Raw genomic sequence first — 144179 nt, 5'->3', positions numbered from 1 at the left:
AAACTAACGGTTTAAGAAAAATGCATAAAACATCAATTTCTGAACTTAAATATAAAAATCTGTGATCTATTTTTTCGTCAGCAGTCTTATTTAACTGGATTCAATGGATTTTCGCAAAAATGGCTCATTCCAAGACAAAAAAAATAAAAAATGTCAAACGTTCAATCTGTGAGAATGCAGCTTTAAAACAAAGATAACTTTTCTTTACCACACCATTTTAAATGAAACAAAGGGCAGTCTTCGTGTTATTACCGGAGTTCGAATAGCATATTAGTTTCATCAATCACTTCGACAAACCTGTTTCCGAAATAATGTTTTGACAGTGTTCCGTCAGACGGCCGTTTTGTGAAAAGGTTTGTTAAAGTGTTTTAAGAAACTAAACTCACAATCGAAATCTGGTAAAATACCAAAGGCGGGGCTTTGATAGCGGCGTAGACTGAGCTATTTTTCATTTGAAATGGTGGAGAAATAGTGAAGTGATCTTTGTTTAAAGTCTTCATCCGAAGCAAAATATTGCCCTCCGACGTAGCATTTATGACGTTATTTATCACGTGGTATACATACACTGGTTTAGTTTATTTAAACACTTCGACAAACCTATTTACAAAACCGCAGTCTGATTTAGCCCTGTCAAATCTTTTTTTTTCGAAAGAGGTTTGTCGAAGTGTTTGACGAAACTAATCACATAATCAAACTCCAGTAATACAATGAAGGCGGGGCTCATTAAGCGGCATAGACTGCCCTTTGTTTAACTTAAATGGTAAAGAAAATGAAAAGTTATCGTTGTTTAAAGTCTTCATCCGAAGCAAAATATTGCCCTCCGACGTAGCATTTATGACGTAATTAATCACGTGGTATACATACACTGGAATGGCGTATGATGCCGTTGACTCAAAATCTGGCGAACATAGCTGAATATCTGTTAACTGAATTGAAGCTGTGTTGTCTTTACCTTTGTCATAGAACAATATTGACCGGTTATCAGGATGTCTTCTCAACTATCAATTTTGTTTATCTTTATTTTTTAAAAACACGTTAGGATGCCTAATCTGTAAAACGTTTACAAATGGGTGACGCAATTAGATGACAAAGATTTTAGAAAGACTATGAAGCGTACTTCGGTTTTTAGACTATCTGCGCATGCGCGCAGGTAGTCTTAAGACTGAAAACTCCAAAGAACTACTTCTATTCATGTCGTTTTAACCCATTTTTTGGTCTCAATGCGCTCTATGTTTAGTAGCAGAATGACGTGGAAACCATAAAAATAGTTTATCCGAGTATGAGTTCTTGCTTGTTCGGCTATTTCCGCGCTGTATTTCTGTATTCCGGCGTTTTATTTTTAGCATAGTATAACTATTTATAGATCGTTATATTTATCAGATTAGTGTTGGTCAAAATAATAGATGCTCTGGTAGGAAGGTTACCGACCGCAAGTGTACCATCGCCTGCAGGGTTTGTTATTATAACCTTGTGTGACCATGAAGCACGCTTATTTGTAAGGGTGTATTACTAATATAACCGGCTTTTATGAGATAAGAAACAAAAATGATTGTCTGAAAGTCAAAATTGTAGTATCCCAGGTTTCGCGTTGCTAATGCTTCAAATACTATGATTTGCCTGCTATACATAAACAAAATACTATTCATTCTATGATTTTTAGGCGTATACGTTTCTAAGAAGATGTTCACATTTTTTGCGTAGAAGCTTCGTTCCGGTGTATTCTTGGCATAGTTTTGGACATTTTAGCCTTCCAATTTATTCTAACACACATTCTCTGATACGACAGTGAGTTATGCATACTTTTGATGAAGCAAAGTAGTTCGGATTTAACCTGTAAAACACCCAAAGAGTGCGAAGCAGTCATAACAGCACTAGTATTATTTCTACACAGATACTTACATTACACATAAATAACATTTATTCATCAATAATAATTGAAAAGGCACAATCATATTCCCATTCTTAGGACAGATAATTTCCGATAATCTAGAAATAGTTTCAACTACATTAACTGACTGATTTTCTAAAAACAGTTTCTACATACATTAACTGACCACATGTTTGCCCTCACCGCGGGAAAACGACCATCTGATAAGCTCTGCATTTTCAATCGGATAGGAATTATTGCTAAAGTTATTCGTAAAAATAAAATCATTTTCCTTTAACAGTTAAAACGTGTATGTTCATAAAACTTTCATAACGTATGATATATAATCAAAGCACTGAAAATCTTTAGAAGCGATTGAAAGGGGCATGCATTGTCAGGGGCGTAGCCAGCGTTACGCACTTACGCATGTGCGTAACATTAATTTGAAAAATGAAAGGTCGAGGGCTAAGCTAAAAATTGATATCAGAATAAAAGGAAGAGCAGCCAAAGAAAACGTTGCTTTCCTGTGATAGATAGCTTTCTGAGCCGAAATCAATCACTTGGTAACTACAAAGTCAGCGGCCTCGAACCTATTAATCCCTCCAAATACACCTCAGAGCTCAACATGTTCGTTCCATTTTCCATTGTTTTCCACTGGGTAGACCCCCCCCCGAACCCCCAACCGGCTACAGGGGTATTCCCCATCCCACTCCCTCCCCCTTTAGTGCGTAACATTCGGTAAAGTCTGGCTACGCCTCTGGTTGTATCTTTAAATACATGGGGATACGTCGACTTAAGTGATAAGCTGTGCATCTTGAATGGAATTATTGCTGAAGTTGTTTGTAAAAAAAAAAGATTTTCCTAAAACAAAATGTGTATGTTCATTAAAGGAAATGATATATGATGTATTGTATTTTCCTATCGTATGATATCTAATAAAAGTTTCCTCGCCCAGTGTGGGCAAAAGCGCTCTTGGCCCTCGACACATTTTTCACTTTTATCAATGTGCCCTTCACCCATTCCCATACTTCAAATAAAATTTGCCGCTCTCACATATTTGCCCGCAGATAGTCTTTCAGCGCCTCGCGCTTTGATTACTATTTCACCCACGATTGCTTGCTCTTTATCGTCAGAGCTTTCCAAGGGTTCTTTCATTGCTAACACAACTTCAAGTTTTCTTTCAGGCATACAGTCGAAACCCGTTGGCTCGAACACGCTTGGCTCGAATTCCTCGTTGGCTCGAACTTTATGTAATGGACCTATTTCATTATACTGAAGTTAAGCATTACCGCATGACTCGAATTTTCCGAGGATCGAGTTTTTTTCGCCGGTCTCGGAGAGTTCGAGCCTTCAACTGAGTTCGACAGCATTTATAACTGGAAGTAAACAAAACTTCAGAAAGTTAGATGAGCCTTTTTTTTGGTTAATGTTGAATAACCATCATTCTCTGTGCAGGTGGGCGGAGCCTAAGAGTATGGAAAGCGCTTCAGCGGGCTAGCTAAGTGGGGAGTTGCGGACTTGTGGGGATTTTCTATGAAAATACAATCAGAACTTATAGCTTTCCTTATAAAAATGCTCAGACGAATACACCTGTCGACTTTAACAATGTTTTCATGATATCAAGAGGAAATATCAGTTTTTTTTCTCTTATGATCTATGTGGTAAATAATAACAAAAAATAAATAAATGCTAATTATTGCCGTTGACATATAATGATATTTAATTTATGCTTTCCACGAATCGTTCTGAAAAGAATAATTTGGCCATTATCACCACAATGATATAAACTATATCATATGACACATCAGGTAATTTGTAAATTGCTCAACATAAAAAGTTAATTGTAATGCATCTCGCTATTTCTCAGATTTCGCCAAATGTACGAACTGTCATAACAGGGCAGACGAGGAAATAAACGAATAAATCTATATGTCAATCTCATGACCTCCACATATATATGCAACTTGCACCGTAGCGGATTGAGGGGTGTAGGTAAATGGTAGGGGATAGGGGTGGGGGATGGGGTTGGGGCATAATTGTCCCCTCAAATTGTCCAAGTGAAAAGTTCATGTCAATATGGTAGAACATTATGCGTGAATTACACCGGAGCGGACAATTGCAGACTGATACAAGCACAGTGTGTGTATACCATTTGAATTACGTCACAACTGCTACTTCAGAAGGCAATATTTTGCTTCAAATGAAAACTTTAAACAAGGATAACTTTACTATTTATTCAACATATCAAATGAAACATGACACAGTCTTCGCCGCTTACATAGCCCCGCATTCGGTCTTTTAATAGAGTTGGATTGAGAGTTTAATTTCTTAAAACACTTCGACAAACCTTTTCACAAACCGCCGCCTGATGGAGCAGTGTCAACGCATTATTTTGGAAACAGGATTGTAAAAGTGTTTCAAATCAAACTCCGGCAATAAAACGAAGCCATGGCTCTTTAAGTGGCCTAGACTGCCATTTGTTTCTTTAAATTGGTGGTGAAAAAGAAAAGATATCCTTGTAATCAGTCATCATTCGAAGCAAAATGTTGCCTTCCGACGTAACATTTATGACGTAATTTATCACGTGGTATACACACACTGAAGCATGGGTATTAATATCCCACCGCACCCTAGAGCGCTATTTTTCGTTTTATAGATGTTATGAATGCACGTCTTAGATAACTCACCCTCTAAAGTCAAGTCACGGAACCGCCTCTGATTTGACAAATGCATCAAGAGTCTAGCATAACGAGATAATTTTCATTTAAATCACAAAGAAAGGTTACCGAAATATATGGTTCAAATGGCCAAACTGTTTAAAATACGTTTAAGCGTTGATCGCGGACAAAAAAGTCTCTCTCTCTCTCTCTCTCTCTTAAAAGGACTTGCTCATATTCTTGTAAAATGCACATTTTTGTATGACGAAATCATGTGTGGCAAATCATTAGGTGTGTTAAAACTAAAATACTGATAACAAGAAATCTTGATATATGCTCAAATATTTAAAGTCCACGATCTTAAATAGCGTTAGCTCATGTAAGGCGATTCAACAAATGACCTAAAGGTTAAGTTATCATTGCGGTTGTATTAAGTGAATGTGGGCGTTAGGTTTTGTTTCCAGTTTTTAATTGTTTGCCTTAATTGTATCGGCGTGAGTTCGCATCCCACTAAAAGCAAACTATTTTTATACTTTCTGCAATTGTGGTATCAAATAGTAATATAAGTGTTTTCAGATGCATTACCGAGACCAAAAAATGGTCAGATTTGAATTTCCAAACATGCTCAAAAGTACGGCTAGATATTTATATGCTTCTATAAATTATTTTAAAACAAGACCTGGTATTTTTTTCTAATCAATATTACCAAGTCATAATCGAAAATCAATGAAAAACGGCGGACAACGCCTTCAACAACGAAAACGCCACCATTACATTTGGAAACAATCTTTGGATAGTGAACTTTGTTAATTAACTAAAGCGTTGTAGACGCTTCATGTATTAAATGTACCTTATTGATATCTTTTAATGGTTTTGATAGAGTATTATTGAGATTAACAGCTCCCTATGATACATAGCATAAACATTGTGGAAAACATCATTAACTTTTAAGTTTGAATGATGAGAAAGATGATAAATGATTCAAATTGAGACATATGATTTTGGATGTTTTGCATCATCAATAATACATGCTAATAGCTTGTTTAACGTTAAAACCTAAAAATTACACTTGATAAGTAAATTTCGGATTCTTTGCAATATGTATGATGTTTCAACTATGGTTCAATAAAATATATTCTAAATAAAAAACTAAATAAAATGATTAACCAATTAGTGGTTGATTAGTAGTTGAAATGTACAAAAACACACATGAAGGTAAATGACGCATTCATATCACCATAGTAAATCGTCACAGAGTAAACGTGTTTTATAAAGCGGGAGAACATACGTACATTTAACTGTACAACAAAAAATGTATAGAATGACACCTTCAGGGACAAGTCCAATACTCCATTATGCACCAGTCAATTGTAACCACGCCCCTCTCCCCCAGGTCCGGGGAATAGCGGGGACTTTGACTTTCGGTCCAGCTAAGCCCGGGTAAGATCCCCGTCCTGCGGGGACAAACTGCTGGTTAAATCCCCGCCAAATGCCCACGCACTCCAAGGACTCTAAGTAAGTCCCATTCCCGGCGATTTTTGGCGCAAAGACAAAACCACCGCATTCACCCGGTACCGCAGGGCCACCTGAAAGGTAAAAACACGGTCCATTTTCCCGGCTATCCCCGGTATACCCCCGGACCGGGGGGGGGCGTGGTTACAATTGACTGGTGCATAACATTAAGAGGCACACAGTCAATACTTAACGGTCTCAAAACGAGAGACACACACAACGTCACATAACATTAGAAACAGACTACACATATTTCAACATTTAGTATATGTTTTCCGGTTGTTAATAGAGATTTATCAGTGAAATAAAAATGATATTTCACTGTTTCAAACATTTTGATATTTTTCTAAATTTCCGGTTCAAACGTCAGCGTTCACAGAGCTGGTACACACATTAAACGACGAGACGAGAAGAGAAGGGAAAGGGGAGAGAAGGGAAAGGAAGGGAATGGAGTGATTAGACGACAAAGAAAAGGGAAGGACAGGGAAGGGAAGGGAATAGAAGGTAATGGGAATGGAAGAGAAAGGAAGGCAAGAAAAGGGAAGTAACGAGAAGATAATAAAAGGGAAAGGGAAGAGAAGAGAAGAGAATGGAAAGGGGAAGGAAGGGGAAAGGAAGGGAAGAAAAGAGAATGGAAGTGATGAGAAGAGAAGGGAAGTTACGTGACGAGAAGGGAAGGAAAGGGACGAGAAGGGAAGGGAAGGGAAGGGAAGGGAAGGGAAGGGAAGGGAAGGGAGGGGAAGGGAAGGGAAGGGAAGGGAAGGGAAGGGAAGGGAGAAGGGAATTGATCAGAAGAGAAGGGAAGTGAGGTGACGATAATGGAAGGGAAAGGACGAGAAGAGAAGGGAAGGGAAGGGAAGGAAGGGAAAGGAAAAGAAGGGAAGGGGCGGGACGAGCCAATTTTTACGAAATTCCATGGAAACCAGTCATAAAAGACTGCTGACAAAAATTAGGTCGCAGATTTTTTATATTTAAGTTCAAAAATTGATGTTTAATGCATTTTTCTTAACCGTTAGTAAAGCTTTAAGCAATGAAATATTAATTTTCGTACAGAAATATGAAAATCTGCGATCTAATCTATTGTCACTAATCTTTTATCACTGGTTTGCAGATATTTACGCAAAAGTTTTCTCTTTCCAAGACAAAAAATAAAAAAAAGTTGTTAAAACGGTATATCTGTGAGAGTGCTGCTTTAAAATCAGGTTTTATTCCGCGAAGGGGCTAAAATGGGACGTATCACAAAGCATTAACCTTGGTGAAACGGTCGTTCGTTTTGTAACATAGCGGTATCAGAGAAAACGAGGAGATTCAAGACATGAAATCTAATATGGCCGTCGTGGAGGCCATGTTCGACATCTTCATCACCATTCTCCCTTGTTTCATATGCGCTTTTAACAAGACAGTGGATGGGCATCCTCGGCACCCCAGCGTATTCATAACCTATAGGATACCAGGGTATGGATGAATGTCTAGGATGAAAGCCAATTTTCAAAATGGTTATCTGCTTTGTCATAGTCACTCTTAAAGTCATGATGGACATGGCTATGATAACAATAACCGAGAAGAGTATGTGTTTTGACATTACACGGGCTTAGTATGAGCAATTGAATGTAAAAACTTGTTACCAAAGAATGAAAGATAAAATAGTGCATTGGTTTTGTAATACATATATACCGGTAAATATACCGTAGTGTTATGTACATTGTGTATGTGTAAGTATAATTGGAAATAGAAATACATTTATATGAAACATGTATATACGATAAGTATTAAGTATTATTAGTTTGCACAGCGTAAATGTTTTATTTTCTATATTATTGTTTGAAATATGTATTACTCATGGGCTGTAAACTTAAATTGACAAACTAACTATCTATAAAAAATATAATGTTGTATAGTTTTCCATATGATCTCAAATGAATTGTCTGATTCGTTAATACTTTATTTCGGAGATGTATTTGTATTTTCATTTAACACCCTTTTTAGAACTTGACACCGAAGAGGTTGTTGGTACGATCCACATAAGGGACACTTTCTCATGACCTCTCAAACTGAACACCGGTACTAGTTTTGTCCAAGAAATGGGCACGAGGGTGATTCTATAAGCTATCAGCTTTCGTCACAATCGAGCTAAAACAAAGTAATAGTAGATAACCTTTAAATACATGTACCCCTTCTTACATACTTCTTTGCAACCCTCATGCTTTAATTATTATACATTTTACGTGTTTCGCATTCAGATTAGTTTTGGTGGTGGTTTAGTTTATTGATTGTTGTGTATTCTTTTCCGGTTAGTTCGAATGACAAAGTAAGTCAATTTGAAAAGGTATTAAAAAGATACAATCGAATTAATTTTTGAGCATTTGTTTTCGTTTTGCTTGATTTTGTACGAAAGCAGTTGATTGAGCAATCTGCTTTATTAATCGTTTGAAAAATAGTATTACCATTTACCTCATAAACAGTAAATAATGTAAAAGAATCTTTATTCAAATATTTACATTCAAAGCGAAACACTACGTGTCAACCATTGATGTTTGAACCCATATTACGTAAATTTTCTCATTACGTTTGAAAAGTCTAATGGCTTTTCAGGAAATAAAATGTACTTACTTCAAACAAGAAAACATAGGTCTGATATATTTATTGAAATATTTATTTTCAACATTAATGGATGGTCAGTCGATAAACAAGCTTCACAAAAACTACGTAAGTATGTTAGAGTTCAATTTCGGCGATCTACAGAAAATACAGCCTTCGGCCGAAGTAGCCATCTCTGTAGATCGTCAAAAATGGACCCTAACTTATTGTTGTTATTTGGTGCATAACAATCGATCTACGTAAAATAAATCAACAGAAATTTTTAAAAAACCCTCGATTGTCACTGGCACACACAAAAATGCACACACCAAGTAAAACTCTGCTACCTTTCAGTATTGACGCTAGTTTTACAAGTAAGCCTTAGTGGAAAAAAGATGGAATAATAATAATATATGTCATGTGTTTCCGTTCCGGATAGAAAAATCCGACCCGAGGGCACCTACGTTGCCAGGTAACGAGGCTAAGCCGAGTTACCGGCAACGCAGCGTGTCCGCGGGTTTTTCTATCCGGAACTTGGATCAGATTGTTTTGTGAAGGAAATACATAAAAAGCACATTTTGTTCATTTCACCAAATAAGCGCGTGCGATGATGTTTACTGACGTCATGACGCGCAGTAATTTGATTCACTGCATACGTCAATACGTTCCTACGACGTGAGTCTTTTAAAGGTTATTTTGTTTTGTTTTGAAGATATATTTTTGTCAAGTTAATGTTTATGGAACTCATCTATTGAAATCGCATAATAATGGTCACTTAAAGTGTATAATAAAATAAATAAAAAGTATTACGTCACAGCGCGTGACTCATCTGGCATAGAGGGATGCTCGATGGAATTTTCCAGCACGGCTGAATTCACCGGAAATGCCAATCCGGTGTGCTGGAATGAAATATACTCTAAGAAACAATTATTGGTGCATTCGTCAGAATCAATTTACATCAGGTATATGAATATAAAATTTTAAAAATCCTCGATCGTCATAGGCCCACACAAAAATGAGAACACCTAAGAAGATTTACAATTTTTGAACAGGGTTGTTTTGTTCAGTGTAGCACAAGCTGGACACTCACAACCTAAAATGCCTATTAATAGTAATAAGTGTCGTCTGCCTCTTTACCACCAAACATATAGTTTGAGAAAGTGCGGACTATATAAATTTCAAGCTATGTTTCCAATAACCGAGCTAGATTTGACAAAGCAAACAACAATCATAACGCAATATCTATTTTAATCATTTAATTTGTTGAACTTAGATAAAGATAATATAAACGTAGTATCCCTGCGCCCAAAAATGAATGCACATCGAAACGTAAACAAAGAATTACTATAACTATCCACTCAAAGCGCATCATTCAATCACGTGACAAAATGATCTCTTCATCCCCACGTGGAAATAACAAACGCACGCCGTTTTGAAAGGCACGTACTAAAGTGCTGACGAGTTAGCTGACGATATTTACTATAAGAGAGTTGCTGACCATATAGACAAAGATGGGGCAAAAAATAAGTTTTGAAATTAAAGATTTTTCAAGACTAATTTTGTTTAATTTATTTTATATACTTTTTATTGTGAACTTATAGACGGATGTTTGTGTATTTTTTTAAAATGGCATTTCATTGAAATGAATTGCATTATATTTGTTGGCTGGTTTGGTGTACATATGAAAAAAGATCACGGATTTAACAACTTTTTAGGTGTTTCATTTTTTTGATCATTTTAATCAAGAAACTATTCTTCTTTAATTTGTTGTATTTTTGAAGTTGTTTTGTGAATAACAAGGCAAACATAGGCAAACTCTTGCTAATGAGTAAAGTTTGATTAGTATATATTTCATTTTCTTGGTTGGGAATATCACAAGCATTCACCCTTTTTATATTTTCATTTTCTATTATTAAACCCCACTCATGTGCGGGGAGGAAAGCTTCGTGGAGTTTGTTTCTATGCTGTTTCAATAATTCACCAGCCGTTGCATATTATCTATTTGTCGTTCCTCCCGGGTTAGAATCCATTTTTTTATGTAAAAAATGTATATATCATTTTAAGATACTATTTAAAAATTTAAAAGTGGCCCTGAAAAGGATCGTTTTCAATTAAATAATTTTGGTATAGTCTTTAAGTTTATACCAACATCTAATTACCAACCGGAAACGGTTTTAGTGTATGCTTTAAATTCACCCAGGATGATCAACTAATTTCTTTTTTATTTCTCTGGTTAACAAATCCTTGGCAAGCCTAACTCGTATTGTAACACCATAGAATGGAGTCTTTTACTGGGATTGTTTACATTCTTCATCCTGGTTTGCCTGCCTACACAGCGACATTAACTTTACTGTCAATAAAATATTAATTTGTCATTTACCATCATGTTTCAATAAACCTGGGGCGGCCCCTGTGGTTGTTTTACACGGGGACTACTGTGCTACATATCAGCACCTTATTAATACACACATAATCGTGAATCATTATGGTAAAAACCCGTATAAAACCCTGTTCATGCAGCACTCAGCACTTTGATATTTACATTTACTACATACGTATGGCACCTCAAACCGTACATTAACTATATTGGGGGTTACAGTGTGTATATATATATACCACGTGATAAATTACGTCATAAATGCTACGTCGAAAGGCAACATTTTGCTTCGAATGATGACTTAAAACAAAGATAACTTTTCATTTTCTTTACAATTTAAGTCAAACAAATTTAAGTCTATGCCGCTGAAAGAGCCCTGCCTTCTTTGTATTACTGGAGTTAGATTATGTGATTAGTTTCGTCAAACACTTCGACAAACCTCTTTCGCAAATAATGATTTGACAGGGCTAAATCAGAAGGCGGTTTTGTAAATAGGTTTGTCGAAGTGTTTTAATAAACTAAACCTTCAATCAAACTCAAGTAAAAGACTCGGGCTATGTAAGCGGCGTAGGCCGCGCTAAGTTTCATTGAAAATTGTGAATAAATAGTGAAGTTATCTTTGTTTAAAAGCTCCGTATGAGGCTTAATTATACACACAAGTGGTATACACACACTGGGTTAGTATGCACTGCATTATAAGATTTAACTATGCCATTATGGATATAAAGAAACAAGGGCAGACATTGGCAATTGGTTTTTATTTTTACAAATTGAGAAGAAATCAACAATGAATCAAACGGATGTTCATGCTTGTGCAAACACGAACAACTGTTTTGTGTAAGCTTTTATTGCTCATGTCAGTTTTCACTTCACTATCCTACAATGAATTATTTTACGTTTGTTTATGATACGCTTAGTATGGTGGCATATAACTACTGTAAGATAACCTGATAGCGTTCGCGAATTGAATTCGCAAACCATAACTAGTTTACCTGTGAATGTTGTACGGCTTAAAAGGAAACAGGTGGCAGTTCAGGGCACTTTCAAGCCAGTATTTAGTCTTATGATATTTATCTTACCGAAAAGTTTCGCGAATATTAACTTAATAGCTAGATAGTTATCTCGAAAATTAAGTGGTTAACACGAAACAATCCGCGAACGTTTACAGGTTATCTTACGGCAGTTATATGCCACCATAGCTTAGAACACACCATATAATATATATAATAAATATTTAAAAACTGCTTTTGAAAGGAACATGCAAAACTGTTCTTTTCGGTAAAATATTAAGCAAAAATAGCACATTTCAATGAATAAGTCAACCTTCTTGTAAAAGGTAAGTCTTTAGAAACAGTCATTCAACTTAAGATATGTTTTTTGGAAATGATTTCCTTCGGCGAATTTTCATCCAGTCAGTCCTATGGCGACCCCAATGGGATTTCCCGGATTAACTGCGCCTTGTCGGGCATCCCATTCTTTATTGATGTCATAACCTTTGTTACATTCGATTTTTTTACAGCTACACGAGATAGGGACGTCAAAGTCTACTTTGTGACACCCTGGACTCACATTTGGACAGAACACCCAGACCTTGATTTTCACCGTCACATCCGGCAGACAGTAGCGGTTATATCGATCGGGAAGATTACATTGACCACTGAAAATAAATGCGGAAAATCATAACACATACTACTTGGATTCAAACAGTTGCTAAACAGTCGAATCCCGTTGGTTCGAACTCCTCGTTGGCTCGAACTGGATGTTAAGAACCGATTTGTTTATACTGAAGGTAACGATTCCCGCTTGGCTCGAAATCTCCGAGGCTCGAGATATTTTCACCGGTCCCTGTGAGTTCGAGCCAACGGGGTTCGACTGTTTGCAATAATATAATTATACGATAAATAATATTATACCAACGGGAAAGGGTAGCTATGAATGGAAAGAAAACTGTATACCGAGTTTAATTTGAAATAAATGAGCATAAAACAAAGTATTTCTACCTTATGAGACTAAAATAGACCACAGTATATCTTTTAGCATTCACCAATCATTTAATATTTTTGCGCTTTCTACTATTAAATACACGGTTACAATATTGTTATCAGTATTGTTTGTCATTTATCAAATCATATTTAAGTATTTATTGTAGCTAATTAAAATAAGCTACTTAAACCTGTTAAGCTTGAAAAGTTTCGAGAAATTGGGGCCATGAACACGCATTCATATCTCAACTTCAGTTCCGTGACCAGAGTTGTCTTCGACCCTGGCAATCTTGATTATTACATGAACTCAGTACGAACCCCTCGGACATTTTCCATCGAAAACAACCGCGGACAAATGCCGTTAAAGTGGAAATAGTACGTAGAATGATAATAAATGCTGAATAATAGTAAAAGGTCATTGTAGCGTTTACACGTGTTTTCTGTATTACTTAGTTAAAGTTGATTGCCGATTAAGTGTTCAGTGTATTGTTCTATTCTCAATTTAGATTCCCGAGAGTAAAGTCATAAAATTTAACTGCTTAATTGAAATTACTACACGATCTACTTACAGCGTAGTTAAATGTAACATTTCAATTTTCCTACCGTCCATATACTTTAGAGGTTATTTTCGATGGAAAATGGCCGAGGAGAACTGAATCACAGTAACCTACACGTTTCGGGGTTACCGCATGGACTATATAAGTGAAGTAGTACCTACCCGCATTTGCGGTAGTATATATCAGGTCCAATCACAATGCACGCCATATGTGTTGGTATAAGTTGTGTATTCATGTAGTCCTTCTGATCTTGCACCATAACTGTTGTAAAAATCCTCTTCAACTTCAGACTCTGCATTTTTTGTTCACAAATGCCTGTACATTTGAATTTGGAGCTGGAATGAATTGATATCAATAAGTAAAATGGAATATAATATAAAATCTTTGGCAGTAATTTAAAACGTTGGCTATACTATAAAACGTTGGAAGATCCAATCTTTGTTGATGGTATAAAACGTTGGCAGATAATACAAAACGTTGGCTGCAATCGAAACGACGAATGGTTCAATATTCAGAAACAATTAAGATAAAGCATTGCTTTATATCTTAAGCTTTTTTTTCAAACTATGTAAGCGTCCAGTTTTGTAGGCTAACTTAAATGTTTCTATGTGTTCTTTTTTAAGTTGGAAACGAATATTAAAGCTGCAGATTTACCATTTTTACTCTTTTTTATTTTTGTCTTGGAAAGAGCAAATATTTGCGTAAATATCTGCAAACCAATGATATAAGATTGCTGACAAAAATCAGATCGTAGATTTTCATATTTCTGTTCGAAAATAATGTTTTATGGTCTAAACCATTGTCTAAACCGTTACTAACGGTTTAAGAAAAATGCATAAAACATCAATTTTTGAACTTAAATATAAAAATCTGCGATATATGTTTTGTCAGCAGTCATATTTAACTGCTTTCCATGGAGTTTCGCAAAACTTGGCTCGTTCCAAGACAAAAAATAAAAAAAAGTTTTCAAAACTTTCAATCTGTGAGAGTGCAACTTTAAGACACGAAAATCTAAATTGACACGAAAATCTAAATCAATTTACGTTCAGGTTTTCCATATAAATAAAACAAAACACCTTTACATTTCAGTGTATTGTAATGGTTTATATATCGTAGGCATATTAACAGACGATTACGGACAATGGATTTCCTTCTTAATCTTATTTTTAGCATTTTCCGTTTCAAGTACTGTTTAGAGATCTTAAAATTAACTCATCACTCTAATTAAAGCAGTGTTACAATACATATATGATAAAACATTTTTTCAGACTCGGAGTTTAATAATAAATTGTGATACATTCGTTGTGAATTATCATAAGTATAAACATTCATTTTGAAAGTTCTCAAAAAGCTTAAAAATTGCATACTTTTTTCATTTTTGTGCCTTTTAAAGGCAACCAAATTGATATGGAGGCCACTAGACATCAACAATTTACAATTTTGTATGTGGAAACCAATTGAAACACACGTGCGATGAACTCACTTTATTGCCGGTCCCGGTATAAGTGTATTGAAGTATTCCGACATGACCTTCATCTCCAATGTAACGTTTGCTTTTACGTGCGCTTTTGCAGTCATCATTAGGAACTCCCTACAAAAAACAGGCAACATGAAATATGACGCAAAAAGGCATCATGAAATATGACCCAATAGGCGACAAGAAATATATGACTAACATATGTATCATGAAATATGACACAATAGGCGACAAGAAATATATGACTAACATATGCATCATGAAATATGACACAATAGGCGATAAGAAAAATGACTAACATATGCATCATGAAATATGACCCAATAGGCGACAGGAAACATGACTTACATATGCATCATGAAATATGACCCAATAGGCGACAGGAAACATGACTTACATATGCATCATGAAATATGACCCAATATGCGACAGGAAACATGACTTACATATGCATCATGAAATATGACCCAATAGGCGACAGAAAACTTGACTTACATATGCATCATGAAATATGACCCAATAGGCGACAGGAAACATGACTTACATATGCATCATGAAATATGACCCAATAGGCGACAGGAAACATGACTTACATATGCATCATGAAATATGACCCAATAGGCGACAGGAAAAATGACTAACATATGCATCATGAAATATGACACCATAGGCGACAAGTAAGATGACTAACATATGCATACAAGATACATGACTAACATATGCATCATGAAATATGACCCAATAGGCGACAAGTAACATGGCGCAAATAGGCGAAATGAATCATGACTTACATACGCGACAACAAATATTGCACAAATAGGCGACACATAGGCGAACTAAATCATGACTCGCATGGGCGACATAAATCATGGCACAAATGGGCGAACACAAACATGGCACAAATAGGCGACATGAATCATGGCGCAAATGGGCAAACACAAACATGGCACAAACAGGCGACATGGATCATTACTCGCATAGGTGATAATAAACATGAAAAAGTCAACATTGAACATGACATAAATTAAGACACACTCTAGAGCTATCACTGAATGGGATTAATATCCCAGAGCGTTGCCTCATAAGAAATGGCAGTGATTTCTTTACAAGTCATGAATAACAATGACAATGCTGTAGACAGAGTTATGGTTCTTGTATACTGCATTTTCCTTTATTGTGCTTTACCATTGTATAAAGTTTAATTAAACTTTATCCAGTATTTTTCAAGTTATGCTATACACAATATCAAAAGGATCTAAAAATGGCTGAAATTATGGTTCTTGTTCACTGCATTTCTTCTCTTTGAGCTGTAGCATTGTTTAAAGTTTCAATGAATATAATCGAGTAGTTGTTTTCCGGACAAAAGTTTGACAAACTTTTATCCAGTAGTTTTCAGTTATGCTCCGGACAAGATAAAAAACGGCAAAAACTCTGCAATTGGCTAAAATAGTTATTTTTCTTGTTCACTGCACTTTCTTCTCTGTGTGCTTGACCATTATGTAAAGTTTCAATACATTTCCATCCAGTAGTTATTGTCCGGACAAAGGTTTGACAACAACGAAACACAAACAAAGAGCAATAACTCTGTTATTTGCAAAAAAATAGGTTATGGTCATAGTACACTGTACCTCCTCTCATTTCGCTTTACCATTTACCAAAATGAGTATTTTTAATAACGGGGCCTGACATTTACGGTCACATTCTGTTTATTCAAATATTTAACATATAATGGATTCCATGTTCACATTACACACAGCATGAGTTCAAATTACGCACAGCATGAGTTCATATAACGCACAACATGAGTTCATATTACGCACAACATGAGATCTCATTACACACAACATGAGTTCATCTTACCCACAACATGAGTACACATAACACACAACATGAGTTCATATTGCGCACAACATGAGTTCATATTACACACAGCATGAGTTCATATTACACACAGCATGAGTTCACATTACACACAACATGAGTTCACATTACACACAGCATGAGTTCACATTACACACAACATGAGTTCATATTACGCACAACATGAGTTCATATCACGCACAACATAAGTTCATATTACGCATAACATGAGTTCATATTACGCACAACATGAGAAATCATTACACACAACATGAGTTCATCTTACCCACAACATGAGTTCATATTGCGCACAACATGAGTTCATATTACACACAACATGAGATCTCATTACACACAACATGAGTTCATCTTACCAACAACATGAGTTTATCTTACCAACAACATGAGTTCACCTTACCAACAACATGAGTTCATCTTACCAACAACATGAGTTTCACCTTACCAACAACATGAGTTCACCTTACCAACAACATGAGTTCACCTTAGCAACAACATGAGTTCACCTTACCAACAACATGATTTCACCTTACCAACAACATGAGTTCACCTTACCAACAACATGAGTTCACATTGCGCACAATATGAGTTCATATTACGCACAACATGTGTTCATATTACACACAACATGAGATCTCATTACACACAACATGAGTTCATCTTACCCACAACATGAGTTCACATTACACACAACATGAGTTCACATTACGCACAACATGAGTTCATATTACGCACAACATGAGTTCATTTTACACACAACATAATATCTCATTACCCACAACATGATATCACATTACACACAACATGAGTTCACATTACGCACAACCTGAGTTCATATTACGCACATCATGAGTTCATCCTACCCACAACATGAGTTCACATTGCACACAACATGAGTTCACATGACGCTAACATGAGTTCACATTGCACACAACATGAGTTCATATTGCACACAACATGAGTTCATATTACGCACAACATGAGTTCATATTACACACAACATGAGTTCACATTGCACACAATATGAGTTCACATTACACACAATATGAGTTCATATTACGCTAACATGAGTTTATATTAAACATTACATGAGTTCACATTGCACACAACATGAGTTCATATTACGCACAACATGAGTTCATATTACACATAACATGAGTTCACATTGTAAATAACACGAGTTCATATTACGCTTACATGAGTTCATCTTACCCACAACATGAGTTCACATTGCACACAACATGAGTTCACCTTGCCACCAACATGAGTTCACCTTACCAACAACATGAGTTCACCTTACAACAACATGAGTTCATATTACGCACAACATGAGTTCACCTTACCATAACATGAGTTCACATTGCCAACAACATGAGTTAACCTTACCAACAACATGAGTTTCACCCTACCAAAACATGAGTTCACCTTACCAACAACATGAGTTCACCTTACCAACAACATGAGTACATCTTACCAACAACATGAGTTTCACCTTACCAACAACATGAGTTCACCTTACGCACAACATGAGTGCACCTTACACACAACAAGAGTTCACATTACACACAACATGAGTGCACCTTACACACAACATGAGTTCACATTACACACAACAAGAGTTCACATTACACACAACATGAGTGCACCTTACACACACCATGAGTTCACATTACACACAGCATGAGTGCATCTTACGCACAACATGAGTTCACATTACACACAACAAGAGTTCACATTGCACACAACATGAGTGCACCTTACACATAACATGAGTTTGCATTACACACAGCATGAGTGCACCTTACGCACAACAACAGTTCACATTACACACAACATGAGTGCACCTTACGCACAACATGAGTTCACATTACACACAACATGAGTGCACCTTACACACAACATGAGTTCACATTAAACACAACATGAGTTCATCTTACACACAGCATGAGTGCACCTTACACACAACATGAGTTCATATTACACGAGAAATCTTTCGGTATCAGACCTTATGAAACGTAAAAAAATATCCTTAAAATGTAACAACTTACTGGTCATAGGTAAGATCATCACAGGCTGGGATATCTGGGTTTGTTATGCATAGGTCATCACTGCACACATTTTCTTGGTTTTTCCAGTAGAACGGTGAAAGTTCGTACCTAAAGTCACAGGCAAGCACCACAGTGACCGCTCCGAGCACGAGGACAGCGTGCTGAATCTGAAATATTCATATGCTAAGTTTTGAAATAATAATTGCAGAGCAATCTGGCTTAACCAGTACTTATTTTGCTGTTTAAAGCTGCACTCTCACTGATTGAACGTTTTGACAACTTTTTTTATTTTTTTTTGTCTTGGAACGATCAACTTTTTGCGAATTTCCATGGAAACCAGTTATATAAGACTGCTGACAAAACATTTGATCGCAGATGTTATATTGAAGTTCAAAAATTGATGTTTTATGCATTTTTCCTAAACCGTCAGTAACGGTTTACGCCATAAAACATTAATTTTTGAACGGAAATATGCAAATCTACGATCAGAGTTTTTGTCAGCAATCTTACATCATTGGTTTGCAAATATTTACGCAAAAAAGCCCTTTCCAAGACAAAATATACCAAAGTTGTAAAAATGGTAAATCTGTGAGAGTGCAGCTTTAAGTTAAAAACTTATAATAGCAAGTAAACACATAATTTTAAAAGTCGTTATTAGTTAGTATAAGATAAGATAGCAAGAATAAATAAATCCCACTAGGAATTAAAATATACACTTACAGAATTGAAAAGTAGGCATAAATGTTTTTTTGAAAGCTGCACTCTCACAGATTTACAATTTTTACAACTTTTTTTATTTTATGTTTTGTCTTGGAAAAAACAAATTTTTGCGTAAATATCTGCAAACCAATAATTAAAGATTGCTGGCAAAAGATCAGATCGCGGATTTTCATAAATCCGTTTGAAAATTGAGGTTTTATGGCTTAAACCGTTACTAGCGGTTTGAGAAAATGCATAAAACATCAATGTTTGAACTTTGAATATAAAATTCTGCAATCTAATTATTTGTCAGCAGTCATATATAACTGGTTTCCATGGATTTTCGCAAAAATTTGCTCGTTCCGAGACAAAAAATGAAAAAGTTGTCAAAACGTCCAATCCGTGAGAGTGCAGCTTTAAGTCTCTCTTCTGACGCAAGTTATTATGATACCTAGTTCTTTGGCATGCCAACGGGTTCTTATGCCGAGCAGACAATCTTATCAGTATGATTACTGACATTGCGAAAACTTATTTATTAAAATTCATTAAATTTCAAAACTGAAATGACAAATGATAATCAAAATCAACACATGCACATGTATAACAAACATCAATATTGGGTGATAAACCTGTAACTTCTTATTAGATAATGAAATTATGGAAAATATGAACAACTGTTAACAAGATTGTAACCGTGTATTTGACAGCAGAAAGCGCAAAAATATTGAATGATTGGTGAATGCTTAAAGTTTTAGTGTAATCTACTATAGTCTCCTAAGGTAAAAATACCGTGTTTTAGGCACATTTCTTTCAAATTAAATTCGGCATCCTTCATAAAATTCATTGTTTTCGACATTTATTCATCCTTTAAGAAATATAAAAACAATTGTATTAATTGTTGTAAATCTCATTTGGGAGTCAGAGGGCATCTTTAACAATGAGTACACATACTAAAATGATCATTCAAAAATGACGCTAGACTAGAAAAACTCGCCGTTACTCGAAACTCCGGGTTTCCTCGAGTAATCGCCTGTGTACTGTCACGCTATCATTTGATTGAAGGTATTGGCATGTTTTGTCCCTGAAGCTTCAATTATTTCATTATTTAGTGAAACAGCTATTCCGTAAGACCAATCGGATTGCACCACGGGTAAATTATTTTACCAATGTCAGCTATAACCTATTGGTATATATTAATTATTTGCCATTTTTGATCAAATTCAAAGTCCAACTAATATAACAGTATAACAGGGTAATGTAAATTACACGGTCGTATACAAGATTCCACGTTAGAGGGGGCGTAAGTTAGGGGGCGTAACCTTTTGAATTGTGCCCCTCCCTCAGAACCAAAATTTATATGGATAAAAATGTTGATAGGGGGTTTTGAGGGTACTTCACCAAGAAAATTTTAACATTCAGAAATGGTGCATTTTTGGCGTATTTTATTTCCTTTTTTCTTTTTTATAGAAAGAGAAAGTAAACATGGACGACTTTTGTGATTCCCCTCCTCTGAATTTTTTCTGCAATTTCGGTATCAAATAAGTAAATTAATTATAATATAAGTGTTTTTTTCAGATGCATTCCCGCGAAAAAAAAATTGATGGCAAAATAGAAGCGAGTTCTTTTATGACCGTAAATTTCCAGGCCTGGGTTCGTTTTTGGCGTAAACTGTTTAAATAGAAATATCGTATTAATTATATCGCATATATTCTACCCGTTAGCTAAAAACGGGTGTATCTGAGCACCCTTCAGCATGAACCGGGACCAATGGTGCTCGCCGAATGGGTACTAACCGATGGCGATGGTAAATATAATACCCCTCCCCCCCATTCTATAAGATCAGTGGACATGAACAGTATGCATACTTGGTCAAATTGAAGACGAAATGTTTCTCGCTTGTTCATGTGTGCTATCTTTAATACTAATACCAATAAGACAGCTTGAACATTAACTTCTTTTTTGTAATATTTTTTCGGCTATCTTTTGGTTTTACCTGTATTATCTGCATTTTAAGGCATTTTCAATAAAATAATAAAAAAACATATGTTTTTATAAAATACTTAGATTTATTAATATAACATAATATTTTTTGAGCTCCTTTAAATGCATTTCTATTGCAAGTTTTTTTGCAAGGAGCCACGAAAATTTACGTCTTGAATATAGTGACTTGTACATCACATTTAGCATAATAGCCATACATTCAGAAGGATTTCACTCATTTAAAAAGTATTTGCTATATATCTAACAATATTAAAACATGGACATCGTGATCTTCTCGTAACAACTTGGTGTCTCATAATACAAAAACTGTAATGCTGTATAAACTGTATACATGACCGTTTGTTTCTTTGACATGTTTAAATTACTTTTGGCTGGAAATAAAGAGAATATATGTCCGATGTCTATCTTTTGATAAGTTTGTAAATCCAATTAGTTTTATTGGTCAATAGTCATTATTGGATAAATATTTACCAATCAATAATAACAGGTTTTACACAAATGGTTTCTGCGAGTCTTTATTTCACTGAAAAATGTGATAGTTTAAACATATTGATTTAAGAAAGATTGTGAAACAAGCTATACCAACATTATACCAATCACTCCCGTTGGCACTCTTTTACGCGAGCATGTGGTCTTATGCTGTGTGAGAAACCGGAGAACCCGGAGAAAACCCACTTGTCCGGCTTGGTGACTACAAACCAAACTCACATGCGCCCAAGCTGGTAATGGAACCCGTGTCGCCTTTGTGAGAAGCGAGTGCACTAACCACTGCGCTAACCGGACACCCTAACCGAAAACTGTGTTAGTTTATTTATATGAGAAGACGAAGTATCATTTATTCAGGTTCAAATTTGTTAAATATTGATATGATTTGTATGAACCACCTCTTAATTCTATAGTGCACTTTGCAAAGTTAAACGTTTGTATATTATACTAAATATTCTCAGCTCTTGGTGACTTATATGGGTGCAACATTTTGTAAATTCGTTGTAATTGTTTCAGTTTGAATTGCACATGTCACATGATAAACAAGTTATCTACTTACTGATTACTGACACGTGGTAAAACAGAGGCAAAGTCATATACACAAGAGTGTTAGTGTTTTACATGCCAACAGCCGCCCCCAACCCCACCCACTTAACAATGACTATCACATGATAAATGTCTTAAAAATGCACTATTACTCCCAAATAAGAGTTTACACATTTAATACACTTGTTTTAGTATACCAAAAAGGATGAACAATGTCGAAAATAACGATGCTTTTGAAGGATACCGAGTTTAATTTAAAATAAATGTGCAGAAAACCCGGTATTGCTACCTTATGAGACCATAGTAGATCGCAGTAAATCTTTTAGCATTCACCAATCATTAAATATTTTTGCGTTTCAGCTATTAAATACACGGTTATAATATTGTTAATAGTAATTAATATTTTCCATAAATGCATTATTTATTAAGTAGTTGAGGGTGTATTACTCAAAATTTATGTTTGTTTTACATGTGTATGTATTGATTTTGAATAAGAGTGTCACTAATAAGATAGTGCTAAAATAAAATTGAATTCAAGTAAGTGAGCAAATCGTTACACCTTTACTAGCACAATAACAAACAAATAACTGATTTATGATATGATTAAATATACAAAATTTAATTGCAAAATCCTTAAGCTTTCTTTAACGTTCTAAAAGTGCATTCAAATTTCTTACTTTAATTATGAAATAAGAATTGGACAATAAAACAGTCTTACCATTTTTCTCTACTGCGTTTGTCTAAGTATCCTCCACTTCCTTTAAATTAAATTTTATAAACATGAACTTTTTACTGCAGGAAACACAAGTTAAGGCAACAGCGAATTAAAATTGCCGTTACATAAACGCTTAAATTAATTTGTTTACGTAAATTGTGGCTAAATTTCAATGAACTCCACGTTGATGTCTCAATTAACGCGTTATGTTTTATGATAGAACGGTACGTGACGTCGGATATAATTAACGAGGCAAACTGTTTTGCATGAAACCTCTTACGCGAGGGGCGTTAAATAAATTTCGCGAACATGTTTTGTAGAATTTATTAACGTTACAAATGACTAATCGTGGTGAATAGTCGAAAAGTAGAAGGGTACGGTATCCTTTATGAATATTTAAAATAAAAACAACAACACAAACATGATTAAACGAATGGAACAACTTGTTGTTTTGTTTGAAGTTTCAAGAAAAGAAAAGTCCCTTAACTGTGTGTTGGTACCTACTCAATACAGGTTGTTTCTAATACAAACTACTCCACCCTCAGCTTTTTCAAGGTCTTAGGATATAAAGCTCATCTATAAAAGTGACCCCTCCCGCTGCATGTTAAAGGGCATGGTTTCTTCAAGCTCATTAAAATAAGATTGTGAAGCTACCTCTACTTCTGTTTATGGACATGGGACCTTCCAGCTTATGAATACAAGTTATTGATGTTTTCTATCTCTCTCTGCCATTCCAAGGACCTTGAATCACATCAATACAAGTGATTGATGTTTCCCCTCTCTCTGCCTTTCCAAGGACCTTGAAGCACATCAATACAAGTGATTGATGTTTCCTCTCTCTCTGCCTTTCCAAGGACCTTGAAGCACATCAATACAAGTTAATGATGTTTCCTCTCTCTCTGCCTTTCCAAGGACCTTGAAGCACATCAATACAAGTTAATGATGTTTCCTCTCTCTCTGCCTTTCCAAGGACCTTGAAGCACATCAAAACAAGTTATTGATGTTTCCTCTCTCTCTGCCTTTCCAAGGACCTTGAAGCACATCAATACAAGTTAATGATGTTTCCTCTCTCTCTGCCTTTCCAAGGACCTTGAAGCACATCAATACAAGTTAATGATGTTTCCTCTCTCTTTGCCTTTCCAAGGACCTTGAAGCACATCAATACAAGTTAATGATGTTTCCTCTCTCTCTACCTTTCCAAGGACCTTGAAGCACATCAATACAAGTTAATGATGTTTCCTCTCTCTCTGCCTTTCCAAGGACCTTGAAGCACATCAATACAAGTGATTGATGTTTCCTCTCTCTCTGCCTTTCCGAAGACCTTGAAGCACATCAATACAAGTGATTGATGTTTCCTCACTCTCTGCATTTCCAAGGACCTTGAAGCACAACAATACAAGTTAATGATGTTTCCTCTCTCTCTACCTTTCCAAGGACCTTGAAGCACATCAATACAAGTTAGTGATGTTTCCTCTCCCTCTGCCTTTCCAAGGACCTTGAAGCACATCAATACAAGTGATTGATGTTTCCTCTCTCTCTGCCTTTCCAAGGACCTTGAAGCACATCAATACAAGTGATTGATGTTTCCTCACTCTCTGCATTTCCAAGGACCTTGAAGCACAACAATACAAGTTAATGATGTTTCCTCTCTCTCTACCTTTCCAAGGACCTTGAAGCACATCAATACAAGTTAGTGATGTTTCCTCTCCCTCTGCCTTTCCAAGGACCTTGAAGCACATCAATACAAGTGATTGATGTTTCCTCTCTCTCTGCCTTTCCAAGGACCTTGAAGCACATCAATACAAGTGATTGATGTTTCCTCTCTCTCTACCTTTCCAAGGACCTTGAAGCACATCAATACAAGTTATTGATGTTTCCTCTCTCCCTGCCTCTCCAAGGACCTTGAAGCACATCAATACAAGTGATTGATGTTTCCTCTCTCTCTGCCTTTCCAAGGACCTTGAAGCACATCAATACAAGTTAATGATGTTTCCTCTCTCTCTCTCTCTGCCTTTCCAAGGACCTTGAAACACATCAATACAAGTTATTGATGTTTCCTCTCTCTCTGACATTCCAAGGACCTTGAAGCACATCAATACAAGTGATTGATGTTTCCTCTCTCTCTCTCTCTGCCTTTCCAAGGACCTTGAAACACATCAATACAAGTTATTGATGTTTCCTCTCTCTCTGACATTCCAAGGACCTTGAAGCACATCAATACAAGTGATTGATGTTTCCTCTCTCTCTGCCTTTCCAAGGACTTTGAAGCACATCAATACAAGTATTTGATGTTTCTTCTTTTTCTGCCTTTCCAAGGACCTTGAAGCACATCAATACCAGCTATGTAAGTTACCCATTTCACTACCTTTCCAATGACGTGGGACGTACAAGCTCGTGAAAAAAAGTTAATGAAGTTACCTCTCTCTGTCTATGCCCTTTCCAAGGACTAGGGACCTTTAAGCTCATCAGCTGAAGATAAGAACGCTACCTCCCCTTTTGCTTTTTCAAGGGCTTTGAAACTACAAGCTCAGTTATATAAGTGACATCTCTCTCTGCTTTTAAAAGGATTGGGACATTCAAGCTTAGTTATACAAGTTACCTCTCCCTCTGCCTTTTTCAAAAAGCTTGGGACCTTCAAGCTTAGTTATACAAGTTACCCCTCCCTCTGCCTTTTCAAAGGGCTTGTTATTTTCAAGCTTAATGATACAAGTGACCTCTCCCACTGCCCTTTGAAAGAGCTTGCAACTTTCAAGCTTAGTTATACAAGTTACCTCTCCCTCTGCCTTTTCAAAGGGCTTGTGACCTTTAAGCTTATTTATACAAGTTACCTCTCCCTCTGCCTTTTCAAAGGGCTTGGGACCCTTAAGCTTAGTTATACAAGTTACCTCCCCTCTGCCTTTTCAAAGGGCTTGGGACATTCAAGCTTAGTTATACAAGTTACCTCTCCCTCTGCCTTTTCAAAGGGCTTGGGACTTTCAAGCTTAGTTATACAAGTTACCTCTCCCTCTGCCCTTTTCAAAGGGCTTGGGACCTTTAAGCTTAGTTATACAAGTTACCTCTCCCTCTGCCTTTTCAAAGGGCTTGGGACCTTCAAGCTTAGTTATACAAGTTACCTCTCCCTCTGCCTTTTCAAAGAGCTTGCAACTTTCAAGCTTAGTTATACAAGTTACCTCTCCCTCTGCCTTTTCAAAGGGCTTGGGACCTTTAAGCTTAGTTATACAAGTTACCTCTCCCTCTGCCTTTTCAAAGGGCTTGGGACATTCAAGCTTAGTTATACAAGTTACCTCTCCCTCTGCCTTTTCAAAGGGCTTGGGACCTTTAAGCTTATTTATACAAGTTACCTCTCCCTATGCCTTTTCAAAGGGCTTGGGACTTTTAAGCTTATATATACAAGTTACCTCTCCCTCTGGCTTTTTCAAAGGGCTTGGGACCTTCAAGCTTAGTTATACAAGTTACCTCTCCCTCTGCCTTTTCAAAGGGCTTGGGACTTTTAAGCTTAGTTATACATGTTACCTCTCCCTCTGCCTTTATAAAGGGCTTGGGACTTTTAAGCTTATATACAAGTTACCTCTCCCTCTGCCTTTTCAAAGGGCTTGGGACCTTTAAGCTTAGTTATACATGTTACCTCTCCCTCTGCCTTTTCAAAGGGCTTGGGACCTTTAAGCTTAGTTATACAGGTTACCTCTCCCTCTGCCTTTTTCAAAGGGCTTGGGACCTTTAAGCTTAGTTATACAAGTTACCTCTCCCTCTGCCTTTTTCAAAGGGCTTAGGACCTTCAAGCTTAGTTATACAAGTTACCTCTCCCTCTGCCTTTTTTAAAGGGCTTGGGACCATTAAGCTTATTATACATGTAACCTCTCCCTCTGCCTTTTTCAAAGGGCTTGGGACCTTCAAGCTTAGTTATACAAGTTACCTCTCCCTCTGCCTTTTCAAAGGCCTTGGGACCTTTAAGCTTAACTATACAAGTTACCTCTCCCTCTGCCTTTTTCAAAGGGCTTGGGACCTTCAAGCTTAGTTATACAAGTGACCTCTCCCTCTGCCTTTTAAAGGGCTTAGGACCTTTAAGCTTAGTTATACATGTTACCTTTCCCTCTGCCTTTTCAAAGGGCTTGGGACTTTTAAGCTTATATACAAGTTACCTCTCCCTCTGCCTTTTCAAAGGGCTTGGGAGCTTTAAGCTTAGTTATACATGTTACCTCTCCCTCTGCCTTTTCAAAGGGCTTGGGACCTTTAAGCTTAGTTATACAAGTTACCTCTCCCTCTGCCTTTTCAAAGGGCTTGGGACCTTTAAGCTTAGTTATACAAGTTACCTCTCCCTCTGCCTTTTCAAAGGGCTTGGGACCATTAAGCTTAGCTATACAAGTTACCTCTCCCCCTGCCTTTTCAAAGGGCTTGGGGTTTTTAAGCTTAAACATACAAGTTACCTCTCCCTCTGCCTTTTCAAAGGGCTTGGGACCTTCAAGCCTAATTATACAAGTTACCTCTCCCTCTGCCTTTTCAGAGGGTTTGGGACCTTTAAGCTTAGTTATTCAAGTTATCTCTCCCTCTGCCTTTTCAAAGGGCTTAAGACCTTTAAGCTTAGTTATACAAATTACCTCTCCCTCCGCCTTTTCAAAGGGCTTGGGACTTTTAAGCTTATTTATACAAGTTACCCCTCCCTCTGCCTTTTCAAAGGGCTTGGTTCCTTTAAGCTTCGTTATACAAGTTACCTCTCCCTCTGCCTTTTCAAAGGGCTTGGGAGCTTTAAGCTTAGTTATACATGTTACCTCTCCCTCTGCCTTTTCAAAGGGCTTGGGACCTTTAAGCTTAGTTATACAAGTTACCTCTCCCTCTGCCTTTTCAAAGGACTTGGGACCTTCAAGCTTAGTTATACAAGTTACCTCTCCCTCTGCCTTTTCAAAGGGCTTGGGACCTTTAAGCTTAGTTATACAAGTTACCTCTCCCTCTGCCTTTTTTAAAGGGCTTGGGACCTTTAAGCTTAGTTATACAAGTTACCTCTCCCTCTGCCTTTTTCAAAGGGCTTGGGACCATTAAGCTTAGTTATACAAGTTACCTCTCCCTCTGCCTTTTCAAAGGGCTTAGGACCTTTAAGCTTAGTTATACATGTTACCTCTCCCTCTGCCTTTTCAAAGGGCTTGGGACCTTTAAGCTTAGTTATACAAGTTACCTCTCCCTCTGCCTTTTCAAAGGTTTAGGACCTTTAAGCTTAGTTATACAAGTTACCTCTCCCTCTGCCTTTTCAAAGGGCTTGTGACCTTTAAGCTTAGTTATACAAGTTACCTCTCCCTCTGCCTTTTTCAAAGGGCTTGGGACCTTCAAGCTTAGTTATACAAGTTACCTCTCCCTCTGCCTTTTCAAAGGCCTTGGGACCTTTAAGCTTAACTATACAAGTTACCTCTCCCTCTGCCTTTTTCAAAGGGCTTGGGACCTTCAAGCTTAGTTATACAAGTGACCTCTCCCTCTGCCTTTAAAAGGCTTAGGACCTTTAAGCTTAGTTATACATGTTACCTTTCCCTCTGCCTTTTCAAAGGGCTTGGGACTTTTAAGCTTATATACAAGTTACCTCTCCCTCTGCCTTTTCAAAGGGCTTGGGAGCTTTAAGCTTAGTTATACATGTTACCTCTCCCTCTGCCTTTTCAAAGGGCTTGGGACCTTTAAGCTTAGTTATACAAGTTACCTCTCCCTCTGCCTTTTCAAAGGGCTTGGGACCTTTAAGCTTAGTTATACAAGTTACCTCTCCCTCTGCCTTTTCAAAGGGCTTGGGACCATTAAGCCTAATTATACAAGTTACCTCTCCCTCTGCCTTTTCAGAGGGTTTGGGACCTTTAAGCTTAGTTATTCAAGTTATCTCTCCCTCTGCCTTTTCAAAGGGCTTAAGACCTTTAAGCTTAGTTATACAAATTACCTCTCCCTCCGCCTTTTCAAAGGGCTTGGGACTTTTAAGCTTATTTATACAAGTTACCCCTCCCTCTGCCTTTTCAAAGGGCTTGGTTCCTTTAAGCTTCGTTATACAAGTTACCTCTCCCTCTGCCTTTTCAAAGGGCTTGGGAGCTTTAAGCTTAGTTATACATGTTACCTCTCCCTCTGCCTTTTCAAAGGGCTTGGGACCTTTAAGCTTAGTTATACAAGTTACCTCTCCCTCTGCCTTTTCAAAGGGCTTGGGACCTTTAAGCTTAGTTATACAAGTTACCTCTCCCTCTGCCTTTTCAAAGGGCTTGGGACCATTAAGCTTAGCTATACAAGTTACCTCTCCCTCTGCCTTTTCAAAGGGCTTGGAGTTTTTAAGCTTAAACATACAAGTTACCTCTCCCTCTGCCTTTTCAAAGGGCTTGGGACCTTCAAGCCTAATTATACAAGTTACCTCTCCCTCTGCCTTTTCAGAGGGTTTGGGACCTTTAAGCTTAGTTATTCAAGTTATCTCTCCCTCTGCCTTTTCAAAGGGCTTAAGACCTTTAAGCTTAGTTATACAAATTACCTCTCCCTCCGCCTTTTCAAAGGGCTTGGGACTTTTAAGCTTATTTATACAAGTTACCCCTCCCTCTGCCTTTTCAAAGGGCTTGGTTCCTTTAAGCTTCGTTATACAAGTTACCTCTCCCTCTGCCTTTTCAAAGGGCTTGGGACCTTTAAGCTTAGTTATTCAAGTTATCTCTCCCTCTGCCTTTTCAAAGGGCTTAAGACCTTTAAGCTTAGTTATACATGTTTCCTCTCAATCTGCCTTTTCAAAGGGCTTGGGACTTTTAAGCTTATATATGCAAGTTACCTCTCCCTCTGCCTCTCCAAAGGCTTGGGACCTTTAAGCTTAGTTATACATAATACCTCTCCCTCTGCCTTTTCAAAGGAATTGGGACCTTCAAGCTTAGTTATACATGTTACCTCTCCCTCTGCCTTTTCAAATGGCTTGGGACCTTTAAGTTCATCAAAAGAAGATAGTAAAGCTACCTATATTTCTGCTTTTTCAAGGGCTTGAGACCATCAACCTTACGTGCAGCTGTGTAGTAAAGATGACCTGTCTGTCAAATGGTGTCTGCATGCTCGGCAGCATTTAATGCGGTACAAGAAAGAAAATTTAATACATACAGAGAGTGTCAGGGTAAAATTGAATATTAGGAAGAGTCATTAAATATTGAAAAACGTTATGATTAAGAGAACAGATAATTAACGTTATAGTACGTAAAGCCAAACTAAAAATCTAGGTCAAAATATCATACTTTAAATTATTTTAAATGAATGCTTTTTGTAAAACAAGAGGGCCAAGATGGCCCTTTATCGCTCACCTCAGTAAAACTTTGATAGACTTGTTGATATTTAAAGGGCAATAACAGAGATTTTGCTCCTCTGATGTATTAAATTGTTACCTCGAGAGTGTTAACAAGGTATTTCCATATTTGGGCTCTGTGACCTATATTTTGACCCCAGATTACCAATATTCGAACTTGAGCTAGAAATCATCAAAACAACCATTCTGACAAATTTCCAGGATATTTGAGCTGAAATTGTTACCTCGAGGGTGTTAACAAGGTATTTCCATATTTAGGCTCGTTGACCTAGTTTTGACCTCAGATGACCCATATTCGAACTCGAGCTAGAAATCATTGAAACAACCTTTCTGACAAATTTCCAGGATATTTGAGCTGAAAATGTTACCTCTAGAGTGTTAACAAGGTATATTCATAATTGGGCTCATGGACCTAGTTTTTGACCCCAGATGACTCATATTCGAACTTGAGCTAGAAATCATCAAAACAACCATTCTGACAAATTTCCAGGATATTTGGGCTGAAATTGTTACCTCGAGAGTGTTAACAAGGTATTTCCATATTTGGGCTCGGTGACCTAGTTTTGACGTCAGATGATCCATATTCGAACTTGAGTTAGAAATAATCGAAACAATCTTTCTGACAAATTTTCAGGATATTTGGGATGAAAATGTTGTCTCGAGAGTGTTTACAAGGTATTTCCGTATTTGAGCTCTGTGACCTAGTTTTTGACCCCAGATGACCCATATTCGAACTTGAGCTAGAAATCATTAATACAACTTTTCTTACATATTTCCAGGATATTTGAGCTGAAAATGTTACCTCAAGAGTGTTAACAAGGTATTTCCATATTTGGGCTCTGTGTCCTAGTTTTTGACCCCAGATGAACAATATTCGAACTTGAGCTAGAAATCATTAAAACAACCTTTCTGACAAATTTTCAGGATATTTGGGCTGAAAATGTTACCTCTAGAGTGTTAACAAGGCTTTTCCATATTTGGGCGCTGTGACCTAGTTTTTGACCCCAGATGATCCATATTCGAACTCGTCCAAGTAGTTACTGGGACAAACACCCTGACTAAGTTTCGTGACAATTGAGGCAAAAAATGTGATCCCTAGAGTGTTAACAAACTAATTGTGGACGGACGACAGACGACGGACGACGGACAATCATCGATCCTAAAAGGTGAGCTAAAAAGCTATTGAAGTGTTTCTATTTGAGCCACTATAATGCCATTGCTTCATACCACTAATTGTACTGATGCTACATATAGATAGTTCTGCTACCATAACTTTATTCACTTTCTTAGAAAAGGTTTAACACGGTGAACGTGATACTAGAATAGTTCCAATTGTGCTGGTGACATAGATCGACGGGGAACCAAGCAATAATGTTAATAAATTTGTTTTTGTTTTTACTTAGGTAAAGGTGAAAATAGTGTGAGGTTGTGATGAGCCCTGTATTGATATACGGGGAGTCTGCCTTTCACTCAACAGGTCCGGTTTTCAATGCCCGGCTAGTATTGTGTAGTTCCCTGGTGTGGTAAACGAGGAGTCTGCCTTTCACCGAACAGGTCCGGGGTTCAATGTCCGGCTGGTGTTGTGTAGTGTCCTATAATGGTAAACGAGGAGTCTGCCTTTCACTCAACAGGTCCGGGGTTCGATGTCCGGCTGGTGTTGTGTAGTGTTCTATAATGGTAAACGAGGGGTCTGCCTTTCACTCAACAGGTCCGGGGTTCGATGTCCGGCTGGTGTTGTGTAGTGTCCTATAATGGTAAACGAGGAGTCTGCCTTTCACTCAACAGGTCCGGGGTTCGATGTCCGGCTGGTCTTGTGTAGTGTCCTATAATGGTAAACGAGGGGTCTGCCTTTCACTCAACAGGTCCGGGGTTCGATGTCCGGCTGGTCTTGTGTAGTGTCCTATAATGGTAAACGAGATGTCTGCCTTTCACTCAACAGGTCCGGGGTTCGATGTCCGGCTGGTGTTGTGTAATGTCCTATAATGGTAAACGAGGAGTCTGCCTTTCACTCAACAGGTCCGGGGTTCGATGTCCGGCTGGTCTTGTGTAGTGTCCTATAATGGTAAACGAGGAGTCTGCCTTTCACTCAACAGGTCCGGGGTTCGATGTCCGGCTGGTGTTGTGTACTGTCCTATAATGGTAAACGAGGAGTCTGCCTTTCACTCAACAGGTCCGGGGTTCGATGTCCGGCTGGTCTTGTGTAGTGTCCTATAATGGTAAACGAGGAGTCTGCCTTTCACTCAACAGGTCCGGGGTTCGATGTCCGGCTGGTCTTGTGTAGTGTCCTATAATGGTAAACGAGGAGTCTGCCTTTCACTCAACAGGTCCGGGGTTCGATGTCCGGCTGATGTTGTGTAGTGTCCTATAATGGTAAACGAGGAGTCTGCCTTTCACTCAACAGGTCCGGGGTTCGATGTCCGGCTGGCGTTGTGTAGTGTCCTATAGTGGTAAACGAGGAGTCGGCATATCATTCAAAAGGTCCGGCGTTTAATCTCCGGCTAGGGTTGTGTAGTGTCCTATAGTGGTAAACGACGTATCTGCCTATCAATCAATAGGTCCGGCGTTTAATCTCCGGCTAGCGTTGTGTAGTGTCCTATAGTGGTAAAAAAGGAGTCGGCCTATCATTCAAAAGGTCCGGCGTATAATCTCCGGCTAGCGTTGTGTAGTGTCCTTAAGTGGTAAACGAGGAGTCTGCCTATCAATCAATAAGTCCGGCGCTAAATCTCCGGCTAGGGTTGTGTAGTGTCCTGAAGTGGTAAACGAGGAGTCTGCCTATCATTAAATAGGTCCGCGGTTCAATCTCCAGCTAAGGTTGTGTAGTGTCCTATAGTGGTAAGCGATGAGTCTGCCTATCATTCAATAGGTCCGCGGTTAAATCTCCGACTAGCGCTGTGTAGTGTCCTATAGTGGTAAAAAAAGAGTCGGCCTATCATTTAAAAGGTCCGGCGTTTAATCTCCGGCAAGGGTTGGGTAGTGTCCTATAGTGGTAAAAGGGGAGTCGGCCTATAATTCAAAAGGTCCGGCGTTTAATCTCCGGCTAGGGTTGTGTAGTGTCCTATAGTGGTAAAAGAGTAGTCGGCCTATAATTCAAAAGGTCCGGCGTTAAATCTCCGGCTAGAGTTGTGTAGTGTCCTATAGTGGTAAAAGAGGAGTCGGCCTATAATTCAAAAGGTCCGGCGTATAATCTCCGGCTAGCGTTGTGTAGTGTCCTTAAGTGGTAAACGAGGAGTCTGCCTATCAATCAATAAGTCCGGCGCTCAATCTCCGGCTAGGGTTGTGTAGTGTCCTGAAGTAGTAAACGAGGAATCTGCCTATCAATCAATAGGTCCGCGGCTCAATCTCCAGCTAGAGTTGTGTAGTGTCCTATAGTGGTAAAAGATGAGTCTGCCTATCATTCAATAGGTCCGCGGTTAAATCTCCGACTAGCGTTGTGTAGTGTCCTATAATGGTAAAAAAGGAGTCGGCCTATCATTCAAAAGGTCCGGCGTTCAATCTCCGGCTAGGGTTGTGTATTGTCCTATAGTGGTAAAAGAGGAGTCGGCCTATAATTCAAAAGGTCCGGCGTTTAATCTCCGGCTAGGGTTGTGTAGTGTCCTATAGTGGTAAAAGAGGAGTCGGCCTATAATTTAAAAGGTCCGGCGTATAATCTCCGGCTAGCGTTGTGTAGTGTCCTTAAGTGGTAAACGAGGAGTCTGCCTTTCAATCAAAAAGTCCGGCGCTCAATCTCCGGCTAGGGTTGTGTAGTGTCCTGAAGTGGTAAACGAGGAGTCTGCCTATCATTCAATAGGTCCGCGGCTCAATCTCTAGCTAGGGTTGTGTAGTGTCCTTAAGTGGTAAACGAGGAGTCTGCCTATCAATCAATAAGTCCGGCGCTCAATCTCCGGCTAGGGATGTGTAGTGTCCTGAAGTGGTAAACGAGGAGTCTGCCTATCATTCAATAGGTCCGCGGTTCAATCTCCAGCTAGGGTTGTGTAGTGTCCTATAGTGGTAAAAGATGAGTCTGCCTATCATTCAATAGGTCCGCGGTTAAATCTCCGACTAGCGTTGTGTAGTGTCCTATAGTGGTAAAAAAGGAGTAGGCCTATCATTCAAAAGGTCCGGCGTTCAATCTCCGGCAAGGGTTGTGTAGTGTCCTATAGTGGTAAAAGAGGAGTCGGCCTATAATTCAAAAGGTCCGGCGTTTAATCTCCGGCTAGCGTTGTGTAGTGTCCTATAGTGGTAAAAGAGGAGTCGGCCTATAATTCAAAAGGTCCGGCGTTTAATCTCCGGCTAGAGTTGTGTAGTGTCCTATAGTGGTAAAAGAGGAGTCGGCCTATAATGCAAAAGGTCCGGCGTATAATCTCCGGCTAGCGTTGTGTAGTGTCCTTAAGTGGTAAACGAGGAGTCTGCCTATCAATCAATAGGTCCGGCGCTCAATCTCCGGCTAGGGTTGTGTAGTGTCCTGAAGTGGTAAACGAGGAGTCGGCCTATCAATCAATAGGTCCGGCGTTTAATCTCCGGCTAGGGTTGTGTAGTGTCCTGAAGTGGTAAACGAGGAGTCTGCCTATCAATCAATAGGTCCGGCGTTTAATCTCCGGCTAGGGTTGTGTGGTGTCCTGAAGTGGTAAACGAGGAGTCTGCCTATCAATCAATAGGTCCGGCGTTTAATCTCCGGCTGGGGTTGTGTAGTGTCCTTAAGTGGTAAACGAGGAGTCTGCCTATCAATCAATTGGTCCGGCGCTCAATCTCCGGCTAGGGTTGTGTAGTGTCCTGAAGTGGTAAACGAGGAGTCTGCCTATCAATCAATAGGTCCGGCGTTTAATCTCCGGCTAGGGTTGTGTGGTGTCCTGAAGTGGTAAACGAGGAGTCTGCCTATCAATCAATAGGTCCGGCGTTTAATCTCCGGCTAGGGTTGTGTAGTGTCCTTAAGTGGTAAACGAGGAGTCTGCCTATCAATCAATTGGTCCGGCGCTCAATCTCCGGCTAGGGTTGTGTAGTGTCCTGAAGTGGTAAACGAGGAGTCTGCCTATCAATCAATAGGTCCGGCGTTTAATCTCCGGCTAGGGTTGTGTGGTGTCCTGAAGTGGTAAACGAGGAGTCTGCCTATCAATCAATAGGTCCGGCGTTTAATCTCCGGCTAGGGTTGTGTGGTGTCCTGAAGTGGTAAACGAGGAGTCTGCCTATCAATCAATAGGTCCGGCGTTTAATCTCCGGCTAGGGTTGTGTAGTGTCCTGAAGTGGTAAACGGGGAGTCTGCCTATCAATCAATACGTCCGGCGCTCAATCTCCAGCAAGGGTTTTGTAGTGTCCTGAAGTGGTAAACGAGGAGTTTGCCTATCAATCAATAGGTCCGGGGTTCAATATCCGGCTAGGGTTGTGTACTGTCCTATAGTGGTAAAAGAGGAGTCTGCCTGTCGCTCAATAGGTCCGGGGTTCAATATCCGGCTAGGGTTGTGTATTGTCCTATAGTGGTAAAAGAGGAGTCTGCCTGTCGCTCAATAGGTCCGGGTTTCAATCTCCGGCTAGGGTTGTGTATTGTCCTATAGTGGTAAAAGAGGAGTCTGCCTGTCGCTCAATAGGTCCGGGGTTCAATCTCCGGCTAGGGTTGTGTATTGTCCTATAGTGGTAAAAGAGGAGTCTGCCTGTCGCTCAATAGGTCCGAGGTTCGATGTCCGGCTGGGGTTCATTTTTTGGAGGTTATAGTGGCAATACGGTATTCAAGCAATACGGATACTTGTGTCGTGTATGATCAATCAGAGTTAATCGTACCTATACATCGGCAGTGATAGTATGGTCAGACATTGTTTGTCGAGCCAAAGATTGTCTATCGGAAATCATTGTAGATATTGCAGCAAAACACGAAAATCCACAATCGGATGCCAGCAACGCTCAATCGTTTTTTAAAGCCGATCAACTTACAAAACTCAAGACTCAGTTATCAGTCTCACAACGAGCTAGATAATACAGCAACTAAAATCTGAAACATTTTGAAGAATAGCGTAATAATTTCTTTAATAAACATAACATAAAGAGGCTCAAATAAAGTTACTTTTTATAAGGAGAACACACAAACAGTCAGATACGCTGTATCTACATGACTGCGTATACCTACGAACGGATACTGCGGACAATTTGATCACATAGACTGAAACTTACCGCACTCCAGGTTGAACTGCCGGAGTTCCTCCGTACCCAACCTATTTTCCAGGATGAACAGTCGGAGTTTCTCAAGGACCTATCGACACCCGTATCCATTTCAACAAGGCCATCGGAACCATCATCATCTAGGCTATACTCAATACAGACAAAAATCCTCACGCAGCCGGAAACCACATACTCTGACCTCTTATCGTCAGGCTCAATGCGCGTGGCGATGACAAGGATCCCCGTCAGCTCCCATTTGTCGATTCTGATTAAGTCTGCCAACAGTCATCGAGGCTCCATCCCTACCCTTTTGCTGTGATGCCTAGCTACAATAATGAGCGATCAGGGTAATTTTTTATTATTATTTTGACATTTCTTATGTATACCTGTCATGAGTCTGCCATAGTAAAACAAAATCGTCAAAAGACTCGCTGACGGCCATTTAGGTTGACTACTGTGATGCCTACCATATCAAAACAGACATGTTATTATGAGTATTAACCGTTGTAAGATTAAACGTAACATGTTACATACAATATTGTTTTATTCCTGCATCAAGATTTGAACGTTATTTTATTAATAAATCATGCATTATGTATGGAATGGGATGCGATTTATCAAAACTTCTTGATCGTAAATGTGTATACCTCGAATGATATTGAAGAGTTCGTGAAACACAACTCTTGTATAAGTGTGAACTACTTTTTGAGTAGAACGTGATTTAGGTATGTTTAAAGTGAAAACACGCGTACAAATGTAAACAAAATATCAAACAAATTCAAGACTAACGGGTCTAAAAGATAAGTGCACGTACACGTACACATCTACACAAAGTGGTCCACAACCTCTCTACTGATGACAATCATTGCTTCAACATTTCAAACAAGATAAATAAGAGACGTTACTTCCACCACATGTTATTAATATTTTTGTTATTGATATTATTGAACAATGAAACAATGGTAAATCAAGTTAAAACGTACCGCGGGTGTACCCCTAGCTGTCCTGTGATGAGACTTCGTTTTTTGCGAGGATTTCGTCAAAGCCCTCTGTACTTGATTACGTGCACACGACAAGTCAGAAAACTAGCAACTCGACCAAATAGACCACGGGGATTCAGAACACTCGGTTCTCGACCTCGTGGACCACGAGGGGTCAGAAAACTCGGTACTCGACCTCGTGGACCACGAGGGGTCAGAAAACTCGGTACTCGACCTCTTGGACCATGGAGATTCAGAACACTTGGTACTAGAACATATGGACCACGAGGAGTCCAAAACCTCGGTTTTCGATAATGTGGACCACGAGGAGTCCAAAAACTCGGTTTTCGATAACGTGGACCACGAGGAGTCCAAAAACCCGGTTTTCGATAACGTGGACCACGAGGAGTCCAAAACCACGGTTTTCGATAACGTGGGCCACGAGGAGTCCAAAACCTCAGTTTTCGATAACGTGGACCACGAGGAGTCCAAAAACTCGGTTTTCGGTAACGTGGACCACGAGAAGTCCAAGAACTCGGTACTCGACCTCGTGGACCACGGGGATTCAGAACACTTGGTACTAGACCATATGGACCACGAGGAGTCCAAAACCTCGGTTTTCGACCTCGTGGACCATGGGGAGGCAGAAAACTCGGTATTCGAAACGAGGACTACGAGGAGTCCGCAAATTTTGTACTCGACAACGTGGACCACGATGAGTCAGAGAACTCGGTACTCAACCTCGTGGACCACGTAGCAAAGATTGTGTCTTAAAGGCTGGAGTGGCCATTCCGAGCCGTTTCAACACTTTGTTCAGATGGAACCTTCATCTCGGGTAAACGGGGCTGTCTCGAGGAAAGACATTTTCATAAATCCGCAAACGGGTGAAAACCAGGAACAGAACTAGGTGACTCACTACGTCGAACTCTCTTATCTTGATGTTTTGGTTATGTCGAACTCTCTTATCTTGATGTTTTGGTTATGTCGAACTCTCTTATCTTGATGCTTTGGTTATGTCGAACTCTTTTATCTTGATGTTTTGGTTATGTCGAACTCTTGTATCTTGATGTTTTGGTTATGTCGAACTCTCTTATCTTGATGTCTTTGTTATGTCGAACTCTCTTATCTTGATGTTTTGGTTATGTCGAACTCTTGTATCTTGATGTTTTGGTTATGTCGAACTCTCTTATCTTGATGTTTTGGTTATGTCGAACTTTTGTTGATAGATTGGGTTTAGTTATGCATTTTTTTAAATTTTGGTTACATCTAATGTACGTTATCTGAAGTATTTCCCAAGGTCCCAGCGCCTTCGCCATAGCGAGTTTTGACTGTATATGTCAATGGAACAAATGCTTATCTCGACTTCTGTTAACTTAATTGAACTATTATTTTAGTATTTCATTAATGACCACATCACGTAGGAATATAAATCAAACTAAAATGAATAGATTAACATGATAGATGCTTGACATAAAATGACTAATTTTACTGATTTAGTGTACATCCATATCATAAATTTATAATCCAAGCAACTGCTGGACATTTTTCATTATTTTGATTGTCAAAGTAAAGTTATAAATCCACCTATCACGGTTGTTGAAGTCACAGACAACCCAGGGTTGTAGAAATTATCCGCATCAATTCTGCAACTATCCTGTGATGTAATGCTTCTATGTTACTTCCGGTTCTGAATGGGGCTGTCTCGGGCCCATCAAAGCACAACTCCGCTGAAGCAGCCGAGGAATGCGTCCGGAATTCAGACCACACGGGGGACTTCTGAAAAGAAACAGAGAATCAAATAATTTCAGATGTTAAGAATCTATGAGTTACAGATAAACCAAGTGAAACAATGTTTGCAAAAAGAAAAAAAAAACTACTCTATTGTTAAGATAAATTAAACAAATAATTAGTACTTGAACGCTAAAATGATAATAATCTTAACTGGCAGAAGTAATTGGAAAGTTCTAGTTGTTTCTGAGCATTTATTTGTTTCCGTCAATATGAATATGAAACAGATTTAGAACCTTTATATTTCAGTGGGTATACACAATAGGAAATCATCTACACTAGAACTGTAAGAAGTAGTACCTATGTTAAGATTGAAGGATGATGCTTAGTAAATAACATCTGGATCGATGGTATTCGTGACCAATTGTTTGGCAAATACTCAAACGTTATTCCTGACCAATTGCTTGGCAATTACTCAGACATTATTCGTGACCAATTGCTTGACAAATACTCAGACGTTATTCGTCACCAATTGCTTGACAAATACTCAGACGTTATTCGTCACCAATTGCTTGACAAATACTCAGACGTAATTCGTGACAAATTGCTTGACAAATACTCATACGTCATCGTGACCAATTGTTTGGCAAATACTCATACGTTATTCGTGACCAATTGCTTGACAAATACTCATACGTTTTCCGTGACCAATTGCTTGACAAATACTCAGACGTTATTCGTGACCAATTGCTTGACAAATACTCATGCGTAATCGTGACCAATTGTTTGGCAAATAACTCATACGTAATCGTGACCAATTGTTTGGTAAATACTCAGACGTTATTCGTGACCAATTGCTTGGCAAATACTCAGACTTTATTCGTGACCAATTGCTTGGCAAATACTCAGTAAGATGTTTTGACGTCTTGTTATTTTGGAAGGTATACCGTAATCAAACTACGTGTTATGAAGACATTTAAAATTTATATGTAACTAAGTAATTGTTTGAAGAAATTGCTTTATTTTCGAATAAACAGTGTTTGGGATATAACAGTAAACATTCAAAGAGTGTCTTCAATTAATGTGTTGACTAGATATGTTAATGTATAGCACAGCGATACATTTCCATATGAACGTCGATGAGACTTTTAGGATACAAATTTACTTATATCAGATGTTAATTTGGAATATTAAATTTAATAGAAACATCGAACCAGAAACATTGCACGAAATTGAATTGAACTAAATATATAGAATATTGAAATGCAAAAATGTATATTTTGAATTGTAAAGCGTATAGTGTGTGTTAGGCGTTGAACTGTTTGAAAAGTTTCTAATTCATAGATGATAGCTAAAGCAATTCATGTTACTTATACCATTGAGGCTAGGCATTTAATCTACACCATTGTCTTAGGCTTGGACAAAAGAGGCGGTAGTCAGCGGAGCCCGAAGGCGGGGCTGGACAGTAAACACGCCAGCAGTGCCAAGCAGATAAACATGCTCGTGCTTGGGAAACACGGAAAAAACAGGTCTTATTATTAATTATTTTCATGATAATTTTATAAAAATAGTATTAATTGTGGTAAATCTTATTTGGGAGTAAGAGTGCATCTTTAAATGATAGCTTTTCAAAAATACACCATTGGCAAACTGACAACTGCCCCAACATCATAATGATACATTTACAATTTATTAATCATTATATTATATTTTAACCATTTTTTTCTTATACTACTTCTTTTCGAATGCTGGTCAATATTAAGTACACCGTGGAGGTATCTTCCCATATATGGTTTTGAGGGTTGCGAAACACCAGAAATCAGGGTCATTTTACTTATGAATATACAGAAAATTTGTTTACTGTTCTGTAACCTTTGAGGGTCAACTCGGGATACCTAAAACGACTAATGCGAGTTTTGAAATTATTTGTAAAAACTATGACAATGTGGTCTTCAAATACCAAAGGGGTTTCTTGCAGGAATCAATCCAAATTCGTGTCTTTTAATGCCATACAGTTTTTTTTAAACTAGCCTAATCTGTCTAAACAGAAACTTGTTTTCAAGTAAAAATTAAGTTTAAGCATTTTTTGCAAAACTAGTTTTCACTGTAGGGGTGGCTATTTCTTATGAGCTCTAAAATTTTAAATTTTCATTTTTTTTTAAATACATGTAAAATCCGAATTTGTTTACACATGTAAATAATAGATAATAATCAAAACGATAAATAAAAGGTCAGCTGAAAGGACAGATTCAACCAATTCGGAAATGTCGAATAATCAGTGCTACATGCTTTTTTCTTCTTTTTAAAGCTGCACTCTCACAGATTGAACGTTTTGACAACTTTTTATTTTTTGTCTTGGAACGAACCAATTTTTGCGAAAATCCAAGGAAACCAGTTATATAAGATGGCTGACAAAAATCAGATCGCAGATTTTTATATACAAGTTCAATAATTGAAAATGTATGCATTTTACTTAAACCATTAGTAACGGTTTAAGCCATAAAACATTAATTTTCGAACGGAAATATGACGATCTGAGTTTCTGTCAGCAATCTTATATCATTGGTTTGCAGATATTTACGCAAAAATTTGCTCTTTCCAAGACAAAAAAAATAAATAAGTTGTTAAAATGGTCAATCTGTGAGAGTGCAGCTTTAATTAACACATGGCAGTGAATCAAAATATGGCTTTAGAAAATCAGACAATGGTTATATTCCATCTTTATAGATTCATTTTCATGAATCATGGAAACATGTGTTATCACACTAAAATTCAGTCCCGTATTTTAACAATATATTCGCAATTGACATATAAAGGGCTTGAAGTTTTTGTAAAGGGTGTTCCACTTCTTTTTCGTAACGTATATGTAAAACGTGTTTGTATTCATTATACATGGTAAACAGTAACACATTACTGCTTAATAACTCTTCATTTTGTCAATTTTGAGAAAGAAAAGTGTTCTTGTACTTTTAATGTCTTCGATTGCTAGCTGATTTGATAGACTTATGATTTTGTGACATTTGTTTCATTTCAGAATATGAAGACTAGGACTTTATGCAAAGAATGCGGAATAGCATTTCAAAATAAAAAAAAAATCTAGTAGTCTAAGACCACGATAGAAGGCATTCTGGTCAATTGTCATCGTTTTTGCGGGGAAGTGTTTACACAGACACAGGTTAGTTTTTAGCTTTATTTTTTCGCAGAGAAATAAGAATATACTAACAGTTATACTTTTATTATGACTCCCCTCGTGTAGAGATTAAGATTTGCCGTCGTCTGACTGTGTTTTCAACGTTTTTTAGGGGTTGCGTTTTTCATATAATAATGTGGTCCGTGTTTCAGTGGACAGGGTCGTTGAGTTTTATGATGCTAATTACACGATCAAACACTCATTGCGTGGCAGTAATATAGTGTTTTTTTATAAATTATATTCAAGTACTGACATTGCCAGCATTTCTCGCGAACTTGTGACAGTACATGTCTTTTTATAGGTGCAGCAATCACGGCGAGACAAAGTTGCACGTTTGCAAATATTCTGGCAAAACTGCTTTTGCAAGACTTGAAGATACACGAAAGACGCGAAAGCCGCCAATTGAAGCTAACCTGTAAGGTGTGTGGGTTCAAATCTCAGTGACCAGATTTCTACCAGACACAGGGGAATGACACGTCACAAATGTCTACAGTGTCGCTCAGCATTCAAGTTCGAATCGGGATTCAGCAGGCAAAACACACCTAATCAGGACACATTGGAAGATCACAATGGTCTAGTTGGAAGTGCATTTCAGTATGTTGCCGAGTTAAAATAACGTTTTGATGAGTTTAACATTTTATTAAGATAAATAGCAAAACGTACTGTTACCAAATGGTGCTTTTTCAAAATGTTCGTTTGTCTTACAGTACTGAAAAAAATGCTGTGTAAAATAAGTATGAAAACGGATTGAGCATGAAACATTTTCACAAGGTTTAGAGATGCATTGTTGTCATTTTCCCATTGATGTCCTATAAACTCTTAACTGCATGTATCTTATATAATTCAGCAAGCTTTGAAACACAATTATTTTGTAATCACATTTCAGCCTTTAGTCTAGAACATTCTAATGTTCCATGCTCAGCTCTTATCTAAATGTTCAAGTCTTAGTCCTAGCCTGTAAGTTGGTAATATAGTGTGCTCTCATTCCTCATTGCTGTTTCCCATCTAACTCCGAGCCTCCATCTTTACAATGAGGTCCTGTCTCTATTGTTCGACCGACCGCAGTTTTACTGATGTAGATCAGATACTGTAATATTTGTTCAGACTGAACCAAATAAAAGATTCAGCGTAACCTGAACAAGGTATGAACAATATGCTTTAAATGTGGAAATATATGTAAACTAATTGTGATGGGCCTATTTTACGGTTTAAATATAACATCAAAACAGGACCATTCATGAAATGTATAATCACCACAAACGGGCCCGCTAACTACAGAGATGTTTTATTCGCCGTCAGTCCAGATTATAATTTATAAGTAAAACTGATTTTTGAAGAAATGTATGTATGATTCTGTATTGATCTGCATATTTAAAAGTAATCGAACTTATAATGGCAGACTTTCTCTTAAATTATCCCATATACTTTCTCTCAACTCCTAATTAAATATGATTGCTAAATATTTAGGTGTGCGTTATAATGCAAAATGTATTGATACAACTTAAATAAAAACTAAACACTATACATTCTGACTTCACGAATAGAAAATGCTTATATAACTATTAGTTTGTAAACCGCACTCTACTTTCAAACATAAACTTCAATGACCGTGTACTTTATCATCCTAAAATGTCCGTGTACTTTATCAAATTTGGTTTTAGTTCATTTTTACCTTTGAAATAACTAGAAGTTAAACAATACACGCTGAAAACTATAAAATAGATCAAATTTGCTTAAAATAAGAATTGTGTATGAATTATTTACGGCTAACATGCAGTAAAGCGATAGATTTGTCAAAAGCCGTGTACTTTGCCTTAGATTTCAACTCTGAGAAATCAGTTGGTCAAGATTTTCAGGAAAACTTTAGGATATCAGAGAAAGTTCTTTATTACCGTGGATAGAGCTCTTAAATGCAGGGTTTATGGTCTTTATTTCACAAAAATTCTCCAAATATTAAGAAAGTTATCTTTAAAAATCTTACCTGAATCGCGACTTGTTGACATTTGTTGCCGTGCACTTTACCAAATAAGTCACGTGGGTTCTCCACCGTGATATCATGCGGTTACGTTCAATCAAATTTATTTTTCTATTAAGAAACTTTATTGAATTTTTGATGTTGCTTTAGTACACAAGTGGATTGTTCTTCCCGTATAAGGTAAACACTAGTACGCAGTGTCACTTCGCGTTCAAATCGGCCAATTCACTATATAATATAAAGGAAATTTTATAAGTGGTCTATAACCATTAACCAGCTAAGTGAGTTATTCCGCTGGATTAATTTAGAAGCGTTCCAAATACTGCTTTGATCCCCCTGAGGTCCATATTCCGTATCTTTATCTGTCATCTGGAATGATATGATCAAGAACCAATTATAATTATATCTATCTTTGTTTTGTTTTAAATAATCAATCAAAATGGTAGAGGCTTGAAAGCAAAAGGTTAACTTCGTTTGACTGCACTGCCAAGTTCTTCTGCTATTTGCTAAAGCATACTCAAACCTGGAAAAGAATTGGTCCACCGCAGCTTTTGCTGTTACCTCAGCAGTCTTAAATGATCGTGTAACTCCACCCATGTTGTGATCCACCATCATGAGAGCATGCTGGTTCCCCTTTGATGTGACTGATAGAGGGCCCATGATGTCAATATGCCCTTGCTTGATATTACTGTATATGATGACACATCATTTGTCTCATTTCTTTTGTTAGTTACAAATTGAACGAGTTGAGACGTAATTCACTATGTCATTATTCATTTTTTACAAGTACAATTTCTCTTTTATGCGTTATGCCTTTATAACCAGAGGATGGCACATCATAATTTAGAGTTTTTGCGACTTGAAGCGTAGACTTAGACTTTGAAATGACTTAATCTTGCTCGTTTCCCTTGTTGCATGTGTTATCAATTATTACGAATTGTTTCTTGTTAAACCAATACGAGCTTGAGCATTGACTTGCTGAGAGTTCTCTCATGGGGCAAAACAGATGCGACCAACCAGGCCATTAGAAATCAGGCCCCAATTTCTAGAAACTTCTTAAGCTTAACAGGCTTAAGTCGCTTATTTCAATACCATCTTAAGTCCCTTATAACAGGATTAAGCTAATCTCACTATTTTTGTTGTTCTATAAAGTGTATTATATTCACTTCTTCAAGAATTTTGAGAAATTATGTAGGAAAAATCTGTATGATTATCAGAATAAACCAGTTTTCATTTATCAAAATCCATTTTCAGTATGTATTATATTTACATTTTTCCTTTTTATTTGTTTATCTTATTCGCTTTAATAGTGTTTGAGAACAAGTCTTTAATTACAACAAAGGGGAACAAAACGTGTAGAGCGAATGTAAATGGTAAGAGAACTTGTTGCCCTTGGTGTTTTTTATCTCCAGCATAATAAATAGTCCATATTAAGTATATTTTTTAATCATTTGGTAGTTTCTGTAGAATATGTGGAGGTAATAATGATTTTGTTAATATGTTCATTTTAAGCGACAGAACTTTCGATACATTTTAACTCCTGTTTTACATATGCATGACCCATGTGAATGGGCATTAAAAATGTGGTCATGGTGATTTAATAGATAACTTTCAGTTCAAGGTAATTATAACGGCTCAATTTCATTTTTTTTGTCCTTTAAGAATTGCGAAGATATTGAAGTGCTGTGATGTGTATCTTCTCGAATTGTCCACATTAAGACGTTTGTTTGAACTCGTGAATATTCATGACACTTTTACAGTCTCCAATCATTTCATGTATTTAAATGTAGAGAAAGATATCGCCTTATTCTATCGTAGAAAGATATTCATTGCCTGAATCCGATAATGGATCATACATTTGTCCTAGAAAGAAATCGTCGACCTCAGAATCATCAGCCCTTTTTGTTTTCACAGTTATTGCAGAGGAATCGTAGTAAAAACCGCGTCAATTTTAATTTGTTTTTATTATTTGTTCAATGCGTGTTCTTTTGTTATCAAATGCAAAATTAAGCATTTTTCATAAGATATTTCTAGAAAATAATGTCTTTCATTTAAATTCTTCGTAAAAGATTAAAAGAAACATGTAAACAAGCCGGCATTCAACAGAACATGTGCCCTGCTATATTTAGCAATAAAGTAGATGGTAGTGAAGATCACTACGCGCGGTGATTCACCAGCGCCCAATCAGAGCGTTCACGAAAGGTCGACCGGTTCATGCAAAATGAACTCAATTTTTATCGTTCAGAAAATCAAGTACGGATGTAAATATTTTTATATGATTACACATATTTTACCATTTATAATGCCGACAATGAGGCCAGACGGCATTGGGACACAAACCCGTCAACTCACAAATATATTTCAGATTGACATTAACGAACGTTTTAAGATAATAGTCAGGGCGGTTATCGCCTTGAAACTGAGAAACTTCAGATGTATTCAATCAAAGAGTTTTTCGAGCACTCAACGTAACACCTTTGTTATGACGCTTGTTATTGCAATATTTGGCCAATGATTTGCATGGTAATTCCTTGAGTAAAAAGCCTCCGTTTCAAGATCAATCAGTAATATTGTTTATCCTTAGATGCTAATGTGGAAGCAATATAACCTGTGCATGGTGCCAGATGCTTTGTCAGGTTATGATTGAGTTTATTCGATATTTCCCCGCTTCTGAAATTGAACATTACGAAACACAACTGTTTGCTTGATATAACAGCTATGTCTTGCAATGAAACCATGCTTGGTAGTAATAGATTTTACAATATCATCGTAATATGCTGCCCTATTAGCGAAGTGTTTTATTGGTGAAGAATAACAGTGGGTGGCCCTTTTGTTTAATAGTCGAAACTTTTGTTGTGACAGAGTAATCGGAACTGTACCAATGTTTTTCTCTGTTATAGTTTGGTATACATTATGTACATTCACCTTTCCCAACTTGTCTGTTTTTTGGACCACCTTTGAAGAAGTATTTTTGCAAAGATGTAAGCACGCGACAGAAGGTGAAGTGCAATTATGGGAGGCGGTCTCGTATATTCTTCCAACCGTCTTCTAAATTGTGTAACGTTTATCAGTGCAATTCATTGCCGTTGCACATTGCTTCTTTCAATGCTAGCATGTGCAGTTTGGCATAAATCCTAACAAACTAGGGAAGATATTACCTTGAGCATTGATACCGCAGGCTAGGCGCAATAGGGTGAGGTCATTGTGCAGCCAGTGAACTCTGATAAACTTAAGCAACATATTATTAATACACAAACAAAACTTTAGAAGCAGTGCAAGGTGTACGTGCATACACATGATTTTATTACGTGCAGTATTGCATTGACTTTGGTGCAAAACATGACAAATAAAGCTATTCGTGTTAACAGCTGCACGCCTTGAGGGAATGTTTCGAGAACAAAAGTAGGCCTTGATCTGAGTTGTTTAAAGGATATCCATATGATGCTTTCATATTTTGTTTACTTTGTTCGATTAATTCGCTTACAATGTTAATCCCTCAAAAGTACAGAAACAAATCAAGTTGCAATAAAAACTAATAAACATAAGCTTGGTTGGATAGCCCTGAGACCATAATTATGGCCACACAAAATCAGCCTAAACACTTAAACTGGATTTCCGCATTTATTGGCGGTCATTCGACGATGATTCGTCTTAAAATGATCTTTTTAGTATAATCGCCTTGCCGTTGTCTGGTTGCTTAAACATAACCTTAGCTTTATTAATATTCACATATTTATCAATGATTTCCTCTTTTTCAGTATAAAATCTGCTAATTTTGCTTATTTAATCGTGTAAATGAAAATGATATGATTATTTTCATCATTTGGTTATTTACCCTTTACAATTATTTAGTAATGGGTGTTAGATAGTATATTCAAACGTATTTCGAGTAAACCAGTTCGAGACTTTATTAAACAAAAATACGTACATGGATAGTACGCATATGAGGCAATGCATGTTGTTACACTTTGTAATGTAGGATAGCTGTATAATGTTTTCAACGATAGTGTTCATTTATCTATATTACCCATCACCCTCTACACAATTAATAACCAATAGCTGTCAAATTTTCCAACAACATCGTTAATGATGCTGATAAGAAAATGATAAGATGCTGATAAGCCCGAGTTGCTTGAAAATTCAATTATCTCATGTAAAGATGTGCCTTTGGATATCTGGTATATAAGAGTATTTCTCAATTAGATATTTTTGAGAATACTATTCATATAAAAATACCAATAAATAAATACAATTAAAGTGATATAGTAAAATACAATGTACATGTATCTACATTTACTCTGTAATATCTCACATAGATTACAACTCAATACATACATATTGCATTCTAAATAAGAGGGGTTATTTTAATGGCTTTAATTTGACATCAACTAACAAGTGGTTCTGCTGATAAGCCTTAAGGGGCAGTATTCAATACAGTTCTTATCCTTATCCTTAGATTTGCCCAGTGGTTACATTCAGGTTACCGGCCAGTTATTTTTACAGCCCAATCAAAACGCTGAGGTGGAACTCAGTTAGATCTAAGTTATTGAAGTCGGCCCCAGGCAGAGAAACTAATCAAGAGATAGCGAACATGCATATCTGTGTTTGTTTCTCAGTATGATCAATAAATAACTGATAAACCATGCCATAGATTATTTGTAAAATGAGCATGAAAAGTTTTAACTGTCTTTTTAGATAAATTCCAGAAATATTTTGTGCTTGTAAGCTTAATGATATTAATCATTTACCGACAGAGATAATTGGAAAATACTAGCTTTTTCTTGGACTTGAATTATTTTTTATTTCAATTAGACTAGACAATTCAGCAGAAAATTGAATGGGGTATAAATAACAGGAACATTTTACATACGATCTGAAAAACAGCAGTACTTATATTGAGAGGGAAAGTTGATAGCAAGTTGATAGCTAGTAAATATGTAAGAAATTATATATAAACGTTATTTTCCTAGTTATTAAAAAAATAAAATTGAAAAGTATATGGATATCAATTTCGTGAACAATTGCTTGGCATTGCTATCTCTAAAAGGATATAAAATGACAGTAAATTGTGATTTTTCAGAAAAGCGAGAAAGGCGCGCCAAATTGTATGCAAAGGATATCAAAACAGTGTAAACAATCAAATTGTTATTTCACTGTTTGGAACGCCACTTTTATTTAATTCATCTACAAACGTCCGCAAAGCATATACTAAATGACATTTAATTAATGTAAAGTCAAACATGAACAAACGTTTATGATAAATATTTACTGATATAAATTATTCATTTCGTGATAAACTTTAAAAATCGAACGAAATAATATTGTAAGAATTAAACCTTGAAATCAATATTCAATAAGTGTTACAAAGGTTTATTAAGTAATGTTAATTATAATGGGGCCATTTTATTAACGAGCGAGCGACCAAATATCGTGAGATCGAGATTAATTACATATCTAATGAGTGTCACAAAATAATGATAATTAAACTTGCAAAATTATATACGCTCTCCTTTAACTGACCAGTAAAGCTGTTAGGTTCGAAATAGATAGTATAACTATCCAGAAATATTAAGTAAGAAAAACTACGAGAATTGCGTACTGTTTATGATGCCAGCTGGTATAAGTTTATTCGAAATGTCCCCGCTTTGAATATATATGAAAAAATCCACGTTTTTTTGCTTGATATAACAGCTTTACCCTGTAATCAAGTTATGCTTGATGCCGAACGATAAACAAATGGTGTAATCAGGCCTGTTAGCGGCGTGTTTTATAGTTATATAAAAATGTGGGTCTGCATTTTTCGTTTGTCGCATCGTCGTAATTGAGAGTTCTAAGGAAGTGTGTGGACATTTTAATGAATTTCACTTCCGACGAAAACAATTACCAGAACCGGATGCAATTGCAGATGCAACATAATGGCACAGGTGCCTTAAAGTGTGAGATTCAAAATGATGTAATTATTACATGCAGCTCTGCTTTGAATTTTGTTCAAAGCATTGGATATGTTTGTCTATGCAGGATCAGTACTGCCAAAACGTTTGTACGGGCCGTTCTAAGGCGGACATTTTACTACCTTTTAGTAGACCAATGTTTACATGATGTTAAATATGTGTTAGTACTCTTGAAAGCCTTTGACTGTCCCCAAATTCTAAGAAATGACTAACCTATTAAAAAACATTATTTAAATTGACCAACTTTCTAACATCAACTCGAATTAACAAAACAAAAACTAATTTATTGCGTTACATTCTTTGAAGTTATCTTTTTCAAGGAGAGTTTTAGACGAATTATAATGAAGAAAAAGGTGTGTTGATCTTGCTCCTATTTCTATGACCACAGTGACATAATATATGAACATTCAGGAATAATTAACGTGAACTATAATCATACACGCCGACTGTCTGTGGGCATTCGTCACTGACGGTGACAGTTCTGGTTTTCAGTATAAAATCTGTTGTATATGATACCAGGTAATGTAAGCCGGAGACGTTCAATAACAACCATTCGATTATCTCCATCAAGCTATAATTTACTATGTGTGTTAGATAGTATATACAAAATATTTCGAGTAATTAAGTTCGAAACCTTTTGTGACTATATTTAAAAATACTTTCAACGCTGTTATATTGTGACAACTATTAAATGTTTCCAACAATATTGTTCATCTTCATTTATTACCCATTACTCATGTATGTAGAAGAATGAAAACTTAATATCTGCTTACGTTTTGAATGAAAAGCTAATGATTAGTTTCTGTTACCTGTCGAAATTGATAAGTGACTGATAATCCCGAGCCGGCTTAAACTTTAGATATCTCATATAATTGTGCAATCTGGATTTGTGTATTTCGAGTATCGAATAGATAAAGGACATGTAAAGTTAGATATCTGTTAGATTATGTTTTAGATCAAATAAATATCGACACATGAACACGATGAGTAATTTAGCAAAATGTTCAACAAATAAAGCAACAGGTGCAACAAACGAATTCTAAGAAATGTATATGTTTTTTCAATAGGAAGATACGATTCCGATGTGCCAAAGAGCAAAGAAAATAAAACATATAAGTCGTGTTTTAAGATGCAAAGGAAAAATGTTTAAGCTTTGATTCAAATAAAAATAAAACAATCTAAATAACAACGTACTTAAGATAAGTGATGAATTGATTTACGCTTGTGTTAGTGATTTGCACAACTCAATAAAAAGGTCTGAGGTTATATGTGGAAATAAGTTTCGTTACTTTGCAATTCTAGCTGAAAGAAATATGTTGAAAGAAATATTGTAACTTGATAATGCTTACAATACACTAAGATGAGATGTTGAGTTGCTCCGATTCGAGTTGAAATCTTGCATTAAATGATCACGTTTGTGATGATGATGGTCAAGGTTGTATGACACAACTGTTTTCAGTGAAATAATAAGTCAATGTTAACAAAAAAATATCGAAATTACAATATAAAAAGTGTGTTACATTTAAATATATATACCTATTTTAAGAGATAAAAACTTCTTGCATTTCCAGATTTCTACCTACCATGAATTTTATACAATCTTTCAGAGACACCAATATAAGCATCTGTCATAGCATCACCCCCGCCCCCGATCGCAATACAATGTAAAATGAAACAAACACATTCACTTATATCAATAGCTTGGAGTTTTTTATGCATCTTTAACTAGATGGAAACTTAAATCATATTTGAAAGTAAGAAAACTTTGAAATAATATATCTATTGAAATAAATATACAGAGATGTTTAAGGTAAGAACTTCATTGCTAAAAAAATCTGAGTTTGAGGAAATAAGGTAATATTTTAAAGTTTTCATTGTAATTTTAAGATAATTCTGAAAACTTCTCAGATCAGAAAGCTCTTCTTTTTTGTTCACATAACATTCCCAAAATCCATCTGTCAAATTATAACAAAATTGCAAAAGTAATTAAAACTACTTGTCAAAACATCAAAATATTTCTTCTCGTGCTGTGAGTATACGATACATGCGGCAGTGTCACAGGGAATTCACTGTGACATATCTTCATAAAAAAGCTGCATATTACGACTATTTCTCTTATGACTACTATTTCAACATTATTCGCATACAATGCCCGAACTTTGTTTAGATCAGATGTAAACAGTATCAGAAATATAACAAACAGTATTTTATTAAATAACTTGTAAAGATTTTCTATTACAGCTCTGTATTTTCTTAAAATACTACTAGAATGTTGCTCGATAATTTTCTGGAAACCAAAATAGTCTTGATCACTGAATATATCGGAGGAAGAAGTCACTTATTACCGTTACCACAATTTTCTGTGAAATTGCCAACAAATTTAGTTTCGAAATCGAAAAGTTAGAAATTATATCGTGCAACCTTTATTTTTTCGAATTGGCGAACCTTTCAAACGTAAAATGTCACCAAATATTATTTCAGTAATGGTGTTATCAACCGAAACCTCCCATTCGTCTGTATTTCTGTATTTACTAATGTCATCAGTAATACCATTCAACTCACTTGCGGTAACCATAAGCTAGGCAAAGGGCATTTATGCTCAACTGATGAGTTCCACTGTCGATGTTGAATTTATTCATTTGTTTGCACAACTGAGGACTTCAAAATTGGAAATTTTGTGTGACGCTCAATACATTTTATATATATGTATTGAAAATTATAAAAAATATTGTTCGTACATGAAAAGTTATTTACATGGATGAAAAGCGTAAACTGTAATTAGTGTAATACGTTCTTGTGTATGTAGAACCAATACTGTCATTATATTGTACAGATGTTCCAATCATCTATAAAGTGATGAATGATTGCGTTTTTATCAAATATGTGTTAACGCTCAAGTTACCCTTTGCCTGTACCCAATTTCTCAAAAACAGTTGGTCCTTACTGGCTAGATCATATTATTTCAATTAAACTTAATAAATTTCCGATAACAAATAAAAAACAAGTTTATCTTTAAATTGTTTGAGTTAAAAGTCTCAAAAAGATCTCTTAAGGGAGAGTTTTTCACAAATTATGATTACGTTAAAGGGACATACGGTTATTTGAATATGAACGCCTAATGGTCATATCAAGGTATATTGCCAATGTGGCGTGTCCGTATCGCGTTGTTCAGTTAAATACTTCGACATCAGCATTAAGTGAAGAATGCATTATAATTGATGGGTTTTAATAGCGTTGCAAAAATCAGTGTAAATGAGTTGTTAAGATTAATGCATGAACATTTACTTTTTTATAGCACATTACTCCAAGCTTAAGTGTTTATTTCAAAGGAGAGTTTATTGATATCTGTTTCTGATCGTTAAAAACACATGTACACTGAAAATAAAATGTAGAAGTAATGAGAAAAGGGAATAAGGAGTTATCAGAAAAAGGTACCAACACAAATCATGCTTATGTAAAGATAGCTTTAAGAAATCGCCATGAGGGGGTTCTGTTAATGAACTTAATTTGGTGTCAATTAACAAGTGGTTCTGTTGATAAGCTCTGTAGCTGTGGAACTAAACATGATGCCACGAAGATAGCTCACACGCATATCTGTGACTTTTACTCTGTGTAGCCGATGAACACCGTTTGCAACAGAGACTATAAACACGCTCGTATCTTGTTAACATAAATTGAACAAATATTTTGTTCTTGAGAGCTAAAATGATTATAATCGTATCTGGCGGAAATAATGGGAAAATACTAGCTGTTTCTGGGAGTTTAATTATTTTTCTTTTAATGAATAAGAAACACATTTACAGACCTGATATTACATGGGGTAAACACAATAGGAAACATCTATGAAAGATCTGTCAAGAGTCGTACTAAGAGAGCAAGTGGATAGCAAGTGAATCGAAGGTTATTGTGTTGGAAAATATATGAAAATACTATTGGATAAAATGGAGCTTTCGGAATATATTATGTAATTCGTGACCAATCGCATATGCAAATTTTCAGTAAGCTATAAGTATATATTTGTTTTGGAAACAACATGAATAAATTTTAGATTGTTTTGAATGTGTGATGCTTTTTTGAAGCTTTTTTTTGAAGGCTTTGCAATCCATCCGAATACACATTGTTAGGAATATCAACTTAAACATTGAAAAATTGTTTTCAATAAAATTGAAGACTAGATAAGATTATCTAATAAAGCGATACATTTCTATATCAATACATCGAGCATACTTACAGGAGAATAAGAGACTTAAAGTGAATATAAATTAAAAAAAAATCGAACCAATTAAATTTGCAAGAATAAGACCAGAAGTGAATTTATGTGTTATTAAAATCAATATTGAATAAATGTTACAAAGGCGTATTTTGTTTTGTAAAGCGTTGTGTGTGTGATACAAAGAACTGTGTAAAATGTTGATAATTTAGTCCATGGATTAGCATAAACAAATTTGTTGGTATGATCTAGACCTCTCAGGCTGGGTATTTAATTAACACAATTGTGATAGACTAGGAGTTATGTCAGTTATGTCAGTGGAGAATCATCTGGACAAAGGGGGAGGAAGTCAGCGGAGCCCGAAGGCGGGGTTGGAGAGTAAACACGCACACAGTGGCAAAGAGATGAACATACTCGTGCTCGGGAAACACGGGGTCGGAAAAACAGGTCTTACACTTTATCTTAAAATTATTTTCAATACTAAACGTATTTTAATATACATTGTATGTCTCTTTATCACGGACCTATAAAGACTGGTTTATAGGTCCATGTCTTTATCAAATGATATTTTTCCAGTGTGCAATTTGCAAGTCATGAAATCAGTTGTAGATACAAGAGTGTGTAATCTGCTATACGGATATGAATTACCATTATTGTTCATCCATCATTTAGAGAAAGTATTCATGTACGTCTGTTATCTGTATGTCAAATATAATTCAAAAGTGTTTGAATTCTACATTCGTCAGCGAGGATTATTCAAACATTCTTTAGAGAAGTTATTTGTCAGTTATCGGTGTATATTATATTAAAGCGTTCCAAAATTTGCACTGGTAAATGGCGGTAACTGATCATTTTTGGTCATCCATCATTTACAAGAAGTATTCAGGTTATGATGTTATATGTCTAGATAATTTAAAAAGCTTTCCGAATACTACATTGGTACACAAGAAAATAATTAAGTTACATTCCTCAATTTCGAGCTGTAAAATGAAAATGCTTTACATAAGATAATTTCAACTGAAAAAAAATGTTCTTAATACCGATTTGAGAAAGTATTCTTATTTGACGGTTAATCTACGGCGATATGGAAAAACGTCGACTTTAAAATTGTGATCAATGTGATGTAACTGCATGTCCATTGGCAATTGTACAACGTACGTAAACCAGTCGGCATAAGTCGTGTAAAATATATTTCATTATGAATGAAAATATTAACACACCAGCACACCCACACTTGCACGCAAACACGCACATATTAACACACCCGCACACACACCCACACACCCGCACGCACGCACGCGCACACGCGCACACACGCACACACGCACCCACGCACCCGCACACACGCACGCACGCACGCATACACACACACACACACACACGCACACACACACACACAAGCACATATTAACACACCCGCACACACGCACACGCACCCACACACCCGCACACACACAAGCACATCATGGTAAAGTTTAATACATAAAAGCTTACAAGCGATTCAACAATTAAATTACATAATACGTTAAAAGGGGGAACTTTGTGGACTTTTTCATCACGCCGATACCATATGAAAAATAGTACACGATTATATGAATTTCAATGCCTGGTTACAAATGGTCACCGCAAATGATCACGTATGGTACAGTAGCGTACCGGGCGTACCTAGGAAGTGTTCATTATATTAACTGACTTTAATAATAGAAAAGAGAGAAGTAAACCAGATAATTTGACATTTATCTTTATTGTGTCTTTGAAGTTTGACTGTTCATATATCCGAGTACAGAGTACAACATATATTAATAGAAAAACACGTTGTCTAGACGAATACAATCATACCATTGAGGGCCAAAGTCTATCAGCCTTCTGGTTTTATATACAAATATTACCTTTAGGGAAATGTTGACGAATGGTACCCTGTATATAATAATAATTTGCCTCTTCAACCGACAGTCTTCAACCGAGTTTGAGCAGTTGGCACCATGTTGGCATCAACATGTTCTGTTCCACATGTACGCATTCCTGGGTTAATAATAGTTCTAGACCTTCATTTACACTCCCATTAAAGTCATTTCAAGGATGGGGTTAACGTTAACATTGTACCATGTATTTTGTTTTTTCTCATACTAATGGGTTTTCTCTGTCTTTCACTTATACATGTCAAAAATGATAAAAATAAAATATATCATTAGAGTAAATATTTAACCGTTTATTCGCAGCAGTTCCCCAGAAATGTTTTAGAATACAATTTCAAAAACATGTTTAGGATATAAATTTTCACAAACGAGCGTAAGATTCTTATAAGACAATATTTAAAAGGCGGTGTTAGGAAACAAATCCTTCTTTAATCAAGCAGACACGATATTTAGAAATTTGGAATCCTAAGTTGAGCATAACTTACAGAAATGACACTCACGAGTTAAAACAACACAGACTCAAACTTACCACATCAATAGGAATGACAATATCGAGCTGCCGCTCTGTAACAGTGTCGGTTTAACCATTTGCCGATGTATTACGCAGTAGTGGGTGAGTCAAACACCACCTTAAACCATAACCATTATCCTATCATCATCGCCATAATATGTACACTTTCCTTTGCTTTAAAATGGGGCTGCTTGTTTTGATATTTGGCCAGTGATTGTGGTATTTCCAATGTGTTTGTTGCCGTATTTAATTGCTGCATTTACATACTTAAAAGTAAATAACTCCAGTTCTAGAATCGATCAGAAGCGTTCTTCAGCCTTTGATGCCAATGTGGAGGCAATATAAATTGTGCACGATGCCAGATGGTTGCTGGGGTTATGTTTGAGTTATGTTTGAGTTTATATATTTATCGATAAGTAGAATTGTGCCGGTTCAAGAACATTATAAATAAGATTATTTGTTATTCTTCGCCAAAATTTCAGTGTTTTTGTTCTACAAAATTCCGTCCTGTTGTAATTTTGGCCAAGGATTGCATCATTAAAACACAAACAAATCTAAAATATTTCATGCGTGTAGAAGCAGAAAATATCATAGTATTTAAAAGGCTAAGAAATATTTTCATATCTTTTCTGCCAAAAAAGTTATTAAGATATTAGCGTCACCTGCTTGTTTGTTTACATCTGTCGTGACCCATGCGACGTGACATCCCAAACGTTAGACATTACTTCGTCTTGTCAAGGTTTATGATTCAACTAAGGTGTTTAAACCGATCTTCGGACCTCAAGTCCCATCAATGTCCAATATTTATCAATTCTTTCTTCTATTTTCTTCATAGAATCTGACACAAAATTATAATAACTTAAGGATGGATGTTAATAAAACAACCGTTTGGATATCTTAAGTACAAATCCACAACATATAAAGATAAACTGACATAACATAACTATGTGTGTACACCATGTAAAGCACTTGGTACATAATGTAATAAGAAACAAACACAATAATAAAGTTTTTGGACTACGAAAGACAGTGCCTGCGTTCCATAATTTAGGATAAAATAGGCGTCAATGTGTGGTAATTCCGGAAGCCACTTCAGCAAAAAAAGCTGGAGTACCTCAGGGCTCAATTTTTGGTCATCTTTTGTTTATAATAATATAGTAAACGAGATAGATTCAAATATCAATTATTGCTAATGATACAATATCTTTGTTAAAGTGGACTCCCTCCAGACTGCAGCTTTAAAACTACATACAGACAGACATCAACAAAATATATATCTGGGCTGATAAGTGGCTTGTTAATCCTAATAAATCTAAATCAATGGTCATATCTCGGAAAAAGGAAGAAACCATTTATCAACCTGTGTACATGTTAGACACTCATATCCCGTTTGTTGAATCACACAAACACCTGGGTATTTTTCTATCTGGTGAAGGCAATTGGCATACGCATATTAACTATATTAAAGAAAAAGCTTGATCTAGAAGACCATCATGAAACGTCTCCGCTATCAACTGGATAGGTGGTCTCTGGAGATTATTTATCTTTCTTTCATTAGACAAATCTTATCTTGAAGTATGCGGACGTTTTTAAGATTAAATGTACACAGTATGAAAAAAATGATCTTGACAAAATTCAAAACGAATGCAAACGTATTGTTACTAATTGTACACGCCGTGTTTCTCTGCGACTGCTTCACATTGAGAGCTTAGATACAAGGAGAGAAAACACAACCTTAAAGTCTGCTACAATCTGAAAAAATGGTCTCTCTCCTGATTATCTATCAAGTCAAGATTCATCAAGGACATTTAGAAACTCATCGAATAAATCTTGCCACCTACGTCACTATATATGATTACTTCCTTTTCAATCTCAGCATAAAGTAGTCTCCCAGATGAAGCACAACTCAATGACACTGTTTCTGGTTTTAAAGCTTATTTAAAGTCGGATAATCCCAAACAAAATACATGTAGTTTGTTTTAGTTTGGAAAACGTCGATTACAGGTCATTCACACTCGCCTACGTAACGAATGCAGTTCATTGAACCATCACCTTTTTTTCTAAAGATATTGTTCCTTCATCCTTCTGCTCGTGTGGAATTCAGGAGACAACGTATCATTATCTTCTTATCTGACTTCTTTATATTAATTAATCAAGGGGACTTAGGCTCAGTTCTGTGGATTTATCAAACTGACGTAACGCTTCGCAATTTACTATACGGCGATAATGCCCTGACAAAATAGCAAAGACATTGTTCGATTCATTGTACCTTTAATTCACATTTAAAAAAGATTTGATAGCCAGTGAGCAGCCTCATTCAACTACTCATTACTACTCCCACGCTGATTTTTCTTCTTTCTGTAAACATGTGTTTTCAGCACTATCAGTCAGGGCTCAGTGGAAGTTTTTGCACTGGCAGTATATCCTAAAATTTAAACCAACCACACTACCCTCGTTCTTCCTCTTTCTTCGTCATTAACGCTCTCATTCTGTTCTCGAACATAATCAACGACTTTTGTATTCAATTTATAAAAAATAAACTAAGATTACTTTAACATTTTTAATAACACAAAATTGTTCTGCTTTTAATAAGTATATAGTCAGTGTACATCGTCTGTATATAATTTCTATGATTATTATATAATTAATAATTTGAAACGAAGCAAAATCATTCTTTACAGTTAACTTAAATACCACTTCTTATATAAATTCAACAATATAAATTTCATTGGGTCATCTGCACTGTAAGCTGTTCATATGTCTGTCTCCAGCAATGTACTTTTGCTAAGGTTTGGAAAATAACTTTCTTTCTTTCTGATCCTATTCTCTAGACTGTAAATGTGTTTCTGTTTGTCTTTATGTATGTAAACGCGGATGAATAAAATATATTTAAATTAAGGGATAAATTACTATTACGTAAATCGCTTGATGAGCGTAAGATAACACACACACACACATCGCTTAAGTCAGTTTAAAACCTTACCGAAAATTGCGTACCTAAATATTCAGAAAAGGAATCATCAAAATGCATTAAACGCTCTAATTAATTACAGGTGTAAAATGTTTCCAATAATACTGTTCATCTTCATTTATTGCCAACCAATCATTAATTTGATAGAATGGTAACTTATACCTGTTTAAGTTTGAATAATAATAATCTAATGATGCGTTTCTGATACCTGTTAAATACGTAAGGTGGCTGACAGGAGCACGTTGATTGAAAGGTTCAGATATCTACAAAACTTGTGTGCTTTGGTTTTATGTAATTTAAATGTCGAGTAGAGAGTTATTGGGAGATAATCGATAAGATATAATAAGTTTTAATAAATGAATACGATGGGTGATATAGTAAAATATGAAAACATTAAAACAACACCAAACGAAATAAGGACACCGTTCTTTACAGACAAATACCGTGCAAACACACCCACTATACACTGATTATTTAAGGTAATGCTACGATGTTAAAGTATCGCGGCTGAAAGCATCGTCGTGCTTCCAATGTAACACGAATTTATGGGCTACGAAAGTCGGCAATTTACTCTATGAAAGGTGATCAGCTTCATTGGAAATAGGCATGGTTTATGAAATTAATATTAATGAAATAAAAACATTGAGACAGAAGGTCTTATGAGGCAACTATCTCATGAAATGAAACTTAACATATGCACACTGAAGCAATAAATAACATGTGAATTGAAAATAAATGTGCCTGATAATTATAATGATATCATACAAACACAACTCATGCTTATTTAAAAATCTGCAAAAACAAATTGTTACCACAACCTTAAGGGGTTATTGCACTGGCCTTGATGATGAGTGTTCGGGCCGTTGAACTAATCACGCCGCCTAGGAGATAACACAAGGTACAACTATGTTAATTACTCAGTGTGATAAATGAAATCCTAATAAATCGAGTGATAAAATGTTTGCCAAATGAGCATAAAAAGGCTACTGTCTTGCTGAGATAAATAGAAAAAATAGTTCGAGATGGGTTAAAATTATAAAAAAAAATCATAACTTAATGAACTTGTATGTAATACAAGCTTGTTCTGGGAGTAAAATATATTTTCGTGAAGAAAGACGAAACAGCTTTTGTAATAAGATATATTTAAGAAGAAATAAATGAGTTAGAAACAAAACTTTCACCTGTGAACAAGTGGTACTTACACTCAAGCAAGTTGATAGCAAATCGAAGTGTGGAGATGTAAACCTTTATTGCCGAGTAAATGGAAAAGGGGATTTGCGAAATACGACTTTACTTTGTGATCATTTGTTTGGCAATGGCAACGTTCGAATTATTGTTATTATGAAATATTATTTTATTTTTTTGAGGGTGCAATCAAAATATTAACAACTTTAATATTGTTGCTGTCTAAGTGATAATGAAACTACATGTTAAGAAAGTCATTATTTTTGAAATATAAGTGTTAAGTAAACACTTATAAATGTTGAATATTCCTTAAGTTTTAGGCGGATAACGATAAATAGTCTTCTTCAAAAAGGGAACGAAGAATTAGTCTGTTAGATATTAACGTTTAAATAAGTGTTGACCTTGCCTTAGGTACCTGATGTTGCTTAGATTTTTTTAATAAAAGCAGTTTAAGTAATATAACAGTTAACAGTTTTGCTGCAAAGTAAGGCGCATCGTGTAATGTTGAATATACTAATTTAATTTATTAGTATTTTTTAACGGACGATAAAAATAAAAACTGGTGTGATAAAGGCCAATGACCTATGCCGGGGGAGGGAGGGGGGGGGGGGCTTTAGGTCTGTAGAGAGTCACTTGGAGGTAGGGGGAGGTAGTCAGCGGAGCACAAAGACAGGGCTTGACAGTTAACATGCACACAATGCCAACAAGATGAACATGCTACTGCTTGGAAAACACGGGGTTGGAAAAACAGGTCTTATTATTTATTTTAAATTACTACGCAATCCTGATCCACAATAAATGTCTCTTTACCGAATATTCTCTATACTTAATGGGTATTAACCAAATATTTTTAACTGATAAAATCAGTCGTCAATGCTTTATCTTATTATATGTCGCTTTACCAAATATTTCCATTGGTGTTTTCGAAAAAAAGGTTTCATTAATTAGTATGCATGATCTTCTTTTTTTAAATAACTTATCTTAAGGATATTTCATTTCATTCAAAATCCCTTAAATAATAATCATTAGTGTCCAGTCTTTACCAAAGAAAGACTGCGAGCCTAACCAGTTGACCTGACATTTCTATCTGAGGTATGTTTTCCGACAAATCCAAGATCTTAGAAAATACAATTTCTGAATAGCGGAACCGTTGTCTCGACGCATCAACTCATTACCTCAGAAATTGTTTTCAACAGTTTATGTCATTTAAGGGGAATATAAATAGCTTGTACACGTTGACATTTTGATTTTAAGGTTTCTTTAGAATATGCCATCATAGAATGTACATGTATGTATTTGTCATTCACTCGCTTCGCTCGCTCAACTTATAATACAAATAAAGTTTAACAACTAGTTTATAGTCTTGCTTGTTTGACAAAATGCAACGACATTTTTAGCGAATTTATTGAGTTAATGCCACTTTTCCAATGACCAACACATATTTCGGTATACAAATGATGATTTTTCGTTCTATATTTTACCATTTCCCATAATTGGTTGACATAAAGGTGCATAGCGGCCACGTTTTAAACATTTCAGTCGTCAAAGTACAGTCTTGACTATCAAATTTGGCAAATCATTTACCACGTACTTTCAAAGCGAAAAGAATATTTATTTTTATTTTTCTTCTGTCCTTATATTTTGACCAACGCAGTATTCGTTCAGAGGGCGAGAGGTTATTAACAAATGTCACCCGAAAGCAAGATGATGTTAGCTTTGAGAGCGATTCCATTACTATCCTCAGTTTAGTTTAAACAGTTTGACAAATATTTGCTTGATACGATATTTGTGTTAGATCTCTGGTGACCCTTTGTGTAGCCCTAATTTCTTTTAAAAAGCTTAAGCTCTTCCTATTTCAAAACATCATGAGCTCGATTAAACAAAGCAAAGTCTTGTTTAGTTTTATTATGTTTTTTGATAAATATCTGTAAAATTCCCAATCCTCTAAAGTAAGATTTTACACAAAATGTTTTAAACTTAAATTAATGCTATTATCTTAATACTGATATAAAAGACATGAAGACCCGATGGTCATAATGTCTTTGTTCTATTTAAATGAGATCGTGTTTCTTCTTGAGAATAAAGAAGAAACACCCTAAGCGCTAAATTTCAAAAGGAGATTTATTGTTATCTGCTTCTAAATGTCAAATAGACACAGTAATACCACACCCCATACTTATGTATACAAAACTCAATCTGCAAGAAATCGACGAAAACAACCCTGGAGGGTTAATATAATGGCCTTAATTTGATATCAATTAACAAGTGGTTCTGCTGATAAGCTTTCAGGCTGAGGAACTAAACATGACGCCACGAAGACGCGTACATACAAATCTGTGTTTGTTACTCAGCGTGATCAATGAATAACTAATAAACCATGTGCTAAAATATTTGCAAAATGACCATGAAAAGGCTTAGCTGTTTTGTTAAGTTAAATTAAACAATTAGTTTGTTGTTGACAGCTAAATAGATCACAATCATAACTGGTAAAGATAATTGGAAAATGCTAGCTTTTTCTATGAGTTGAATAATTTCTTTCTGTCAATAAAGATGAAACAGATTTTCTATAGCAGCTAGATATGTCAGCAGGAAGAAAAAACAAAATTAGATAGTCAATAGCAAATGTCAACTAAAACAAAGACAGCAAGTTGAGTGTAGAAAATTATATGTAAATACTAATTTCTTACGGCAGGTTAAATCAAATCAATAGAATATAATGACTGGGCTATAATTTGTTAATACAGAAACGGTGAGGACACTTTTTAATTAAATGTAAGTTAAACACGAATTGCGACAGATCTGTCCATCTGATAATCTGATCCGTTTCTTTACGGTGTTTTGAAACGATTATTTCATGTGCACATTTCAACCTAATTTTAATCTTTAATATAAGGGATTTGATTCGAGACTAACGTAACCGGCGTGTTGCCACATACACTAGACTATATTATGTTTTAAAGGGCATCATTTTAAGACTCTTTATAAAGTTTACGCAATGAGAAAAGTTCGGTCGTACATATTAATTTTTTTGTTTTTTCTGACGTTTGACTGTTCATACCGCCAACAACCATGAATACCATTTATAATATAGACACGAATCAACACATTACCTCACGATTGTTTTCGTAAATTGGGTGCCAAAACGGCATATCAGTCTCTAGGTTGCACACACAAATAGTTCCTTTTGACAAAAACTGCCAACATGTTTCTCACAAAACATGCACTTTTAATCTCCACAGAGTTTTAAGCCTGTCGTTTTCCATACGACTTTCGACAGGGCTGACCGTTTACCCATGATATATATGGAGGGCTATAATCCACATTGGGGACGTCTTGTTGAAAAAAGGACAGGCTAAACAAATGTGACGTGCACCCGTCTCCTTTCACCTTTAAATGTTTAACGTTTTTTCTAGCACACCGGATAGGCATTTCCGGTGTATTTAGTCTGGAAAAATCCATCTGGCACCCGCCATGCAAGATGAGTCACGCGCTGTGACGTAATACTTTTCATTTCTTTAATATACACTTTATGTAACAAGCATTTTGATATTTCAATAAATGGGGTTCATTAATATTCTTTTTTAAATACATACCCATACTAGTTGTGTTAATAAGAATATGATTTTCATCAAGTGCTTCTTCACACTGACGAGTGTAAGGTAATGGATACAAACGTTTTACAGGAAACTTTATCGGAAAAAAGACGAATAATAATAGTATTTTATAAATCATAAACACTCATTTAAGTATGACAATTGTAATAAGTTTTAGGTTATATCTTAATTTATTACACATCACTTATTTATCAAAAATGGTAGCTTATAACTGTTAAAGTGTTCAATAGCTCTACTAAAAGAGTTCTGTTCTGTTACTTGTCAAAACTCGTAAGTGTTTGACGAGCCCGAGTCAGCTGAAACCTCAGATAGCTCAATTGTACGTTTTGGATTTGTACATTTTGGATATACAGTAGATAAATGTTTCGAAAAGTAAGATAACAGAATGATGTGTAAGATATTGTGAACATAAGCAAGGATGCATAACAACGAGTTTAACAAACAACTCTACTCTCTCCCCTCGCGTGTAAGCTTTTACCTATTGTAAATGGGAACATGGACGTATACCATTTTCTTTTTTTAATGTCGAAAATATTATTCATTATGTTCACACTGTATTGTATGTACTTAAACGAAACTCTCAAGTGATATGACATTAAAACTGAATCAAAGTGCTGAAAGCACTGATGGACTAGGGCTTCATTCAGGGGAATGTTCTAAGCATTGAAAAAATCAACTCACATCACAAGGGGTCACTGTTCAATGGGCTAGCTTAAACTTTAGACTAAAACTGCTTGCAAGCTGCAAAGGAAATTTGAAAAATTTAGTAAAGTGTGTGTAGAGTGAGTGGGGCGGGGGGGGGGGCTAAAGCGTTAAATCAGATAAAGTCATAGTTCTTTTGAATTTCTCAAAGTCGTTAAATCAGACTTGTACAAATAAATTTACGTGGCTGGCACACATACTCCTTTAATTTGATCAATTCCTTTTATATCAATGGACTGTTAATTGCAGTTTCAGAGAAGATTTTCAATGATGTAATTATATACTATATAGAAAACCAGTCACCTCTTTTTCAGGGGAGCTTTAAACCACAGGGCCATACTTTGAACAATCTTTGTAAAAGACATTTACATTATACACCTATGTCAGACTGCATACACAATGCTATTAGGAAGTAGTTTTTATTTAAAAAGTGAAGAATTATTTTCTCCCTCTTAATTTGTGCTTGGTATTCAATTCATATAACATGTTACCTTGATAACTTAGTGCTGTTGATAAATATTAGGCACTGCCTTCTGTCTAATGCTATTCATATAACTGCTGCAGTCTTTTGTACATAGCAAAGCAAGTTGAGTAGACTAAGATGAGATGAATATAGTTTTTAAAGTATGAAATATTGAAATGTCTTTTAAATACTTTGACCATCAAATTTCATATCATGGTGTCAGCAGTTCATCACACTGCTAGTGAGAATGGAATACCAAACGTAATTTTATTCTTTATTTTATACCCATCATCAATCCACATGCAATACATATCACAAAATACTTTAACCCATATTCCGCTCCAGTGCAATACGGCCATATACCACTCTTGTGACGTCACGTCATAACAAGTATGTTGCGCAATATTAAATTGACGTCATTAAACCAATGAGTGCATCCTTAAAATGAAATTTATTATGCAAAGATGTGGCTTCTAAGTCATCTAATCAGTAATATATATAATAAAAGGGTTATTAGTACTGCGTTTTGATCTGGTAGTTTTTTGTAGATTTTGATTTTACTCGGCTTGTGCCTTGTGGTGTCCGAATCTGCAAAAATCTACTTGAGTCGAATACAACCTCCTGGATCAAAACGCAGTACTTATAACCCTATTATGTACAAAACCTGTTACCCCGTGGACAGAGCATCTTTAACCCACATGACCATTATAACTTTGAACAATCATTGTAAAAGACAACTACATACATGTACAAGATGCTTAAGGAAGTAGTTTGGAAAAAAATAGAATTATTTTCTCCGTCTTAATTTGTATGCATTAGATAACTCAATAAATGCAGCAGTTGGCCATTTTTTTATTGTCCTCTGTCACTGTCCTGATAGCTCCCTATCTCAATAGATGCAAAAGGTTGTAGGTTCATGATTCTCATGGTCCAATATGTCATACAGAAAGAAGATGTTGAATGTAGAATCAAGAAGCTTTCTTTTCAGGCACTCCAAATTGAATAGTACTGTAACATTTGGAGTGCCAAGAATTTGTTGGATTCCTATGCAACAGGTATCAGGTGTTGCAGTACATTTGGCAAATACTTTTCACCCGTCCTTGCAAAACTAAAAAAGCTTTCATTTCGCAAAAGTGGTTCATATAACTAAATCAAGGTTGCTAAATCAGAGTTTGAATAATTCTGAAAACTAGATGTGCCTTTAATTGCAGCAATTTGAACACCAACTCATAATGTCAATTAAGCTGGTTATGCTATACTGCAGTTCCTTGGTGTTGGGATTGCTTTATTTACTTGAATAAACACACAGTTCTTGTGTTGGAAAGTACAATGTATTAACATGCATTTTTCTTGCCCTGACTCCATCCAAGCCTTAAATCTTAGATCAACATGTACTTGGGGCTATGTGTAATATCAATGAGAACTATAAATCATGTTCAATTTAGTGCCACTTATGATATTTCATTCCACATACAAAAACATTAACATCTTCAAACCAATATCCTATGTTATGATAAAACCATTGCCAAGTTGGTAATTTGAAAAGACAAGAAATTATATCTGGTCAGGGTTTGACATAGTCTTTCTAGACAGCTGGACTTGTTTTGCAGTTACTTTATAAATCTTTGAAAGCTAAACTGAACAAGACAAAAAACTCACAATACCAAAAGGGTTTTTAAAGACTTATGAGATCATTCTCACATCACCTATACCATTAGTTCTTATCTACAAACTTAAGTCAACATAATAATTAATGTTTTACATAAATATTGCAATGAATAAAACATATTGCAATAAGTACCAATAACATAGCAATCAAGTATGATCACTATAGGCCTAAACATGAGATTTCAACATTTTTCTGATAAACAATAAATAATTTTACTTAACAATTTTCTCATTTTTTACACAAGCTGAAAAAATGGTCTCTTTTTGAATACTTCACATATTTCATGGCTTTCATCATTCAAACTAACATTTCGCTTGTTATTTCAATATTCAATGATTGTGTAAACATTCATAAATGATGGTTAAAATTAACATTCATGCTAATCATGCCTACCAAAAGCACCTGACTGATCATCACTGAGAGAAAGTTTAGAAAAATGAACGAAGCCGAGTTACATCTAGTAGGATATCAAATCCTACAAATGTATTCATCATTTTATATAACCGTATTTAGTAAATGTTAAATTTTTGAAAGTCTAAAAAGTTTCATTGTTTGGTATATCAGAGAACATTTGTGTGTATAATTTTAATGATATTTTGTGATTCATTTAATTTCATTCTTGTGTCATTTAGTGTTAAATCCCAAGCTTTCTTGTTTACATTTAAGTGCAAGAAAAGGCACTGATCTGAATAAATTCATTATAATGTAAGGTCACATAAAGGATATATTGTGCTTTTTAAAAATAACATTTTTTCATCTGTTTAAAAATATGTCAAATGAAGTGCATTGACATTTCATTATGAGTTTAAAGCTGCACTCTCATTCTGACAACTTTTTAAATTTTTGTCTTGGAACGACAATACCTAGTAATCTTTTTTAATGGCAAAACACGAAATAACTGCTATTAATAAATAATTTGTAAACTATGGGGATCATCAGTTAGTAAGTTTCAATGCATTGATTGTACACATCGATACCAAGTTTATGTCAATTTTCTACAATTTTTTTTAAATTTTTGCTTTTTCATCATTAACTGAGTACAGCCCCTTTAAACAGTACCTTATAATGTCTGTGACTTATCAAATATTTAATAGTAATGGCATACAACCAAGATTTGTTTTAATTATTCAGGTTTCAAACTGCATTGTGTATGCGATTGGAAAGGTAATCTTGAAAGCTCACTTAGTATAGTTTTTACAAATAGCATTCACCCTGCAAGGTACTCATATTTGGATGATACATGTATAAAGATTTGCACAGTCATTTATGTATACTTGCATTTTTTGATAAAGGATACCTTTTTCAAATCTTTGATTTAGATTACAAAGTATAACTTATATAAATAAATATATATTCTTAACAAGCTAATGCATCAGTCAATTGTAACCATGCCCCCCGCCCCCCGGTCCCGGAATAGCGGGGACTTTTACTTTCGGTCCAGCCAACCCCAGCTAAAATCCCCGACCTGCGGAGATAATCTGATGGTAAAGTCCACACCAAATGCCCCGCACCCAAGGGACATTAGGTTAAGCCCCATCCACACTGTATTTTCCGGGAAGACCTGGCACTGCGGGGCCACATGAAAGGTAAAAACATGACCCATTTCGCCGGCTATCCCCGGATGTGGGAGCTGTGGTTACAATTGACTGGTGCATAATGATACATCGTGATCCAATCTCATGCCAAGATGATTTCTGGTCTGACGTCGCGAGGTTAGATATTCTTAAGCATAAAAAAACCTTGACAGCATTTGAGAAAGACTGTTGTGAGATTAAATCTTCATTACTTTACTATTCCACAAAATTGGGTGAAAAGGGATCTTTATTGAATATTTTGATTTTGTTCCCTAAGTCAACTGATTAATTAATACAAATTCAATTCTATCTCCACAATATTCGGCACTGCATTGTTAAATAAAACTCAAAAGTTACACTTGTAAATTATTTAACCAAATACCTTTCCCTCAAATATTTCACAAATTTATATTGATCTATCAACAACAATGCATCACCATACTGTATCTCTGACCGATGTTTGATTTTCATTCTTGGCTAGAAAACAAAAAGTGAGCACAAAGCTTCTTCAGAAAAAGAACTTGTAAAGTATGCACCAGTCAATTGTAACCACGCCCCCCCCCCCTCCCGCCCCCGGATTTCCATCCAGCGAATCCCCGGTAAAATCCCTGCCCTGCGAGAACGAACTGGTGGTAAAATCCCGTGAATAACCCCACACCCCGGGGATCTAAGGTAAGAGCAATTTCCTGATATATTTTGAGGGAAGACAAAACCACCGCAATCACCCGGCATTGCGAGGACACTAGTTCTGGCTTCCATAACTGTAATGTTGATATTTATTTTTTTGATGTTTACAACACGTCCAAAAAGGTAATATATAATGTGTTCGCTGCAGTTCTTTAGCTACGAGGACACCTGAAAGGTAAAACCACAGCCCTTTTCCCTGGTATATCCACGAGGGGCCGTGGTAACAATTCACAGGTGCATTATATAAGAGAGGAAATCAAAATTGAGCATGCAAGATTGTTTTATCAATGACGATGGTTTATCACAATGTCATGTACTTACACTGAGAGTGGCTCCAAGATTTGTCTATGCACATAGGTAAACAAACATCTTATTCACAGATGCTGTGCACATATTCATACATTTGGCTTCGTTTAGAATGAAACTTAATAAATAAGTATGCGCATATTTGATATTTTTTTATCTCCATTTTACAAAATTGAAATCACATGATTTTTTCAAACGAACTTGTATTGCTTGAAAACGTGTCAAATTAAAAATGCTACCAACGGTAAGATGAAAATAAATCCGTTTGATGGTGGTAATCATTCAATGGCGGCTTTATTGATAAATTTCCTCAATAAAACACTATGAAATCCACATCATCAACATCCGAAAGTAGTGATAACAAACATGTTTGAATCATTCGGCCGCTCTGATCAGAGTAAATTTTGAGGTCAATAAGTAGACTGGTACCCTGATTTACTTTTCCTCAAAAATATAAAAGTTATACAGGTACGCGGCATATGGTTTTTAGTTAATATTAATAGTATTTGAACAATAAATACCAAAAATCATGTTGTATTTAAAAAAGTGCTAAGTGCCATGCGATGATTAGTTAAAAAAAACTTTGTATCGAAAAGAAAATATCACGGAAACATGCAAATTATGTCGAAAAAAGATCAGGGACCGACTTCGGAATACCAACATTGTATACAAAGGATAACAATACTTTTTTTAAACCAACTTTCCTGGTTATTTTCTACTTAGACCGGACGCTTTATTCGCTTTTAATACGTATGAATTCACAAGACATTTCGAATGCGCGACGGGCACCGCGGTTAGCTGATACTTGTTTCTTTTCCGATAAAAGAGAAAGAGGGTACTGTACCAGTCTATCAATACAGAGCATTAAACGGAAAAAAATCGATGCGTACTTTTCCAATATGTTCATATTCTTATTGCATATAATCTGACCGTATGCAAGAACATTCATGTAGTTAACCCGATTAACTCACTCGCTACGTATGCATTTCTTGTGCTTCATTAAAAGAACATACAGTTAGCTTGAATTGTTAGGAGAACTTTTTTTATTGGATGTTTTCATTGTAATCAGTTCTGGTACTACTTTGATTATTCAAATTCGCTAACGGCAATCCAATCAAAATACAGCGTATACATACATTACGTCAGTGAACCCTCAGATGCGGCTTGAGAATGCAGATTACGCGTTTACGGCTATGAACTAGGCCACAAGTGCCCTAGTCCAAAAAACATTTTTTTACAAAACTACCCGTAAATATTCTTTATGGTGGCTCAGTTTGTGGGGATGTTATTTTGTATTGATTAAACTTGTTGGTAGATTGTGCTTAACGTAAGTCTGTGTCCCAAATAGTCTGATTTTCAATGCAGCTTGAAATTCAACTTTTTGAACTTTGTCAAAAGAAAATACAGCCTTAAGTGGTACGCGGGTCTTTAGATTTGCTGATATGGAATCTGAGGCAAATTCTGATTACTTCCTGTGTTTTTCCGTTATAAAATGTACACATTTATAATATGTTAGATTTTTCGCGAAATGACTTGTAATTGACACGTTTGTTAATTTAAAAAAAAAGTTCTTGTATTTCTGTTTTTTACATTTTCCTATATTTAAGACGTTATTGTTTGAGATTTCAACACTTTTTTTAATCGTATTGCTATGTTTGCATAATTAAAAGACTGAACAATCTAAAAGTCTTCGATGTTCAATGATTCGCGTAAGATTGTATTCAGGTATAAAATTTCAGCACTAGAATTTGCCAAAATTAATGATTTATAACATTGGTCAATTGTTTTAAACATATCAATGTTAGATAAATATAAATGGACGTGTATGCATTAAATGCCAGTCCTAGACCATTGCAACATATGTATGTTCTCGTCACATCCTCCCTGGGTCAAATATTCATAGCACCATTTTATTTACTTCGTAAAAATGCTGGAAAGGGCATATTTACCCTTTAATATAACAGATGCAGATGGTATTGGTAGGGTTTAGCTTCATAATAATGTTATTTAATAAAAGTGTGCGTAATTGTTTCAGCTACTCCATTTAAACTTCTTATATATAAATATAATTTTTGTTTTTATTTCAGCTTTGATCGTACGGTATCTGACTAAGCGATTTATAGGCGACTACAATTCAGACAAAGGTAAATCTGTATGAACCTTACAACTCAATTCTTGGCTTTGACAATTCGAACATAAAGTTTACTGATAAGCGGTATTTTAATAATTATATTGACAACGTTACGTTATGTTTGTATTTTTGATTACCAGTTTGGGTTGATATTTACTTCTCAACGAAATCGCAATTCCTAAAGTCCATTTTCTGTTACAAATGATAGACTGTACACATAGTGATTATACACATAGTAAAACAGTGCACTATTGAAGGACAGCAAATTTCATTGTCTTTGTATACGGTGTATAACATCAGATAACAAATTAACAGACACAGTCGTATTGAGCTTTTTAAAAATGTCAATTTTTCACTTTCTACGATAATCGTCATTGGAGATTGCAAACATAAATAAATGTCATAACTAGTCTAATGCAGACATATCTTGTCATGTATGCCAATTACATAACAATAAATATATAATTTCGTTAAAAGCTTTCAAAATTGTCATGGTGAAACTAGGCGTTGGAAACTGTGTTTTATGAGGCTCGTAATAAGGTCATTAAGTTCGTAATTTATCTTTGATCCTCTAAGTATCTCTTTCTTGTCTTCATTATGCTAAAAAGTATATTCATTAAGTTAATGTGACTAGTGCAAAATGCGTTTTACAACTCAGTTTTCACTAATTCAACTCATTCTCCTGGAGAATATCCATAATTCGTACAACATTTCACATTGTCAACTATGAAGTGACCAGACGTTATTTACGGGAGAATCCATTTTGATGTTGAAATGACACCGTAATTTGGTAGTGTCTAAATGCTGTTTACACGAATAAAACTGCTACTACTACTAATACTACACAAACATTTACCAATGACGACATGTTGATAGTTGTTTAATTTGTGTTGTCTTGTTGCGCTTTGTCTCTTGCTGTTAGTTCGTCCTTGTTCCATGTGTATTGTGGCGACGTTTAACATTTCTCTGCATTCAATAAAGGTGTATGTAAAACGTTAAATTGGTGCTCACGTTTGTTACCATTTGCACAGAGATGCTGTATAGCCATGCCACCAGTATAGACGGAAAGCACCTGACCTTACATATCATTGACACACAGGGCCAGGTAGGTAAATATGTGAATTGCTTCAGAGAACGTATGGAAAAAGAAGTGAGAGACTTGTTTAATGGTACATTTGTCCTTGTTTTGCACAATTGGTCATGGATTCGAACTACACTTGGGTTACTCTTTCGTGGCTTCTCAAAAAGGTCGTCATAACTTCTACTAAGGAAAAGAACGGTGCAATAAGCAGCTGGAATAATAGTCAAAACTTACATCGAAAGCGTTGTCGTAGCTAAAGTAACACTCTCAATTGAGGCACCAATAATGGCGTATTATAATTTCTATATGATTGTAGTTTGTTTTCTCACACATTACAAGGGTACTCATAACAATTTGTCGATAGTTCATTTGAGTCTCATGCATAACGATCAGATTAAACTGGAGTGGAGATGTTTCATTAAGAATTAACCATAAAGAAAGAACCGAGAAAATAAATCAAATTAATATTATTCAATTATAGTTTACGTACAATCTGTCAGAAAGGAGTAGGTTCAAACATTCTCAACAGTAGGATGAGTGCATGCGATTAAACACATTTCACAAAAGTCGTTTAAAAAAATAAAAATAAAATAATTGGTGACTTAAACAGGTGTGAACTATTATTTTGAAAGCGAAAACACGATTTAAAAATCACAAATATAGTTATATGCTAATACGGCTATTTTATCTAATCTATGTTGCTCAGTGCTATTGAATTGCACGTGGCATCGTTTATAAGCTCTTGTGCAACGAGTATCATCTGATAATTAGGTTATATATTAGTTTTTTTAGTTACATTCCAGAGACTATTAACAAACGTTTTCTATCTTTGACCAATGCCGTTGAAAAGGAAATATCGAAATTGTTATCTTATTAATCTAATAATGAATTTGTGAATATGAAACCCTTTAAATAATCGCTGCATAATCAACGTCATTCTTACAGGTTACAGGTGTATTGAATTTTATCGTAGAAGTTTCAAGAACAAGTGCTTTACCTTTATCTTTTGTGAGCTACTATAAGCTTTGTCAAGCCTATTTAGAGATAAATGATCAAAGGTTAAACATAAAACCCTGGGCGTTTGGCGTAGACCACCACACTGGCGCTTGGATAACAGAAATTGTAAATAGACACTTTTACGACGATTTATGTCGATACAATTTCATTTCTGAGAGGTTTTACAGGTATCATCATTGCACACATTATCTAATTAGCTTCCAGGCATACCATCTCGGAAAAAATGTCAGGTTATTATCCATTTATTTAAAGAGATATTTTTTTCGTTTTTCTTGTATTTCATAAATGAACTGGTTAACATATTACTTAGTAATTTATTTCGTTGTTTTATATTAATTTATGATTATCAAAGATGGTTTTCGTATGATAGCGAAGAGTTAGATATCCAGAAAGCTATTTTGCTGTAATTCTGAATCATGTAAAAATGCCGTTAGAACGGGTAAATTCTCCTCATGGAAGCAAATTCCTTCCAGTCTATGTGAAGCTTCCCAATAGCATATACTGCTTTGGTACCGCCTTGTGCTTTTAAGTCGGGCCAATTTTATTTGTGTTCGTACTGGTACGGACCTTCTACAGTCAATTGTATTAGTAACTATCAAGATAAATAAAAGACCCATTCGCATCATGTAGGTCACAAATATCTAAAGAATATAAATAACAATTATGTATTCGATTCTGAGATATCAGGCCGATGTGAGCGGCAAAAAGGTACATCTATTAATAAAGAGTATAATAGCGCCATATACAACTATAATCTTCTATATTTTTCAGAGATCTCTTGACGACGTGAGCCCATCCCAAGTTCTTTGGGCAGACTGTGTAATCATCGTTTTTGCCGTAAATAGTAAGACGAGTTTTGACCTGGCACAAAGCATTGTCGAGCACGTCCATCATATTCGGGCTGAAAACCAGATGCCCGTTGGACTCGTGGCCAACAAATCGGACATGATCGACAGGAAACAAGTGTCCGATACGGAAATAAGCAGACTGTGTGCGGAATTTAATCATTTTTTCTTCGAAACCGCAGCTAGCGAGGCGCGGACGAGTGTAGCGGATGTATTTGAGACGCTTGCGCAGCAAGTACGGATTATTTTCAAGAAGAAGGAGAAATTGACCAGATTTATGGCCAATCCTGCTGTGGCAGCCAGGTTACAGATTCAGCAATCTTTTCGAAGTCTCGCTGAACGAACTTGGAGATCGCGGACCTCAACGCTTTGACACCCTCTGAGCAAAGAATTTTAGCATCTCAACTAATTATAAATAACTATATTGTTATTGACGATAAATTCACTAATATGGAAGTCATTATTGGGCCGACCGCCTTCCCTTTTGGGGTTCCTCCATATCTTGAATGTATGATCAATCGAAGTGTTTATAGTTTTTCATAATTCCGGACGACACATTTCATGTTTTTCTGTGTATCGCTCGAAGTAAGAATGCACTATTTATGCACATTTCCATGATTGTTCGTTGCTCTCTTGATGTATAAAATGAAGAGTTATTATTTTTAAAATATCTGTAGTTCAGTTTTACCCCATGGCACCATGTTTAATTCATACTGTCCTTTGCTAGTTGTCCTTGAACATGCGCTTTTTACAATTCATACATAAGTTAACACACAGTGTAAGAGACCATACAATTGAAACGTCGACTTTAATTTTAATTTAAGCAATGTATTGAAAAAATCCCAGAGCATTGTAAACAATCTCTAGTTGAAAGAAACCGATACCATTTAGTTTTTCGCGGCCAATGACTCAGGCATAAACTATAGACGGATTTATACAAATATTGGGTGATAGGTAGGGATATACGATTATTTATATAAGTAATAAAAGGTCGGCGTTAGCGTTACCGAGCCTTAACACTTTTGGCCAATGTGCCATGACCGACGGTCGAATGGCCTTCACTGGACGGATGCTCAAACATTGATATATTTAGACAAATATAGCTTTTGAAAACAACCAATAAGCTATTGAAATATATTTCGATGAGTTCTACGTAAATTATCTCAACGATATTGTCTCTGATGTTTTATCCGTGCAGGATGTTGATGTTTCCCTTCGGATGTTCTTGACTCAATTGAGGTTCCAAAACCAAGACTGGCCTCAGCTATGTTCGAAGGGAGATAGCAACTGACATGTCACAGCCCCTTCGATACTTTTAAAATGTCAGATCCCAAAGATGTCGGTAACTACCGTCCACTATGAATGTTATAAGTAAAGTACTAGAAAGAATTCTGCATAAATACATGTTCAACTTTATTCGTTAAAACGACTACTTAACCCTATTTCAGTCAGGCTTTGGTCCAAAGGAATCAGCTTAAACAGCTTGAATATATCTATCATTCTTTCTGCCTTGCTCCATATGAGGATAAAAAAGTAAGAACAGTATTCTGTGACATCTAAAAAGCCTTTGATCGGGTATGGCATGAAGGTCTTCTTTTCAAGTTTCGAGAAAGTGGAATATTCGGTTCCTTATCATCAAGGCTCACTGATAAGCTTAGTGAAAGGAAACAAAGTTTTGTCATTTATTGTCTTGTCGTGGCTTGTCAGATATGGTTTCAATATATTCCGGAGTTCCACAAGGTTCAATTCTTGGACCCTACTCTTTCTTGCCTATATCAATTATCGTTCGTGAAATAAAATTCCCAATATGTCTTTTCGCAGAAAATATTACAATGAATATCATTGTCGATGACCTTTTTTGTTGTTCAGCAACTATATGGTGTCATGAAAAGATTCATATGTGTTCAGAAAAGTGGCCTGTATCAATCAACCTAGCAAAAACCGAATCACTTCTCGTGATATTACTTGTAAAAAACCAGTTTCCATCGAATTTATTTCTGCCAACTACACTATATTCAAAGAAATGCACGTCCAGATTCAGATCGTTCCACTCTATCCTTGACCTCCTTCAAGTATAATCTTTACAATTCCTCTTTCCCACTATGAGGTTGAGGCAGAATGAGTGTCACTCATTCAAGACTGCGGATGTACTGTAGTTATCTAAATGAACATTTGTTTTCTTAAAAAAAACCCTATTTACAGCCCAAATTGTCAATGTGGTGGAATTGAGGACACTTACCGTTTCTACTTCAGATGTGCCTTGTATCATGCATAAAGGCATCACCTTTTTGATCAACTGTCTGCTATTAGGCCTATGTTGCTACAGTACTACTGTTTGGATCCAACAAAGACACAGACCAGACCAACGCAACAATATACAATCATGTTTAGCATAGCATTCGCCAAACTAAACGCTTTTAACCTCTTTAAGATAATTTAGAACGAACTTGATTCTACAACTGTCCTATTCTGTCCATGCCCTCCCGCGTCTTCCTGTTTCATTACGTTTATCTCTATTTGGCTACTTCCATACTTACACGCTATTGCAATATCTACTACTTCAGACATTTGTTATTCACCATTTACCTAATCCATCAAATTATAACGATAACAAAAAACTATAAATCATATCAACTTTAACACCATCATAAAAAGATTGAAATAGTGACAGAACCGAGTCATAATATAAGCTAACAACCTTCTTAATTATGTAGATATTATTTTGTTTTGTACATATATCAATTATTTACCTTTCATGTATTATAACCTGATAACATCCTTTATTATTGATTACGCTTTATTTTTGCGTATCCCTAAAATGTTTTGATATAAAAATTGTTTAAACCAAAGCTCTGCGACCATATGGCCGCAGAAAAATCACGGCAAAACAAGACTTAATTAGGACATTCGAATTAAATATCAGTGGCAATCATTCAACAATGGTTGTCTAATGGAATGTATTTAGATTCATTGCCTCGCTACGGTTGGTGATTTAGCTAAAATGGTTATATTAATATATATATATATATTGACTCTCAGACTGATTATTTAAAGAACCTTCATTTGGAGACTTTTGCAGATTTTAATCGGTATGTATGTATGTCGAAATTAAATCCAAAAGGTATTTTATACTGCAGTGCTCAAGATAAATAAATGAGATGTGTAACTTAAAACAAATACCAACACAAGATATATGCTTTGTGAATCACTATAAATCGAGTGAGGACGTTGGCAATCTATGTCTGAAATAAACTGGTTAAAATATATCCTTATTGTTTCTGTATCAAAGGTCAGTTTTTTTCAAACTTCACAGTTGTAATTTCAGTTGTGATATATCAAAAATAACTGATTGGGCACATTACAAAATGTTCATCAGAGTAACTCACGAAGTACAATAAATCAACCTAACTTTTGTATTGGTCAGAAAGCATCGAACTTCTTTTTCAAAACGGATCTAAATAGCTCACGGAGCTACCAAGTGGTATCAGTAAATATCGTAGACCAGATTTTAATCCATAAAATAGAAATGACCGACTTGTTCAAAACGATATAAAATTGTAACTATTTCGATGAAATTTAAACTGTGAAACATCATTTGATACTAGGATGTAAGTGTTATGTAACAAGATTATTATCAGAATGTTCTATTTTCCCAATAAATACGAAAAACAGTTTGTTGATGCGGATCTAAACCATTATTTGAATTTAGTATTGATTCCCAATTTCAATCCTTTGAATACGTAATTTTCTCCGACAATATTTAGCAGTATTCAGCTACTGTTGTATTTGATGCCATAATATTCAAACTATGATTTTATGTTTTGTGTTTATTTGTATATACGAATATTATTAACGTAGGAATAAAAAATATCTATCTATGAATCCGCTCTGGTAACCGTCGTAAAAAATCACGAACAGTTTACCGAGCGACCTGACATTTATTGTGTTTTCCCAGAAGTTCCTCAGTTCTTTCATCCCAGAATAGTGTTGTCTAGACATAATACTCATCACCTCCCGAACTGTTCGTCTATTTTGTACCAAAATAGTATATCGACCGTCGTGTTTCACAAACAATACACCTCTTGGTATACTAGATTTTAATTGTTATGGACACTTAGTAGTATTTATCCCCCAACAACTTGTACTCAACAACCAACACCCTTCAACTGAGTTTAGAGAGTTGGCATAATGTTGACAAGTGAACATGCCCGGAATTATTGGAGTGGGAATATTTCTAGACCTTCCTTTAACGTTTATAAAATTCATGAAAATTCTAGTAATCGTTTACGAAAAGTCTCAATATTCCTGGTATTTGATATACTGAAAAAAGAGTGTTCCCTTTTAAGAAAAGTCCATATATTCATGGGTTTTTACATACCGAGAAAAGAGTATTCTCCTTTAAGAACAGTTCCAATATTCAGGGTCCTTACATACCGAAAAAAATAGTTTATTGTATTTCGGATGTTTCGAATTTTCATTATCTCGAAGTTATTTCCTATGTCCCGACGACTTCGACATAACGAGTTTCGACTGCACTATTTTTGAAACACCTTTTTGGGGTTAGGAGAATTTTCACATAACATCACAAGGATTCGTATAAGACAATCATGAAGAAATTTTAAGGACAAATCAAGTAGCCAACATACAAGTGACACACGCGGCGCGGGTAGCTTCTTCTAAATACGGATAGAAACGTAGTCATTCGTATCGATCACTACCTCAACGAAGTAATACGAATCAATACGTACCGTACGAAACAAATTCACGACATATTTTACTGACCGTTCCATGGCGGTACTTAACAATCCTTGATAAACATTCATAGATTCTAATTGTTTAATTTTTAATTGTTAATATATATGTACAGGGCTATTTGTGGAGTTTTCGGCGCTTGTTCCATGTTTCTGGTTTGTTATTATTTTTGTGTTCTTTTTCTTTGGCGTTTACCCTGTGCCATTAAACGGGGTTAATGTTTCCCCAAGTTAATGTATTCGTTGATATGATTTGCATTTTACTTTTTTACTTTATTCGGGATTGTTAGGATAAGAGTGAGGTTATGCACATAAACTGGTTTAAACCCCCAGTAAATTTACATTTTACTGACCGTTCCAAGGCGGTACCTAACAATCCTTGATAAATATACCTATTTTTTATATATGGTATGTATGCACTGTGCTGCTTGTGGAGTTTTGTTCTGTTCTTCCATGTTTCTTGTTTGTGATTTTATGTTCTTTGTCTTTTGCGTTAACCCAGTGCCATTAAACCGGGCTTATGTTTTAACTTTTTGCTACAGAGCTTGTTTCTGTAGCTTTTCACATATATTCATAAATATTAACCCAAACTTGCAGGTCAGGAGCGATTTGTGGTCATTTGGATGTGTCTTTGTTCAAACTTGCTTGAAACGTATTCATCCGTATCTAACGCACTTAACAGCAGTCATCCGTACTGAAATGTACCTTTCCATAACAAACGTAGTCATAACTATTGACCCATAGTTTAACGTATTTAATCGAGGCTGCCCGAACTTAAACATAATTCAACGTAGTATTTCGCTGGACCGTTCACGCGCTTGTCAATTTTAAAGCCGCAGCATAGCGCAGTTCAAGGTAGTATGCTGTGCCTATCCGCGGCCTTTAGTTTTTTATTCCTGTTTCTCACCATATGTTGCAATTCTAGAACATACATCTTCTTGCCATAGCCCCCGGACCAATCCTTACCTCAACGCACACACGTATCCGTGTGTGTGACTGTTGATATATTAAATTCTGAGTGCCGCTTTGTAACGGTGACAGTAAAACCACTCGCCGTGAATTCACTGGATTAGGATGTGGGTCAATCATATCCTCAAACCATTATCCTACCATACCTCTACCATCACCCTACCATTATTGCCACGTATTATCCTGGTATTATTAATGTGCCTTCTTTGTATATAGTTGTCCGCTTTCTGTACTTGAGATGCTCACATTTTGTAAGATCAATTAGCAACGTTCTTCATCCTTTGATGCCAATTTGGATGCTATACAAGCTATGTATGGTTCCAGATACTTTGCGAGAATATGTTTGAGCTTATATGATAATGTCCCCGCTATTTAAATTGAATATTTTAAAGAAAAACACGTCGTTGGTTGAAATAACAGCTTTACAATGTAACGAAGTTAAAGATAAACAATACTTGTAATCGTCTGTCTTGCTTAAAAAGTGTTTAACAGAAAACTATAAGTGTGGGTCTGCACATTGCGTTATTCTTATAGGGTGTATTATTTGAGTATTGTAATCAATTGTTTGGCTGTTTGGAATGAATGTCAATTTCGACAAAAACAACACAAACCAGAACCAGTTTATTTAAACAAAGTAAACTGAAGATGCAACATGATACCACAAGTGTCTTAATTCTGGACAAATCAGAATGATTTAGTTGAAAAACGTTTACTTGCTGTGAACTATGTGTTTGCTTTCCTGAGAACCCAATTTTCAAATCAAAGTCTTACTCCTTTAATTATCTTATTTAGGTTTTTTGTCAATCGAGTCTGTACCGTTAGAGGAAAATACCATTGGATATTTCAATAGCAGCATTATGGATGAATTTGCTAATTTAACGGATATCAGAAGTGTTATAAACTTTAAATGTTTCATACCTCCGGAGATCGCATTAGTGAGTTATTGAGACTACTGAAGAATCGGGAAATAATAATTGCACATTGAACTCTCATCATAAGTGGATTGCTCGTATGGAATTTTATTTATATGACTAGCCGAACACGTAAACCGAAACAAACAACATGTTAATCGAATACTTAGAGAGATTAATGATTTTTCCGTAAACATGTATTCACACAGCCCATGTTTATGTAAACATCAGTAAACTTTAAGAAATCGACCAATGCAATTCTTTACCACCGCCTTGAGTTGTTATTTTAATTGCCTTAATTTAATATCAATTACCAAGTGGTTCTGCTGATAAGTGTTTAGGCTAAGGAACTAAACACGGCGCAACTGAAGTATTGCACAGGCATATTTGTTTGTTATTCAGCGTGATCAATGAATTACTGATAAAACGTGTGATAAAAGCAGCATGAAATGGCTACTGTCTTGTTCAAACCAATTGCACAAATATTTTGTTATTGAGAGATAAAATAATGATAGTCATAACTGGCAGAGATAAATGGAAAATACTAGCTTTTTGCGGTATTATTTATCTGTCAATGCAAATAAATCAGATTTACAAGCGAGATTGTTCGGGAGGTATGAATAATAGGAACTTTCAACAATAGATCTGTGAATGAGTATTTCTTATACGAATAGAGAAAGTGTATAGTAAGTTGATATGTTTTAAATAACATGTAATCGTAATTTTCCAAGTAATTGAAATGGAAATACGATGCCAAAATGACCAATTGATTGGCCAACTATGGGTAAGTTGGTATGACGTCTTGTTTTTTCGGAAGATTTAGTCAAATCAAATATAGAGAATAACAAGAGTCTGTGTGTGTTAGTGATAGTGATAATAATTTTTGAAAGTTTTGCGTTTTTTTCGGATAACATCGGATGTGTTAATATATTACTCTTACATTTCATGGCTGCCTTCAATAAATGTGCAAACGATATATGATCATGAATTCATTTTTGTTATATTGTCTATAATGGTACATCAAACATACCTGAATAGTACATTTTGCTTTAAACTAACATTATATTATTGTAATTTAAACAAGTCCAAAACAAGATATCAATATTGCGTTACACAGGATTATAATGATATGTGAAGCATAACATGTGCAATGCGTGGAACTGTTTAAACATCCTTAACTGATCGAAGGATGATACGAAATCAATATTTGTGCAGAATATGTGGTGTTATCTGGACCATTGAGGCTTGGCCGTTAATCTACACCATTGTGTTGGCCAGTAGAACAAGGCACCATCCCAGAAAAAGGCTATTTAAGTATAATATTTAAAAAAGCTGTTGTTTTGCAATAAAGGTGAATGTGTAATGCAGGAGGAAAATGTGAAATTTCTGATGAAAATCAAATTTGCAAGTGGTATAGTATAGGTCAATGACCTAAGCCCAGAAAGGTGATGCTGTTATGTCTCTAGATAGCCATCTGGACAAAGGGGGAGCTAGTCATCGGAGTCCAAATGCGCGACTCAACAGTAGACACTCTCACAGTGCCAAAGAGATTAACATGCTCGTACTAGGGAGAAAATCGGTCGGGAAAACAGGTATTATTATTTATTTTGCAACATTCGTTCTAAAAAGTAACATATTGTTTTGAGTCATTCATTTCAATCCTTTAAAACGGGATTTTAGACAAATTCTAACCCATCGATATATACTAAATATCAATAGTTTCCTTCTTTTAACGTTACCGTTTAAGACGTTGTGTATAAGAGGAAGACTCAGGCCTCTTTAACAGATCGTAACGCTGTATTCAGACATTCAAACAATATCCTGAGAAGTAAATCTGGCAGCCTGACACTTTCCGTTTGTTGTTTCTAAAGTAAGCAGTGTCTGAGCATTTGAATAGAGCCGTCAGTCTGTTCATGCATCTGAGCGTTCATCCGTCCGTCAGTAATTCCGTCCTATTTTGTACCAGGCTGTAACTATGAATTGCGAAATAACCTAAAAAGATATAAGGCACGTTTCGCACACACATTCCGTGGTCAAACTCGATGTGTAATTCGCCAAACTCACCTCAATACCTTGAAGATCAATGTCACACTTGCAGGTAATTCATTATAAAAACAGTATATACACATACAGAATTTTGCGATTGTATCCTGACGTTAACTTAGTTATGCAGTAGGGGATAAAGATGCACAGATGTTCGGCACATAAAGCCTATGTGTCGCGTGCACGACATATTCCCTTTTTAACGGGTCAAGGTCACACTTCAAACACTATCGTTATTAAATGCTGTATATATATATACAGCATATATCCGCTATATATATATATATATATATACACACAGAGAGTATGGGTGATCATGTTTGGGTATTGACTTTTCATGCAAGGGTTTTGAAATAACATTGCACAGATGCAAAGATGTTTGGAACATAAAGTTGACAAGATGGTTGAAAGATGCAGGTCCTTATATCTGTACGTGTCGCATGGAAGTCGCAATTCCGAACCTCCTGGTTCAATGGAATTTGGCTTCAGGAAGAGCCTTCGGAGACATTCGTCACTTGCATTTACGGTTTTTAGTATAAAAATCGCTGTATATGATGGCAGATAATGTAAGCATGTAAATAACAATGATTCGATTATCTCTACCAAGCGTTAATAGACTTTCTGTGTTAAACATAATATACACAAGTATTTGAGGAATCAATTTGAAACCATACATGACTATTAGAAAAAAAGACATTAAACGCTTTTATATTATGACAGCTATTACCTATTTCCAACAATGTTGCTCATTTTCATTTATTATCAATCAATCATGTTACTTGAAATTTGGTATTTGATTGCTGTTCACATTTTGAATTTAAACAAATGGTATGTTTCTGTTACCTAATTGATAATTGGCTGATAAGCCCGAGTCGCCTGAACCTTTAGCTATCTCAATTAATTGTGCATTTCTGATTTTAGCATTTTTATATCGAATAGATAATTGACATGCAATGTTAGATATCAGTTAGAATATGCTTTATATGAAACAAATACACATGAATACGTTAAGTCATTTAGCCAAGTGTTCATCAAATAAGGCAACAAGTGCATTACACGAATTCAGGATACCTATCTATACAGAGAAAAGCCGTTTAAACATAACCTTTGTAGTGTTTAGGTAACGTGAAGATATGACGTAAAAGTTTCACGGCTGTAGGCATCGTCGTGAGGCCGATGTACCAAAAACAAAGTAATAAGAACAAATAAAATGTGTTTTTATTATGTAAAGAAGAAATGTTTGACCTTTGATTAAAATACTCATTACAATCCAAATGACAAAGTACCTAAATCAATTGTTGTTAGCCTGAAATGTGATTTAATAATGTCCACGTGTGTAAATGATTTGAAAGATTCACAACATATGTCTGATGAAGTGGGAGAGGCGGAAATAAGTTACGTAGCTATTTGTTTTAAAAATACTGAAAACTGATAATGCTGATAATGCTTGCAAAGCATAGGTCAGCGCTCACACTCTGTAGTAAAAGCCACATGGACCAAGATTCTAGGCTTAAACTTATAAAATATTCAGTACAAGTTGTGATGTGTAGTACCTGCTATTCGATTTGAAGCGGAGCGATATGAACATCTTGCCTTGAATGATCGTCATTGCATTTTTGTGAAAGTGTTGAAGGTTTTATTGCGCAACAGTTTCCTGTGAAAAACAATATGGGTGTGTCAACAAGCGGGGCATTTTATGGACAATAAAAAGAGTATTATAATACAAGTATATTCGAAACTGATCAGACTAAACAAATATATACAAAAATAGACATCATTCAAATATAATATGCCAAAATATATCATACAACAATGCAAACAAACAGTTTGAAATTTTAATCTATAAACGAGATTTCGAGATCCAAATTACTTAGCATTATCTTATTACATGAAACACCGTTTTGTTTGCATTTCCATCTACCATGTCTTTCAGGGGCCGTACAATTAGCGGCTGCAAAAGCCACCGCCGATCGAAATGATAAGCCATAACCTTTCCGGACTCATGCCAATAGTTTTAAGCCTTTATGTGCGCGTTCCCTAGCATCAGAAAATACATAACTTTTGAATATAATCCTTCTTTTATGTATGGTCCTTCTTACATTTATATCCCCGATTAAATTACCTTTCCAAATAGGAAACTGGACCCAACAATGAATTTGTTCTTGAAAATGTCATTGTTTCACCATGTCGTAAATGATCAGCCTGGCTTTTAATAATGTTTATTTTGACACACTCTTCATTAATTGAAATCTGTTTTTTTTCTAATAAAAAATCAATACCCCAGCAAACATGACCATATCGGACCGATGTCGGCTGAATATCGGCATATCGGCCAGTGTTTGCCGATATCGGCCCGACATCGGCCCGATATGGGCATATTGACTGAAACATTGTATTTGTAATAATACTATATGATTTTAATTCGAATGTTTAAACATTATAACATAAACAATTGCTTTTGTTTTTTTTATGGACAAAAAACATTTTATAAATATCGCGATATCGGTCCGATATTGGCCCGATGTATACTCTGTATTTCTTCAAGGGAGAGCAATGCATATGCTGCAACTTTCAGTAGCAGTTCATTCCCCTGGCGATTAATAAATATTTAAATTCATTATCATTAAATAATAAAACCAATTTAAGTTTCTGTAATTAATAGATTCAGTTCATGTTTATTTGATTTTTATCTACGAAATTATTTTGTTTTATATTCACTGCGGTATTTGTGCCATTTCGAAAAGATGATGCAAGTCAAATCATACTTTTGGTATTTATCAATGGTAAGTTATCTTTAAATCGTTGTTGAACGTATGAATATAAGGAATTATTATAGTACTATTCTGTTAATCTATTGTTTTATTCTCAAAAGTGATATAAATACTTTTATTTAGAGTAAATATGTTGAAAAGGAATTCGTGTAACATATTTTCGTGACTAGTTCTCTTTGTAAGTTTGTTGTTTTATGAGTTTGATTAAAATCTACATTTAGGTAGCATGTGCACACAAAAGCAAAGTATTACATTGATGATTTGGTTGGGTTTGAACGATTAATTTATCTGCTTCCATTGTAGACAAATTTAAAAAGAACATTTTGTTATCAATTATGAATCATAATTGAGACATTGTAATTTACAGTATCGTATATTGTGGAAAGATCGATCAAAGTTGCAGAGAGCGGACAACTGCAAATCGAGACACTGAAATAGAGGATAAAGGCAATCATAAGGGAGGTACGTCTTTACATCCCAATTGTAATGCACCGGTCAATTGTAACCACGCCCCCCCCCCCCACCCCCACCCCCAAGGTCTAGAGAATAGCCGGGACTTTGACTTTCGGTCCAGCCAACCCCGGGTAAAATCCCCGCCCTGCTGTGACGAACTGATGGTTAAACCCCGTTCAAATGCCCCCACACCCCAGAGACTCTATATTAAGCCCAATCCCCGCTAAATTTGGCGCTAAATTTGGCGCTATGACAAAACCACCGCAGTCATCGGCCCTTTTCCCCGGCTATCCCCGGTATACCCCCGGATCTGGGGTGCCGTGGATACGATTGACTAGTGCATTACCATTTATATTGAACGTGTTCATATTCATAATATGTTAGTTACAATCAGTCTGTCAGGATGCATATGTATATTTTTGTGAAGCAAGTTAATTTGTGATACATCTGTTAATGAATTAAGATCGAAAGTACTGATAAAAAGCAGGTGATTTAGGGTATTTGACCAGTTCACACTTAAGAAAAGCAGGTTGACTATACCAACCTTTAAATTTACCTAAAGGGGAGAATGATCAGGATAACCGACTAATGCATTTGTAACTGTAACAAAATGTGATGCATTTCAGAGGAAGCGTGTTTAATCAGATGAGGATGAATAAATGTCAGTGACAACACCACCAAGGCATTCGAAGGTGACAGTGGCTATGGCAGGACTGTTCTGCAGGCATCACAACAGTTACTATAAGATCCCCAAACATTTGCACCATCTCTACAGGTATATACCGCTATTAACCTTTGTTTCAAGCACTGTTTAATATATAATCCCCCCAGAAATATGCGAAGGGATGTAGGCAAATTTTATACAAACACAAAAAAAAATAATTCACATTTAACAAAAACCCAATTAAAATTAAGCATACCAACTTCCTTGAAAATTCATTATGTAAATACCCATATCCTGGAAAAGACTATGTATTAACAGTACATGCAATTATTCCAGAGGGTGTCGTGAAATTCCGTCAATTCTCACAACATAGGTGCGAGCGAAAAATGCCGCCTGGATGAAGACAGCATCGGACAGAGATGGTGGGAGGGAAATGAGGCAGGCGCAAATATCTGAGTGCATCCTTGGAACACCGGGATGAAAAAAACAAAACAATATTATGTTAAAAACCCTTAATGTTTAATGCAGTAGCGTTACCTTAAGTATTGTTCAATGAAATAACTTTTATTTCAAGTCTTATTTTGTTTGTTTCTTTATTTATACATTAACAGCCTGTGTGTATTATGGCATGCTTTTGTATTTTTACTTGAACATTTTGATAAACTGTTCAGGGGTATTAACCACATTCTGTGATAATTCAATTGTTTAAATATTTATAGCAATGATAATAATAATAAAAATTTATAAGATGAAATAGCTTATTTTATTATGTAGTAATTTGTGAGTATATAATATGCATGTAGGTTTACGGTTGATTTTCTCTGCATTATTATTTTTTCTCTCAGAAGATAAACCAAGACAAAATCTTGTGTTTTAACTATCTTGTTCTGTTGTCATTGAGCATGACAATCTATCTGTATAAGAATAGGGACGAAATAGGAAGGATATCGGCATCATGCTGGCTAAATGTCGGCTATTAAAAATATGCCGACATCGGCCCGATGTCGAGCCGTGTTGCACATCCGACACCGGCCCGATGTAAATGCCGATGTCGGGCCGATGAAGTGTTCCATATCGGCCCGACGTCGGGCCGATATAAAATGTTTGCTGGGACATTAACGCTGAGGAAACCTTAAAGGCTTATCGAATATACAAGAAAAAGCATTTTTCTCGAACTAGAGGTTTAGACTTTTTTATCAAATAGAACTAATTCTAAAGAGCAGTGATCATCATCAAACCCTGCAACTGTACCCAGTACGTTCCATAGGCAATGGCAGTACTTTTTGCAGCTAAAGATTTTGAATCTTTAACAAAAACTAGATACGATATAACATCATAATCAGAAGGAGGTAAAACGTAAGATATGAATTGCTTAAATTGTTTTCTGGTTTTGAGGAATTAACTTTAGACTTTATTGTATCTTTTAAATCCTGCTGGAAATTTCACAGATCAGATTGCTCTTCTGTTGTTGTTTTTTCACATTTCCCTCTTGAAAGCCATCTGTCAAATGGAAACACAATTGCTCAGGTTATAATAACTACTTCTCATCACTTCATAAAATATTCATTTTGTACTGAAAGTACGAAATGGCAAGTAAGTAAAGTCGGTAAATAAACGATATCCTTGCCACAATTGCTGAAGGAAATTGCTAACAATACGACTGTTTATGCTTGTTACGCTATTGCATCTTGGATATAACTTATGTCTGCACATGCATGCTAGGTATGCAGTTGTTTTATTGAAAATATCGTTTAGATCTGAACTCGTATGCGTTCAAACGTCTAAATCTGAAATTGACGAACCTTACCTGAAGGATAAGGATTGTAAGAAAAAATAAAATAATAAAATTTTTATGTAAACATATACAAACAAAAATTGATTGTTTTGTTAATTATGGGAATATTTTATAGTTTTCAAGAAAAGAGATCAACTTAGGGACTGATTCTCTCAAAGCGGATAGTTTGGATATCTCGATTGGCCAAATCTGCAGACAAAATACAAGTTAACTATGGACAAACCAACAAAGGCAAAAACATTTTGCCTACCAATTAAGTAGGAAGAAGAAATCAATTACCGTTACCCAAATGCTGTGTCAAACTGCCAATAACCTCCATTCGGGTTTGAAATCGAAAAAGAAAGAATTATATCGTGTAACTTTTTTTCAAATAGACGAACGTCTCAAAAGTTTTCCCAAATAGGCTAAGAGTAAGGGTCCAGGGATCAACCGAAACTTCCCGTTTGTCACTTTTTCTGTATTTATCAATGGCGTCTATAACTACTATTCAACTCACTTGCGGTAACCATAGTCGAAATACATTCATTCATAACTGAAGAAATCCAATATCGATTTTGAATTAATACACTTGTATACATAACTGAGGAATTCCAATATCAATGTTGAAATAATACACTTGTACACATAACTGAAGAATCCCAATATCGATGTTGAATTAATACACTTGTATATATAACTGAAGAATCCCAATATCGATGTTGAATTAATACACTTGTATACATAACTGAAGAATCCCAATATCGATGTTGAATTAATACACTTGTATACACAACTGAAGAATTCCAATATCGATGTTGAATTAATACACTTGTATACATAACTGAAGAATTCCAATATCGATGTTGAATTAATACACTTGTATACACAACTGAAGAATTCCAATATCGATGTTGAATTAATACACTTGTATACATAACTGAAGAATTCCAATATCGATGTTGAATTAAAACACTTGTATACACAACTGAAGAATCCCAATATCGATGTTGAATTAAAACACTTGTGTACACAACTGAAGAATCCCAATATCGATGTTGAATTAATACACTTGTATACATAACTGAAGAATCCCAATATCGATGTTGAATTAATACACTTGTATACATAACTGAAGAATCCAAATATCGATGTTGAATTAATACACTTATATACATAACTGAAGAATTCCAATATCGATGTTGAATTAATACACTTGTATACATAACTGAAGAATTCCAATATCGATGTTGCATTAATACACTTGTATACATAACTGAAGAATTCCAATATCGATGTTGCATTAATACACTTGTATACATAACTGAAGAATTCCAATATCGATGTTGAATTAATACACTTGTATACATAACTGAAGAATTCCAATATCGATGTTGAATTAATACACTTGTATACATAACTGAAGAATTCCAATATCGATGTTGAATTAATACACTTGTATACACAACTGAAGAATTCCAATATCGATTTTGAATTAATACACTTGTATACACAACTGAAGAATTCCAATATCGATGTTGAATTAATACACTTGTATACATAACTGAAGAATTCCAATATCGATGTTGAATTAATACACTTGTATACACAACTGAAGAATTCCAATATCGATGTTGAATTAATACACTTGTATACACAACTGAAGAATTCCAATATCGATGTTGAATTAATACACTTGTATACACAACTGAAGAATTCCAATATCGATGTTGAATTAATACACTTGTATACATAACTGAAGAATTCCAATATCGATGTTGAATTAATACACTTGTATACATAACTGAAGAATTCCAATATCGATGTTGAATTAATACACTTGTATACATAACTGAAGAATTTCAATATCGATGTTGAATTAATACACTTGTATACATAACTGAAGAATTCCAATATCGATGTTGAATTAATACACTTGTATACACAACTGACGATATCCAATATCGATGTTGAATTAATACACTTGTATACACAACTGAAGAATTCCAATATCGATGTTGAATTAATACACTTGTATACACAACTGAAGAATTCCAATATCGATGTTGAATTAATACACTTGTATACATAACTGAAGAATTCCAATATCGATGTTGAATTAATACACTTGTATACATAACTGAAGAATTCCAATATCGATGTTGAATTAATACACTTGTATACATAACTGAAGAATTCCAATATCGATGTTGAATTAATACACTTGTATACATAACTGAAGAATCCCAATATCGATGTTGAATTAATACACTTGTATACATAACTGAAGAATCCCAATATCGATGTTGAATTAATACACTTGTATACATAACCGAAGAATCCCAATATCGATGTTGAATTAATACACTTGTACACATAACCGAAGAATCCCAATATCGATGTTGAATTAATACACTTGTACACATAACTGAAGAATCCCAATATCGATGTTGAATTAATACACTTGTACACATAACTGAAGAATTCCAATATCGATGTTGAATTAATACACTTGTACACATAACTGAAGAATTCCAATATCGATGTTGAATTAATACACTTGTATACATAACTGAAGAATTCCAATATCGATGTTGAATTAATACACTTGTATACATAACTGAAGAATTCCAATATCGATGTTCAATTAATACACTTGTATACATAACTGAAGAATTCCAATATCGATGTTCAATTAATACACTTGTATACATAACTGAAGAATTCCAATATCGATGTTCAATTAATACACTTGTATACATAACTGAAGAATTCCAATATCGATGTTCAATTAATACACATGTATACACAACTGAAGAATTCCAATATCGATGTTGAATTAATACACTTGTATACATAACTGAAGAATTCCAATATCGATGTTGAATTAATACACTTGTATACATAACTGAAGAATTCCAATATCGATGTTGAATTAATACACTTGTATACATAACTGAAGAATTCCAATATCGATGTTGAATTAATACACTTGTATACATAACTGAAGAATCCCAATATCGATGTTGAATTAATACACTTGTATACACAACTGAAGAATCCCAATATCGATGTTGAATTAATACACTTGTATACACAACTGAAGAATCCCAATATCGATGTTGAATTAATACACTTGTATACATAACTGAAGAATTCCAATATCGATGTTGAATTAATACACTTGTATACACAACTGAATAATCCCAATATCGATGTTGAATTAATACACTTGTATACACAACTGAAGAATCTTTATATCGATGTTGAATTAATACATTTGTATACACAACTGAAGAATCCCAATATCGATGTTGAATTAATACACTTGTATACATAACTGAAGAATCCCAATATCGATGTTGAATTAATACACTTGTATACATAACTGAAGAATTCCAATATCGATGTTGAATTAATACACTTGTATACACAACTGAAGAATCCCAATATCGATGTTGAATTAATACACTTGTATACACAACTGAAGAATCCCAATATCGATGTTAAATTAATACACTTGTATACACAACTGAAGAATCCCAATATCGATGTTAAATTAATACACTTGTATACATAACTGAAGAATCCCAATATCGATGTTGAATTAATACACTTGTATACATAACTGAAGAATTCCAATATCGATGTTGAATTAATACACTTGTATACATAACTGAAAAATTCCAATATCGATGTTGAATTAATACACTTGTATACATAACTGAAGAATTCCAATATCGATGTTGAATTAATACACTTGTATACACAACTGAAGAATTCCAATATCGATGTTGAATTAATACACTTGTATACATAACTGAAGAATCCCAATATCGATGTTGAATTAATACACTTGTATACATAACTGAAGAATTCCAATATCGATGTTGAATTAATACACTTGTACACATAACTGAAGAATTCCAATATCGATGTTAAATTAATACACTTGTATACATAACTGAAGAATTCCAATATCGATGTTGAATTAATACACTTGTATACATAACTGAAGAATTCCAATATCGATGTTGAATTAATACACTTGTATACATAACTGAAGAATTCCAATATCGATGTTGAATTAATACACTTGTATACATAACTGAAGAATCCCAATATCGATGTTGAATTAATACACTTGTATACATAACTGAAGAATCCCAATATCGATGTTGAATTAATACACTTGTATACATAACTGAAGAATTCCAATATCGATGTTGAATTAATACACTTGTATACACAACTGAAGAATTCCAATATCGATGTTGAATTAATACACTTGTATACACAACTGAAGAATTCCAATATCGATGTTGAATTAATACACTTGTATACATAACTGAAGAATTCCAATATCGATGTTGAATTAATACACTTGTATACATAACTGAAGAATTCCAATATCGATGTTGAATTAATACACTTGTATACACAACTGAAGAATCCCAATATCGATGTTGAATTAATACACTTGTATACACAACTGAAGAATCCCAATATCGATGTTGAATTAATACACTTGTATACACAACTGAAGAATCCCAATATCGATGTTGAATTAATACACTTGTATACATAACTGAAGAATCCCAATATCGATGTTGAATTAATACACTTGTATACATAACTGAAGAATCCCAATATCGATGTTGAATTAATACACTTGTATACATAACTGAAGAATCCCAATATCGATGTTGAATTAATACACTTGTATACATAACTGAAGAATCCCAATATTGATGTTGAATTAATACACTTGTATACATAACTGAAGAATTCCAATATCGATGTTGAATTAATACACTTGTATACATAACTGAAGAATTCCAATATCGATGTTGAATTAATACACTTGTATACACAACTGAAGAATTCCAATATCGATGTTGAATTAATACACTTGTATACACAACTGAAGAATCCCAATATCGATGTTAAATTAATACACTTGTATACACAACTGAAGAATCCCAATATCGATGTTGAATTAATACACTTGTATACACAACTGAAGAATCCCAATATCGATGTTGAATTAATACACTTGTATACACAACTGAAGAATCCCAATATCGATGTTGAATTAATACACTTGTATACATAACTGAAGAATTCCAATATCGATGTTGAATTAATACACTTGTATACATAACTGAAGAATTCCAATATCGATGTTGAATTAATACACTTGTATACACAACTGAAGAATCCCAATATCGATGTTGAATTAATACACTTGTATACATAACTGAAGAATCCCAATATCGATGTTGAATTAATACACTTGTATACATAACTGAAGAATTCCAATATCGATGTTGAATTAATACACTTGTATACATAACTGAAGAATTCCAATATCGATGTTGAATTAATACACTTGTATACATAACTGAAGAATTCCAATATCGATGTTGAATTAATACACTTGTATACATAACTGAAGAATTCCAATATCGATGTTGAATTAATACACTTGTATACATAACTGAAGAATTCCAATATCGATGTTGAATTAATACACTTGTATACATAACTGAAGAATTCCAATATCGATGTTGAATTAATACACTTGTATACATAACTGAAGAGTTCCAATATCGATGTTGAATTAATACACTTGTACACATAACTGAAGAATTCCAATATCGATGTTAAATTAATACACTTGTATACATAACTGAAGAATTCCAATATCGATGTTGAATTAATACACTTGTATACATAACTGAAGAATTCCAATATCGATGTTGAATTAATACACTTGTATACATAACTGAAGAATTCCAATATCGATGTTGAATTAATACACTTGTATACATAACTGAAGAATCCCAATATCGATGTTGAATTAATACACTTGTATACATAACTGAAGAATCCCAATATCGATGTTGAATTAATACACTTGTATACATAACTGAAGAATTCCAATATCGATGTTGAATTAATACACTTGTATACACAACTGAAGAATTCCAATATCGATGTTGAATTAATACACTTGTATACACAACTGAAGAATTCCAATATCGATGTTGAATTAATACACTTGTATACATAACTGAAGAATTCCAATATCGATGTTGAATTAATACACTTGTATACATAACTGAAGAATTCCAATATCGATGTTGAATTAATACACTTGTATACACAACTGAAGAATCCCAATATCGATGTTGAATTAATACACTTGTATACACAACTGAAGAATCCCAATATCGATGTTGAATTAATACACTTGTATACACAACTGAAGAATCCCAATATCGATGTTGAATTAATACACTTGTATACATAACTGAAGAATCCCAATATCGATGTTGAATTAATACACTTGTATACATAACTGAAGAATCCCAATATCGATGTTGAATTAATACACTTGTATACATAACTGAAGAATCCCAATATCGATGTTGAATTAATACACTTGTATACATAACTGAAGAATCCCAATATTGATGTTGAATTAATACACTTGTATACATAACTGAAGAATTCCAATATCGATGTTGAATTAATACACTTGTATACATAACTGAAGAATTCCAATATCGATGTTGAATTAATACACTTGTATACACAACTGAAGAATTCCAATATCGATGTTGAATTAATACACTTGTATACACAACTGAAGAATCCCAATATCGATGTTAAATTAATACACTTGTATACACAACTGAAGAATCCCAATATCGATGTTGAATTAATACACTTGTATACACAACTGAAGAATCCCAATATCGATGTTGAATTAATACACTTGTATACACAACTGAAGAATCCCAATATCGATGTTGAATTAATACACTTGTATACATAACTGAAGAATTCCAATATCGATGTTGAATTAATACACTTGTATACATAACTGAAGAATTCCAATATCGATGTTGAATTAATACACTTGTATACACAACTGAAGAATCCCAATATCGATGTTGAATTAATACACTTGTATACATAACTGAAGAATCCCAATATCGATGTTGAATTAATACACTTGTATACATAACTGAAGAATTCCAATATCGATGTTGAATTAATACACTTGTATACATAACTGAAGAATTCCAATATCGATGTTGAATTAATACACTTGTATACATAACTGAAGAATTCCAATATCGATGTTGAATTAATACACTTGTATACATAACTGAAGAATTCCAATATCGATGTTGAATTAATACACTTGTATACATAACTGAAGAATTCCAATATCGATGTTGAATTAATACACTTGTATACATAACTGAAGAATTCCAATATCGATGTTGAATTAATACACTTGTATACATAACTGAAGAGTTCCAATATCGATGTTGAATTAATACACTTGTACACATAACTGAAGAATTCCAATATCGATGTTGAATTAATACACTTGTACACATAACTGAAGAATTCCAATATCGATGTTGAATTAATACACTTGTATACATAACTGAAGAATTCCAATATCGATGTTGAATTAATACACTTGTATACATAACTGAAGAATCCCAATATCGATGTTGAATTAATACACTTGTATACATAACTGAAGAATTCCAATATCGATGTTGAATTAATACACTTGTATACATAACTGAAGAATTCCAATATCGATGTTGAATTAATACACTTGTATACATAACTGAAGAATCCCAATATCGATGTTAAATTAGTACAGTTGTATACATAACTGAAGAATCCCAATATCGATGTTGAATTAATACACTTGTATACATAACTGAAGAATTCCAATATCGATGTTGAATTAATACACTTGTATACACAACTGAAGAATCCCAATATCGATGTATAATTAATACACTTGTATACACAACTGAAGAATCCCAATATCGATGTATAATTAATACACTTGTATACATAACTGAAGAATTCCAATATCGATGTTGAATTAATACACTTGTATACATAACTGAAGAATTTCAATATCGATGTTGAATTAATACACTTGTATACATAACTGAAGAATTCCAATATCGATGTTGAACATAACTGAGGAATTCCAATATCGATGTTGAATTAATACACTTGTATACATAACTGAAGAATTCCAATATCGATGTTGAATTAATACACTTGTATACATAACTGAAGAATTCCAATATCGATGTTGAATTAATACACTTGTATACATAACTGAAGAATTCCAATATCGATGTTGAATTAATACACTTGTATACATAACTGAGGAATTCCAATATCGATGTTGAATTAATACACTTGTATACATAACTGAAGAATTCCAATATCGATGTTGAATTAATACACTTGTATACATAACTGAAGAATTCCAATATCGATTTTGAATTAATAAACTAGTAAAGTAAAATTAAATAAAAGGGACTTGGGATTATTTGAATATCAACGCCCGATGGTCATACGGTCTTCATGCTATACAATGAGATATGTTTAACGAATGTGGTGTGTTTATAGCGTTGTTATATTCGGTTTAATACTTTAAAAGAAACGTTTAGGAAATAATTCGTTGAAATTAATAGCCTCAGAAGTGTTGCGAATCAAAGTGTTTCCACCATTCCGATATCGTGTGAATGGATAATTGAGATTCATGAAGGAGCAGGAACTTTTGATAGCACAAAACACTCAACCTTAGTGCTAATTTCGAAAGGAGATTATTGATATATGTTTCTGAATGTTAGATACACATGTACACTGAAAATAATACGCAAACATATGACAAAAGAGAAGACGGAGTTCTGAGAAAAACATAGTAACAGACATCATGCTTATGTAAAGATAACTGTAAGAAATTGACGTGAGGGGGGTCTTTTAATGAACTTAATTTGGCATCAGTTAACCAGTGGTTCTGTTGATAAGCTCTGTGGCTGTAGAAGATACGCCACGAAGATAGCTCAGCAGCATGCATGTGAATGTGTGAACAATGAATTAATGAAAACCGTCTGTAACAGAAAATAGAATGGCGAATGTATTGTTAAGAGAATTTGAACAAATGTTAAGTTCTTGGGAGATAAATTTATGACAATCATAACTGGCAGAAATAATTGGAAAATACTAGCTATTTCTGGGAGTTCATCTATTTTTCTGTCCATAAGTATAAACAAGATTTAGAGACCTCATACGTCAGGGTGTTTGATAGAAAGTGGATCGCAAGTTGATGTGTGGGAAAATGAAGGTAACTATTATTTTGCAAGTAATTGAAAAATGGAGTTTGCGTAAAATGCAATGTAAATCGTTACCAATTACTTTAGCAAATTCCATGTGAGCAATTATATTATCTTGTTGATTTGAAAGGTAAAAGTCAAACTTCATGTATACTGATTCGTCTTGAATAAAAGAAAGTAATACTTGTTTTGAATGCATTGCATAATTTCGGACAAACAATGTTTGGGATATAAAACTTCAACGTTTAAAGATTGTTTTAAAGAAATATGTCGACACAAACAGATTATATATATATAATGGCATAAAACCATTTCTATATCGAACATACTAATACCAATTGACATCTACAAAATTTTCATTTGGATTATAATTTTTTTAAATCGTAGCAAATAATATTGCAAGAAAAAGACCTGAAATAAATTTATTGAATATTGAAAATAATAAGTGTTACGTAAGGTAATTTTATATTGTAAAGTGGTGTGTGTTATGAGTTGAAAAATGTTCATAAATTGATGTTTTGGCAACTGATAAAATCAGTTGTTGATACAAGGGTCTGTTATTTGCCTTTGATATAGGGATATAACTGACCATTATTGTTCATCAATTATTTAGAGAACGCATGCAGATTAGTAAGCTCTCTGTCTGAAAATATGGCTTTCCATATTGTTCAACGAGGATAACTGACCATTATTGTTCATGCAATATATAGAGAAATTAATTGTTACCGGTCTTAATGATATCAAAAGCATTCCTCAATGTCCTGATGCACGCTGATATGTGTGTAACTTGATTGCTGTTTTCCTTTTTCTCCTTTTGTTATTTCATTTTGAGTAATGTCTAAAAATATGTCTTTAATACAAAAAAAATCAGTAAAAAAGCGTATAATGTAACTATTTTTTGTTTTGATTGATTGTGTGTGTATATTCTATATTGTTCTTGTTGGTGACTCTTCACCCATGGCCACGAGGTTTAGAGGAGCGTCAGAAAATCGCTGTTTACCTCAAACTTCGACATGAGTAGCATGGAAGAAAAGGTCGACGAGTTAGCAAATCGATTGGACAGACTAACGAAAGCGTTCGAGGAAGCGCATAATCGTCCAGAATCTCAGTACGAGTACGCATCGGGTTTTACCCCACCCAGTCCTACCAACCAGTTAACTGCTAGTTTTCAAAAAGGTACCACCGGGTTAGCAACAGTGGACGTGAGTGCCATTGAGAGTGACTTTTTGCAAATAAAAACAGGTGTTGCTTCCAAACGTCTACCTAAAGAATTTTTAGTACCAGATTGCAAATCCTCAAAACGTGATTGTCAACACTTGTCAGCTGTCGTCAACAAATGTGCTCGGTACTCGGAGACAGCTCTTAAAGTTCTTTGGAGCATTGACAAACCCACGGAAGACACCTTAGCCACCATAAACACTATTTTATGTGCACAAATTCATTACCTGCAAGGTGAACAAGCCAATGTGTTTGTTCAGTCTAACTTTTCAAATGACACTGCCAAGATATTTCGATCTCTACAGGGTTCCAAGGGTACTGTTAGTGATGTCGCTATCGAAAACATAAAAACTGCTGCTTCGCTCGCATCGGTAAAAGTCCAACACGAACCGCCTGCTGGTAGAGGTTCCAATAACCTGCAACCAAGGTCATTCGGTCGTTTTCCATACCGTGGTCGGGGATCTGGACCAAACTACAATAACGTGTTCGACTCCTTTCAGGGACCAAGGAACTATCAGCCCAGATTTTTCAAGCGTAATGACAAGAAGGAGGAATCTACCGATAACTAGAAACTTTGACAGTTACATCATTATGCCATTACTGTTGCCATGTAACTATTTACATGTTTATTGATGATGTACATACAATACAGTGATAAACACAAAACTCAGATAACAATGACAATCATACAGTGTAGTGTTCTTAACAATTAACAGATGATTAACTAATTAAATCATAGACACATTTATTCACATTTCAAACAATGTATAGTAGTTACTGTATGATATTTCTTAATCGAATTGATGTTTTGTGTGTTTGATACATTGTGTACTACATATTTTAGTATATACTGTGCATTTGGGTATGTAACATTAGTTTAAGATTATGCAATTTCATGCCGGTTCCTTAAAGCATCACTTAGCTGCATGGCAAAATATAGGTGCCAGTGATTTTGTGTTAAACTGTATATCTGAAGGTGTTAAATTTTCATTTAAAAGAGAACCACCATCATTTTTTCGGTGCAATCATTCACTTACTTCTAGTCAAAATAAATTTGTTGACACAGAAATCCAATTGCTGTTGACATCAGGAGCTTTAAAGCATGTAAATTATGTACCCACATGTGTAAGTCCAGTAGGATGTGTGCCTAAAAAAGGTGGTAAATGGAGATTAATTACTGATTTAAGGGCCATAAATCAATATATAGAAGCCCCGAAATTTCAATATGAAGGCATTTCTTACCTGAAAAATATTGTAAAACCTAAGGACCAGTTTATTACATGGGACCTTAACTCAGGTTTTCATCATGTCAATATTCATCCCTCACTTCAATCATATTTAGGCATAAAATGGCGCAATAATTACTATGTTTGGACTGTTTTACCATTTGGCTTAAATGTAAGTCCATATTTCTTTACTAAAATAACACGTGTTGTAATCACATACTTGCGCAATCTTGGGTTACGTCTTGCATCATATGTAGATGATGGTTGCCTTGCTGCTCAATGTTGTGATATGAACTTTCAAAAATCACTACTTTTGAGTACATTAGATAATTTGGGGTTTGTTGTTAATAAGGAGAAAAGTTCGTTAACGCCTGAACCAACGAAATTGTTCCTTGGATTTATTTTGACCTCAAAAGGCAGCTCAGGATACCCAGAGATTTTAGTGCCAAAACACAAACTGAAAAAGCTAAGTCATGATTTATCACGGCTTCTTAAGAAAACTAAAATAGAGGCTAGAACTCTAGCAAAAATTGCTGGTGTATGTGTTTCTATGACTAGTGCTGTGCTACCTGGAAAACTTATGCTTAGAAGTGTTTATAGATTGTTAAAAACAAAAACTTCATGGTCAGATGTGTTATATTTGAATAATAGTGTTAAATCTGATTTGTTATGGTGGAAAACTTCAGTTCAACAATGGAACGGGACCGTTTTAATTCCTTCACCAGTGCAAGCTCAGATATTTACAGATGCATCCCACATAGCATGGGGTGGAGTGATGGACAATTGTTACGCCCAAGGATTTTGGCCCCCGAGTATAAGCCACAAGTCGTCCAACATCAGGGAACTACTAACAGTCAGATTAGTGCTGGAATCATTCATAGACAGAGTTGCAGACAAACATATTCAAATAGTGTCGGACAATATAACAACAGTAGCATACTTAAACCACCTCGGTGGGCCATGCATAGAACTCAACAAAATAGCGTCGGGAATTTGGGAACTTGCTCTAGAGCACAACGTTTTACTGTCGGCAAAGCACATCCAGGGCAAGTTGAATTGCATGCCGGACAAATTGTCACGCCTAAACCCACTTTACGAATGGCAGCTAAATCCAGCCCTGTTCTATCTCCTAGATACACTATGGGGCCCACACGACATAGATCGCTTTGCAACCATGGCAAATACACATCTTCCTGTTTACAACAGCCGTTTCCTGGATCCCTATACAACAGGAGTGGATGCTCTAGCCCAACAAGATTGGGGACACATGAACAATTTTGTAAATCCACCTTTTCGGTTATTAGAGCAGGTGGTGCAAGTACTTGTGCAACAACAAGCAGAGGCAACTGTAATTGCACCAGCATGGCGGGGTCACATGTGGTTTCACAAACTCAAAGCTCTTTCAGTGGTACCACCAATTCCACTTCCAAACAAAAGGCAGACATTCTTAAACGGTACAGTAGCCGAGCCGCTTCGAAACACAAACTGGAAAATATATGCATGGAGAGTGAGTGGCAAGAAAAATTACTAACTCAGGGATGGTCAGACAGAGCAGCTTTGCAAACTACACTCTGTCTCGCAGAAAGCACATTGGAACTTTACAATAGAATGCTTAAAAGGTTTTTAGATTTTTGTCACAATAACAATATTGAGGTCGGCAAGGTTCAACCACATCACTTAGCAGAGTTTTTATGTCAGACTGCTGATGGTTCTGATAGGCCTTCATCAATGTTGAAGTCATGTTGTGCTGCACTGTCCCATTTTTTCAACATTCGTTGTTTACCCAATTTTACACATGATAGGGACATAAAGTACCTTTGTGATGGACTTGTAAAAGCTGGAACTGTCGCGGTCAGGAAAAAGTCAAATGTTATACCTACAGAACCATTTAATATGTTATTTAGACAATTAGGCTGTAATACACAACTTAAGCTTAAGGACCTTAGGGAGAAAACCATTGTTCTACTTGCATTCACAGTTATGCTTAGGCCATCTGACATTGCCCCTAGGGGTGTTATTTTTGATAAAGATTCTAATTGTATTGAGAGAATGATTTTTAGTACAAGTCAGCTTCATTTTCAACAAGACGGTAGTGTAGTTATAGATTTTCATGGCATTAAGAATGACACAGATAGATCTGGTTTTTCTGTTACTGTACGTCCTACCACTGATAGTTTACTAGATCCTGTATGTGCATTACAGACTTACATTGAAAGAACTACTCAACAAAGAGAACTTTGTGTAGATAAACCTGTGTTCTTAACATTAACTAAACCATTCAGGGCGATTGACTCAAAAACTGTATCCAACATATTAAAAAGTGCCTTAAACCGTGTTGGTTTACAAGGTGAAGGATTCCGTCCAAAGGATTTCCGCCCAACTGGGGCTACTAAAGCGGTTGAAAGCCTTGAAGATCCCAAAAAGGTCATGCGGTTAGGGCGCTGGAAGACTGAAAGTGTGTTTTATGAACATTATGTACATTCAGTGCCTTCGGATACGATAAGTGACAATATACTCAAATAGAACATTCAAGAGACTTCGTTTTCATGGATATACCTAGAATCGATTGTATTTTTCGTGTGTATGATACTTTAAAGCATTCCTGGACACTCAGTATTATATTATGCAACAGTTGTTGTTTATAGTTTTGCATATTATTTTGTTTTTTACATTAACATTATAGATAACAAGCAGTTATTGTAAGTGCATTATCAGTTTAATGAGACTCTTTATTGACAATTTGTTTACTTTAACATCTCTCTAGGTGGCATATTATTGTAAAAGAGTTACATAATAAAATGTTCTAAGTGACGAAGGTTTTGTGATTTCTATCACTTAAATTCTGTTTTATATTTGTGTGATGTGACAATGAAATGTTTATGCTTAAGTCAAAAATAAATTTTCTCTTCTGTTCTGTTCCTAAGTATTGCTCATCAATTATTTACAAGAAATATTCAGATGATAGGTCTGGATGATATCGAACGAGTTTCAAATTCTTCACTGGTACAGCTATGGGGTAATTGACCGTTAATTGTTGTTGATTTTTCCATTATTTAGAGAAAGTCGTCCGATTTTTTTCATCTTTCTGCTGGATGAAATTTAAAACTTTCTGAATAGAATACTACATTGGAAAAAATAAAAAATAATTAGTTACACACATCAATGACTAGCTGTAATGTGAATTTACAATTTTACATAACATGAGATGAATTCAACTCACGTGTCTGATACAATAATAACTCCTGTATACCGATTTGAAAAAAACAACTTCTATTTATGAAATTAATCTAGTTTGGTCGTTAATGTACGAAAGTGTGGACAAAGTAATTAAAATATTATTGTCATCAATGTGATCTAACTGTTCACTGGTAATTAAACGTTATGAGTACAGTGTTAATAAACCAATCGGCATTATCCGTATATATGTATGTCAATAACATACATAACATGTTTATTATAATATCATTGGTACATTTTCTTTTTGTACCTCAAATACACTACATGTCCACAGTAAACAGATCGCAGGGAACAGTAGCGTTTCGGGCGTACCTTGGAAATTTGTAAACCGACTTAGTTAGGGATGTTGAGATGTAAACAGTTGACATTTATCTCTGTTGTGTCCTTGTAGTTTGACTGTTCATACATCCGAGTACAATAATATAATTTATATACTTAGAAAAAACGTTGTCTGGACGAATTAACTTATACCATTGAATGTCAAAACGGTCTATCAGCCTTCTGGTTTCATATACAAATAGCCTGTTTTGGGAAATCTTGACGAATGATACATTGTATCTCTTAATAACTTGCACACTTCACCCTTCATTAACCGAGTTTCGAATAGTTGGCAACATGTTGGCATCAACATGTTCTATTCAACATGCACCAAATTCCTGGATTAGTTCTAGACCTCCATTTATTCTCTCATTAAAGTCATGTCAGTGTTGGTGTTAGTATAAATGTTAAGATGTTTATTATATGGCTTACATATTGGTGTTTTTCCTTTGTCTTTCACTAGCAAATGCAAAAACATAACTAAAAAATGTTTTTGGTACATATAAAACCGTTTATATGCTGTATTTTTATGCATAATTTCTAATACTAATACTAATAGTAATGATCTTCTTTAACCTTGTTCGAAATTCTATCTATGTTTCTTGTGTGGGTTTATTATAATAATAATTATGGCACAAATATATTTATGTTCTGAAATGTGCATTTCGACAAATTCCTCACACACTAATGTAAATTTCACCTTAACAAACTATTTGCACAAAACTACTTAAACATCACAATTCGATATCAAAAGGCAAACATTTGGCATCTCTTTGTGTCTTGGAAAGTATTTAGCATCATCGCCTTGCTATGGTCAATTATTCAACCTAGGAGTTAAATCCGAATTTAGTTCCTCCAGTCTCATCAATATCCAATTTTTATCAATTCGTTCCTATATTTTCTTCATAGAATCTGCTAAAAATATGATGACTAAATAAGTAGGATGTCCATACAATATGGGTGAATAACTTAATCAAGTGATCTTCACCATAACATAGCGTGACGAGTGTTAGTCAGCTGAAACCCTTACCGAAAAATGCTCTGAATATTCAGAAAAAGAATCATAGAATGACGCCTTACTTTATTACCGTATGCCAGCTGTAAATTGCTTTCAACAATATTCTTCATCATCATTATTTATTACCCATCAATCATTTATCTGATAGAATGGTAACTAAAGCCTGTTTAAAAATAAATAATAAGATAATGATAGGCATCTGATATCAGTCAAATATGTAAAGTGGCTGACAAGCCAACGTTGATTGAAGCTGTAGATATCTCCAAAACCTGTGTGCTTTTGAAATTTGCATTTTTAATGTCAAGTAAATGGTAAGATATTTTTGAGATAATCATTTCGATGAAATAAGTTCCAATAAGTGAATACGAGAGGTAAAATACATGTAAAATATTTTGCAAGAAATAAAAACAAATAAATTAAGGACACCGATCTGTACAAAAGAAATACCGTTTTAACATACACCATGTACTGTTATTGAAGGTAATGGTACAATGTAACAAGTATCACGGATTGAGTCATCGTGACCACGAATATGGGCTATGTTATTAAGGGGCAATATGCCCTAGGCATGCTGGCCCGCTTCATTGAAAACAGGCATGGCTTGCGAAAATGAAATGCATGAAATTAAAACAGAGAAGACAGAAGGTTTAACAATGCAACTATCTCATTAATTTCATTTTTTCCCACTGAAGCAAATACTACGATGCGCCTTGGGATTAAATGTACTTCATAACATGAAATACTAACGTCATGCTTATGTGAAATTTCACCTCAATTAAATTTACCCGGAGTTATTGCAATGACCGTAATTTGGCATCAGGCAACAAGTGGTTTGGCTGATAAGCGTTAAGGCTGAGAAACTAAACACGACGCCGCGGAGATAGCGCAAATGCATACCTATGCTAATTACTCAGTGTGATCAATGAATAACCAATACTCCGTGTGATGAAAGGTTTGCAAAATAAGCATGAAAAGGCTACTGTCTTGAAAAGATAAATTGAACAAATGGTTTGTTTTTAGAGCGAAAATGATAATATTCATAATTTGCAGATAGAGTAGAGAAAACAAGCTTTTTTCTTGGAGTTTAATAAAATAAGTGGACATTAAAGCAGAAATATATGAGGTTTAAACAGGAAAATACTTCCAACAATATTTGAAGACATGTGAAGTGATATTTAAACTAAAGCGAGTAGATGTCAAGTTGATGTGTGGGAAAATATATGTTAACCTTATTTTCCAAGTAATTGGAACATGGAAATAGCGGAAATACGGCGTTATTTTCAAATGGTGCAATCAAAATATTGACAACATTCAAGATTATTTGGGACTTTGTGATAGTGAAACTACATTTTTAAAAAGGTATTATTTTCGAAAAAGAATTGTTTGGAAAACTGTTGAAATTTTAACTATTTTATTCAGCCGATAAGGAGAAATTATTTTCTTCAAAGAGTGTGCAACGTATTAGTCTGTTTAATATTTCGAAATTTAATGGTCGACTGATAAATTATGTTCAGTACATTATATAAATTATAAAAAACGGTCAAAATTTGAATGGATTTTGAAATTTATAAATGTGTTGCAAATTAGGGCGGATCGTGAAATATTGAATAAAGGAGATAGGCGTAAATTTGTCAAAACTGACGGACGATAAAATGAGCAAGTGATGTGATGTAGGTCAATGACCTAAGAAGGAGTGGCGTTATGTCTGTAGAGAGTCACTTGGACAAAGGAGGAGGTAGACATCGGAGCCCGAGGGCAGGGCTGGACAGTAGACACGCCCACGGTGCCAAGGATATTAACATGCTCATGCTCGGGAAACACGCGGTCGGAAAAACAGGTCTTAAATATTTTTGTTTTAATCTTGAACGTATTATAATGATGTGTCGCTTTACCAAATAATTCCCTTATCTACTGGAGATCCATTGGTGTGTTTGGAAAAACAACAGTTCTATTATTGTCGCATTATTACTTTTGAAAAAAACCTTATCTGAATCATATCTTATTTCACTAAAATTCCTCGTAAACATTAGTTATTAATATCTTTTTTAACACATAAAAACTGAGGATGTTCTAATACAGCAGTTATCAAATGTCCATTGTTCCAACCCAGTTTTGAGACTTTTTCAGATCATTAATTATTATTTATGTGTGTCTGAATTAAAGTCTAGCGTTCTGAAGAATGACGTGGTCAAGAAAAACAAATTATGGGCGTTTCAAGAAAATCTTATACGAGAAGTTATACGAATTTAAACCGTTACGGAGAGAAGTAAGCAGCTATAGCTGTCGGTTTGTAGTTAAACGACAGGTTTAGATCGAAACAAGAGAATGACTGAATTGGCAAAAAGTCTGGTTTGGTCCAAGTTAAAACAACAGTTTAATGATTGGCCAGTACAAATGCAATAATTACTTTCATCCAATAAAATCACTTATGGACAGATAACATCATGACATGTGTCTTGTTACAAATAACAATCATGAACAGACATCACTCAACCCAGTTTCAAATAGTTGCTATAATGTTTTCAAATGAACTAGAAAGACATTCCTAAATTGAAGATGCATAGCATGGCATGTGCGAGTACACTATTGAAAATAAATCATCAAAATATAAAAACGCTTAAACGCCGAAAGATGCAATATGGAAAGGTCTTCTAGGGATGTGATCATGAGGGAATGAAAAAAGTTTGCTTACGTGAACATTTCGACTGTAAGTTTTTTTTAAGAATAGAATGTGTTGTTTATAGTACGTTTATCATTGTATATGTCATTCAATCGCTTCGCTCGCTCAACTTCTAATACATATCAAGAGCCTTCCATTGTGCAAAGGGGATGGTGACAGACAAAGATCCGAAGTTTTATTTGTATTCAGTTAAGAGAAACGATTTTTTTCAGGAGTAAAACATACATCCTTAGCGACATATTTTGTGGTAATAAGATAAAAAAAATACGAAAGATTATTTCATCAGCTTTTGTATAAAAAATCATTAGCATTTTCTGTCGAAAAAATATGTTGCCAATGTACGTTAATAATACTGTTTTTGTTTATAAATGCCCCAGACTACCCAATCAAATATGTGTTTTGGTTGAAAAGCTGATAAAATCTTATTTCTTAAAATCTGCTGAACTACTAGTTACCTTTTTTTACGTGTTGCAACGGATATATGTATTATTCTTGCTCAATATTGAACCTCAAAAATGATTTGGAATAAAAACATTGTCCTTCAAACGACATTTGCACTGTGGAAGGCCTGACTTTAACTTCTTGTTTTGTAGTCTTGCTTTAGTGAAAAAAAAATGAAACGTTAATATCTGTACTATAAGTATAAGTAAAACTCGCCACACAACACTAATGCACGCATTGAGTCAATGCCATATTTCAAATGATAAATAAATATTTCGGTATACGAGTAAAATTTATTTGAACAATATTTGATAAACAAAATTGATACAATATAAGTGTTGTACTTTCAAAGCAAATAGTGCATTTTATTTTGCATTTGTCTTCACATTATGGCCTACGCAATATTCAGTCCGGAAAGAGGTTATAGACAAATGTCAACCGTAAGGAAGTTGTTGTTGACTTTGGAAGCGATTCCATTACTATCCGAAGTTAAGTTGGGACAGTTTGACAAATAGTTTCTCAATATGAAACATGCTTTAGCTCCGTATAACCCTTTGTGTAGCCCTTTTTCTTAAACAAATTTATGCCTAACTAAGTTATTTGGATTATTTATAAATAAATACATTTAAGTTCCAAATCTCTAAAGTGAAAGCTTTACACTAATTGTTCTAAAATAAAAATAATGTGATAATCTTGATACTGACATACAAACATAAAGGCCCGATGGTCATGCGGTCCTTGTTCTATTTAACTAAGATCGTGTAAAAGAGTTAAGAGACTAAAGAATAAACACCCTTAGTGCTTATTTCGAAAGGAGCATTATTGGTATCTGTTTTCGAAACATGATTAACCAATGCGCATAGTGAATAATAAGTTTAAAGAAACAAAGTAATAACACACCCCATGCTTATGTCAACAAAACTTAATCTGCAAGAAATCGACGAAAACAACCCTTGGGGTTATTTCAATGGTCTTAATTTGACATCAATTAACAAGTGGTTCTTCTGATAAGCTTCCAGGCTGAGGAACTAAACACGACGCCACGAAGATAGCGCACATGCAAACCTGTGTTTGTTACTCAGCGTGATCAATGAAATACAGATAAACCATGTGATAAAATGTGTACAAAGTGAGCATGAAAAGGCTACTGTCTTGTTAAGATAAATTGAACAAATATTTTCTTCTTGGGAGCTAAATTGAAAATAATCATTACTGGCAGAGATAATTAGAAAATACTAGCTTTTTCTAGGAGTTGAATCATTCAATTCTATCACTAAAGATGAAACAGGTCTAGAAACTATATATTTCAGTAGGATTATTGGATAAATAAAGGGAAATGTCAACTAACACAAAGATTGAGTGAGGAAAATTATATAAAAACACTACTTTCCCAGAAATTGAAAAAAGGCAATTGCGACATTTACTATGAAATTACGTGCTTATATTGTGACGTCTTATTCAATTCAGAAGGTGCATTCAGATAGTGACAACACTTAAGATACAAAGTGACATAGTAGCAGTGAAACCACATTTTAAAGGAACACCTTTATTTTGTAAAACGAAGTGGTATTTAAACAGAGAAAATTAAGTTTGCTTTTAGTTTAAAGTGATAAAATCATTTACTCGAGGGGTGCTGTCGTAAAAGTCTTTAAACGATAAAATTTGACTGTTACAATGTATTGTCCTTATACATTAAAACAAGTACACATAATTCCTCAAATACTTGCTTAAGAATTAGATTTAAGGTTTAAATGAATATTACAGAAAATTAAGGCGAATTGTGTGATGTGAAAATACAGCGTGGAATTGCTTAAACTATTTTCAAAACTGATGGATAATAAAATGAGTAAATGGTGGGGAGAAAGATAAAGGACAATGGCTTAAGCCCGGAGGAGAGGGCGTTATGTCTGTAGATAGCCACTTGGATAAAGGGGGAAGTACCCCAAAGAGCCCGAAAGCAGGGCTGGACAGTAGACACGCCCACAACGGCAAGGAGATTAACATGCTCGTGCTCGGGACACACGGGGTCGGAAAAACAGGTCTTATAAGTAATTTTAGATGATTATTTTAATAACATCTCTGAATAATATCTCTTCATATAATTTTTAGTTATACGATATATAGTGTTCGATCTTGAACTTGTATCTATGTGGTATCGTTCTCAGATATAGAATGTGACCGTTCTAAATATTGCGATACTTACTTTACTATTTGCCTACTATCAAGCCAAAGTGCGACCCAGGTAATACAAAATCAGTCCTTTTTGTAACTTAGTAATAATAATAATGGTAAAAATATTCAAAATAATTAATTAGAGATATTAACGTACACACACCATGTGATAAAAGATAAGCACAATGTTTTATATAAATCGTTGCTTCGAAAGCAGCATACTTCTTTTTAGCGGGTCAGTAAGAAATATTTAAACCATTAACGGAGTGTAGTCTGTATAGCTACCATGTGAAATAAATCGTTGCTACATGGCAAGTTTAAATCGATAGATTGGAATGTCTGGGCTATAAGTTGTTTAAATTTAAGTGTTAGAGCCACTTTTAGGTGAATGTAGAACACAAATTGCGACATAACTGTTCATTTGATAATCATATTAAAATGATGCTTAAATCTGATAACCGTTTGTGTACGGTGTTTCAAAACGATTATTTTATTTGCATATTGGAACCTTATTAAATCCTTAAAATTAGGGATATGATTCATGACTTATTCAAGCGGCGTATTGACTCTCTTATATGATGACATATACACTAGACTTATTTAAACATGTGTTTTTTAAATGTCACCGTTCTAAGGCGCTGTATAAAGTTTACGCAATATGAAATGTTCGGACGCACAAATGAGACTTCAAACTGTGAAACAACGTTAATAAGCATTCATGAAAAGCGGGCTATACCTTTCATTCATTCTTGTGTTGTCTCTGAAGTTTGACTATTTCTACAGCCAACAATTAAGAAATACCATTCTTAAATAGCGGATACGTAGTCTAGTGGAATCAACACATTATCTCACAAATTGTTCGTATATTGAGTGCTAAAACGGTATACCAGTCTTCTGGTTCAAATACAAATAGCCTCTTATGACAAAAACTGACAATAGTATCCTGTTTCCAACAATAACTTTAACTTCTTTTAAACAGACGTTCTTCAACATAGTGTTTAAAAGTTGGCAACATGTTGGCATCACAATGTTATATTGAATAATTATGCACGTAATTCTTGGAATACGAATTTTATTTTGACCGCCATTAACACTCTTATTAAAAACGTGGTCAATTTTCGTGTTTGTGTTAAAATATCTATTGTTTTTTTTCCATTCTCAATGTTTTCCGTCGTATAATACAGGTGAATGTCATAAACAGAAAACTAAACATAATAATAAATGATTATCAAAATTATAAGATAGTTCGTGTTTACGGTTGAAACAATTAACACATATATTAGAAGTGTAAATTTATGACAAAATTTAAAAGACGATGTTAGGAAACTTTATTATGTTATCTTCTCCTATCATTACCAAAATATGGGCAAAATATAAGATAGTGGAATTCATCACCAATTTCATTTAAAGTACAGTATTGACATTTTTTATCGTTTTTGTCTATACCTAGCCATCTTCCTCTTTTAATTGGTAAATGGTTGTTATAAAGTCTAAATTTATTAGAGACTCGATAAGGTTCTAATTGATATTAAGATAACATTTTTCAAGTTCAAATTCAGTTTTATTAATTCTGGTATTGGTACATTTGGAGGAGTTAAAACATCACTATCCCAGGTCTGTTTGAACTGGCCTTTTAAACAAGTTTCGACTAGATTCAAAAAAGATTGCTTTGAGGCAGTATAAAATTGGTTCTAACATATAAAGATCAAACCACATTAATTAAGAATAGCTTTGATATTAATGAACCATCCGCAATAAGCGCTATTTCCTTTAAGAAGTTTCAATATCAATCAAGCCAAATTTCGGACATACAGCGTTATTATCATCCAAACATGTATCAAAGATTCTCTCTTTGTTTCATTGTACAATCGCGTACATATAGCATTGTTAATATGAATATGATCTTCATAAAGTGATATAACGAGTGTTAGGTAATAGATGCAAACGTTTACGAGCAGTCTTATCGGAAAAAGATGTTCAATAGTAGTATTTAATAAACGCATAAAACATTAGTGCATTTTGACAGCTGTTATTTGTTTCCAGCAATACTGTTCGTCTACATTGATTACCCATCACTTATTTATCTTAAGGATTGATAACTAATAGCTGTTTATAACAGCTCTATTAAAAGAGTCATTTTTTGTTACTTGTCAAAAATGTTAAATGGCCGAGTAATGCGAGTCGGCACGATATCTCAATGAATTGTGCATTTTGGATTTGTGCATATCAAGAAGATTAATATTATGTTCAGTATGACATTTGTGAATGATGATTAACATATTCTGATATTGAGCAATGATGTCTTCAAATGAGTTTAAACTAACTCTACTTTACCCTCGAGTATAGGCATTCATTTTTTTTGTAAAATGGAACATACGAATAAATCATTCATTTTTATTTCGTTTGTGTGTTGATCCTTTTTGAAATTATTCATCAAAAGGGTGCAATATGAACAGAACAGAACAGATCATTTATTTACCAGAAGATCATAGACCCATGTGGCCGAATATCATACAAAAATATGTTTACGCTGTATGGTAGTTTAACGATACGCTCAAAGGACATTGACACTATTAATGAGAAAAGGAACAACTGATGTTTTTTCAACTACTATTGAATCTTTGTTTTACAAAATGACAATCCATATGGTTGCACATTTTGTGGGCATTTTAATGTTTAGCGATTTAAACTTTTTGAGGTTATTTTTGCAAAAAGAATGTTTTGGTCCAAATTTGAAGGATGTTTCTTGTATTTCTGTATTTACCACTATGAAGTTATTGTTTGAGATGTCAAAACCTTTGTTTTATTTTATTGTCAAATTTAACTTTTGAATATATTATCACTCAATATGTATAAATTATCAAATGACCTCACTGGGTCCAACATGAATGTATGGCGATTGTAAGGTTAAGTGTTCTTGAAGGCAGCCAAAAACATAACAGTCTTCGAATCTTGATGTTTCAGGCAAGATTGGTTTTAGCTATAAAACATCAGCACTTTAATTTGCCAATGTTTGAGCAATGTATTGATGTATTGTATGGATTATGGTTATCAGTCATGGTTTAACATATGCCAAATGTTTACACTAATAAGAGTTTGGTTTATAAAATTGAACGTGTATAACCTAATTCTCTGTGCCCCCAAACCCTGCCTCGATGTAGATATCTATACCATGACTTCACCTGCAATACGGTGCACATATTAGCAAAAGTGTTCACACAATGGGAGAAGCATGACACTTTGCACTTATATCAATAGTTGGGAAGGTTATTGAACTAAATGCCCTGTGACAAATCGTACTACACCATTGCAGAATACATATGTTCCCGTCACAGCCTCCTTGAGTCAAACATTCATAGCAAAATTTAATTTGCTGTATCAAAATGTTGGAAAGGGTATATTCACCATTTATTATCTCATGTCTACATGGCAATGAAAGGGTTCAGTTTCAAACTGATGCTATTGATAAAAGTATGTGTATTTGTATTAGCTACTTCATTTATATTACTGACATGTAATTGTCATGTGTTTTGTTTCATTTCAGCTTTGACCGTTCGGTACCTGACTAAACGATTTATTGGCGATTACAACTCAGACATAGGTAAATATGCTTGAACTAAATGACTGTTTTCGCTTTAACAATCTCACTATGGTTACCCAAACATTACGTTAAGCGGTATTTTATATATATACTATGGTTTGCTTTGTATTTGTGATTGTCAGTTTGGAGTTGATATTTAATCCTGGCGCGACTTAACGATAGCGCAAGTCGTAATACACATTTTTTACAAATGTTGAATAATGAATGTATACATTAATTTCAAGCAACCATTGTTAAATAGTGCATTCTCGCCAAACATCATTTTCCACATGACCAGTGTAAAGGAAATAACTCTTGTGTTTAAGATCAGTTTACTTATTTACAGAAACACCCGTATTATGTTTTTTTTAAAGTATAAAATGCCAACCTCATCATCATTTGAGACTGTTAACTGAAATAAATGTCAAAACTCGTCCAATGCAGACAGTTGTTCTAATGTTTGCCAAATACAATAATTACTTAATTTCGTTAAAAGTTTTTAAACTATCATAACATTTATTATCCTGACTAAGCAGGGTAAAACAGGGTTTTTAGCAGTGTTTCATCAGGCTCGTTATGTGCTTTTTTGCGTTCGAAAGTGCGTGTCATATTATTTTTTTTAAATAAACATCTCACTACCTTGTTAGTAATGCATTTTGCCAATAACTATAATCATTATGTTTCTGGAACTAGGGAAAAATAAAGTGCATAAATCAGTTTGCACTAATTCAACTTAAACGTCCTTTGAATTTCAATTTTCATAATTTCTGCTGTTTCATGTTGTCAGTTTCCAAGGGACCAGATATTCCCGGGTAATGCGCTAAAAAGGCTATTGGTGAAATACATTAAAACTGCTGTATGTAACACTAGTCATTGGTTTTCATGTGTGCTACCATTTGGACACATACACTTTCAGAGATGCTGTATAGCCATGCCACCAGTATAGACGGAAAGCACCTGACCTTACACATTATAGACACACAGGGTCAGGTACGATAATCTGTTCATTGTTGTTAAACACAAACTGTAAATAAGTGAGAGACTGGTCGAGTGAAGCATTTGTCTGTATCTCACAAATACTCGTTCTTGGCCTATTTAAAAGGACAACATCTCTGTTTTCTACTCAAGGAACGACATCGGCAATAAGCAGCTCAAAAGAAGTTAAAACTTAAATCATAACGCGCTCTACTTACACACCAACCATGGTGCATTATATTTGTTATATGATTGTACTTGAAGGACTCCCACATTACCAGGTGTTTGTGCAAATTAAAACCAAAATCGTTTGTCGTAAGTTCATTGTATAAATTACATATTAAACTGGAGTGGTACTGAAGTAGTTTCATTTAGAGTTAACCATGCCAAAAGAAATCAAGAAAATGTATCAAACGAATATTATTCAATTGCAAGTAACTTAGAACCATTCATAAAAGTTTAGGTTCAAAGTTGTGGGCATGTATTTAATTTTTTTCCAAATGTTCATTTTTAGAAACAAAATAATCGATACCTAAAGCAAAAGTGTTTTTACGTGTATTTTATCTTAAATATTTTACTCAGTTGAATTGTGCGTAGCTTTCTATATAAGCCCTTGCGCAACGCGCATGATTTGATTTTGTTTTTATATCAGTTAGCTTAATATGTTTTCTATGTTATTGTTATCGGATATAAAAAAACAACAACATTTTTTATACTTTTTTGATTTACAAAAATATTGAATTAGTTTTCTAAATAATCCTTATAATGAAATTGTGAATATGAAAACGCTGCATGATCCACGTTGTTCTTTCAGGTAACAGTAATATTAAGTTTATTTGTAGAAATTTCTAGAAACAAGAATTTGCCTTTTTTGTGAAATAATATAATTATGTCGAAATAACCTTAAAACATAAAACCCTGGGCGTTTGGCGTATAACATCCCACTAGCACTCGAATAACAGGAATAACAGGAATAGAAAATAGACACTTTTACAACGATTTATGTCGAAACAATTGAATTACTCTGAGGTTTAACAGATATTACCATTGTAAACATTATTTAACAAGCTTCTAGACATATCGCCTAAGAAAGAGGTCATGTTATTATCCATCTATTCAGACAAATATATGTTGTTGTTTTTTCTTTTCTTTTCCTTTGTTGATATCAACGGATACATTAAAATGTTACTTAAAAATATATTTTTTATATTGTTAATGTTATTTAAGATAGTTTTTTTGTTAAAGTCAATCAAGATATCTAGAAATCATTTTGATGTAATTCTGAATCATGTAAGAACGCCGAGAACGGCTAAAATTAAATTCTTACAGGAGCAGATTTAGACACCGCGATGTAAAGCTTCCATGAAACAAAGTAAATACATTTGGTTCAGCAGTGTGTTTATAACCTTTGACTGTGATATTCGTTTGTATATTATGTATTCTGGTCGACATGAGCGCTAATAAGAAATATCGTTTTATATAGGGTGTACGAAGCAACACATACATTTCTACTGTTCTTCTTACAGAGATCTCTTGACGACGTGAGCCCGTCCCAAGTTCTTTGGGCAGACTGTGTAATCATTGTTTTCGCCGTAAATGATAAGACGAGTTTTGACCTGGCGCGAAGCATGGTCGAGCACGTCCATCATATTCGGGCTGAAAACCAGATGCCCATTGGACTCGTGGCCAACAAATCGGACATGATCGACAGGAAACAAGTGTCCGATACGGAAGTAAGCAGACTGTGTGCGGAGTTTAATCTTTTTTTCTTCGAAACCGCAGCTAGTGAGGCTCGAGCGAGTGTTGGGGATGTGTTTGTGACGCTTGCGCAGCAAGTACGGATTATCTTCAAGAAGAAGGAGAAATTGACTAGATTTATGGCCAATCCTGCTGTGGCAGCCAAGCTACAGATTCAGCAATCTTTTCGAAGTCTCGCTGAACGAACTTGGCGGTCACGGACTTCAACGCTTTGACTTCCACTGAGCAAAACAAATCAGCTGTTTTGTATTAACTTGGTAATGACAATTAAATCTCAAGAAGGGAAGCCAATATCGGACCGATTGATTTTCTTATTGGAGTTCTTCAATATCTTTGATTTATGATCAGTCGATATATTTATAGTGGCCTCTCACGATTTGTCATCGATTTTCACATATCTCACATTTCATATTTTCTATTTATCGTTCGAAGTAAAGTACCCTATCTGTGCACATTTGTATGATTTGTATAAATGCATGTATGCTTCCATGAGTATTCCTTGCTCTTTTGCTGTATAAAATAAAGATTATTTTTAAAAATGTATGTCGTTAAGTTTTATCCAATGGAACCATGTTAATATTAATATCTGTATGGAAATAAATTAAAATCCAAATGAAGCCTAGAACATTGGAAAAACATATCAGGTTGATAATCACCGATAGAATGAAGTTGTTACGCGGAAAATGATCCATGCCAAAACTAAACAAGGCTTCCAATAAATGCGCTCAAAATAAAAATTCAAGCACCGGAATAATCGTTCAAACACTATTTTTACGATGTGTAGTAAGGAAATTATTCACTACTTATTTATAGTCGATTACTAAGAACAACAAATACCATTTACAATGATGATGGTAACATGTTTTAGATAAGTAGTTTTAAATATAAAGTCTGAACTCAGATTTGAAACTCTTCGTTATCAAGTAATCAGAAATCGAAAGGGTTTTTAAAAATGTTTAGGAGGATACTGACAATAATTTTGTTACACGATACGCCGTAAGCGTAATGGATATTTTAAAATTTAGTGCAATTGCGCCATGATCCATCGACGGATGGCCCTGACAAGACGGGTGCTAGGATCAACATGTTTATATGAGCCTTGTAAGATAAAGATCATATTTGTACATGTATGCATTTGCAAACCGATTGGCCGTCACCTAAACATAAAACATGTGTTGAATGAACGACGATTGCTAAACTATTCTGAAGTATATGTTGTCTTTCATTTCCTTTATTAGTTTTCAGTTATTTCGTAGATTTTGGTGGCTGAATTTGTCAAATCACCAGAATTATAAAGTGGCATGTGTATGCCAACCCTAATTCCTTAATTTGAACGAACGGGATTGCTATTTCATTCATTTCTTTCGGTTTGATGCAAAGCTTTATGAATACAGCCAAAATGCTATCGGAATTTACTTCTAAACAGTTTCTACCTACAGTATGTACAGATGATTGAACCGAATACATTTTAAGACGAACTCACATTTTTTCACTTCGGTTTGTTAGTGTCCGAAGTAAACGCACACATATGCGAGCCAGCTGCAAATTATAACGTGCAGACTTTGCACATTTTTACAGTCCGAATACACATATATGATAATTTGCACAACTGGCACGGGATGTTGTCATTCCATGCTTCGGAGTTGGTTCCTCGTACATCAGTGGTTTTTGCAGCGGGCGTTTCCGCAGAACTGTTCTATATTTTTTTCAAGAAAGTATAAACGGGGTCCAATTAATTGTTCATCTTTAAAATAAAAATATGGAATATATTTAAGAAAATATATATTTCGTCAGCACTAGTTTAATGCGAAGTATACATATTACTCCCTGTTTGACTGAGGCTACTTGTTCACAGAACTTGAAACTGCAACACCGCCAACACTTTCGAGTTCCAGCAAAGGTAGCATTCTATTTCCAAGAACTTTCAAATATGCTGCAAAAATACAAATGCATTAGTATCCTGTTTTACGAGTTTTATTTGTGGACAAAATTTACAGAACTTCTTTAAAGATCATTTAAATGTTTGATATTTTTCACGATTGTTCAGCGTGTTGTTGGAAGGCACACCATAATGCCACTTGGAGAACCACTTTTATATTGGCAAGGTATTTTGGCAAAGATGCAAGCAACTGACACAAGGTTATGCGCTTAAAGGGATGACAGGATCATATTTTATTCAACATTCTTCCAATTTTGTATCGGTTTCAAGTGCAATTCATCGGTGTTGCCAAACCGCTCTTTGGATTTCACAATGGTCACTTCGGCATTATTCCTCACTAAAATTACTTTTTAATACCACAGGCTAGATGCGTAGGGCTCTCGTTATAGTGCTGGCAAAACTTAAAAACGGCGACATTCATACATTTGTCCATATTAATAGAGATGAAATAAACTCTCAATATAATGGCACAGGTTCATTTAAAAGGGATGAACATAATCGAAGTGAGAGCATACACTATTGCGTTGATTGAACTGCAAGGCTATTTATTCCCATTAAGTGTTTGCAGAAAGATAAATTTCCCCATTTCAATAAATGTTGAAATTATACCCCTACGAACATATGATGATCAATGCCTTGAACCTTTTCAAAGATCGTATGATTCATTTCAAGTGTATCTGAATCTGTTTCATTACTTCGAGTTGTTCATACTCCGGTCCTTTGAATGAACTATAATGATTTATCATTTATAAAGTAGTTAATTTGCAAGAATAAAGGAAACATTCCTAAAGGTACGGTTTGAAAGCTCTGTGACCATATGGACACAGAAAAAACACAAAAAGAAAAAGACATTAGCAGGACATTATTATTAAACATCAATGGCAATCATTCTATAATGATTCGTCTGATGGAAAGTATTTAGAGTCATGCCTACGCTACGGTAAATGATTCAGCTATATTGTTTAAACTACAGCGTCTCTGTTATCTAAACATCTATCATTGATTTCTTATTTTGTCATAATGTATTCAGTCACATAACGATGAATTATCTGTATAATTAAAAGTTAAAATACTTAATGATTTTAATGGTTTGATTATTTTCATCAATGATAACTAACAGTTCCATATAGTAACAAGTGTAAGACAGAAAAAACAAATGTGTTACGCGTGCCATAAATTAACGAGGTTTGGATAATATATATACATGTGTTATTCGAAGAACATAAATTTCGAATGTGAGTTGGTAGTCACACGTATATTTCGAGTTACATAAAGTAAGAGGTGTAAGATAATAGATACAATTTTGAGGTAGATCATTTTCAGCCCCACAATTTTGCAAAAAAATAGATAAAAATTGTCAAGAAGGTAAAATACTTTTCATGACTAAGATAGAAGAAAATAAATTTTGAAATCTCAAAGTTACTTTGTAAGTGAAAACTCCACATTAGCAAAAAAAAAACATATGGTGAAGGATGGGGCCCCTCTGGAAAAACAAAATATAAACCAAATAAAATTCAAACTTAGTCTTTTTAATCCTGAAATCTAGTTAAGAAAATGTTGCTTACGATTATGTCAACTTACAAAAAGATTTCTGTTTGATAAACAAGTTTCTGAATTGAAAAAGACTATTACACCAATAAAGTTCATCTTCAATTTTAACCCCTCGCTCATTTGTCTAAACGATTGGTAACAAACAGAAGCTGTCAAAATGTTTAACATTGTGTCTGATGAGCCTGAAATCGTCTGAAGCTTGATATATCGTGATGAATTGTAAATTTTGTATTTTAGATTTCCAGAAGGTAATTATAAATAGTTTGCAAACTCATATAAATAGGTGAGATAATGTATTAGATATTATAGATATCATCAAAGAGTCATTTATTAAAATACGCAAAACTTACGGAAACAGTATTACTTATAATAACCCTTCATCTTATGTTTGCCAATCGGTTTTCGATTTGTTTCACGATTTGCTGTCTAAATCAAGGATGTTTTCAAACTATGTTCAAATTTGTTAATGTATTTTATGAACAACGTTTTTCAGAAATAGTATAAAATAGGTCAAGTGTTTTACACTAATAAATATTTGGAATGTATAAAAAGAAGTCAATGTAAGTCAATGTAACTAATATATTTCGGAAAGGTACTCATTTACCATTAAGTTGAATGCATGAGATTTAATACATTTCAAAGCGTTCAGTTATAGAAGCAAAACGTTCTAAACTTTAAACAAGATTTTGTTTGTGTGTGGGGGTATTTTCAATTTTAAAAGCGAAAGTACGATAAGGTTATCTCGAATTAGACATAAAACAAGATATATTCCCGGTGATTAAGACATGTCAGCCATTTAAAATGGTGCTTATACTCATATGTCTTTATCATTTACATAGTTATGACGCAATATCAGTATTGGGTTAACCCTTTTCAGCAATTTGTTTAATTCAAGTTGGTGTAAATCAGATAAATAAAAAGCAAAATATATTATAATAATATGTTATATTCAGTTATTTTTTCCAAGAGGTTGCTTTGCCAAACCAGTTAGTCATGCATTAACAGAAGGTAGTTATATCTTAGATATCTGAGAGAATGGATAACAATAATTCTTACACCATTTCTTGAGGACGTCACCGCACACGGACACGTACGATTTATTCGTAGATTTATATTTTCTTTCTCTTAGCTATATCTAGACGACGTGAGCTCAAGGAAGATTCTTTTGGTGGAATGTGACATTATTGTTTTGTCTTAAATTGTTAAAAATATATTGACCTAACGCGAAACATAGTCGAGCACGTCAATTACAAAAGTGCTGAAAACCAGATGCCCGTTAGACAACAAATCGGACATGATCGGAACTTACTATCTAACACGATGTAGGCAGACTTTCTGCAAAGAATAGTTGTAATTTCATTATTATTCAAAGTGCTTTCTATTATATTCTCCACATGCTTCACTAGTAAGTAAATAATGAGAAACTTACAAGATTTCGGTTGACTTTCAAATATAAGTGTTCTTAGTCGTATTTTTGTCGCTTGGAATGACAGAATCCATGGATATAGTTATATAGCAGTTATAGATTTTGATTAAGCATATCGGCCGATTAAAACAAATGCTGGATCAGCAGATACGAATTCGTTTCAAGCCGGTTAATGTTTCATGTATGCATTCATCAAATAAGAGTGGTCGCCTGGCTGCTGAGCATGGCCTTGTTTAATGCTTATCAGCAAATCCAATCCTTTTATCAAATGCAAGACAATACTTTATTATGATGACATTAAGTCTTTTCAAAGGATATTGTAAGATATTTCTGTTTTTTAAAGGTCAATATGTATACGTATGGTAATGTTTTATATACATGTTTTATCATAATTTAGCCGAACGAATTGATGTTAATCCGGACAAGGTCGTACAAAAATATCATGCATAATTTGCTCAATACATTCATTTCGTAAACATAACTAAAATACCCGATAGATTAAGATAAAAATAAAAACAAACACGTTTGATGCTAGATACATCACATCATTTCACACCAGGTGCGTGCTAATTTGTGTATTTGTCTGTCAGTGCAATGCAAATATAAATGTAACAATCCGCTGCGCTTCTGTATGCTTTCAACATTTAACATTTCTCTGATTACGTCTATCTCATATACCACTTCCTTAAACCTCGACTTTTTACTACTCTTGATAAGAAAACGATGGCTACGGGAGACTTGGGGGATACGGAAAGCTATTGATAGGACCTACCCCTTCTTTTTTAAAAGTAATGACACGAGGAATACCCAAGCCATTCGATTATAATCCGATGCATTTCCATTCATTTTATGATTCAAATGTCGGTAAATCATATTGTATTCCATTTCAAACAAACGAACCCTACTAAGAGTAATTGTTTATTTCACTAACAAACACTTGCGAAATACAGTATTGCAACACAATGGCGACAAACACTAATTATGAACTCTAAAAATTCTGTGATATATACAACAAATGCGGCATTTTCTAGTTTATTGTCATGTTATCATTCGTATTTCATAGCGTGTTTTATTTTATCATTGAGCTGTTGATGAAGTTGTTAAGTGATCCCTATCATTGTTCATCAAATATTCAATTAATCGCGTAATTATAACAATATCATATGCATATAGTAAGTATGTTGGATGGTTTTAGTGCAATATCTTCAGATGTTATGAGGTAATATTTCAGTTGCACACTTTGGTTTGAAAGAGCAGGCAAGTTTCTTTCGAAGGATGTTATATATATATAATACATACTGCTCATTTCCTAATTGATTGTTCCTGTATTTTCTAATTGTCTATTTATAAAAGAGCAGCACATAATCGCATCTGCCGGTTCTATTACAATAGCTGCATCAGCTTCCTTCTTTGGCCTATCTAAGTTAGTTGGGGAAAAGAAAAATCATGTTTGAAAAAGGCAAGCAATACAAGTGATCAAATTTACATATTGACACATATCTTACAATATTAATCGTTTAATCACACTTTCATACAGATTGACACATATCTTACAATATTAATCGTTTAATCACACTTTCATACAGATTTCGACACTATCAAATGGAAATGAGAGGTGCTTCAAGCACCACCCAACATTTATCAATAAACGATTGGATATGTGTGGTGTATTTTCTATTTATCGTTTGAAGTAAAGTACCCTATTTGTGCCTATTTGTATGACTGGTATAAATGCATGCATGTTTCCATAATTATTCCTTACTCTCTGCTGTATAAATTGTCGAATGATTATTTTTATACATGAAGTTCAGTCTTACCCCCATGACACCATTCTTAGTCATACTGTCCATTTTAAGTTGTCTTTGAACTGACAGTTATTACAATCCTTACAACGTTTAACATTGTAAGAGACCAAAGAACGTCCTCTTTGGGTTACTGCCTATCTCTGTGAAATTACAATCAAATTGAAGCCTAGAATTTTCCAAACAAATATCTAGTTAAAAAACACCGATAGCATTTAGTTGTGACGCGGACAATAACTCAAGCAAAAACTAGACAAGGCTTCCAATATATGGACTGAAACTCAAACAATAATTCAAGGACAGAAACAATCGTTGTAAACACTATTTTTACAATGTGTAGTTAAAAAAGGAATAACATATCATAACATTCTAGTTCCTTAAGAAAAAGACATAATTCAATATGCATTTATAGTCGGTTACTAAGAACAATTGTTAACATTTACCATGATGATAGGTTCATTGTTTTAAGATTAGTATTTTAAAGTATTAAGTCTGAAAATTGAAACTATTATTAATCAGACACCTAAAGGGCTTTTAAACAGATATTTGGAGGACACCTACAATACGTTTATTTTGTTGAATGATAGGATATTCGATTCCGAATTAAGGTCATAAAAAGTCGCCGTTAGCGTAATAAATCTTTAAGGTTTAATGCAATTGCGTCATGATCCATCGTCGGATGGCCCTGACCCGACGAATGCTAGGATCAATGTGTATTCAAGAACTTAATAAGATAAAGATCATATGTGTACACGTATGCAGTTGAAAACCGGTTTAAACCGTTTAGTGATTAAGAGCCATACCATGAAGGTCAACCAAATATAGCGCATGTGAAGAAATAACGACTATTGATTAACCATTAAGGACGAGGGGAGTCCGGGAACTTCGCGGAATTGCTAAATTATTGTCGTAAAATGGGGGTATTCTGAAAACAAACATTCGGCATAATAATAGTTTATATTTCGCTTTGCAAATGTATCAATATCACACGATTACTTTAAACAATATATCCATAAATGGAAACACAAAAATACTATCCAGTACACTCCGGGGCACGGATGACGTTACATAACGTAAACAACGTCAAAATCCGCCCGTCAGCACATATTTCCTATATCTATTTTGTATATGTTGTCTTTCAGTTCCCTTATTGGTTATCAGTTTGTTTCGTAGATTTTGGTTGCTTATATTGTCAAAACACCTGCATTATAAAGTGGCATGTGTATGCTGGTCCTAATTTCTTGATGCGAACAAACGGGATTACTATATCATTTATTTCTTTCCGTTTGATGCAAAGCTTCATGCACGCAGTCACAATGCTGTAAAATTCACTACTCAGACTTCTAAACAGTTCGTACCTACAGTATGTACAGATGATTGAACCGAATAAAAAAGTGGAACTGAGATTTTTCCCTTCTGTTTGTTAGTGTCCGAAGGAAACGCACAAAAATGCAAGCCAGCTACAAATCGTAAAAAGCAGACGTTGTATATCTGTGCAGCCCTAATACACATATATCATAATTTGCACAGCTGGATCGTGATGTTGTCATTCAATGCTTCGGAGATGTTTCCTCGTACATCAGTGTTTTTTGCTGCGGGAGTTTCCGCAGAACTGTTCTCTATTTTTTTCTAGAATGTAAAGACGGGGTTTAATTAATTGTTCAACTTTAAAATAAGAATATGGAATACATTCAAGAAAAGCGATCCTTCGTCAGCATTTGATTCATGCGAAGTATACATATTACTCTCTGTTTGACTGAGGTCATTTGTTCACAGAACTGGTAAATGCAACACCGCCAACACGTTCGAGTTCCAGCAAAGGTAGCATTTTATTGCAAGAACTTACAATAGTGCCGAAAACATAAATATGCATAACTACCCTGTGGTCGAGCTACGATATTTACAGAACTTCGTTACAGATCCAATTTTATAAACTTACGGAGAAAACAATTCAATTGCAAGACAAGCACATTCAGAGCTAAAGAGTAAGTATATATTTACGCAATGCATATATCATCACTTATCTGATATGTATAGTCATTGAACTACCTTTGCTTTGCTTCAATTTTCTAATAATTCCTCGCCACACTGAATGTACAATAATTTTACTCAATCGGTTAAATGGTAGGTCAGATGATTTCATGCCACGTACATTGAAACAATCAACAAAAACTATAATACTTCAACAAAAAATTATGGTACAAAACCGTCGATGATCATGCATATTTGCTGAGTTATTCGAAATCATATTCCGACATATAACTTCGTTTTCATGTCTTCGCGACGATTATCGTTTTGAAATAATAATAATAAAAACACACGATAGTATCGATTATATTTTTTATTAAATGAATCAGGAAGTAACGGTCAATTGATCAAACAAATGAGATGAAGACGAATAAGACTTACATAAGACATGATTCCTCGGACAATTCGTTGTAATTTATAACACACGTGTAAATGTTGGATATTTATAATTTCAATTGTTTGTTTCATTCAAACTGGAAAATGTTTATGATCAAGTGATTGAAAATACCGTGATTACGCAGTTCTGGTCCTTGACCGATTAAAAGTAACTGCTCATGAAGCAGCCGTCAGTTGGTTTTGTTTCGGCATTGTGCAGCGTGTTTTTTGCGAAGGCAAAACCACTTGGAGAACCACTTTTATATTGGCAGAGTATTTTGGCAAAGATACAAGCAACTGTCACAAGGCGAAGCGCTTTAAGCGAGGACCCATATTTCATTCAACATTCTTCTAAATGTGTAACGGTTTAAAGTGCAATTTATCGTTGTTGCTCAACCGCTCTTTGAATTTCAATATTGTCACTTCGGCATTATTCCTTACTCAAAATTACTTTAAATACCACATGCTAGATGCGTAGGGAAAACAAGGACATTCCTACATTTTTCCTAATTAACGGAGATCAAAAAAACTCTCAATATAATGGCACAGGTTCATTTAAAAGGGATGAACAGAAATGACATGAGTACATGCACTATTGCGTTGATTAAACTGCAAGGCTATCTATTCCAGTTTAGTGCATCAAACCATTAAGTCATAATTTGAAGAAACATAAGATTCCCCATTTCAAAACAAATGTTGAAAAAATACCCTTGCGAACCCATGAAGATCAATACCTTGAAACCTAAAACAATTATATGATTCATTTTAAGAGTATCTGAATCTGTTTCCATAACTCGAGTTGTTTATACTCCGATCCGATACTCTTATGTTTGTCGTAATCATTTATAATGTAATTTCTTTGCAGCAACAATGGCAACAATTCTAAATGCAAGAAATATAAACAAAGTCCGGTTTGACCATATGTTCGCAGACAAAAACACAAAAAGAAAAAGACATTAACAGGGCATTATTATTAAATATCAATGGCAATCATTCTACAATGATTCGTCTGATGGATTGTATTTAGAACCATGTCCTCGCTACGGTAAATGGTTCAGCGACAGAATTTTAAACAACAGCGTCATTGTTATCTAATCATCTACAATTGATTTCTTTATTTTTCATAATAAGTTCAGTCACATAATAGTGAATTATCTGAAGCATTAAAAATTAATATGTTTAAACAATTATAACGGTTTGATCATTGTCATCAAGTGATAACTAACAGTTCCATATAGTAACGAGTGAAATATAGAAGAAACCACTGGAATCTGCGTTCCATAAAGTTACCAGGTTTGGGTAGAAAATACGAGTACATGTGTTATTCGAATAACATAAAATTTCGAGTGTCATTTAGTAGATACATAAACATTTCAAGTTGCATATAGTTAATGCTGTGATGTATCCAGCATCAAACTTGTTTTTATTACTTTTACCTTTCAGTTAGAAAATGATGTGGGACTTACAAGTTTTTGGTTACTTACCAATGTAAGCGTTCTAAGTCGCATTTTGTCACATGGAATGACGGTATTTATGAATATATATATTAAGCCGTTATACTGCGCATATTGGTCGATTAAAATAAAGTCTGAATCAGCAGATACGCATTTATTTCAAACGCTAAGCCGGTGTATGTTTCATATATGCATTATCAAATAAAAGTGGTCGCCTTGCTGCGCTGAGCATGGCCATGTTTAATGTATATCGGCAAATCCAATCGTATAATCAAATGCAAAACAATACTTTTTAATGACATAAAGTCTTTTCAAAGGATATTGTAAGATATTTCTGTATTTTTTTTAAAAGACCAACATGAATACACGAGGTAAAGATATATACATGTATTATCATAATTTATCCGAACGAATTGATCTTAATCCGGCTAAGTCATACCAAAAGAAACACATTTTATGCATAATTTGCTCAATACATGCATTTCGTAAACATTACTACAAGACCCGATAAATAGAGATAACAGTAATAAAAGCAAGTTTGAGGCTGGATACATCACAGCATTTCACACCAGGTGTGTGCTAATTTGTGTATGTGTGTGTCAGTGCAACTCAAGCACTAAATAAAACAATCCGCTCATAAATTTCAGCTGCTGCGCTTCTGTGTGCTATCAACATTTAAGATCTTACCGATTACGTCCCTCTCAAATACCACTTCCTTGATCCTCGTCGTATACCTAGATAAGAAAACATTGGCTATAGCCAGAGGCGGTAATCACGTGGTACATTGCTTTTATACCAAGCACTAAAAAAATGCTGCGTCCAGTGAGACGGTATGTATTTGTGTTTATTTTCTCTCCATAATTAAACAATTAAATTTTCTAACATCAACCATGTTTCAGCGCCCAATTTTCCCTGTAATATGGTACCTTTATTTTGTCAGACAGTTCTGCAGTTTACTTGGAATGCGTGTCACAAGTTTTCAATCGAGGCGAAATATGCTGCGGAAATCTTAGAACCAAGCATGAACTGTCCATTTTTTTTTCTAGTTTTCGTCATTTATATACGCAATTTCGTTTACAGAGCTATTTATGAACATTGCATGTAGCCATTTCGATATGCCCTAAGCTATGTTACCATAGCAGGGTACGCATTTTGCGGTAATAACGCTACAACCGTTTTTCGAACCAAGCACTTACGAAATATTATTCGAACCAAGCACTTTATATTTTTTATATTGTTGCAGAATATGTTTTGCCGACATTTTGGGAAATCATACAAGACCAAAGGCGCATTAAGTATAAATTATATAAATTAAAGAAAACATACAGGCTCAGCACCATACAGATGCTTTGAGCTTATGTTATTTAGCCAAAGCCACTCAAAACGCCACAGGTAAACTATCCGTTTCAGATTGCCATATTTTGAAGTCGTTACATTTATGTTTATGCATATAAAATATTAACTTAAATATAAAGAAATATTTTAAATGTTACAATTTGCAAATACAGGATACAAATATTCTTAAAATAGTTGTTAAATCATATTTCAGAGGTTGTGCCCATAGTGAGGAAATGCAGAGCCAGTGTTCCGACTGTGACAAAGCGTTCGCCACAAATGGGGATTTGTTTAACCATCGGAGAATGGTACACACAGACGCCCAGATCGAATGTGAAATTTGTGGTGCTAAATACCACATTCGACGAGATCTTGTGGTCCATCTGTTATCCCACCGAGGAGAGGAAATGTAGTTGTGATAAAGAATACGCTTCACATTCCGGTCTGAGCTACTATAGAAGCGTCCAGAAGCGCGCAAATAAGTGATTGAGTGAACTGTTTTTTTTATTTTTTAAACAGACTAATGTTATCATCTGCTTGCGATGATCGGTTCTTAACCCAATTGAATGTTATATCAATCTGTGATAATCTTCAGTTTATGATTGCGATTTGTAATAACTATGTTAATGATACAGTTCTCGATTTTTGTTTAATTGCTGTAATATGTTCATGGTTGTATGTATTTGCATAAGTCAGAGTATAATTATACAACATTTATTACATGAATATAGCATGTTCATATTAACAATGGTTTATACACATTCTATACATACACTCATACTGTTACGTTAATTATGTGTGTTGTTTTCACACTGCATGCTTTTGTCATAAAAATAATGAAAATAATAAACATTTATTCGAATTGAGTATTTGTTCCTCAGCCATTTACAGAAACTAATACTCTTAAAGTATAAGAAATTTATAAGCTAACTGTTAATTGATATAGTTTTGATGCTATAAAATACAATGATGCTATAAAATACAATATTTTGAGGTAGGCAGATCAACAAGAGACAATGCGACAGACGTATACAATGTTAAGAGCTAAAATGTATAGCAACATATATTCTCTTGGTTCATTTTAAACGTTAAAATATGCGAAAATATTGTACTCAGTAGAGATACAATATACAATGATGTTCAGTACACTTCACAATGAATAAATACTATGGTAAATCGTTATTTATTCCAAGCCTATCCGTTTTGTAGTAACCATTTTCGAGTAATTTCTACTGACATTCTCCCAACGCACACCCAGATTTTCCGGCCTGACAACCTTTTCCGTGCTGATAAGTCAAATGCATGATACCTGTTAATTGAAAATACATGAGTTTAGTTATGAGTTAAAATAAACGATCACAACAAAATAGTATTTAGGAATGAATTATTGTGACGTATACAAAGAAATGGTCATCACATTATGCGAGTTAATGTATAGACGAAAATAAAATACCGCCAACATGGTGCAGTCATTGTAGAAACATTTCCTGTTATAGTTTTTATATAACTTCATTTCCATATCTTCGATGAATGTTTTAATAGATCATGATTTTCAAATAACTCTGAGCGGAGAAATTGAGTTATATTGTTTTTAAATAAGAGTTTTACCATAAAAATAACGATGCTCGGACTGTTCAATAAAACTTTTCTTGAAATTAAATGGTATAGTACATTATAAGAATACATATACAACCTTTACAGTACTATGCTACAGGAGTAGTATGCGTTTCCAGCTGTTGAACGGCTTGTTTATCAGCCTGAAAAAGAAATACATTAAGCGTATAAAATGATGAAGTGCTTGGTTCGAATAATATTTCGAAAGTGCTTGGTTCGAAAAATGGTTGTAGCGTTATATCCGCAAAATGCGTATGTTGCTAAGGAAGCATAACTTAGGGCATATCGATAGATGTACGGCCAATGTTTGTGAATTGTTATGTAAACGAAATTGCATATATTACGGACGAAATTTCGAAAAAATGCACAATTCATGCTTGGTTCTAAGATTTCCGCAGCACATTTCGCCTCGATTGAAAACTTGTGACACGCATTCCAAGTAAACTACAGAACTGTCTGACAAAATGAAGGTACCATATTACAGGGAAAATTGGGCGCTGGAACATGGTTGATGTTAGAAAACTTAATTGTTTAATTATGGAGAGAAAATACATACCGTCTCACTGGACGCAGCATTTTTTTAGTGCTTGGTATCAAAACAATGTACCACGTGATTACCGCTTCTGAGAGCAATGACTTGGGACGCGGAAAGATATAAGTGGGACCTGTCCCTTCCTTTTAAGAGTGGCAGTGACAAGACAAAAAAAAACAGCCTTCACCATTAGATTCCACTCCGATGCATTTTCATTCATTAATTTTACGAACAATCAATTGCGAAATATTTGACTGCAAACCAATGACGTCAAACGCTAAATAAATTATGCAATCGAAAATGTTTTTGAGATGTACAACATATGCGGCATTTTATAGTTTATTGTCATGTTATGTTTCGTAATTCATAGCGTATTTAATTTTATCATGGAGCTGTTTAAGTAGTTCTTAAGTGATCCCTATCATAAACCATAGTATATCAAAGATTCAATTAATCGGGTAATTATAACAATATCATATGCATTAAGTATGTATGATGGTTTTGGTGCTATATACTCAGATGTAATGGCATAATATTTCAGTACCACATTTTTATTTTAAATGGCAGGCAAGTTTCTTTCGAGTGATGTGATATATATATATATATATATATATATATATATATATATATATATATATATATATATATATATATATATATATATATATATATATATATATATATATTTAGTATATATTCAACATTTCCTACCCTGACCGTTCCTGTAATTTCTAACTGTCTATTTATAAAAGATGGCAACGCTTTTCTAAATTATTTTATGTCATCGCTCTATCTGCCGGTTTTTACAATAGCCACATCAGCTTCCTTCGTTGGCATATTCAAGTCCATTGGAGAAGAACCAAATCATGTTTGAGGCGAGGCAAGCAATACAAGTGATTAAATTTATACACTAAAATATCATACAATGTTTATCGTGTAATCACACTTTCATACATATTTTTACGTTTACAAATGGACATGTGGGGAGCTACGGGGATTATCAACGATTTATTAATAAACGGTTGGATATGTGTGGTGCTGCGTTCTCAAACATTGAATATTTAACTAGTGATTTACAACACACTTAACAGTTCTGATATGTTTTGATATTAGTAAATTACGTATGACGGTTCGGAAAACGAACGGTCAAACATGATAGGGATAATCCGGTTTCTCAACACCCAACTCAAAGCTTGGCAAGATGATTTTTCGCGTCAAAAGTTCATTTTGCGCACGAGTTCATTGTTTTGGAAAGGGAGCTGAACTATCCAGGCCAAACTACGCAGTAAAAAATAATGCAACATGAAGGTCAATGACGAGGATACAGTCGATGTACATTTGACCATCGTAGACAAACGAGAGACAAATAGTTTGACCCATATTACAAAAACTCGAGTTATTAGAAAGGGGATCTCGTGTCATGCTTTTATCACCAATCATTGACCTCGTGTTACTCTAGGCTCACATACATTTCATGCATCGTTACCTCCTTTCTTTAACCCCGTGTTACTTAAGCCTCAAATAGGTTATTATGTAACATCAAGATGTTACCCCATAATACTTAAGCCTCAAATAGGTTTTACTCTATCATCAAGTTATGACCTCGTGTTGCTTTAGCTTCAAATAGGTTATTCTGTATCATCTTGATGTAACCTCGTGTTACTAAAGCTTCAATTAGGTTCGCCTGTATCACCAAGTTGTAACCTCGCGTTTTTACAGACTCAAATATTTTCTACTATATCATCAAACTGTTGTGTCGTGTACCGTTAAGACTTAAATAGGTCCTCCTGTATATCCTAGCTGTAATCTCGTGTAACCTTTGCCACAAATAGGTTCTCCCGTATCATTAAGTTGTAACCTCGTGTTGTTTCAGACTCAATTAGGTTCTCCGGTATCATTGAAGTATATCATCATTTATAACAGGTGCAGCAAATATATAAAGTATTACTGATAAGTCTATTATTAATTACACAAATAATAAAATTTTAGTCGATAAGCCATAGTGATAATTGAGAGACCCGATACAAAAAGAATGTTCCCTTAATATATGATCACCAAAAACAATAGAAGTCATATATTAAAAATACCCGTACGCCTTTTAACTGCAGCATGGAAGTTTTGCCAGCTGTGTCTGAGCTTAGGTATTAAAATTGCATACAAAAACAGGCAATGATTTGTGTATGCGTAAAGATTGTCTGGAGAATGATGTTAAAATAATGCCTTTCAAATCTAACTGGAAAACCCGAGGAATTTATAATAAACATTGTTCGGATTTGTCTGTTGTTAACTGTAGATTTGTCTGTCGGAGAAATTCAACATTACAAAGATCGAACAAGTTGCAGCTTGTTCGCATCTGGTAAGTATCAACATCTGAATTGGTGAGTTTCTGTTATTGAATGAGGAATATGTCAATTTTGTCATCATTTGCTACATGGAAGATTAAAAATGGGATGTTCTTTTGTGGTTAAGTGCAGATTAAGAAATGACGCCCGCATCACGTCATAGCTACTTCTCTACATAAAGCATGTTTTGAAATAGTTATTATTATGTTGCATGAAAACTATACTGTGAATTCAAACATGTGACTTTTTTGTAAGAAGTGTTTCTACACTTTCTATCCTTGCTGCAATTACTTGTGAACCTGTAGAGATAAAAATAATTGACCGCTACCAAATGAAGGTCATTTCGGGTTGAATTTCAATAATACATTGAAAACTACAAGGACAAGCCCAGTAGTCTTACATTAAAAAACTAACCCTGTTTAGAGGCTCAAGGCCAATCCGGTGAATGTTAACTTATGGCCGACATTAATTTATACTTGACCATGAACTTTATATAAAAACGTCTCTCTACATCTCTAGCATTTCATAATCATAAGGAAACTATGTTGTTTATGCATTAATCAACAGAGCATAATAACATAACGTTCCAAGCATAATGTTATTGAGTATGTTGATGGAGATAGACCAGGAACTAATATATATGTCAGTATAAATGAATGATTACATACATTTCTTTTCGATGCGGTGTTTCTGGAAACTTGTTAGGTAACGCTTCAACAGAGGATACCTCTTAGCACTCTCAGTAATTCAATTGTATTGAATCATAAATCGTTGTAAAAGTGACTATTTGTTATTCCTGTGTTAACAAGTTGCAGAGGTAAGGTCAACGTCCGATGCCGAGTGCTTTATGTTTGACCTTGGATATCTTTTTTCTCTTAATGAACTTAACGAAGGTTGTTTTGACATACTGGCGGTACGTAACCGAAAGTAAAAGTAAAAGTAAATCACTGTTTCCGCAAAATTCTTCGATATTATTCTATATAACTGTTACATGTTCAAAGAATGCCGTTGATCATGGAGCGCTTACTTAGCAAGTTTCATATACAGTTTCAAAATAAGATTATCGAGAAAGAAACATTTCGATATCGTTTTGGGCATGTATTTGAAAGATTTGTTGAAAGTTTCCGTTTAAAAGAACGAAAATATAAGCTAACTCCTATACATTTTTCACTTTTTAGAGGACGCTCGCTGTAAAAAGCTAATAGAAGATGTCGCTTTTTAATCGAAATATCTGTATATATAGTGTTTTAGTTGAACCCTTATGAGCATAAGATTCTAATTCACGACATTCGAAACTTCGCTCCGCTTTTCAAAACAAATAGTTCACACCTGCGTAAGATAACGATTGTTTGTGTTTCTAAAAATGAACTGTTGTGAAATGTGAATAATCTCATGCACAACGTTGAACGTACTAGTTTGTGATTTAGTTTCTCGATTCTATTTTCCCGGTTGAATGTGAATAAAATGACTTCAATCTGTTATTCAAGCAAGACACTAAAATATATCCTAGACACGAGTTTATGATCTTTATTTACACATAGGAACAACATATAAAGCTATAATACGTTCCTTGCTTAAAACGGGCATATGGAAACTCTTTCATGAATAACGTCTGACCCCTTGGAAGCTTACAATGAGAAACGTTTTCAAATTATGAAAATTGTTACGTCAGGAAGTATTTGTTGAATTAGTACTGATATGTGCAATACTAATTGCATTAGCCCTAGAAACTTTATATATATATATATACACACTTAGAGGCAAAACGCAAAACAAAACTAGTACATTATGAAACACTGTTAACAAAGTATTGTTTTATTAGTCAACATAATAAATATTCTGCCATTTGAATTACGTGAACGAAAGTATGTATGTATTGTAGTATTTTGATTGGCAGACTCTACTAGACATGTCTAATTGGACTTGTCTTTACCTTTATTTCAGTCTGGAGTAAATATTATGGTTTGGGTAGTAGACAATAATGATACTAAAATTGGTATCATCGATTTACTAGGTCGCGAGCAATAAAACTAATACTAGAATATTATAGAAACAAATGCATTGAGTTGTACACAAAGCATTTAGGCAAAATTAGTACTATTGAATCCATAGCTTTCGGTTTTATCTTATATTTTTTAGCATGAAAGATATCGATTATTTTTGTTTTTAAAACAGAAAAGTTTGAAATAATTAAAAAATCCCGCGCACAAGTTACAGGTGATAAAAATTATACCCCAATCATTCTGATCGATTGTACTTAAATTTGAATAAAATTCATTCTATTTATTTTCTTGATTCTATTTCCAAGTTTCGTCGTGACAAAACTCCTCAAGGGCCACTCTATTTCAGTCTGCCATTTAAGCATAAAACTGAAATGAACAATTTGCTTGTAAAAGCGAAACCACAATTAAATTACCCCGAAGAAGAGTTTTTATGCTAGTAAGGGTCTTTTATATAAAATATTTTACTCAGTTCTACTGAGTTGCTAAATAACCGCTGCAAAATCTACGTCAGTCATACAGGTAACAGTAATATATCGTAGACGTTTCAAGAAACAGTGATATACTTTTGCATTTCTTTTAAATAATATCAGTATGTCGAAGTTAGCTGTGTCAAGCTCATTTAGAGAATAATGATCTAACGTAAAACTCTGGGCGTTGGGCGTAGACCACCGCACTGACACTTGAATCAAAGAAATTGTAAAAAGACACTTTTACAACGATTTATGTCGACACAATTGAATTTCTGAGAGGCTTAACAGGTATCATCATTGTAAACATTATTTAAATAGCTTCCAGGCATACCTTCTCTGAAAGAAGTCAAGTTATTATCCATTTTATTCAGACATATGTTTTCGTTTATTCTTATATTTTCATCGACGAACCTTTTTACGTGTTACTTCGAAATATATTTCAATATTTAATACTGAGGTATGTTTATAAAAAAATAGATTTCGTTAGAAAGCTAAAAGTTAGATATCCAAAAGGATATTTTGATGTTATTCTGAATCATGTAGTGTGTCGGTAAAACGGCTATAATTAAGTTCTCACTGAAGCAAATTAGGTCCAATGTATGTAAAGCTTCTAAATAACAAGGCAAAATACATTTGGTTACGCCCTGTGCTTTTAAACCGGGACCCCGTAGATTCCATTGTATTAGTAATTTTCAAGATAATTTGAGACTCATTCTCATCATTTACAGAATCGATTTGAGTTCATGCACTATTGCGATGATTGAACTGCAAGGCAATGTTTTCCAGGTTGATACTTCAAACCGTCAATATTGTTTCAATTTAAAAAAATGTTCAAATAATTCTCCTGCGCACACATGATGATCAATGCCTTGAAGCTATTCAAAAATCGTATTATTCATTTCAAGAGTATCTGAAGCTGTTTCCATAACTCGAAATGTTCGTACTCCGTTCCTTTGAACCACTCCCGTTATGTATGTATGTTTGTCGTTATGATTTATAAAGTAATTTATTTGCAATAACAATGGCAACGATACTTAAGATCCGGCTCGGAAACTTTGTGACCATAAGGACGCAGAAAATAAAACACAAACAGAAAAAGACATTAACAGGACATTCTTATTAAACATCAATGACACTCATTCTACAATGATTCGTCTGATAGAAAGGGTTTAAACTACAGCATCACTGTTATCTAAACATCGATAAATGATTTCCTACCTTGTCAGTCACATAATAGTGAACTATCTGAAGCATTAAAAGTTAAAATGTTTAATGTTTTTAACGGTTTGATTATTTTCATCAATTGATAACTAACAGTTCCACAAAGTAACGAATGTAAGATATAAGAAACAAATGCGTTTAGCGTTTCATAAATTTACGAGGTTTGGTTAGTATATAATTCGATTAACATAAAATTCCGAGTGAGAGTTAGTGGATACACGTACATTTCGAGTGTAAAAAAGCAGATTCAACTTCGAGGCAGGTGCACGAAGGCTTATTTTCAGTCCAACAATTTTGCAAAAAAAGTAATATTGAAACCATTTAATCCTGAAAACTAGTTAAGAAAGCTTTGTTTACGAACATGTCATATAAAAAGAGTTCTGTTTAATAAATAAGTTTCTGTTTTAAATTGAAAAAGACCATTACACCAACAACGTTCATCTTCAATTTTAACCCCTTGCTCATTTGTCTAAACGATTGGTAACAAACAGAAGCTGTCAAAAAAATTACCAAGAAAGCAATTGATTCTGGTATGTTCACTATTAAATATGATGAGTGTCTGATGAGCCTGAAAGCGTCTGAAGCTTAAGATATCGTAAAGAATTGTAAATTTTGTATTTTAGATATCCAGCAGGTTATCATAAATAGTTTGCAAAGTCATATTAATAGGCGGGATAATGTATTAGATATCATAGTTATCAACAAAGAGTCATGTAATAAAAATTGCAAGACTTAAAGAAACAGTATTACTTCCTCTAACCCTTCATCTAATGTTTGCCAATCGGTTTTCGATTTGTTTCACGATTTGCTGTCTAAAGCACCGATGCATTCGAACGATGTTCACCTAGCCATTTATATTTGTTATAAACGGGAAAATGCAATACATTTTTTTTTTAGATTGTATGTTTACTGGACCAAACATAAAGACATTTTGATCGTGTTCAACCTCTCAACACCTATTTATTGTTTCTCGTGGATTGTTTCCAGCTTTTATACGCATTCAAAGGCACTTTAATTGGCCAATGTTAGGAGAAATTAGTAGTGCATTTTATGAATAACGTTTCTCGGTAATAGTATAAAATCGTACAAGTGTTTTCCACTAATGAATATTAACAATAATAAAAAGAAGTCAATGTTAGTCAATGTAACTAAATGCCCTGTGCCAAAATCTTTCAGAAAGGTACTTATTTACCATTAAGTTGAGTGCATGAGATTAGACACATTTCAAAGCGATCAGCTATAGAAGCAAAATATTCTAAACCTTACATTTTTTTGAAACGATCGTACGATAAGGTTATCTCGAATTAGACATAAACAAGATATAGTCCGCATGATTATGAAATGTCAGCCATTTAAAGGGTTGCCTTTAAACATATTTCGCTATGAATCTCATAATTATGATGCCACATCAGTATTGGGTTAAACTTTTCCAGCAATGTTTTCAGTCAAGTTGGGGTAAATCAAATAAATAAAAAAGCAAAATATATTTGTGATATTCAGATATTTTTTTTCAAGAGTTTGCTTTGCCAAACCAATTAGTCATGGATTGGCAGAAAGTAGTCATATCTTAGATAACTCAGAGAATGGATAACAATAATTCCTACACCATTTCTTGAGGACGTCACCGCACACCAAGTATAAATACGAATAAGATTAGAAAAGTGCACAACGACACATAGATTTATGTTTTCTTTCTTCTAGCTATATCTAGTCGACGTGAGCTCAAGGAAGGTCCTTTTGGTTTAATGTGTCATTATTGTTTTGCCTTAAATTGTAAAAAATATATTGATCTAACGCGCAACATAGTCGAGCACGTCAATTACAAAAGTGGTGATAACCAGATGCCCGCTGGACAACAAATCGGACATGATCGATAGGAAATTACTATCTAACACGATGTAGGCAGACTTTCTGCAAAGTGCAGTTGTACTTTCATTTTTATTCAAAGTGTTTTCTATTCTATTCTACAGATGCTTTACTTTACATCTAATAAGTAAATGATGTGGAACTTACACGATTTTGGTTCACTTTCAAATATAAGTATTCTAAGTCGTGTTTTGTCACATGGAATGACAGTATCGACGGATATATATATATATATATATATATATATATTTAGCCGATATAGATTTTATCGCTGAGCATGACCATTTTAATGCATTTCAGCAAATCCAATCGTTTAATCAAATGCAAAACAATACTATATAATGACATAAAGTATTAAAAAGGATATTGTAAGATATTTCTGTGTTTATGTTTTAAATATCAATATGAATACATAAGGTAATGATATACACATGTGTTATCATAATTGAGTCGAATGAATTTATGTTACTCCGAACAAGGTCGTACAAAAAAATCATGCATAATTTGCTCAAAGCATGCATTTCGTGATCATTACTACAATACCCGATGAATTAAGATAAAAATACAAAGCAAACAAAACAAACTTTTGATGCTAGATACATTAGAACATTCCATACCAGGAGTGTGCTAATCTGTCTATTTGTCTGTCAGTGCAATGCAAAAATCAAATGTAACCATTCGCTCATAACTTGCAGCTGCTGCGCTTCTGTGTGCTTTCAACGTTTAAAATTTCTATGATAATGTCTCTCTCATATACCACTGCTTTAAACCTCGTCTTTTACTACGCTTGATAAGAAAACGATGGCTATGGCAATTACTTGAGATACGGAAAGCTATTGATAGGACCTGTCCCTTCATTTTTAAGAGTGGTAATGACAAGAGAAAAATCCAAGCCATTTGTTTCTACTCCGATGCATTTCTATTGATGTTATGATTCAAATGTCGGAAATAGTATATGGAGTTGCACGCAAATGTCGTCAAACACTAATTATTAACTCGAAACTGTATGTGATATATACAACAATTGCGTCATTTTCTAGTGTATTGTCAAGTTATTGTTCGTAATTCATAGCGTCTTTTATTTTAACGTTGAGCTGTTAAAGAAGTTGTTAAGTGATCCCTATCATAAAACATAGTTTATCAAAACTACAATTAATCGGGTAATTATGACAATATCATATGCATTAAGTAAGTATATAAGATGGTTATGGTGCAATATACTCAGATGTAATGGCATACTATTTCAGTAGTACATTTCGATATAATAGTGCAGGAAGGTTTCTTTCGAGTAATGCACTTTTTCTACCCTGAAAATCAAATTTATATTTGATTAAGGCAAACAATACAAGTGACTAAATTTATATCTTAAAATATATCATACAATGTTAATCGTGTAATCAAAATTTCATACAGATTTTAACGTTAACAAATGGAAATGTGAGGTGCTACAGGGATCACCCATCAATTATCAATAAACGATTGGATATGTGTGGTGTTGCGTTCTCAAACATTGATTTAACTAGAGATTTACATCACACTTACAGTGCTAATATATTGATATTAGAAAATAACTAAATTACGGTTGACGGTTCGGGTAACTGTCTTACACGCACGGTCAAACAAGGGATAAACCGGTTCCCAATATCAAAATCAAAGCATGGCAAGATGATTTCACGTCAATATTCCTATTTGAGTTCATTGTTTTGTAGAGGGCATTGAACTATCCAGGCCAAACTACGCAGTGCAAAATGATGCAGGATGGAGGTCAATTGTAAAGATACATTAGATGTTCATTTGACCATCGAAGACAGAACGAGAGAAAAATAGATTGACCCATACTACAAAAACTCGAGTTATAAGAAAAGTGATCTCATGTAATGCCTTAATTAGCAATCATATACCTCCTGTTACTCTCGGCTCAAATAAATTTCATGCATCGTTACCTCGTGTTTCTTTAACCCCGTGTTAGCCTCAAAAAGGTTCTCCTGTATCATCAAGGTGTTTCTTCGTGTTACCTTAACCTCAAATAGGTTCTCCTGTATCATCAAGGTGTTTCATCATGTTAACTTAACCTCAAACAGGTTCTCCTTTATCAACATCCTTTATTATTACTTAAGCCTCAAGAAGGCTTTACTGTATCAACAAATTGCGACCTCGTGTTACTTTAGCTTCGAATAGGTTATCCTGTATCATCAAGATGTAATCTCGTGTTACTAAAGCTTCAATTAGGTTCGCCTGTATCACCATGTTGAAACGTCGCATTTTTTCAGACTCAAATAGTTTCTATTATATCATCAAACTGTTGCCTCGTGTACTGTTAAGACTTAAATAGGTTCTCCTGGATCACTAAGCTGTATTCTCGTTTAACTGTTGCCTCAAATAGGTTCTCCTGTATCACCAAGCTGTAATTTCGTGTAACCTTTGCCTCAAATAGGTTCTTCTGTATCACCAAGCTGTAATCTCGTTTGTTTAACTTTTGCCTCAAATAGATTTTCCTGTATCAACAAGCTGTTATCTCACGTAACCTTTGCCTCAAATAGGTTCTCCTGTATCATGAAGTTGTAACCTCGAAGTATATCATCATTTAAAACAGGCGCAGCAAATAGATAAAGCGTTACTGAATGAGTCTATAATTAATTACACAATTAATAATGTTTTGGTCATAAAGCTATAGTGTTGATTGAGAGACCAGATAGAAAAACAATATTTCCTAAATATATGATCAACAAATAACAATAGAAGCCATATATTAAAAAAAATACCCGTACGCCTTTAACTGCAGCATGGAAGTGTTGCCAGCTGTTTCTACGCTATGGTATTATAATTGCATTCAAAAACAGACAATGAGTTTCGTATGTGTAAAGTTTGTCTTGAGAATGATATAAAAGTAAGGTCTTTCAAATGTAACTGGCAAACCCGAGGAATTCATAATAAACATTGTTCGGATTTGTCTGTTGATAACTTAAGGTTTGTCTGTCAAAGACATGCAAACAATACATAGATTGAACAAGTTGTAGCTTGTTCCATTCTGGTAGGTATCAACATCTAAATCGGTGAGTTTCTATAATTAAATGGAAAAATTGCCGATTTTGTCATCATTTTACATGGAAGATAAGAAATGCGATGCTCTTTTGTGGTTAAGTGCAGATTTAGAAATGACGTCCGCATTACGCCATAGCTACTTCTCTACATAAAACATGTTTTAAACATTTAGTTTATATGTTGCATGAAAAATATACTGTGCACTCAAACACATGACTTTTTTGTATAAAGTGTTTCTACACATACTATCCTTGCTGCAGTTATTTGTGAACATGTTGAGATGAAAGAAATAACCGCTACCAAATGAATGTAATTTCGGACTGAATTTCAATAATACATTGAGAACTACAAGGATAAGCCCAATAGATTAACATTCAAAACATAACCCTGTTAAGCGGCACAAGACAAATCCGATGAATGTCAACTAATGGCCGACATTGGATTATACTTGACCAAGAAATATATATAAAATCTCCTCTCCTTCTCTAAAATTTCATAATCACACGGAAACTATGTTATTTACGCATTAATCAACAGAGAATAATAATGCAACTTTCCAAGCATCATGTTTTTGAGTGTGTTGATTGAAATAGACAAGAAACGAATAGTTGTATAAATGGATGATAAAATACATTTCTTTTCGAGGCGGTGTTCCTGAAAATTAGATAACGTTTAAATAGAAGATACCGGTTTGCCCTCTTAATATTGATACATAAATCGTTGTAAAAGAGACTATTTGTTGTTCCTTTTTATAAGTGGCAGTGCTGAGGTCAACGGCTGATGCCGAGTATTTAATGTTGATCTTGTAACTCTATCCTCTAAATGAGCTTGAGAAAGGTTGTTTTGACATACTGGCGGTATTTTACAAAAGAAAAGGGTGAATCCCTTTTTCTAAAAAATTGCTTCGATAATATTCTCTATAACTGTTACTTGTACAATGAATGCCGTTGATCATAAACATTTACTTTGCGAGTTTCATATACACTTACATTATAAGATTATCAAAAAATAATATATATATTTTTTTTTTATAGTTTCCGTCTATAAGTACGAAGATATAAACTAACTGATAAACATGATTTACTTTCTAGAGGACGCTGCAAAAGGCTTATATAAGATGCCACTTGTAAATCGATATAACGGTTTATATTTTTTGAGATAAGATAACTATCTAATTCAAGATATCCGAACCTTAGCTCCGCTTCTCAAAACAAATAGTTTACACCTGCGTAAGAAATACTTGTTTGTGTTTCTAAAAATGAACTGTTGTGAAATGTACAACATACTAGTTAGAATATTTGAAAGAATGTACGTAAATTGCATTTGAATAATATTCGTCTGGTTTAGTTTCTCGATTCTATTTTCCTGGTTGAATCTGAATGAAATTACTAACACTTTTATCTGTTATTCATGCATGACACTAAAATCTATCTTAGATACGAGATTATGAATTTCATTTACACATAGGAACAGAAAAGAAATGTGTCTTCATGGTTTATCATTGCAACAATGAAACAAGAGCGCCATCTGTTTCAAATACGCCTGTCCTAATATTTGGATACC

General features: G+C 34.7%; 3 protein-coding genes and 1 long non-coding RNA gene across 8 annotated transcripts; 3 read left to right on the top strand and 1 right to left on the bottom strand.

Moving 5' to 3' along the window:
• Positions 1–11733: 11733 nt before the first annotated feature.
• On the bottom strand, positions 11734–23368 carry LOC128238527 (uncharacterized). The gene is made up of 5 exons (XM_052954530.1): positions 23342–23368; positions 18933–19099; positions 15013–15120; positions 13691–13864; positions 11734–12647 (listed from the first exon to the last, which is right to left on the bottom strand). Exons 3-5 carry the CDS (start codon positions 15108–15110, stop codon positions 12395–12397), a joined length of 525 nt encoding a protein of 174 aa, XP_052810490.1. The 5' UTR covers positions 15111–15120; positions 18933–19099; positions 23342–23368; the 3' UTR covers positions 11734–12394.
• A 31660-nt stretch (positions 23369–55028) lies between these two features.
• On the top strand, positions 55029–76125 carry LOC128236618 (ras-like protein family member 11A-like). The gene is made up of 4 exons (XM_052951595.1): positions 55029–55259; positions 72498–72554; positions 73573–73646; positions 75411–76125. The coding sequence occupies exons 1-4, from the start codon at positions 55115–55117 to the stop codon at positions 75855–75857; spliced, it is 723 nt and encodes a 240-aa protein (XP_052807555.1). The 5' UTR covers positions 55029–55114; the 3' UTR covers positions 75858–76125.
• Positions 76126–82130: 6005 nt separating this feature from the next.
• Positions 82131–118157, top strand: LOC128239318 (ras-like protein family member 11A-like). 5 transcript variants are annotated; one of them, XM_052955920.1, is made up of 5 exons: positions 82131–82213; positions 82759–83707; positions 114848–114904; positions 115800–115873; positions 117385–118157. In XM_052955920.1, the coding sequence occupies exons 2-5, from the start codon at positions 83572–83574 to the stop codon at positions 117829–117831; spliced, it is 714 nt and encodes a 237-aa protein (XP_052811880.1). In that variant the 5' UTR covers positions 82131–82213; positions 82759–83571; the 3' UTR covers positions 117832–118157. The 5 variants fall into 5 exon arrangements, with proteins under 5 accessions (XP_052811880.1, XP_052811878.1, XP_052811881.1 ...); XM_052955921.1 differs by lacking the exons at positions 82131–82213; positions 82759–83707 and adding exons at positions 106788–107778; positions 111090–111170; XM_052955916.1 differs by lacking the exons at positions 82131–82213; positions 82759–83707 and adding exons at positions 107814–107847; positions 110411–111170.
• On the top strand, positions 86898–88575 carry LOC128239319 (uncharacterized). The gene is made up of 3 exons (XR_008261862.1): positions 86898–86941; positions 88009–88157; positions 88383–88575. It is a non-coding gene; the product is annotated as an uncharacterized LOC128239319 (long non-coding RNA).
• Positions 118158–144179: the final 26022 nt, after the last annotated feature.

The sequence above is a fragment of the Mya arenaria genome, chromosome 6 (genome assembly GCF_026914265.1).
Source record: "Mya arenaria isolate MELC-2E11 chromosome 6, ASM2691426v1".
NCBI lineage: Eukaryota > Metazoa > Mollusca > Bivalvia > Myida > Myidae > Mya > Mya arenaria.
This window is presented reverse-complemented; position numbering and strand designations above follow the sequence as displayed.

Coding starts and splice junctions, on each gene's coding strand:
- LOC128238527 (XM_052954530.1), bottom strand. CDS start 15,110: ATGATGACTGCAAAAGCGCACGTAAAAGCAAACGTTACATTGGAGATG. Junction 13,865..15,012: donor ATACCGGGACCGGCAATAAA/GTGAGTTCATCG, acceptor AATTCATTCCAG/CTCCAAATTCAAATGTACAG. Junction 12,648..13,690: donor ATATACTACCGCAAATGCGG/GTAGGTACTACT, acceptor ATTTATTTTCAG/TGGTCAATGTAATCTTCCCG.
- LOC128236618 (XM_052951595.1), top strand. CDS start 55,115: ATGTCAGTTATGTCAGTGGAGAATCATCTGGACAAAGGGGGAGGAAGT. Junction 72,555..73,572: donor CGACTACAATTCAGACAAAG/GTAAATCTGTAT, acceptor CCATTTGCACAG/AGATGCTGTATAGCCATGCC. Junction 73,647..75,410: donor TCATTGACACACAGGGCCAG/GTAGGTAAATAT, acceptor TATATTTTTCAG/AGATCTCTTGACGACGTGAG.
- LOC128239318 (XM_052955921.1), top strand. CDS start 107,712: ATGTCTGTAGAGAGTCACTTGGACAAAGGAGGAGGTAGACATCGGAGC. Junction 111,171..114,847: donor ACACGGGGTCGGAAAAACAG/GTCTTATAAGTA, acceptor GTTTCATTTCAG/CTTTGACCGTTCGGTACCTG. Junction 115,874..117,384: donor TTATAGACACACAGGGTCAG/GTACGATAATCT, acceptor TTCTTCTTACAG/AGATCTCTTGACGACGTGAG.